The following is a 144,179-nucleotide window of genomic DNA, read 5'->3' on the forward strand; positions in this document are numbered from 1 at the left end:
TAATTTTCTTGCTCCCTTTAGCGGACTCCCTGTTCAGTGTCACAGAAGCTGGAGTTTGAATTCATCTCCTCCAGCAATGCCAGACAAGGCCTGGTCTTGTGATTTATTGCCTGGAGGAGAGTAACTGTGAGCACATGCTCCCTATAGGTAGGCAGCCTCCCAAGAAAGAAAGAGTCAAATGGACACCTACAATCAAGCCCCAGAATAAGGTGAATCAGGCATGCTTCCTGTTAACAACTGTTACAACCAGAGCAGAGAGGATTGAATCTTGTTCCAAAAAGAACAGAAGAGAAAAAGGGCCTCAACTATGCATGCTCTTTTACCATTTCTTCCCATGTGAGTAATCAGTCACCCGAAGGAATGAGAAGGGATGAAGAGAAAATAGGAAAGTAACTGCCATCAATGGAAATGTATTGTCCCCATCAGTGTTGACTTAACCTGTCAACATTGAGTTGACAGTCTTAGTTTCCATTTCCATGTTATGAGGGAACCTACTTCTTACCTTTATGTATCTCATGAAACAAAGACATGTGTGTGTGTGTGTGTGTGTGTGTGTGTGTGTGTGTAGTGAGGGGGTGGTGGGGAAGGAGTTTGTCCTTAAAAAAAAAAAATGAAGTTGGTCATGGTTTGTATAAGACATCTGCAGAGAATTCAGCTGATATCTTCATAAGTCATTGCCATACAGAAGATCTTCATAATTTTTAAGGAGTTGTTATTTTTTTATTTTTTTTTTCCAGTAAGGGTTAGGATAAAATACCGAGATTTATTTTTTTGGGGAAAAAAAACTTCCTCTTACAAAAGTGATCATGGTAGATTCTTAATCATATCTCAAGTTAGTTTTATTTCTCAAAACATAGCTCTTCCACAAAAATGCCCTCCCTAGTTATTTTTGGTCTCTGGTTTGTTTCTCTTCCATCCCGTTGATGCTTTACCATGGAGCCGCAGCTGAATTCCTCTGTGAAGATGCTGACACGTGGGTCAAGGGTGTCATCTATGAGTGCCTGACAGCTGGTCCTCACGTCACTGGAATCTGCATAGGATAAAGCTGATGCTTGCCCTGGACTCTGTCTTCTTAGCCCCCCCAAAAGCCTGTCTCTTGTAGGTTTTCTGGAGCTTTTATGAAAGTGATTCTTTGAATTTCAGAAGTCACCTCTCTTTCATTAAACTATCCACAAACTCTCCCCTCTTCCTTAGAGGATAGTTTTCTTGTGCTGCTCTTAACTTCTCCTGTGCTCCTCTCAACAAAATCCCTATTGTGTATGTACTGTTCTTGTTCTGTAGACCCTGGAGAGCTGACAGGCCATGAGTTTCTAAAATAGACTTACTCTTCAGCTTGGATGAGATACTTTGCTATAGCTAATTTCTCATCTCATCCTATTCTCAAAATAGGGAACAACCAATGAACTTTAAGTATGTTAATTTGTTTACAACTTACTCTTCTGGAGTAACTCATTCTCACTTAGAATGGGTCCTCAACAAGGCATTTTGCATTTTAAGCCTCATCATGAATTGAAATGAAAGACCATTTCTTCTTATACTTTTAAGTGGTCCATGGGTACAGCTGCCTGGCAAAAAGCCCTGAAAAAACTCGTTCTATTTTGATGTAGGTTTTGACTTCAACTTCTTCCTGAAACATGAGAGGTTTGGTAGAACTCATATAGGAAAGGAAAAAGATGACAGCATTTTGGGAGGTGTTTATTATAGACTGAGAAATGATAAGCACATTTGATGCTTATTAGGTGCTAGGCACTCATCTAAAATTTATGCATTTATTTTGTTTTCTGTCAGTCCTCCCTGGCTAGAGTGTAAGCTCCATGAGGGCAGAGATTGCTGTCTTTTAAATTTCTTGGTCTATCCCTAGTTTCTAGATTCCGGAGTCACTGAAAGGATAGTTACTGCTTTAGTAAGTCTCTTGTCCCATGCAGTGAGTACTTTGATGATTCGGATGTTACACATGAGTAAACAGGGACTTAATTGGTCATGTAATTTGTCCAAGGCCATGAACTTAATGAGTAATACAGCCAAGAATCTAAGGTCTGACTGCTGAGTCTGTGGTTGAAACAATTGTCTACACTATAACTTATCTCTCTCAATCCTGTCAATAACAACTCTGTGAGATAGATACTGCCCTTACTTTATGGATGAGGAAATTGAAGCCCAGAGAAGTCAAATAATCTGACTCAGGTCACACAGCCAGTACCTTGGGAAGGTACATCTTGAACTCACATAACTTTGACCCTAAAGGCCATGCTTTAGAAGTCCAAGACTTCTCCTTGTACTGTGGTGTATTGGTGAGAGGCTTTAAAAATTAGTATAATTATACATTTCAGGCTCAAGTTATGATGATATTGAGAATAATGAAAACTCATCAGTGGCAGAAAACAGAAGCTAAACATAGCTCAAATCAAAGATACAGGATCCTTACTTATTATGTTTCAGGATCCAGATTTCCTGGCGTTCACCTCTTTCCACGTGGTGTCCCAAGTCATGAGGAGGCTGTAAACCTTGCTTGTGCACTCACCAGCCCTCAGGGCTGAAATATACTTTTCTTTTCAGTTGGTGCCACTAAAGATAGATTTGTTTGCTGTCCATTTACCACAATGATGGGTCACCGATCCGAGTCGAGCTCAGAAGGCTGTATGTTAACCAGCTAGAGTTGTGAAAGGTACTATAAAAATGATGAGGGAAGCTATGAAGGCGCTCTCTGTGCCCTGAAGGTACAAAGGATGAATGTTCTGTATTCTACTTTTGTGCTCTTGTAGGCACTGGGAGATAAATACCAAGTACTGCACAAATCCACCTGTCCAGATCCCAGCAGACGTAAGCTCTTTAGGGAATATGGTGCTTAAGAAGTTAATAATGTTTAGAAATCTCTGGGTCTGTCAGAATAATGAATGCAGCTAATAAACATTCTAATTAGTTAACCTAGAGAAAAATCTTTGCAACTCTAGAGCAGACATTTTCATATTATCCTGAATGTAAACATTACCTTATCACAGACTGCTGTTTAAATGTTACTCTATATCTTTTCTTGGGTTCAGACACTGTTATTGACTATGCAAAAAGCTGCAGAAAAAGACTTAATAAAAAGTGACAGCAGGCAGCTTTCCCTGCCGGCAGAGATTAAGTGCTTAGCTCTTGGCATTTCAATTACCTAAAACTAATGGAATAAATATTTTACAATATTATTGCCTTTTGGGGGGGAAAGCACTCAAAGAGAAAACTATACATGAAATGGAATTTTTTTCTTAATGAAATAATTGAAAATGGATTTAATATCAGAATCTGATCATTAAAAAAATAAAGATACCAGCATGAAGAGATCAGGACATAATTTCTTGTATGCATGGCCTTCGCCACTGTCATTTTGCCTCCAGCATAACTTTAAAATAATGCCCTCTAACTCTATCCATAAAACCCTTTTAGCTGAGCTCAGATGATTTTATGATGGCATAAATTTATTAGGGTAATTTTTTTTTTAAGCATGAGGCTAGTCAAGAATTTCCAGCTTCAGAGAATATTACATTTTAGGTGTCATGGGGTTGAGGTACGATTAAGTTTACTCTTTGATTTGGCTCTCAGTGATCCTGTTTTGTGTTCTTCCTTGTCCCCTGGCTTATTGAAGACACAAAACACAAAAAAGCAACAGCTGCCTGGGAAATGTACTTTCTCAATGCAGTGATACTTCTTTATTACCTAGTGCAGAGCCTTCCATGCAAAGATAATAATGGATTTTCTCCACTGATACATAGGGCTGAAAGATAAATCACACACTGCTAATTTCAGTGTTTGATGTCTTTGGAGAGAGGGAAATGGTCTATTTTCCCTTTAGGTATGTCATCATTTTCAGTAAAGTCAATAAAAATAATGTCAAATCTGAATCTGCAAATGACTGGCATATTCCATAATGTCACATCATATCTGATAGGGCCCATTAGTTTATAGTTATTGTTTATAGAATTTATCATAGTGTGTGTGTGTCTAGGAAAGTTTTATGATGGAACTAAAAATTCAAAAATACCTATCATCTTTTAACAGATCTCTTTCCCTATTCAATTGACTCGCCTTGTGCACATGGCATTTTCAATTCAGTTCAGTTCAGTCGCTCAGTCGTGTCCAACTCTGCGACACCATGGACTGCAGCACGCCAGGCTTCCCTATCCATCACCAACTCTCGGAGTTTACTCAAACTCATGTCCATTGAGTTAGTGATGCCATCCAACCATCTCATCCTCTGTCGTCCCCTTCTCCTCCCGCCTTCAATCTTTCCCAGCATCAGGGTCTTTTCTAGTGAGTCAGTTCTTCACATCAGGTGGCCAAAGTATTGGAGTTTCAGCTTCAGCATCAGTCTTTCCAATGAATATTCAGGACTGATTTCCTTTAGGATGGACTGGTTGGATCTCCTTACAGTCCAAGGAACTCTCAAGAGTCTTCTCCAACACCACAGTTCAAAAGTATCAATTCTGCACTCAGCTTTCTTTATAGTCCAACTCTCACATCCATACATGACTACCGGAAAAACCACAACTTTGACTAGATGGACCTTTGTTGGCAAAGTAATGTCTCTGTTGTTTAATATGCTGTCTAGGTTGGTCATAACTTTTCTTCCAAGGAGCAAACAACATTTTCAAGGGACATCTGAATAGTCATGGGTTTTATATAGTTTTATATTTGTTATATCAGTGATAACAGCAAATGATTTATTTATTGAAATTGCATCTATGTATGGTAAAATATCACTTCAAAGACAACTCTTGATATTTCATCCATTTTTATTTTTAAATTGAGGATTTATGGATACTGGCCAATATGGATGGAATGAGAACTATCTTTGAAATTAATTATCTGAAAGATTATTTGATCACTTAGGAAAAATATGTATACTTGAAGAAAGAACTTGTTGGACACTGAAAAAATGAGCAAGAAATTCTTGCCAAAGGATTGATTAAATTTTGCCTAAAAATATAGTTAAAATTATTATGTAATTTCTGTTCCATAGATTGAAGACAAATGATCCAATTATAGCCCATGTAGATTAGGGAACCTCATAAATTCAGTACCAAAATCCAGAACTCTATAACCTAGAATATAACCCCTTTAGCATCTCTGTTGAAATTGCTTCCTAAATCTGTTCATTTCTCTGCAACTTGTCATCTATCAGTCTAACCCTACCTGCTATTTTCTGTTTTCTAAGTCAGTTGTTGCTCTTCTAGAATAATTTCTCAACTCAATAGCCAAAGTGATCAATTAAAGGTATAAACCCAATCCTTTAATTTCCCTTCTCAGACTCTCCAGTTGCCTCCCATTACTATAGAAAATGAAGATCATGGCATCTGGTCCCATCACTTCATGGGAAATAGATGGGGAAACAGGGGAAACAGTGTCAGACTTTATTTTGGGGGGCTCCAAAATCACTGCAGATGGTGACAGCAGGCATGAAATTAAAAGACGCTTACTCCTTGGAAAAAAAGTTATGACCAACCTAGATAGCATATTCAAAAGCAGAGACATTCCTTTGCCGACTAAGATCCGTCTAGTCAAGGCTATGGTTTATCCTGTGGTCATGTATGGGTGTGAGAGTTGGACTGTGAAGAAAGCTGAGTGCTGAAGAATTGATGCTTTGAACTGTGGTGTTGGAGAAGATTCTTGAGAGTCCCTTGGACTGCAAGGAGATCCAACCAGTCCATTCTAAAGGAGATCAGCCCTGGGTGTTTTTGGAAGGACTGGTGCTAAGGCAGAAACTCCAGTACTTTGGCCACCTCATGCATAGAGTTGACTCATTGGAGAAGACTTAATTATTCAAAAATTAGTTATTCAGGAAATCTTGTTAGAAGAAGTAGCTAGACACTGATAAAAGCCAAGGCTTTAAAATCATTCTAGATCAGTCAATAGCTTAAATGTAAAAATTATACCATATGCATACTAAATTAAAATATAGATGTTTTAGTTATTTTGAGGCTGAAGAAGAACTTTTTAAAGTATAACTTTTAAAGTATAACATCTCAGGTAGAAAAGTCACGAAAGGATGATAGGCTTGACTCCTTAAAATGATAAACATTCATGTGGAAAATGCCTTGAATCAGTTTACAGAGTGAAAAAGAAGGGAAGTTTGCTTTGTAGATCAGGATTAATATCTCTAAAATATTTTTTAAAACTCCTGTAAAATATTGAGAAGACATTTCTGTCCCCATAGAAAAAATATGCGAAGGACGTAAAGAAGTAATTCATAATAGGATAAATAAAAATGGCCAAGAAACATGGGAAATATGATCAACATTTCTGATACTCTATAAAAACAATAGCCCCCCCCCCCCACTTACTAAATTTGTGTATAAAAGAGATTGGTAACACATCACGTAAATAGAACATAGGAAAATGGACGCTCTCATACACTGTTAATAGAGTGCAAATTAGTATAATATTTCTCAAGGGCTATTTGGCCGAAGGCACCAAAAAGAGAAATTTTGATCCTTTTTGATCTAGCTATTCCACTTCTAGGAAATTGTTTTAAGGGAAAAAGAAGCAAAAAAAAAAAATGATAAACTAAATGTCAGAAGATAAGTGTCTAATAATGATTATTATTGAAGGATCATTAATGAGTGAACATTGCTTGTATTAATAATACTGACAAAGTAAGAAGATTCACGTTTAGTGAACCTTAATAAGAAAACACTTAACATATGGTGCATATATTTATTTTAGAATAGTAAGAGCCATTGATGAGGGTGCCAGTCTACATTAATTAACATAGCATGACAGTCACAACATAAAATTGAATGAAAAAGTTGTCTCTCCAGTGGCATGTACAATATGCTACCATTTATTTAAAATATGCATGTAACATATATGCGATTGATATAACTCCTTTTATGAGCTTGTGGTTCAAAAATAAAATGTTATAGCTCCTTTTAAATTCACATACTAGAAAGCTCAAGTCAGGGCTTCCCTGGTGGCTCAGTGGTAAGGAATCTGCCTGCCAATGCAGGATACACAGGTTCAACCCCTGGTTCAGGAAGGTCCCACATGCTGAGGAGCAACTAAGCCTGTGCACTACAACTATTGAGCCTGTGTTCTGGAGCCTGGGAACAGCAACTGCTAGAGCCAATGCTCCACAGGAAGAGAAACCACTGCAACAAGAAACCCATGCACTGCAACTAGAGAAAAGCCTGCCCAGCGACGAAAACCCAGCAGAGCCAAAAATAAATAAAGAAAGAAAAAAAGAAATTATAATAATAATAAAAAAGCCTTTTGAATGCCCAACTCCTCAGTTTGCCTCTGAACTGAAATATCCTCTTCTCTTCCTAGGGTTCCCTCTATCATAATGGTCTCAGCAAATTACCAAGGCTCTTTGTCACACTCACAGAATCAGTTCAGATTAATTTTGGCTTACAGCAAGAGTCAGATCTCAGCTGTATTTCCTTGAAGCTGAGCACACATCAGATAAATACCACTAAAAACTGGTTCCTTGTCAGGATCATCTGTTGCCAAACCAAAGACTTGAGGTTGCAACATTTTTTTTTTTTCCTCCTGAGTGGCCAATGTTGTCAGATCCATAGCTGAGTACATCATAATTCCCATCAAAATCTGACATGACCAAGTCTGAACCTCTAGTTCTGGTCACTGCTCCTGGTCCTACAGCAGAATCCTTCCAGAAAGCCAACATGTTCTGCTGATGGATGAGGGAAGAATGTTTCCCCTGTGTCACCTCTGAACCCTGCCTCAACCTGGACCTTCTCAGTCACTCAGGAGCAAGCCAGATTTGGTAGATTTCAATGTCCACCAATCACAAGCTCTATTTCCCTAGGCCCTGGACATTTCTACTAAGGGCTTGTTTTTTGTATCCCTATAAGGATTTCTTTATAGTGGTCTTATTGGTCTTACTGGATCAAACCAATAAGTTTCCATATTTTTCTCTTATCTTAAAAAATTATTTATTTATTTTAACGGGAGGCTAATTACTTTAAAATATTGTGGTAGTTTTTGCCATACATTGACAAGAATCAGTCATGGGTACACATGTGTCCCACATCCCGAACACCCCCTCCCACCTCCCTCCCCATCTCATCCCTCTGGGTTGTTCCAGTGCTCTGGATTTGAGTGCCCTGTTTCATGCATGAACTTGCACTGGTCATCTATTTCACATATGGTAATATACATGTTTCAATGCTATTCTCTCAAATGCTCCCACCCTTGCCTTCTCCCACAGAGTCCAAAAGTCTGTTTTTTATATCTGTGTCTCTTTTGCTGTCATTAGGGTCATCATTATCATCTTTCTAAACTCCATACATATGCATTAACATACTGTATTGGTGTTTTTCTTTCTGACTTACTTCACTCTGTATAATAGGCTCCAGTGTCATCCACCTCATTAGAACTGATTTAAATGCATGCTTTTCAACAACTGAGTAATATTCCATTGTGTATATGTACCACTACTTTCTTATCCATTTGTTTGCCGATGGACATCTAGGTTGCTTCCATGTCCTAGCTGTTGTAAACAGTGCTGTTATGAACATTGGGGTATGCATGTCTCTTTTAATTCTGGTTTCCTCAGTGTATATGCCAGGCAGTGGGATTGCTGGACTGTATGGCAGTTCTATTTCCAGTTTTTTAAGGAATCTCCACACTGTTCTCCATAGTGGCTGTACGTTTGCATTCCCACCAACAATGTAAGCAGTTTCCCTTTTCTCCACAAGCTCTCCGGCATTTATTGTTTGTAGACTTTTGGATAGCAGCCATTCTGACCAGCATGAGATGGTACCTCACTGTGGTTTTGATTTGCACTTCTCTGATAATTAGTGATGTTGAGCATCTTTTTGTGTGTTTGTTAGCCATCTGTATGTCTTCTTTTGAGAAATGTGTTTTTAGATCTTTGGAACATTTTTGGATTGGGTCATTTATTTTTCTGGTTTTGAGCTACATGTTCAGTTTAGTTCAGTCACTCAGTCATGTCTGGCTCTTTGTGACCCCATGGACTGCAGCATGACAGGCCTTCCTGTCCATCACCAACTCCTGGAGTTTACTCAAACTTATGTCCATCCAGTAGGTGATACCATCCAACCATCTCATCCTCTGTTGTTCCCTTCTTCTCCTGCCCTCAATCTTTCCCAGCATCAGGGTCTTTTCAAATGAGTCAGCTGTTCTCAGCAGGTGGCCAAAGTATTGGAGTTTCAGCTTCAGCATCAGTCCTTCCAATGAACAGCCAGGACTGATTTCCATTAGGATGGACTGGTTGGATCTCCTTGCAGTCCAAGGAACTCTCAAGAGTCTTCTCCAACACCACAGTTCAAAAGCATCAGTTCTTCAGCACTCAGCATTCTTTATAGTCCAACTCTTACATCCATACAGGACTACTGGAAAAACCATAGCCTTGACTAGATGGATCTTTGTTGGGAAAGTAATGTCTCTGCTTTGTAATACACTGTCTGGGATGGTCATAACTTTCTTTCCAAGAAGTAAGCGTCTTTTGATTTCATGGCTATAGTCACCATCTTCAGGGATTTTGGAGCCCCCCCCCCCCAATAATGTCTGGCACTGTTTCCCCATCTATTTGCCATGAAGTGATGGGACCAGATGCCATGATCTTCGTTTTCTGAATGTTGAGCTTTAAACCAACATTGTCACTGTCCTCTTTCTCTTTCATCAAAAGGCTTTTCAGTTCCTCTTTGCTTTCTGCCATAAGGGTGGTGTCATCTGCATATCTGAGATTATTGATATTTCTCCCAGGAATCTTGATTCCAGCTTGTGCTTCATTCATCCCAGTGTTTTTCATGATGTTCTCTGCATACAAGTTAAATAAGCAGGGTGATATACAGCCTTGATATACTCCTTTTCCTATTGGCAACCAGTCTGTAGTTCCATGTCCAGTTCTAAGTGTTGCTTCCTGACCTGCATACAGATTTCTCAAGAGGCAGGTAAGGTGGTGTGGTATTCCCATCTCTTTAAGAATTTTCCACAGTTTGTTGTGATCCACATAGTCAAAGGCTTTGGCATAGTCAATAAAGCAGAAGTAGACGTTTTTCTGGAACTCTCTTGCTTTTTTGATGATCCAGTGGATGTTGGCAATTTGATCTCTAGTTCCTCTGCCTTTTCTAAAACCAGCTTGAACATCTGGAAGTTCATGGTTCACATACTGTTGAAGCCTGACTTGGAGAATTTTGAACATACTTTACTAGCGTGTGAGATGAGTGCAATTGTGTGTTAGTTTGAGCATTCTTTGGCATTGCCTTTCTTTGGCATTGGAATGAAAACTGACCTTTTCCAGTCCTGTGGCCACTGCTGAGTTTTCCAAATTTGCTGGAATATTGAGTGCACTTCTTTCACAGCATCATCCTTTAGGATTTGAAATAGTTCAATTGGAATTCCATCACCTCCATTGACTTTGTTTGTAGTGATGCTTACTAAGGCCCACTTGACTTCACATTCCAGGATGTCTGGCTCTAGGTGAGTGATCACACATGAGCTGCTTGTATATTTTTGAGATTAAATTTTTGTCAGTTGCTTGGTTTGTTATTATTTTCTCCCATTCTGAAGGTGTATTTTCATTTTGCTTATAGTTTCCTTCGTTGTACAAATGCTTTAGGTTTAACTTAGTCCCATTTGTTCAGTTTTGCTTTTATTTCCATTACTTTGGGATCTGAGTCATAGAGGATCTTGCTGTGATTTATGTCAGAGAGTGTTTTGCCTATGTTTTCCTCTAGAAGTTTTATTGTTTCTGGTCTTACATTTAGCTATTTAATCCATTTTGAGTTGATTTTTTTGTATGGTGTTATAACATGTTCTAGTTTCATTCTTTTACAAGTGGTTGACCAGTTTTCCTGCACCATTTGTTAAAGACATTGTCTTTTCTCCATTGTATATTTTTGCCTCCTTTGTCAAAGATGAGGTGTCCATAGGTGTGTGGATTTATCTCTGGGCTTTCTAGTTTGTTTCATTGATCTATATTTCTGTCTCTGTGCCAGTACCATACTGTCTTGATGACTGTACCTTTGTAATATAGTCTGAAGTCAGCAGGTTGATTCCTCCAGTTCCATTTTTCTTTCTCAAGATTGCTTCGGCTATTCTAGGTTTTTTGTATTTCCATACGATTTGTGAAATTATTTGTTTTAGTTCTGTTAAAAATACCATTGATAGCTTAATAGGAATTGCCTTGTATCTATAGATTGCTTTGGGTAGTATACTTGTTTTCAGTATATTGATTATTCCAATCCATGAACATGGTAAATTCTACACCTATTTGTGTCGTCTTTGATTTCTTCCATCAGTGTTTTATAGTTTTCTATATATAGGTCTTTTGTTTCTTTAGGTAGATTTATTCATAAGTATTTTCTTTTCATCACAGTGGTGAATGGGATTGTTTCCTTAATTTCTCTTTCTGTTTTCTCATTGTTAGCATATAAGAATGCAAGGGATTTCTGTGTATTAATTTTATATCCTGCAACTTTACTATATTCATTGATTAGCTCTAGTAATTTTCTGGTGGTGTCTTGACTGTTCTCTATGTAGAGAGTCATGTCATCTGCAAACAGTGAGAGTTTTACTTCTTTTCCAATCTGGATTTCTTTTATTTCTTTTTCTTCTCTGATTGCTGTGGCTAAAATTTACAAAAAAGTATATTAAATAGTAGTGGTGAGAGTGGGTACCCTTGTCTTGTTCCTGAATTTAAAGGAAATGCTTTCAATTTTTTGCCATTCAAGATAATGTTTGCTGTGGGTTTATCATGTTTATTTTGCTGAGGTATGTTCTTCCTCTGCCTGCTTTCTGGAGAGTTTTTATCATAAATGGGTGTTGAATTTTGTCAAAGGCTTTCTCTGGATCTATTGAGATAATCATATCATTTTTATCTTTCAATTTGTTAATGTGGTGTATCACATTGATTGATTTGTGAATACTGAAGAATCCTTGCATCCCTGGGATAAAGCCCACTTGATTGTTATGTATGATGTTTTAAGTATATTGTTGGATTCTGTTTGCTAGAATTTTGTTGAGGATTTTTGTATCTATGTTCATCAGTGATATTGGCCTTTAGTTGTGTGTGTGTGTGTGTGTGTGTGTGTGTGTGTGATCTTTGTCTGGTTTGGTATTAGGGTGATGGTGGCCTCATATAATGAGTTTGGGAGTTAACCTTCCTCTGTAATTTTATGGAAGAGTTTGAGTAAGATAGGTGTTAGCTCTTCTCTAAATTTTTGGTAGAATTCACCTTTGAGGCTATTTGGTCCTGGGCTTTTGTTTGTTGGAGGATTTTTGATTATAGTTTCTATTTCCATGCTTGTGATGGGTCTGTTAAGATTTTCTATTTCTTCCTGGTTCAGTTTTGGATGGCTATACTTTTCTAAGAATTCGTCCATTTTTCCCAAGTTGTGCATTTTATTGGCATATAGTTACTGATAGTAGTCTCTTATGATCCTGTATATTTTTGTATTGTCTGTTGTGATTTCTCCATTTTCATGTCTATTTTGTTGATTTGATTCTTCCCCCTTTTTTTCTTGATGAGTCTGGCTAATGATCTATTTCATTTATCTTCTCAAAGAACCAGCTTTTAGTTTTGTTGATTTTTGCTATAGTCTCCTTTGTTTTTCATTTATTTCTGCTCTAATTTTTATGATTTCTTTCCTTCTACTAACCCTGGGGTTCTTTGTTTCTTCTTATTCTAGTTGCTTTAGGTGTAAAGTTATGTTATTTATTTGATTTTTCCCTTGTTTCTTGAGGTAAGCTTGTATTGCTATGAACCTTCCCCTCAGCACTGCTTTTACTGAATCAAATAGGTTTTGGGTTGTTGTATTTTCATTTTCATTTGTTTCTATGCATATTTTGATTTCTTCCATGATTTGTTATTCAGAAGCGTGTTGTTTAACCTCCATATGTGTGTATTTTTAATATATTTTTTACCCGTAGTTGACATCTAATTTTACTGCATTGTGATCAGAAAAGATGCTTGAAATTATTTCAATTTTTTGAATTTACCAAAGCTAGATTTATGGCCCAGGATGTAATTTATCCTGAAGAATGTTCCATGTGCACTTGAGGAAAAGGTGAAATTCATTGTTTTGGGGTGAAATGTCCTGTAGATATCAATTAGGTCCAACTGGTCCATTGTATCATTTAAAGTTTGTGTTTCCTTGCTAATTTTCTGTTTGGTTGATCTATGCATAAGTGTAAGTGGGGTGTTAAAGTCTCCCATTCTTATTGGGTTGCTGTTCATTTCCCCTTTCACACTTGTTAGCATTTGCCTTATGTATTGAGGTGCTCCTGTGTTGTGTACATATATAATTATAATTGTTATATCTTCTTCTTGGATTGATCCTTTGATCATTATGTAGTGTCCTTCTTTGTCTCTTTTCACAGCCTTTATTTCAAAGTCTGTTTTAACTGATAAGAGTGTTGCTATTCCTGCTTTCTTTTGGTCTCCATTTGCATGAAATGTCTTTTTCTAGCCCTTCACTTTCAGTCTGTATGTGTCCCTAGGTTTGAGGTGGGTCTCTTGTAGACAGCATATATAGGCATCTTGTTTTTGTATCCATTCAGCTGTCTTTGTCTTTTGGTTGGGGCATTCGTTTACATTTAAGGTAATTATTGATTAGTATGATCCTGTTGCCATTTATTTTGTTGCTTTGGATTTGAGTTTATAAACCTTTTCTGTGTTTCCTGTCTAGAGAAGATCCTTTAGCATTTGTTGAAGAGCTGGTTTTGTGGTGCTGAATTCTCTCAGCTTTTGCTTATCTGTAAAGCTTTTGATTTCTCCTTCATATTTCAATGAGATCCTTGCTGGGTACAGTAATCTGGGTTGTAAGCTTTTCTCTTTCATCACTCTAAGTATGTCCTGCCATTCCCTTCTGGCCTGAAGAGCTTCTATTGAAAGATCAGCTGTTATCCTTATGGGGAATCCCCTTGTGTGTTATTTGTTGCTTTTCTCTTGCTGCTTTTAATATTTGCTCTTTATGTTTGATCTTCATTAGTTTGATTAATATGTGTCTTGGGGTGTTTCACCTTCGATTTATCCTGTTTGGGACTCTCTGGGTTTCTTGAACTTTCCCATTTTAGGGAAGTTTTCAACTATTATCTCCTCAAGCATTTTCTCATGCCCTTCTTTTTGTCTTCTTCTGGGACTCCTATGATTTGAATGCTGGGACATTTAACATTGTCCCAGAGGTTTCTGAGGTGGTCCTCATTTCCTTTAACTCTTTTTTCTGTTTTCCTCTCTGCTTCATTTATTTCTACCATTCTATCTTCTACCTCACTTATCCTATCTTCTGCCTCAGTTATTCTACTCTTGGTTCCCTCCAGAGTGCTTTTGATCTCAGTTATTGTATTGTTCACTGTTGATTGACTCTCTTATTTCTTCTACATCCTTGTTAAACATTTCTTGCATCTTCGCAATCCTTGTCTCTAGTCTATTTATCTGTAACTCCATTTTGTTTTCAAGATTTTTGATCATCTTTACTATTATTATTCTGAATTCTTTTTCAGGTAGACTCCCTATCTCCTCCTCTTTTGTTTGGTTTGGTGAGCATTTATCATGTTCCTTTATCTGCTGAATATTTCTCTGCCTTTTCATTTTGTTTAGATTGCTGTGTTTGGGGTGCCCTTTCTGTAGGCTGGAAGTTCATGGTTCCTCTTATTGTGGCGCTTGCTCCCTGTGGGTGGGGTTGGATGAGTGGCTTGTCAAGGTTTCCTGGTTAGGGGAGCTTGCATCTGTGTTCTGGTGGGTGGAGCTGGATCTCTTTTCTCTGGAGTTCAATGAAGTGTCCAGTAGTGAGTTTTGGGGTGTCTATAGATTTGGCATGGCTTTGGGCAGCCTGTCTTTTAATGCTCAGGGCTGTGTTTCTGCTTTGCTGGAGAATTAGCATGGTATGTCTTGCTCTGGGACTTATTGGTTCTTGGGTGGAGCTTGGTTTCAGTGTAGGTGTAGAGGCTTTTGGGTGAGCTCTTGTCTATTAATGTTCCCTGGAATCAGGAGTTCTCTGATATTCTCAAGTTTTAAGTTAAGCCTCCTGCCTCTGGCTTTCAGTCTTAATCTTACAGTAGCCTCAAGTCTTCTCCATCCATACAGTGCAGATGATAAAACATCTAGGTTAATGGTGAAACAATTCTCCACAGAGAGAGACACCCAGAGAGGTTTACAGAGTTCCATGGAGAAGAGAAGAGGGAGGAGGGAGATAGAGGTGACGAGGAGGAGAAGAGGGGGAGTCAAAAGAGGAGAGAGCAATCTAGCCAGTAATCAATTCTCTAAGTGCTCTTCACAGTTTGGAACACCCAGAGAGGTTCACAAAGTTGCATAGAGGAGAGAAGGGGGAGGGAGGTTATAGGGGTGACCAGGAGGAGAAGAGGGAGAGTCAAAAGGGTAGAGAGCAATCACACTCCTATGTGAAAATGGATACTGAAGATTAGATTCTTAAAAGTACAAAACTGATAATAAATACCAAAAAGCAAAGATTAAAAATCTAGAGAAGAGGTTAGAGTCTCAAAAAAAAAACAATATTAAAAATACAAAACAAAATCAATCACAAAATTTATAATATATATATGAAATTTGCCTTAAAATGGGGTCTTCTTGGCAAGGTAATAGTAGATTATAAAAATGAACATTGAAAGAGTAATAAAGGACTTAAAGTTCAAAAAATTAAAAAGTCATAATAGTAAAAATGTATCTAGGAATTTCTCTGGAGCTGTTGTGGGCAGTGTGGGGTCAGTTGTTTCAGATAGTTCCTTGTTCCAGCTTGTACTTGTTCTCAGGGTCTATAGACCCCCTCCAAAACTTAGTTAATATTAACTACGGGGTTTTAATCTGTTGCACCTGTCACTTCCAGAGCAGTTCCCACTTCTTTGTTTATTTTGGCTTCTGTTTGAAGTCTCTTCAAGTGTCTAATTTCTGCCCTGAAACAAGGAGGTGAAGGTGGTCACTTATTTAGGTGCACTTGTTCAGTTGTGTTGTGGGGAGGAAGGGACACTGCAAACAAGTATCACTGGCATGTGTGGGAGTGCTCACAGTGTACGGACTACACTGGGTTTGCCCCACCTCAAGGTGGCGTGTGCTTCCTGGGTCTATACTGCTCAGGCTCCAGGGTTCCCTGCAGGGGCACTGTCCAAAGCAGGCCAGTGTTTCGTACGCATCCCGGGTCCAAGCTGCTCTGGTTGTTGGGTACTCTGCAAGGGCACAGTCTTGGTTGGGTGTGCATTTTGTGTCCTTCCCAGGTCAGAGCAGCTCAGGTGCTTGGCGAGTGTACCATCCCAGGTGGGCCGTGCATCTTAATCACCTCCCTGGTCCTGGCTGCTGGGTTTCCTAGGTGCGTCACAAGAGCACTGTCTCAGGTGTGCCATGTGTCTCCTCTGGGGAGCTGATCTCAGGCTGTGACCCTCTCGGCAGATGTCAACCACCCAGGATCCCAGGAAGATGTGGTTAGCAATTGGGAGCCTGCTCACAGTTTGGGGGAGGATGCCAAGCTCTGGGCCTGAGATTGCAGCAACCCCTTATCTTCTGGCTCTGGCTGTCTCTCTGCCTCTGGCAGTGGAGAAGGACCTGTATGTAGCTCTCCTACGGTATTCACTCAGTCCTTTGTTCTATGAGCAGGCTAGGCTCCTCGTTAGAACATTTCATGGGAAAGTTCTCTCTCTCTCTCTCTTTTTTTTTTTTTAACCTCTGGCGATCCCACAGTTTGGGTTGCTATCTTATGTTAGCTCCCTCAGATTGTCCTCAGGGCATTCAGGCCTGGTTCTTACCCTAAGCATTGATTGCGCAGGCCGCGCCTCCATGTCCAGCCCCTGCTCGCTGGTGGCTGATGTGAACCTCTGGGCTACTTCTTCGCTGGCAGTTGCAGTTAGGCACGTGTTCTGTGTTTGTTTTTGTTTGTTTGTCTGTTTGTTTCCTCCCGGTTATGTTGCCCTCTGAGATTCCAAAACTCCCCATGGACCTGTCTGTGAGAGGCTTTCCTACTGTTGAGAAACTTCTCTTGCATGACTCTCTCCCCAGGACAGGTCTTCATCCCTAACTGTTTTGTCTCTCTTTTTGTCTTTTATATTTTGTCCTACATCCTTTTGAAGAAAATGGCCTGCCTTCCTGGGTGCCTGGTGTCCTCTGCCAGTGTACAGAGTTGTTTTGTGGAAGTTGCTCAGCATTCAAACCAACTTTTGATGAATATGTGGGGAGAAAGTGGTCTCCCTGTCCTATTCCTCTGCCTTCTTGGGACTGCCCCCCCGCCCCACCCCTCCACCCAGTTTCCATATTTTTCACTCTTGGTGAAAAGAGTTGAATTTTGAAACTTACCCTCCAAAAAGCTCCATTCATAGGATTTCTTCAGCCATATTCAGACTCTTGGTACCATTAGTATGTTTGGTAAATAAACATTTTTAATGAAATATTTTCTTGATACTTGTTCCCTTCAATGGGAGATGGAATTGTTGGAAACAGAGAAAGGGAGGTATTTAGAGAAGCATTTTCCCCCAAATTTCTACTGCTTTGTTTCCAGGTGATAAAATTTCAGATGATTTTCTTAAATATTTTTTCTACATTTTAGTGTTAAAAATAAGCATGTATAACATTTAAAAAATAAGGATAAAGAAACTATTTAGTTTTGGAAAGTATGAAATTTCTCAAATTCCTTTATGCATGTGTTTGATGCAAGAGCACAACCAAGTAATTCAGTGTCTCTAGGCCACAGTAAAATGGAAGCGTATGATAATTATCTATAGCTAAAAAATATTTTCCTAAGAGATATAATTCACGACAGTGTCAATATGCCAGGGAATTCAGAGGTAGAACATATTTGGAAGCACTTACTTTCCAGAGGAGGTGGCAGAGTTCTAGAAGATGTAACTGACTCCCTAAAGGTGTGTGTGTGTGTGTGTATACAGTGCTCAATTGTATCTGACTCTTTATGACCCCACAGACTGTAGCCCACTAGGCTCCTCTGTCCATGGGATTTTCCAGGCAAGAATACTGGAGTGGGTAGCCATCCCCTTTTCAAGGGGATCTTCCCAACTCAGGGGTTGAGCCCACATCTCCTGCATTGGCAGATGGATTCTTTACCACTGAGCCACTTGAGAAGCCCCTTCCTAAATGTAATGAGGGTTTCTCCAATAGCTCAGCAGGTAAAGAATCTACCTGCAATGCAGGAGACCTGAGTTAGATCGCTGGGGTGGAAAGATCACCTGGAGAAGCGAATGGCTACCAACTCCAGTATTCTTGCCTGAAAAATCCCATGGGCAGAGGAGTCTGGCGGACTGCAATCCATGGGCTCACAAAGAGTCAGATACAACTGAGCGACTAAGCACACAAAGGTCGTGTAAGTCATCAGGGGAGAGCTGGGACCGCATCCCAGTCTTTTGACCCCTCCATTTGAGTGAGACTGCATTCCACTGCTCTTTGGGTCTGTATTTTGTTTTTCACTTTAAAAATAAAAAGTTTATAAGATAGTCTTTAAGGTCTATCTCTGCTTTAAAATTCAATGACCTTTGAAAAAATTAGTGACTCAGAAGACACATGAGACAGCTTGGAATATGTTGGCATCACTAACTATTGAGTTAAATTATCACATTTATTATAGTCGGAGCTACTTCAGAATGAGATCTTTTATTTACTAGTAGCAGAAATGTGTTTTCTTTTTTTGTGTAGTTAAAATTTTTTGGAGAAAATGAAGCCAGTGCCTCACTCTTCAAGGGAGCTCTTATCTCCCTTGACTCTGTTAGAAGAGGAAGGTTGTAGGTTTTCTCATTACTGCCACTTAGGATGCATTGTAAGGCATATTTTACCTAGATTGCTTCAACAAACTTTTCAACCCTCTGAGCAGTCATTAGCTCATTCTGCTCTTTTGCTTACCATGTCCTTTTCTACCCTCATTACTTGAGACCATGTGCAACTGGGATGGCTTGATTTGTCTGGTGTTAGACAACTGAGATTTGTCTGGAATACTCTTTGTGTTTCACTCATATGCTCTCCAGGATCTTTTTTTCATGATTTGTTGAGGGCATTCTTTTGATCTGTAACTTTCATCAAAAGTCATTCAAGCTCTGTTTCATCTCCATAGTGGATCTCTCATGCGTATCATTATATCATAATATTAAGACATATCATCCAAACTTTTCAAAAACAAAAATTTTAAGAATCATCTCCGGTAGTATTAGGATTGGAACTCAGAAGGCAGGCTTCAAGAGGAAGTGCCTAATATGGCTTGGATGGGATTGGTGACCCTATTAGAATTCAGACGTAGTAAAATCTGGATCTCAGTTCTGTATTCCATCCTCCTCCATCACTCTCTCCACCCTATCCCGCTTCTTCCTTTAAATTATTTATTAACTTAACAATGTTTCAATTATATAAAAATTATTAGAATAAATGTGAAGTTCCTCTACAAAGGGTAATCCACATGCCTGCTCCTCTCTTTAGTTGTGGCCATTAACATTTTTGATGAGCATCTTAGTAAACATTTTTCTATTTATCTCATATGTATATACATATTAGATGTAGATTAGATATATAGAGATATAGATATGGATTTAGATATATAGATATGGAAGGGCTTCCCAGGTGGCTCAGTGATAATTAGCCTGCCAATGCAGGAGACATGGGTTCAATCCTGGGGTCAGGAGGACTCCCTAGAGAAGGAAATGGCAACCCACTCCAGTATTCTTGCCTGGGAAATCCCATGGACAGAAAAGCCTGGCAGGCTACAGTCCACGGGGTCGCAAAAGAGTCACACATGACTTAGCAACAAAAACAACAACAAAGAACATGTAGATATGGATGTAAATTCATGTAGTTTTTCATTTTACAGTAAAGTGGATTGTGATATATGTATAATTCTCTGACTTTTTAAAAATTTAATAAACCCTGGATGTGTTTTTGGGTAAGTAGCTGTAGGTCTATTCATTCTTTTGAATTTATCCATTATATAAGTGTACCATAATATATTTAGGGCTTCTCTAGTGGCTCAGCAGTAAAGAATCTGCTGGCAATACAGGAGCCACAAGAGATGTGGGTTTGATCCCTGAATCTGGAAGGTCCCCTGTGGGAGAGCATGCAACCCACTTCAGTATTCTTGCCTGGAGAATCCCGTGAACAGAGAAGATTGGAGGGCTATAGTCCATGGGTCACAAAGAGTTGTACACAACTGAAGTGACTTTACATATACCATTATATATTTACTATTATCCTAATAATGGGTATTATTAATTATTAAAATATATATTCAGCCTTTTTTTTTCACCTTTCTTTGTAAAAACAATGCTACAGTAGTGTCCTTTAAGGCCACCTGCAAGTATTTCCGTACACTTGTGTTGATTCAGATTCACAAACTTCATCAAATTTCCTTGGCCATGGTTTATTGTTAGATGCTGCTGAGCGACCTTCCAGTTAGCCTGGTGTTAACTATATTCTCATAGGCCCCAGAGGGAAGCCTTGATCAATGACAAACAGAAGATATTGGGAAGCTTGTGGATAAATTATTTTCCTTCCTTCTCTCTGATGGGCTGTTGTCAGATGTAGTGTTTAAATGTGCCCTCTTAAGAGATGTGCTGTGACCGAGTGACCAGTGTGCTTTCTTCTAAGGCTGTGCAGTGGCCAGATTAATAATTCACCATTTTATATTTGCTTTCCCTCCTTCTTCACCTCATTTTCTTTTTTCTCTAATCTAACTTTCTTGGGATTGTATGCCTAATGAAACATTAAATGTCTATTTTGCCTCAGGATTTGTGTTCTAGAAAATTTGGGCTTAAAAAAATTTGTTGTTGTTCAGTTGCTCAGTTGTGTCCAACTCTTTGTAACCCTATGGACCTCAGCATGCCAGGCTTCCCTATCCCTCACTATCTCCTCAAGTTTGTTCAAACTCATATCCATTGGGTCAGTGATGACATCAATCCACCTCATCCTATGTTGCCCCCTTCTCCTCCTGCCCTCAATCTTTCCCAGCATCAGGTTCTTTTCCAATGAGTCAACTCTTTGCATCAGATGGCCAAAGTATTGGAGATTTAGCTTCAGCAACAGTCCTTGCAGTGAATATTCAGGACTGATTTCCTTTGGGGTGGACTGGTTTGATCTCCTTTAGTCCAGGGGACTCTCAAGAGTCTTCTCCAGGACCATGGTTTGAAACCATCAGTTCTTTGGTGCTCAGCCTTGCTTGTGGTCCAACTCTCACATCTGTACACCACTACTGGAAAAACCATAGCTTTGACCATGTGGTCTTTGTCAGCAAAGTGATATCTCTGCTTTTTAATACACTGTCTAGGTTTGTCATAACTTTTCTTCCAAGGAGCAAGTGTCTCTTAATTTCCTGGCTGCAGTCACCATGCACAGTGATTTTGGAGCCCAGGAAAGTACAATTACACTAAAAAAAAAAATTACACCACCTTACCATTTAATCAGATATATAGTTGCAAATATATGTCTATTTTTGTTTTCATTAATTGTTTATATTTACATCATAAGAAGAGCTATGTTGATATGTACATGTATATATATATATGTATATATTATATTATAAAGCAAGATATTCCTTTTTGAGTATTCGATAGTGGTAAAGAACCTCTCTGAGTATATGTTCAGGTGCAATGAAATCCTTTAAGTGATGAGTTCTAGTGCTTTCATTTTGTAGCTAAATAAAACAAAGCCTGAATTAGTCCTTTATTTTTATCTGAATTACACTATAAAACTGTTACTGCACAGAAGCCATCTTTCAGAAAATATGAAGTTGCTGAACAGAGAATCATTAGGACACCCTAGATTACATTTTTTTTTAATGTTGGAAAGATAGTTGGTAGCATAAACTTTCATAACTTCATGATGCAGAGAGAACTTGATTAGCCTTTTGCCCAAGGTTTAGCCTACTGTGCAGAGGGGAGAAGGAATTCAAGGATATTTTAATCTTATTTTGTGTTCCAGGGTGACGTGGGTGTAGGCAAGGTGAGAAATGGTTAGAGTCTGAGATAAATAAAGTGTCAAAACCTGGGCAACTGAAGCCTATCTCTGACTTGTCATCTCTCCATGGTGTTCTCAGTACCAGCAATCATAATCCTAACCCACATTTGTAGTTTCTGATCTAGGAGGGGCTAACAGTCCCTCTGTGAATATATTTTCAAATGTGTACATGTTATTCAAAACATTTCATTTACTGTGAGAATGTTGGGAACAGCAGATAACCCTTAAATTACAGATCTGAATCTATAGTATGATGTTCCTGGTCACGCATATCCTTGTACACTCATCCTGTGTCTGCCATTTAAATGGAGATAAATTCATAGAGGGGATTCTGACTACACTGTTAATGAAGCCCATTTTTTAATTTTTTCATCTGTTACTCTGTGAATGTTTTCCTGAGTTGGCCTCACTTTCAGAACCCTGAAACTTAGATGGGCACAGGGCAGAAGGAAGAGCATGGGTTCTCTGGAGAGTCTCCAAGGGAGATTTCTTTAGATACGAGAGTAAGTGAAAGTGAAAGTGAAGTCGCTCAGTTGTGTCCAACTCTTTGGGACCCCATGGACTGTAGCCTGCCAGGCCCCTCTGTGCATGGGATTCTCCAGGCAAGAAATCTGGAGTGGGTTGCCATTTCCTTCTCCAAGTAGGTGGATATATAGGAATTATGTTAGCTTTTCATATTTGCTTAATCTGGAAAATGGATGTGGTGCTTTAGTGAACTCCTGAAAAGAGTACACTTGGCCAACCGTGAATGCAGGATCTCAATGCAGGTGTAGAAGGAAGGGGGCTTTTTAATGGAGTGGAAACATGTCAACAATGTTTCTAGTTGCCAGGAAGCCAGATACACCTGTGTTGGCTTAGAATGAGGTCTGCATGGATTTATAAAATGGAAACCTCATTTGAATTCTAACTAGATTAAAGGCATCGATGGACCCAGCCCAGTTTATCCTGTAGTTGGGAGAACTGGGGCTCTCTTGCATAGTTACCTACTGAAACACATGCTCTTGCAGTGCTTTACTGATGAAAAAGCAATATTTAACTAACCGCTGTCATCTGGAAACCATGTCTTGAATTCAGAGAGTTACCACTTCTCAAATTGTAGCTTCCTGCTGGTGACTTACATGCCAGGTCAGAGGGCAAAAAGAGAAAGCTAAAAATGCAAACTGTACCCTTTCAGTGATTCAGTGTTTTCTCTGACCACTTCATATTTCTGAAATAAAGACTTTATAGTAAAATCTTAAGAAAATGTCTTCATTTTTCTCAAAATAATTCATGCACAAGGTTTCAGAAACTATAATAATTCAGAAAATATAATATTTCTTATAATGGTGAAGACAACATTCTTCAAAGTCTTAATGTCTGTGAATCATTTTGGAATATATATGGTGGGTAACTTGAATATATGTATTTTTTAGTATTTTATTTTAGGAAATGTGATAAAGATGCTGCTAATTGTTTGACACTTATGTAGGGGTCTATGTCTATATGTTTTTCCTTTGAAGCTCTGAACAATTGAATCTTGTAGAAATGGTTCTGTGCCACTTTTAATGCCTAGGTCTTAAGATACTGTCAACTTCTACATCCTGTCTTCTAAAATACTTACGTTTGGAATCCAGTATCAATGCAGTGAAAAAATTCAATTACCCCAGTGTAGAAGTCCATGTATGAAAGAACTAAGACCCTCAAGCCAGCACGTACATGCAATTGTTTGAATGAGCCATCACTGAAGTGGATACTTCACGTCCACAAGAACTGCCCCAGCTAATTTCATGCAGAGGAAAAGCACTGCCCAGCCAAGCCATAGCCATAGTCCTGATCCACAAAATTATGAGATATAATAAAGCAGTGCCTGATTAAAGTCACTGGATTTGGAGGTAATTCATTATGTAGCAAAAGCTAGCCAGAACAGAAATTTTGGCATAGGAATGATTAAGAGACCTGGTTTCAAATTCCGACTCTAATATTTAATAGCTATGTGATTTTGGAAATAGTTATTAAGCCCTTCAAGGGCTTTCCAGGTGACTCAGGGGTAAAGAATCTGCCTGCCCATGCAGGAGATGTGAGTTCGATCCTTGGGTCAAGAAGATTCCCTGAAGAAAGAAATGGCACCCCACTCCAGTATTCTTGCCTGGAAAATCCCATGGACAGAGTAACCTGGTGGGCCACAGTCCGTGGGGTCACAAAAGAGTCAGATATGACTTAGTAACTAAGCAACAACAACATTAAGCCCTTCTCAACCTTAGTTTCCTTATCTGTAAAATGGCAATAATAATATATGTTTTAAAAACCATGATAAGCATTAAGGCTATAGTATGTAAATTGACTATTACATTTCCTGAAAAATGATAGTAACTCCAAACGGAAGCCATTGTTTGTTATTCATCAAACATTTAGCCCACTCCTCTGTACCTTCTTCTTCCTAAGCAGTTTTTCAGATTAGGGTATTGCCAAAGGAAAGACCATTTTCGAAAATCAGTTTAGCAAGGTGATTCAACGCTTTAAAATGTTCATATATCTTTCATCAGGTAATTCTATTTTATGAGTCTATTCTAAGGAAATATTCCTAAATACTGACCATAATAAATCACTTCATGAAATAAGATGCTTATATAATACTCTGATCTCTCTGCACAGTACTAATAAATGCAAAAGTCCTTTGATTTCATCACTGTGTTATCTAGACATAAACCAAAGTTTTCAGCAATGGTTGAAACTTTCCTCAAGTTGAAACTGTCCCCAACATCTTAACTTAGAAAATATTAACAACACTGGAATCAAGATTGCCAGGAGAAATGTCATTAACCTCAGATATGCAGATGACACCACACTTATGGCAGAAAGTGAAGAAGAGCTAAAGAGCCTCTTGATGAAATTGAGAGGAGACTGAAAAAGTTGGCTTAAAATTCAACATTCAGAAAGCCAAGATCGTGGCATCCAGGCAAATAGAAGGGGAAACAATGGAAACCATGACAGACTTTCTTTTCTGGGGCTCCAAAATCACTGCAGATGGTGACTGCAGCCATAAAATTAAAAGGTGCTTGGAAGCAAAGCAAAAAGGTCCTTGGGAGAAAACTTATGACCAACCTAGACAGCGTATGACATTACTTTGCCAACAAAGAACCATCTAGTCACAGCTATGGTTTTTCCAGTGATCATGTATGGATGTGAGAGTTGGACTATAAAGAAAGCTGAGCACCAAAGAATTGATGCTTTTGAACTGTGGTGTTGGAGAAGACTTTTGACAGTCCCTTGGACTGCAAGGAGGTCCAACCAGTCCATCCTAAAGGAGATCAGTCCTGAATATTCATTCAAAGGTCCGATGCTGAAGCTGAAACTCCAATACTTTGGATACCTCATGTGAAGAGTTGACTCATTGGAAAAGACACTGATGCTGGGAGGGATTGGGGGCAGGAGGAGAAGGGGATGACAGAGGATGAGATGGCTGGATGGCATCACCGACTCAATGGACATGAGTTTGAGTAGGCTCCAGGAGTTGGTGATGGACAGGGATGCCTGGCATGCTGCAGCCCATGGGCGTGCAAAGAGTCAGACATGATTGAGTGACTGAAGCAAACTGATTAGGTTAAGTACATACACTATAGGTCTTCCCAGGTCATGCTAGTGGTAAAAAGCCACCTGTCAATGCAGAAGACATAAAATATGAATGTTTGATCCCTGAGTCAGGAAGATCCCCTGGAGGAAGGCATGGTACCCACTCCAGTATTCTTGCCTGGAGAATGCCATGGACAGAGGAGCCTGGTGGGCTATGGTCCATAGGGTCACAAAGAGTTGAATGACTGAAATGACTTAATATGTGTACACACAAAATTCAGTAAGGAAGCATAACTTCTAAGAAGTGCCTTTGATTCAACAAATATTTATTGAATACCAACACAATGATAGATTCTGGGTAAGTTCCTAGGAGAACAGAGATGAAACCACAGCCTCTAATTTTTCCTAGAGAGACTCATGAGGGGTCATTTTGGCCAGAGTCAGTCCTGCTTCTCATGCATTCCATAAATGTCTGTCTACCTTTATGCCTGGAATTGTCACAGTCTTTTTACTCAGAACCATCTTCCCCATGTTACCAGTCAAGGTGAAGGTGATAGTCACTCAGTCATGTCTGACAGTTTGTGACCACATGGACTTTAGCCTGCCAGGCTCCTCTGTCCATGGAATTCTCCAGGCAATAATACTGGAGTGGCTTGTCATTCCCCTCGCCAGTTGCCAGTCAAAGGATGATACAGTTTGAGCTCTTCCTCCTCCAACAGTCTTCCCTGGATCTGAGCTATACATTTTCTAGCTCCAGTGTATCCCCATGGTGCTGGCTTCTTGCAGTGCTCACTCTCTACTCATCTCTAGTTATTCTATGTAGTTAGTTTTCTTTCTAAGTAACTGTATATTATTTTCACAACTAGGTAAAATTTTAAATTAATCTCAAATACAATATTTCTTATGTGTACCTGATACCTGGATATCTTATTAAAATACATATTCTTATTCAATAGGTTTGGGGCGAAATCCTGGATTCTTCATGGATTCCAAGAGGTAAAGAGAAAAAAATGATTTCAAGTGAAAATGATGTGCCAGGTGGGTTATGACATTGCTTTTGATATCTTACAATATAAAGTTGCCCAGAAGATAGTCCTTCATAGATGCCAAGCTCCCAGGTGATGTCCTTGCTGCTTGGACCTAAGACCACACTTTGAGTCACAATAGTAAGGATGGTGAGAACAGGGACCAGCATATTACTCTCTTTTTCCAACCCTTTGGGCAGTGCCTTGGATAAGGGGAAAGTGTTCAGTAAATGTTTCTGGTGGGGAAAAATAAAGGAAGAATACAAACTTTGGGACAATACTGACCTAGGTTATAGTATCAATTCCACTACTTAATGCTGTGAATGATCATGGACATTTCAGTTCAGTTCAGTTCAGTCGTTCAGTCGTGTCCGACTCTTTGCGACCCCATGAATCGCAGCACGCCAGGCCTCCTTGTCCATCACCAACTCCCGGAGTTCACTCAGACTCACAGCCATCGAGTCAGTGATGCCATTCAGCCATCTCATCCTCGGTCATCCCCTTCTTCTCCTGCCCCCAGTCCTTCCCAGCATCAAAGTCTTTTCCAATGAGTCAACTCTTCGCATGAGGTGGCCAGAGTACTGGAGTTTCAGCTTTAGCATCATTCCTTCCAAAGAAATCCCAGGGTTGAACTTTTCTGGATTTTTGTGACATCAGAATTAAATTATATATTTTAAAATACTTGACATAGTAGTAGTCTGTAACAAGAAACTGACAAATAATATTACCTGTTAATGATGATATAGGAAAATTTTACTTTTCCAGACTCAAGAAGATTTCTTCAGTGGTATGATTCTTGGTTTTCTACAGAAGCAAATAAATTAGAGGGAAAGTAAATGAAAGTGAAAATTCTGGTTGCTCAGTTGTTTCTGACTCTTTGCGACCCCATGGACTGTAGCAGCCAGGCTCCTCTGTCCGTGGAATTCCCCAGGCAAGAATACTGCAGTGGGTTGCCATTCCCTTCTTCAGGGAATTTTTCTGATTCAGGGATCGAATATGGATCTCGTGCATTGCAGAAGGATTCTTTACTGTCTGAGCTACCAGGGAAGCCCAGAGGGAGAGAAGGTACTGATAAAATGTTTGACTTTCTTTGTAAAGATTATTGCATTTCTAATCTATCAGTTCTAACGTATATTACAAGAGGTACAAGAAAAAAATCAAGATGAAAGAATATATTTGGCCACAGCAATCAGAGCAGAAAAAGAAATAAAAGGAATCCAAATTAGAAAAGAAGAAGTAAAACTCTCACTGTTTGCAGATGACATGATCCTCTACATGGAAAACCCTAAAGACTCCACCAGAAAATTACTAGAGCTAATCAATGAATATAGTAAAGTTGCAGGATATAAAATCAACACACAGAAATCCCTTGCATTCCTATACACGAATAATGAGAAAGTAGAAAAAGAAATTAAGGAAACAATTCCATTCACCATTGCAACGAAAAGAATAAAATACTTAGGAATATATCTACCTAAAGAAACTAAAGACCTATATATAGAAAACTATAAAACACTGATGAAAGAAATCAAAGAGGACACTAATAGATGGAGAAATATACCATGTTCATGGATTGGAAGAATCAATATAGTGAAAATGAGTATACTACCCAAAGCAATTTACAAATTCAATGCAATCCCTATCAAGCTACCAGCCACATTTTTCACAGAACTAGAACAAATAATTTCAAGATTTGTATGGAAATACAAAAAACCTCGAATAGCCAAAGCAATCTTGAGAAAGAAGAATGGAACGGGAGGAATCAACTTGCCTGACTTCAGGCTCTACTACAAAGCCACAGTCATCAAGACAGTATGGTACTGGCACAAAGACAGACATATAGATCAATGGAACAAAATAGAAAGCCCAGAGATAAATCCACACACATATGGACACCTTATCTTTGACAAAGGAGGCAAGAATATACAATGGAGTAAAGAGCAGCACTGTTTATAATAGCCAGGACATGGAAACAACCTAGATGTCCATCAGCAGATGAATGGATAAGCAAGCTGTGGTACATATACACAATGGAGTATTACTCAGCAGTTAAAAAGAATTCATTTGAATCAGTTCTGATGAGATGGATGAAACTGGAGCCGATTATACAGAGTGAAGTAAGCCAGAAAGAAAAACACCAATACAGTATACTAACACATATATATGGAATTTAGGAAGATGGCAATGACGACCCTGTATGCAAGACAGGGAAAGAGACACAGATGTGTATAACGGACTTTTGGACTCAGAGGGAGAGGGAGAGGGTGGGATGATTTGGGAGAATGACATTCTAACATGTATACTATCATGTGAATTGAATCGCCAGTCTATGTCTGACGCAGGATGCAGCATGCTTGGGGCTGGTGCATGGGGATGACCCAGAAAGATGTTATGGGGAGGGCGGTGGGAGGGGGGTTCATGTTTGGCAATGCATGTAACAATTAAACATTTTAAAATTAAAAAAAAAAAAATAAAAAAATAAAATAAAATAAAAAAAAAAAAAAAAAAGAAAATATGCCAGGTGGGTTACCGCATGTTGTTTCTAGTCGCTCACAATGTAGAGTTGCCTAGAAGAAAATCAAAGCTAATCAATAATACCAAGGAGAAAACAATGTTACTGCCATCTTCTTACTACTCAGGTTCATACCCAGCCTCTTTGGCAGAGATAGTGTCTAGGTCTTCTCCAGTTGAAGCCCTGGCAAAGGCCCTCATTAGGATGACTCAGAGGGTGAATATTGGAGGGTTGACATGAAGCATTTGGTGTTCAGCTAATTGTATTGGAAAAGGAATTGCATGTTGAAGAAATCCCTAAGCTGCACTTGAATCTGCTCCGCTCATCCACTGGCGGAAACAGTGCTTACAATATCCCCCAGATTCAGACAGTTTGTATTGCAAGTGAGGGAGTAACTCACTTCATGTCTTTCTTGCATGAACTGTATTTCAGAGCAGGAAAACAATTAGTGAAGGAAAGTTATTTTTTTTTAATTCATAGCTTAAAAATGAGAAGAAATGATAGAAACAGAAAACCACATTTACAACCTTAATGGATCTAGATGATGGTCATCAATATTTGGTAAAACCATTAGATAAGAAACATGAGATGTGAAACTTAATAATAGATGGATCAGGCTGACATGACCTGAATTCACTAATTAGTCTTTCCATCACTAAAGGAAGGAAAAATAGGACATACTTTTCTTCTGATGCAAGGCAATAGAAAGTGTACAGAAATGTTACAATAAACTGTTGACAAAAGAAATAACCCATAACTGATCAGACCTCTAGATATAACTCCAGTTTACTGAAAAATATAGGATATGGAGGTCATGTTAAATGATATTAAGATAATTTAATCAGTAAATCTAGTTTTCTGTAAGATAAATGATTTTTTTTTCAAATAATAAATACCAAAAAAAAAGGAGAATTTTTATATATTAAAAGGGACTTCAGTTCAGTTCAGTTCAGTTGCTCATGTCTGACTCTTTGCAACCCCGTGAATTGCAGCACACCAGGCCTCCCTGCCCATCACCAACTCCTGGAGTTCACCCAAACTCATGTGCATCGAGTCGGTGATGCCATCCAGCCATCTCATCCTCTGTCATCCCCTTCTCCTCCTGCCCCCAATCTCTCCCAGCATCAGGGTCTTTTAGAGTTTTGCCAAGAGAACGCACTGGTCATAGCAAACACCCTCTTCCAACAACACAAGAGAAGACTCTACACATGGACATCACCAGATGGTCAACACCAAAATCAGATTGATTATATTCTTTGCAGCCAAAGATAAGAAGCTCTATACAGTCAGCAAAACAAGACTGGGAGCTGACTGTGGCTTAGATCATGAACTCCTTATTGTCAAATTCAGACTTAAATTGAAGAAAGTAGGGAAAACCACTAGACCATTCAGGTATGACCTAAATCAAATCCCTTATGATTATACAGTGGAAGTGAGAAATAGATTTAAGGGACTACATCTGATAGATAGAGTGCCTGATGAACTATAGATGGAGGTTCATGACATAGTACAGGAGACAGGAATCAAGACCATCCCCATGGAAAAGAAATGAAAAAAAAAAAAAGGGGGGGGGACTTGTACTCACACAATCTAAATTTAATGTATGAGGACTTTCCTGGTGGTCCAGTGGTTAAAACTTTACCTTCCAGTGGAGGGAGTGCAAGCTCAGTCCCTGGTTGGGAAGCTAAGATCCCGTATGCCTTGTAACTAAAAAACCAAAACATAAAACAGAAGTAATATTGTATCAAATTCAATAAAGACTTAAAAAGTGGTCCACATCAAAAAAGTCTTAAAAATTAAATGCAATGTATGAAACTTGTTTGTTTGGATTGTTACTCACATAAATTTTAAAAATATTTTTAAATATTCAGAAATAAAGAACTTGAAGTCACTATTAAAATATTATAAGGAATTATTGCTAATCTCATGATGATGTTATTGGAGTCACATTTTTAAAAGTCCTTATCTGTTGAGATGTCTCCTGGAGTATTTCTTGATAAAAGAAGCCCATCTTTACTAGGAAGAGGAAACAGCGACACTCAAATTCAGAGAAGTGAAGTATTTCACTGGATAAATTAGCAAAAAATTGAAGTATTTGTATTGTCAAGTGTAACAAAAGTGAGAGTAAACGAAAACTCATGTATTTGGTAGAGGTTTAAAGAGTAAAGCATTTTAAGCAGCATCTTGACAATATTTACCAAAGCTCAGGTTGCATGGCCTCAATTTTAAGAATTCAGGGAATTTCCAGAATACTTCTTCCAGCTTTGTGAATCAGTAGATCTATATGCAAGCTCCACCTCTTACTATAGATCTGACTGGACTTGGTTCCTCATTCATAATCAGGCTCAGGACAGTCCCATGTTTTTAACTTTTGTTATCAATAAATATATTTTTTAAAGTATTTTAGAAATAGTACTGAAGGTTCCCATAAGCACTTCTCTCACAGTTAATCCTATTTTTAGTAACATATTTGTGTAATACATTTGTTATAATTAATGAAAAATTGATTCACTGCTATTAGCTGAAGTCTATAGATAATTTGGATTTCCTTGATTTTTACCTAGTGTCCATTCTCTGCTCCAGGACACTGTCTGGGATACCACAGATTTAGTTGTCATGTCTCTTTAGGGTCTTCTGGGACTGTGGCAGTTAGTTAGACTTTGTTATCGAAGACCCCAATAGTTTTGAGGGGTACTGGGCAGGAATAATAAAGGATGCCCTTCTATTAATTTTTTTTCTGGTGTGTTTCTAATGGTTAGCTTCATCAGGTTATGGCTTTTGGGGAAGAAATTCAGAGAAACAAATTTCGATTTCATTCTTGCTTAAATTGTTTCAGCTTTGGCTGTGCGCCCCTTTAAGGTACTGCCGTCAGTATGTGTGTGGATTTTCTTTGAGCACTTTTTACTTTCTGGGCTACAAGATGCTCCAGACTCATTTTGTATATTCCCTGCCCTAGTCCTAGGACCACCCATCTCTCCAGTAGTCCCTGGTTCCTTATTGGAAAATGATTTTAGAAACCAATATTTGGGTGGTAAGTGTGCTCATTTCTGCTGTAGTATTATTTCTTCTAGGCGTTCTCAGCTGACAGAGCAAAAATATATCTGTGTATATCCTTATACCTGTAAATATTTCTTTATGCAAAAAACTATACCTATGTTAAGTTAGACATGAGTTCTTACTGAGGTTTCCAATTCTAATCCATTACCACACAGATTATTCTAGCTAGTTACCCTTACTAATCTGTAACCTTCCAAAAGTAAGAAACTTGGCTCTCATCATCCACCATCTATTTACTTAATTCTTCATTTTCAGTGGATATGTACAGCAGTATTAGAATTATTAATCCCTATCTTATGCTGCTGCTACTAAGTAGCTTCAGTCGTGTCTGACTCTGTGCGACCCCATAGACGGCAGCCCACCAGGCTCCCCCTTCCCTGGGATTCTCCAGGAAAGAACACTGGAGTGGGTTGCCATTTCCTTCTCCAATGCATGAAAGTGAAAAGTGAAAGTGAAGTCGCTCAGTCATGTCCAACTCTTAGCAACCCCATGGGCTGCAGCCTACCAGGCTCCTCCATCCATAGGATTTTCCAGACAAGAGTACTGGAGTGGGGTGCCATTGCCTTCTCCGCTTATCTTATGGGAAACAGTTTTATCAACTTAACTCTACACTGACTATATTCATTTCCTTTTGCACTTTCTCTTAAAGATTCCATTAATTTTCAAAGTCCCTTAGGTCAATACACTTTCCCTACCCTCTTTGCTAGGTAGCCAAGTGGTAGAGAATCTGCCTGCCAATGCAGGAGACCTAAGTTCAATCCCTAGGTTAGGAAGACCCCCTGGGGAAGGAAATGTCATCTCACTCCAGTATTTTGTCCTGAAAAATCTCATGGACAGAGGAGCCTGGCGGGCTACAGTCCATGGGGTCACAAAGAGTTGGACATGACTGAGCATGCACGCATCCTCTTCACTGAAGTTGTTTCATACATTTTAAATACAATTAGATTCTCTTCTCATGGTCTGCACTGTTTATTGGGATCCTCTAAACTCCTAAATGATTTTTTAAAGTTTGCATTTATTAAGGTACATTCTTTGTGTTGTAAATTCTCATGTGGTGCTAGTGGTAAAGAATTCATTTGCTAATACAGGAGATGAAGGTTTCATCCCTGAGACAGGCAGATCCCCTAAAGTAGGAAATTGCTACCCACTTCAGTATTCTTCCTTGGAAAATTCCATGGAGAGAGGAGCCTGGGGGGCGGGGTGGAGGGGGGCGGGGTGGAGGGTGGGGGGGTGGGGCTGGTGCTATAGTCCATGGGATTGCAAACAATTGGACATGATTTATTTAACTTATATGGAGAGTACATCATGAGAAATGCTGGTCTGGAAGAAGCACAAGCTGGAATCAAGATTGCCAGGAGAAATATCAATAACCTCAGATATTTAGATGACACCACTTTTACGGCAGAAAGTGAAGAGGAAATAAAAAGTCTCTTGATGAAAGTGAAAGTGGACAGTGAAAAAGTTGGCTTGAAGCTCAGCATTCAGAAAACGAAAATCATGGCATCTGGTCCCATCACTTCATGGGAAATAGATGGGGAAACGGTGGAAACAGTGTCAGACTTTATTTTTTGGGCTCCAAAATCACTGCAGATGGTGACTACAGCCATGAAATTAAAAGATGCTTACTCTTTGGAAGAAGTTATGACCAACCTAGATAGCATATTGAAAAGCAGAGACATTACTTGGCCAATTAAGATCCATCTAGTCAAGGCTATGGTTTTTCCTGTGGTCATGTATGGATGTGAGAGTTAGACTGTGAAAAAAGCTGAGCGCCAAAGAATTGATGCTTTTGAACTGTGGTGCTGGAGAAGTCTCTTGAGAATCCCTTGTACTACAAAGAGATCCAACCAGTCCATTCTGAAGGAGATCAGCCCTGGAATTTCTTTGGAGGGAATGATGCTAAAGCTGAAACTCCAATACTTTGGCCAACTCATGTGAAGAGTTGACTCACTGGAAAAGACCCTGATGCTGGGAGGGATTGGGGGCAGGAGGAGAAGGGGACGACAGAGGATGAGATGGCTGGATGGCATCACTGACTCGATGGACGTGAGCCTGAGTGAACTCCGGGAGTTAGTGATGGACAGGGAGTCCTGGCGTGCTGTGATTCATGGGGTTGCAAAGAGTCAGACACGACTGAGCGACTGAACTGAACTGAACTGAACACACACGTCACACACATGGATTTTGATAAGTGTATAGTGTCATGTACTGCCATTAGTTGTTATTGTTTAGTCCGTAAGTCACATCCAACTCTATTGCGACACCGTGGTAAAATACCCCATTCTTCAGCTATTCATCCTTTAACTCTCTTTTTACTTTATAGTTTTTCCTTTTCCAGCATGTCATATAAATGGAAAGCTATTGTTTGTAACCTTCTGGAGGGGCTTCCTTTTCTTAGCAATATGCATTTAAGATTCCATTATGTCCTTGTAGCCTGAAGGGTTGTTTCTTTACATCACTGAATAGTATTTCATTGTGTGATATACTACAGTATATTTCTATAGTCACCCATTGAAGAATAACTTGTTTTCAGTTTTTGGTGAAAGGATAAAACCACTAGAAACTTTCATATGCAGGATTTTGTGTTGACTTATACTCAGCCCATCTGAATAAGCAACTAGGAGAACAAAAGCTGGATTGTAGGATAAAACTGTTTAAAAGAAACTGTCAAACTTCCATTCAGAGTGGCTTTAGCATTTGTATTTCTACCTGCAATTAATTGTATTTCTAATGCCCTCTATTTGCCAACATTTGGTATTGTTTTTCGAATCTTAGCTACTTTAATAGGTGTATAGGCATATCCGTTCCCTTCTCCAGTGGACCACTTTTTGTTGGAACACTCCACTTTGACCTGAATGTCTTGGGTGGCCCTATATGGGGCATGGCTTAGTTTCATTGAGTTAGATGAGGCTGTGGTCTGTGTGATTAGATTGGCTAGTTTTCTGTGATTGTGGTTTCAGGCTGTCTGCCTTCTGATGCCCTCTCTCAGCACCTACCATTTTAGTGGGGTTTCTCTTACCTTGGACATGGGATATCCCTTCATGGTTGCTCCAGCAAAGTGCAGCCACTGCTCCTTACCTTGGACGTAGGGTATCTCCTCACTGCTGCTGCATCTGACCTTGGACATGGGGTGTCTCTGGAAAAGGGAATGGCAAACCACTTCAGTATTCTTGCCTTGAGAACCCCATGAACAGTATGAAAGGCAAAATGATAGGACACTGAAAGATGAACTCCTCGGGTTGATAGGTGCCCAATATGCTACTGGAGATCCGTGGAGAAATAACTCCAGAAAGAATGAAGGGACGGAGCCAAAGCAAAAACAACAACCAGTTGTGGATGTGACTGGTGATAGAAGCAAGGTCCAATGCTGTAAAGAGCAATATTGCATAGGAACCTGGAATGGTAGGTCCATGAATGAAGGCAAATTGGAAGTGGTCAAACTGGGGATGGCAAGAGTGAATGTTAACATTCTAGGAATCAGGGAACTAAAATGGACTGGAATGGGTGAACTTAACTCAGATGGCCATTATATCTACCACTGTGGGCAGGAATCCCTTGGAAGAAATGGAGTAGCCATCATAGTCAACAAAAGAATCTGAAATGCAGTACTTGGACGCAATGTCAAAAATGACAGAATGATCTCTGTTCGTTTCCAAGGCAAACCATTTAATATGGTAATCCAAGTCTATGCCCCAACCAGGAACTCTGAGGAAGCTGAAGTTGGGTTCTATGAAGACCTACAAGACCTTTTAGAACTAACACCCCCAAAAGATGTCCTTTTCATTATAGGGGACTGGAATGCAAAAGTAGGAAGTCAAGAAACACCTGGAGTAACAGGCACATTTGGCCTTGGAGTACAGAATGAAGCAGGGCAAAGGCTAATAGAGTTTTGCCAAAAGAACACACTGGTCATAGCAAACACCTTCTTCCAACAACACAAGAGAAGACTCTACACATGGACATCACCAGATGGCCAACATCAAAATCAGACTGACTACATTCTTTGCAGCCGAAGATGGAGAAGCTGTATACAGTCAACAAAAACAAGACTGGGAGCTGACTGTGGCTCAGATCGTGAACTCCTTATTACCAAATTCAGACTTAAATTGATGAAAGTAGGGAAAACCACTAGACCATTCAGGTATGACCTAAATCAAATCCCTTATGATTATACAGTGGAAGTGAGGAATAGATTTAAGGGACTAGATATGATAGAGTTCCTGATTAACTATAGACGGAGGTTCATGACATTGTACAGGAGACAGTGATCAAGACCATCCCCAAGAAAAAGAAATGCAAAAAAGCAAAATGGCTGTCTGAGGAGGGCTTACAAATTGCTGTGAAAAGAAGAGAAGGGAATAGCAAAGGAGAAAAGGAAAGATATAGTCATTTGAAAGCAGAGTTCCAAATAGCAAGGAGAGATAAGAAAGCTTTCTTCAGTGATCAGTGCAAATAAATAGAGGAAAATAATAGAATGGGAAAGACTAGAGATTTCTTCCGGAGAAGGCAATGGCACCCCACTCCAGTACTCTTGCCTGGAAAATCCCATGAATGGAGGAGCCTTGAAGGCTGCAGTCCATGGGGTTGCCAAGCGTCGGACACAACTGAGCGACTTCACTTTCACTTTTCACTTTCATGCATTGGAGAAGGAAATGGCAACTCACCCAGTGTTCTTGCCTGGAGAATCCCAGGGATGGGGGAACCTGGTGGGCTGCCGTCTATGGGGCCGCACAGAGTTGGACACGACTGAAGTGACTTAGCAGCAGCTGCAGAGAGCTCTTCAAGATGATTAGAGATACCAAGGGAAAATTTCATGTGAAGATGGCCACAATAAAGACAGAAATGGTATGGACCTAACATAAGCAGAAGATATTAAGGAGAGGTGGCAAGAATACACAGAATTGTACAAAAAAGATCTTTATGAACCAGATAATCACGATGGTGTGATCAGTCACCTAGAGCCAGAAATCTTAGAGTGTGAAGTCAAGCAACGCTATGAACAAAGCTAGTGGAGATGATGGAATTCCACTTGAATTATTTCAAATCCTAAAAGATTATGCTGTAAACATGCTGCACTCAATAGGCATGCAAATTTGAAAAACTCAGCAGTGGCCATAGGACAGGCCGCAGTTTTCATTCCAATCCAAAGAAAGGCAATGCCAAAGAATACTCAAACTACCACATAATTGTATTCATCTCACATGCTAGTAAAGTAATGCTGAAAATTCTCCAAGCCAGGCTTCAACAGTACATGAACCATGAACTTTCAGATGTACAAGCTGGTTTCAGAAAAGGCAGAGGAACCAGAGATCAAATTCCCAACATCTGCTGGATCATTGAAAAAGCAAGAGAATTCCAGATAAACATCTATATATGCTTTATTGACTATGCCAAAGCCTTTGACTGTGTGGATCACCATAAACTGGAAAATTCTGAAATAGATGGGAATACCAGACCACCTGACCTGCCTCCTGAGAAATCTGTATGCAGGTCAGGAAGCAACAGTTAGAACTGGACACAGAAGAATGGACTGGTTCCAAATCGGGAAAGGAGTATGTCAAGGCTATATATTGTCACCCTACTTATTTAACTTATATGCCCAGTACATTATGAGAAATGCTGGTCTGGATGAAACACAAGCTGAAATCATGATTGCCAAGAGAAATATCAATAACCTCAGATATGCAGATGACACCACCCTTATGGCAGAAAGTGAAAAAGAACTAAAGAGCTTCTTTATGAAAGTGAAAGAGGAGAATGAAAAAGTTGGCTTAAAGCTCAACATTCAGAAAACGAAGATCAAGGCATCCAGTCCCATCACTTCATAACAAATAGATGGGGAAACAGTTGCTGACTATTTTTTTTTGGCTCCAAAATCACTGCAGGTGTTGACTGCAGCCATGAAATTAAAAGATGCATACTCCTTGGAAGAAAAGTTATTACCAACCTAGACAGCATATTAAAAAGCAGAGACATTACTTTGCCAACAAAGGTGCATCTCATCAAGGCTATTGTTTTACACATAGTCACATATGGATGTGAGCGTTGGACTGTGAAGAAAGCTGAGCGCTGAAGAATTGATGCTTTTGAACTCTGGTGTTGGAGAAGACTCTTGAGAGTCCCTTGGACTGCAAGGAGATCCACCCAGTCCAGCTTGGGGCTGGTGCACAGTGATGACCCAGAGAGATGTTATGGGGAGGGAGGTGGGAGGGGGGTTCATGTTTGGGAACGCATGTACACCCATGGTGGATTCATGTCAATGTATGGCAAAACCAATACAGTATTGTAAAGTAAAATAAAGTAAAAAAAAAAAAAGATAAAAAAAATAAAAAAATAACGGAGATCACTGGGTGTTCATTGGAAGGACTGATGTTGAAGCTGAAGCTCCAATACTTTGGCCACCTGATGGGAAAAGCTGACTCTTTGGAAAAGACTCTGATGCTGGGAAAGATTGAGGGCAGGAGGAGAAGGGGATGACAGGGCATGAGACGGTTGGATGGCATCACCGACTCAGTGGATATGAGTTTGGGTAAACTCCAGGAGTTGGTGACGGAGAGGGAGGCCTGGTGTGCTGTGGTCCATGGGGTCCCAAAGAGTCATGCAGGATTGGGCCACTGAACTGATCTGAACTGAGGCGTATCCACTTTTGTTTTAATTTTCATTTTAAATGGCAATTTATATTAAAAATTTTCATTGCTTATTTACCATCTGTGTATTTTCCTGAGGTGTTTGTTCAGATAACTTGGTCTTTTTAAAAATGGGTTATTTTCTTATTAATGAGTATTAAGTGTTTGTATATTCTGAATACAAGTCCTTTTTTAGTTAAATGTTTTGAATTTTTTTCACCTGGTCTGTGACTTATCCTTTCAGTCTCTAAACATTCTTTTTTTTTTTTTTTTAACTTCTGGGGCTACAGAATAGAGATGATTAGCTATGTTATTCTGCTAATAGCAGTGGCAGAGCCTGGAAAAAACAATCAACCTCACAGTCTTATTAGAATCCTCTAATTTTGTCCTTTGATAACATTGCATTAAGCAGAGAAAGTCACATGGTCAAATTTTGCATTAATGATGTAGGATAGAATATAAAGATGGTAGATGGGGAAGAATGAATAATCTTAAGAATAATATAATTGATCACCCTATCCATGAAAGTGCAGTGGCTTTTGATTACTTTATTTTGTCTTATTTAATATTGAACATTTCTTCAATCTTTCTGAAAGATCCTAATATGAAAAAGCAATAAATTCTGTATTTCTTTCTTATACATAAATTTACTTCCCAGACATTGTTTGTGTTGATCACTGTTGCATAAGTAAGAGCTCATCTAATAAATTCTGCTTTGAGTGCAATTCAGTGAATAAAGCTGGTTTCTCTCCATTACCTTGTCAACGTTTACATGTAGCTGTGTTCTGTAATAATTTTTTAAAATTATCTAACAATATTATACTGGATTGGTTGCTTATTACCAGTTTTTTTTTTAATTGTGACTTCTCCAGTCATTCTGTTTATCAAACTTATTCCATAAAGTAGGTCTTCTATATTTGAACATGATGTCTGGTTTTTTTCTACTTAAAAAACAATTTAATTGGATATATTTTTTTAGGTCATACAGTCTTGCCTTGATAACTGTAGCAGTTGCTTCACCATCATTATAATCGCTATGGTGTTTTATTAATATTATTTTCATGTTCTACTTTAAAAATTAAAACTTTGTAGAAAAGCAAAGTTAAGACTGTCTTCCCAATCCCAGTACATTATTCAAAGGCAATCAATGATATCATCTTTTGTGTTATCATTCAAGACCATTTTATGTCATATATGTGTGTATATATACACACAGATATATATATATATATATATATATATATATATATATATACACACACACACATATGTTTCATTTTGTTTTAGCTTTTAACATCACTATGGAAAGCTCTGAAAAAATTTGATTTTTGAGCAGAAGTAACTTTTTTTCCTCAAATGTTCCTGATATCCTTTCACCCTTACAAATCTTTTTCTTTTTTTTAACTTTTAATTTTATAGCTGATTAAAAATATTGTGTTAGTTTCAGATGTACAGCAAAGTGATTCAGTTATATCTATAGATGTGTCTGTTCTTTCTCAAATTCGTTTTCCATGTAGGTTGTTACATTATAGTGAGTTGAGCTCCCTGCACTATATAATATGCCCTTGTATAGCACAGGGACTCTTTAACCTTTAAAAGTGTGTATTTCACTGTTAATTATTTTATGCCATTTCCTGGAACATTTTACACACACATGCATACACACAGTAGAAGAAAATTGTTCCAATACATGGCAGAAGAAAAACTTTCTTAAAAAAACATATGTATTCAAATTCATTTGTAGTTTGGAAAAACGTCTTTTTTACTGTATCTTTGATTATTTTTTTCTTCCATTGTTTTGAGTTTACTTCAAGAAAGTCTACTAATCTATCTCCTTGTTTTCTGCATATATCACTCTCCCCTTAGTTATTATAAATTATTTTTCCAGTTTTATTTTTCTCAGTTGGGTTATCTAGTTTCCTGGGTGTTTTTAGCAGTCATTTCTACTTTATACTTTTTATAACTTGTTTTCATTTCCTTGATAGTTTTATTTTCCAGTTCTGAGATGTCAGTTTACTATTCATTTTGTATTTCTTTTTATATTTTAATTTATTTTGTATTATTATAATTCATACTTTTTATATTTGTTTATCTTTTATATACACTCAGATTTCAATGAAGTTATGCTTTCTAAATTTTATTTGCTATCATAGATATTTTTCTTTTTGTTTTTGACTGTGCTGGGGCTTCATGGTGATGCGTAGGCTTCTCTATTTGTGGCTCATGGGCTTAGTTGCCCCATGACACTGGGATCTTAGTTCACTGACCAGGGATCAAACCCACATCTTCTGCATTGGAAGGTGGATTCTTAACCGCTGGGTTGCCAAAGAAATCCTATAGTCATTTTTCATATCTACATTGCTGCTACTGCTACTGCTGCTAAGTCGCTTCAATCGTGTCCAACTCTGTGCGACCCCATAGACGGCAGCCCACCAGGCTCCTCTGTCCCTGGGATTCTCCAGGCAAGAACACTGGAGTGGGTTGCCATTTCCTTCTCCAATATCTAATAAAGATTTATTTTCTCCTTTATGTTATTATATATTTTCCGTATGATATCATAGTCTTTTATATGCTTTCCTTCCTTCCTCCTGGTATTATCCTGAAGAGTAGTTTTATTTGCTTTATGTTTGTTGCATTATATTCCTTCTTTTGGTGTTTTTGTCTATGCTAGATTCTAATTGATTGTGAATTATATTTATGTAGGCTTTTGGGACTAGCTTTTGTCTAGAACATATGTGAAAAGGGGCTGGGGAGTGAATCAGCAGAGAGGGCAGTTTTAAATTCACAAATATTGTTTCCAAACACCTTCTCACCAACTCTGCTGTTTATTTTGCTCCAATAATATGGGTGTTCTGCACTCTCAAAATGTGACTGGCACCCCTCTGAGGAAGTAGGAAATCTCTGTGCCAAATGGCTGAGTTCTGCAGGTCGTAAGCCTCTCACTCTCCTTATTATCTAAAGTGTTTGTCTTTCTCCAGCTGACTGTGAGAAACAGCTGAAAAGCAGAAAACCTACCCAGTCACACCAGAGGGTGACTCTTTGAGCAGATAGCATGTGAGTACTTTTCTGCATCATCCCCTGTTAATCCTCAGTGGAGCAAGAATTCAGTGTTGTATCAATAGCCTCTCAAACTCTTGAATTTGTCCCAAATAAGAGAAGTGTACATTGGAATCTTTAAAAACTTGCTACATAATATGGAAAACTTTTGTCAGGTTAGAACATAAAGGCACATATTATGCCTTTGTGTTTCATTTATTTGATACAATTAACATGGGTTGTGGGTATTTTATAATGTCAATGAAAATGGGATTCACCCCCCACCCCCTTCTTGTCTGTTTTATTGTGTTGATTTTGCTTAATGGTAAATATTTCTTTATACCACTATTTTTAACTAGGTGTCTCTTTAAGTTTTATTAACATTCAGTTTTCTAAATTTTAGAAGTTATAAGAATTCTACACAAGAAATTTGGAATGAATGTTAAACCACAGATATACATCAATAAGTAAGGTGATCCTTTACCCACTTCTGAGAGATAATAGGGCTTATCAGATAACTTTTAATATTTCAGCATCCCCATAAGCTATAAAAAGCCCTGTACTGGTGGAAACCTGCTGTTTAGCACCAGGGGCTCAACTCGTTTCTCTGTGATGACCTGGGGGTAGGGTGGGGTGGGGGGAGGGGTGGGAGGGAGGTTCATGAGGGAGGGGATATATGTTTACATATAGCTGATTCCCATTGTTGTACAGCAGAAACTAACACAACATTGTAAAGGAATTATACCCCAATAAAAAAAAAGGAAAGAAAAAAAGATTTACAACAACAAAAATCCTTGTAAATTGAACACATGTTTAATTTGCTTTAACCAAATATCTAAGTGTTCACCTGAAGACAACAGAAACACAAAATATAGTCTCAAATATAGTTTCAAAGGTGATTAGTTAATTGATCAATCAAGAAATACTGGTCTGAACCTAGTAGTGATAAGACAGAAAAATGAACAGCTAAGAAAGATAAAAAGTGGTTGTCTCAGATATAGGATAGGAGGAATAAGGAGAGGTTAGGCAGAAAACTTGTTTTCTAAATCCTAAACTTTTCTATATTATTTGATTTTTAACCATGTTGGTGAGTTCCTTGCATGAGATAAAAATCATTCATTAAAAATAAAGATTAAAAATAAATTAGATGTTAGTGAAATAGGTTTTTTAAAGCATTTTGTTAAATGTTTCTCTTATCACAGACTTTAGATCTTAAATATTAAATTAAGGTATGTAGTAGAGTTGAATATGGAGTGATGCTCAGATCTCTATTTTGCTTATGCATTTTAACATGAGAATTTCTCAGCACCTGTTGATACACTGTTCTATGTTTCCTAGTTCTTTTTGACCCCCTGTGTTCTAGATCACGAATCTTAGATCTGTGTCATTGGTTGTGCTAAGTACATACTTTTATTGTTAAGGTCATATACATTTCATTTTGTTTCTCATAGAGCCTGTTTGGAGAGCACTAAAAGCATCTTTTACATCTGGTGGGTGTCCTTGTCTCTAGATTCCAACACTAGGTTTTTCTGGGTCTTTCACCACTTCTCCCAACGGTCCATAGTTAAGCACCTCCCTTGCTGTGATTCTAGTCCCCCAGATGGAGAACTCCTGATTTTGAACAGAAAATAAAGCAGTGACAAGTGATATACTTTCCAGTCTGGGGAAGTGATATACTTCCCAAGTTTTGAGACTCCTGGGACCAAATTTTCTTCATCTATACATGTGTACATGCATGGTGAGCCGCTCAGTCATGTCTGACTCTTTGCAACCCCATAGACTGTAGCCCACCAGGCTCCTCTGTGGGATTTTCCAGTCAAGAATACTGGAGATGGTTGTCATTTCCTACTCCAGGGGATCTTCCCAACCCAGGGATAGAAACCCTGCATCTCAAGCATCTTTTATATTGGCAGGCAAGTTCTTCACCACTGTTACCACCTGGAAAGTCCTCATCTACACAAACGGAATGTCAAATCGGGTAATTGGTGAGGTCTGTTAGGAATGTGGGGCTTCTCTGGTGGCTCAGTAGTAAAGAATCTGCCTACAAGGCAGGAGACACATGTTTAATCTCTGAGTATGCTGATGAGAGTCCCTGTTGGCTCAGCAGTGAAGAATCCACCTGCAATGCAGGAGATGCCAGAGACTCAGGTTCGATTCCTGGGTTAGGAAGATAGCCTGGAGACTTGGCAACCCACTCATGCCTAGAGAATGCCATGGACAGAGGAGGCTGGCGGGCTGCATGCTGTAAGGTCACACAGAGTTGGAAATGGCTGAAGGAACTAAGCAGCAGCAGCATTAGGAATGCAAAACGTTCAGGGTCTATGGAAATGTGGAAACAATGTCATTTCTGTCATTCACTCTGAATGACCTACACCATGATGTCAGATGATTTAAAGCCTCGCTCTCTACTTCTCATTGACAAATACATGTGGAGAGTCACAGGAATATACTTCTACAGAGTGCTTGAAATGAGAGGGGGAAGTTGATGTAGGTGTTATTGGGAAGACAAAAATGAAGAAGCAAGGTAGTGTGGCAACTATCAGTTTCAGAAATCTAAAGATGTGAGAGGTTTGGGTATGGCTGGAATCTGAGGAATAAATGAGAAGTTTATTCCAGAAATCCAAGCTCTTTAAACATCTGGAGAGACTCCAAGATTCCTGGGTGGGTGGGTGGGGGTGGGTAACAAAACCACTTGCTTAACATCCCCATCTTTCCAGGAGTTTGATAATTAGAACAAGGCAGAAATAGCGAGGGGCTCTGCAAGGTCATATCAATCATCAAAGCAGGAGAAATGTACCCAGTTCCTGCAAAAACCCATAGCAAGAGGCTGAGGCTTCACTTGATAGATTTAGATGATTCATTTATTCCTTCAGTGTCTGTGTGTGTGTGTGTGTGTGTGTGTGTGTGTGTGTGCTCTGTCATGTTCAACTCTTTGTGACCCCACAGACTGTAGCCCACCTGCCTCCTCTGTCTATGGGATTCTCCAGTCAAGAATACTAGAGTGAGTTGCCGAGTCCTTCTCTAGGGTATCTTCCCAACCCAAGGATCGAACCCACGTCTCCTACATCTCCTGCATTGCAGGTGGATTCTTTACCACTGAGCCAGCAGGGAAGTTCATCAGCATATGATGCCAATCAGTATCCTAAGTTCAAAGGGTTCCAAAAGCAAAATGAAACAAAACAAAGCAAAAACTCATGTCATTTAAGTTACATTTTGCTTTTCACTCTTTACTATTCTGCTTGGTCTTCTCATGAACTGTCTGAGGTGGGCACAAGACAGATGATTACTCCCATTTAGCAGATGGGATAACTGAGGCAAAGATGGATTACATAATATGCCCAATGCCAGGCAGCAGATTTTCACAGAGGTAGGATTGGAATTCTAGGTTCCTGATATGTTGGCAATCTCTCCTGCCTGCTTACATTGCTGCTTCTCTAATTCATCCACACAAGTGACTCAGAGGAGGAAGTATATGTCAAGGCCCTGCAGTAGAACTTGGCAGAGAACAGGTGCTCTGTAAATGATGGCTGCCCCTTTAGCTTGAGCCACTCCTTTCCAACACCACTCTCTGGAATGCAGTCCCTTATAGGAAGGGATTTTCCTCGATACCTGCAGTGAAACAGAATTTTTAAAAAATGGACCTACTTATAGGATGAACTTACTCTATATGGGAAAATGCAGGCTATGGATGGAGTCTGCAAAATTTTGCAGCTGAGGCTAGCAAAACTACCCCATTCTTATTTTGGTAGCTTTTTGCTCTTAGGTTTCATATCTTCCTACTTACTAATGTTCTCATCAAATATATGCAAACGGCTTATGACTATTAGCATTGACACTAGCAAAATGTAAGTTTTGTCTTCCTAAGTAAATGAGAGAACTCCAGTCAGCATTTGCATTACTTGAGCCTTTTATTATTTTTTTTATCACCTTCCAGTTGTGCATTCTCTCCATGTATGCCAGAGATTTGTTTTATTTTCATTTTTCCCCTCAATTATTTTATGTTGGCTTTGAGGCTCAAGAGTCATAACACAATTGCATGATTAATTTTGTTCCTCTGTTACAATGGAGTTTTCATGAAATTAACTATGCCATTTCCTTCTCAGTAATGTCCTCTGATGAATATTTTATTTTTCTCAATTGCTATGTGGCCGGCATTGCTTGATATTTTGTGGTACCTTTTCAAATAACAAGACGCTCCTGAGACCTTTCAGAGCCTCTGCTGCAGCAGAGTGGAGCTCTGTGACTTAATAGGAAAGCCAGAGATCAGTTAAAGGAACTCTTCCCTCTAAGAGCACAGTAAATGCCTAATATGGGAGCCCACAGAGTATGAACAAGATTCACCTGACCTCCCAAAGGCCGTATATTAGAAATCATGGCATCAGCAGAGAAAGGGAAATAAATGCATCCCATCATGGAGATATGTTATGGACCAACCTAGTTCCATGACCTTAACTACTAAGAACTGCAAGGGCTTTCTGTTTTTCCATGACAACAGAGTTGGCTCTAGAATATTCACTATAAAACCTCCTCTGGCAACTCCAAAGGTTGTGTTGTTGTTGTGTAGTCAATAAGTCATGTCTGACTCTTTTGCAAGACTCTTATGAACTGTAGCCGGCAAGGCTCCTCTGTTCATGGAATTTTCCAGGCAAGAATACTGGAATGGGTTAGCATTTCCTCCTCCAGGAGATCTTTCTGATCCAGGGATCGAACCCACATCTCCTGCTTGGTAGGTGAATTGTTTACCACTGAGCCACCAGGAAAGCCCCCTAAGGGCTCTGTGAGTGAGTGAGTGAAAGTCACTTAGTTGTGTCCAACTCTTTATGACCTCACGGAATGTAGACCGCTGGGTTCTTCTGTCCATGGAATTCTCCGCTGAATATTTTTCTGAGATGGACATAAGTTCAGCAACAAGAAAGACCCCACTGAAAGAGCGACCAGAACAAGTACAAGGCAAAATAAAGGAAAAAAATAAATGGAGCAGCTACTAATGGCCAGACACTCCTTAGTGTTTTAAAAATATCTCATTTAATTGTCAAAATTACCTTGCAATCAGGTTATGAACCCCATTATAAATATGAGACCTCTGATGCTCAGAGAGGTTAAGTAACTTGTCTAAGGGGCCCAGTGTCTGTCATTTAAATATTTGCTGATTCAATAATGAATGAATGAATGTTAACACTGCCAATGCAGGGGATCGATAATGGGAGCTCCTCTTATCTCTATTTTAGAGGAATAAATATTCCCTGTGGCAGAGGGATGACTTAGCAAGTGACATGGGAGCTTATTAAATGAAGTTACTGGCATGAAGTGCTGAGAGGATAAGGGTGGTGTGTCCTGCCCCAGCTGTGTGCTCTGTAGTCTCATCTACAAGACTGGACGTGCATGGCTCTGTCTCCCTTCCTTTCCACCCTAGCCCTGCTTTGCCAAGGAGCATTTAGGAAGCTCTGGGCATTCTCCTGAGATACTTAATGGGATGTAATTATACATAATTCTGTATGTGGCCAAGGACTGGGGACTGGAATCAAGGTCTTAAGTATTTCTCCCTTTGGGTGCATTGAAAGTAAGGCAAGTTAAAGAACTGGAAACTTCAAAGCTGGACAATAAACGTGGGTTTCATATTTAAATGACAGAGGATGTGCCTGGAAGTCCTGCTTAGAAGTGCTCATTTCCTTTGCAAGTCCTGTTTCTACTAAACCTTGTGGTTTTTCAAATTGTGCTGAGAGCAAATCCCACATCCCCTTTGAAATTATTTGGTTTCTGCACTCAAAACTGGTCTGAAGGGCAAACTGCTGAAAAAGCTTCTTTCCCCTTGAATTAAATGCTCTCAGGCAGGGGGGAAAGAGTGTGAGATTGTTGTGCCTGGTTGAAAGCACGCCAGGTATCGCCAGCATCCATATCAAAGCCTCCAGTGCCCATGGTGACATTAATAATAAATCACGAGTTTCTTGCAGATTTTCAACTAAGCAGTGTTGCTTTTCCTGTGGTTAGGTCAGTTCCAGTGTGTTTGGCGCTAGCATTTCAGGTATGTCCTGCCAAAACGAATGCAAAATAATTAGCAGCAGGCAATGCTTTTGCTTTGCTCACTAGAAGTAGTCTTATAACCTAAGGAGAATCAAGTTTTCATGCAAATCTTGGTTGTGAAAAATATCTCCTTTCTGAGGAATACTAACCAAGCCAGGTAACTGCTGGGTGAAATCTTTTCTCTGATTGATGGACCCATATTAGGTGGAACTGGTGACAGCAATTGGAATAGGCACATAAGGAAGTGGGATTGGGTGGGCCTCATCTATCTGCCAGGCAGAGGAGAGCTGAAAAACAACTCCCTCTGGTTTCTCTCTGTCTCCACTGCCCTTCCACAGTCTAAGCCATGGTCAGCTCTTGTCTGACCATTGCAGAAACCTCCTAACTATTCCTTTTGCTTCCACTCTCAACCTGCTCCAATTTAGCAAGCCAAGGTGAGCTGCTGCTTCTTTTTTTTTTTTCCCTAATATTTATCTATTTGGCTGTGCCAGGTCTTAGTTGCAGCATGCATGGTCTTCTATCTTCGTTGTGGTATGCGGAATCTTTAGTTGTGGCATTTGAACTCTTAATTGCAGCATATGGGATCTAGTCCCCAGACCAGAGATCAAACCTGAGCCCCCTGCATAGGGAGCACAGAGTCTTAGCCATTGGGCCACCAGGGAATTCCCTAGGTGAGCTTCTTAAACAAAAGCTAGTCTGCGCAGCATGCTTGGGGCTGGTGCATGGGGATGGCCCAGAGAGATGTTGTGGGGAGGGAGATGGGAGGGGGGGTCATGTTTGGGAACGCATGTAAGAATTAAAGATTTTAAAATTAAAAAAAATAATAATAAATAAAAAAAATAAAAATTAAAAAAAAAAGCTAGTCTGGACAATTTACTCCTCTGGTTGAAAACTTTCGAAGGTTTTCAGTTCCACTTGGCATAATTCCAAAACTCTGGCCCAGTTGACGGGTCCTGCAGGCCCCTGGTCTCACCTCCTTCCTGTGCCCTGGCTGTGCTGGACTTCTGTCAAGTCCCTGCACCCAGAGTTCTCACCCCTTCATAGAACATCTCACACCTTCTCACCTCTGCACGCTCTGCTTCCTTCTCTTTGTCAGTTTCACCTTTACAAATCCATCAAGCCTCATTCCCAAGCTGGTTCCTCAGAAAGTCTGCTCTGACTCTAAAATAAATGTCAGTCCTCATCGGGGAAGTGGCCAAGATGGCAGAGCAGGAAGACCCAGAATTATTTTCCTCCCACGGGTATGTCAACATGACAACTGTTCACAGAGCCACTGTCTATGAGAACAACCTGAAGACTAGCAGAGAATATTTCCCACAACTAAGGATATGAAGAAGGAATCACGACAAGATGGGTAGGAGGGGTAAAGAAATGGTATAGTCAGGATCCATACCCCAGGAGTAGGTGACCCCCAAATGGGAGGATAATCACTATCACAGAGGTCAACCCAAGGAGCAGAGGATCTAAGCTCCAAATTGGGCTCCCAGGGTTCTGAAAAAGAAACTTAGACCTCAGGATGTCTGGCTTTGAAAACCAGCAGGGCTTACATTGGGAGAGCTACAGGAAATAGCAGCCATGAAATTAAAAGACGCTTACTCCTTGGAAGGAAAGTTATGACCAACCTAGATAGCATATTCAAAAGCAGAGACATTACTTTGCCAACAAAGGTCTGTCTAGTCAAGGCTATGGTTTTTCTAGTGGTCATGTATGGATGTGCGAGTTGGACTGTGAAGAAATCTGAGTGCTGAAGAATTGATCTATCATTCATCATCTATGTAAATATCAAATCATTATGGAGTACACCTAAAACTCACATAATATTGTGTGTCAATTATATAGATCAATGAAAAAAAAATATTCTCATGCTGTTTCTTATATTTTCCTTTGATAGAACTTAAGCCTGATGCTGTTTGTTAGTGTGTATTTTATATGTCATTATATATCTATATCTATCTTCTTTCCCACTGATTTATAAGCTCAGTTAAGCAGGGACCAAGTCTGTTTTATATTCTTAGCACCTAACAGAGTGCCTGACACATAAGAATTACTATTTATTGAATGAATAAAAAATTGGTTTCTTCCATATTTGAAAAAGACACATGTACCCCAATGTTCATTGAATACTATTTACAATCGCTTGGACAAGGAATCAAGCCTAGATGAATGGATAAAGAAGTTATAGTACATATATACAATGGAACGTTACTCAGCCTTAAAAAAGTTACACATTTGAGTCAGTTCTCATGAAGCGGATGAACCTAGAACCTATTATACAGAATGAAGTAAGTCAGAAAGAGAAAGATAAATATCGTATATTAATTCATATATATAGAATCTAGAAAGATGGTACTGATGAATCTATTTGCAAGGCAGCAGTTGAAATGGAGATATAGAGAATAGACAGTAGGGGAAGGAGAAGATGGGATAAATTGAGACATTGAGTAGCATTGAAACATATACATTACCATATGTAAAATAGCCAGTGAAAATTTACTGTATGATGCAGGGAGCTCAGACCTGGTGCTCTGTGACAACCTAGAGGGGTGGAATTGGGTGGGACGTGGGAGGGAGGTTCATGTGGTAGGGGACATGTGTATACCTATTGCTGATTCGTGTTGATGTATTGCAGAAACCAACACAACACTGTAAAGCAATTATCCTCCAATTGAAAATAAATTAAAAAATTGGTTTCTTGTGCCATTAGTCAAGTTGACTTGTTTTCGTTTTAAAAACCACTATATAGGATGCCTAGTTTCAACCCTCACATCAGTGGGCACAGCCTTGCCTGATTCTTGTATTAACTGGCTTCACCATGTTGGTCTTTGTGGGCATACTGCCTATACCAGCCTTGTTGGTGTCTGCTCCCTCTCCTGGTCCAAGTTGAACCCTTGGAACCTGACATCATACCACTTGATCAAAATCTGTTTCTTGATTGTTCCAACCTCTTTGGCAGTGTTTTGAGCCCTTGCTCAAAGCCTGTTTTCAAAATCCTTATATTTTTAAGTTGCAACCTCTTGATAGATCTCCCTGAGGAGTATTTGTAGCTCTATAGCACCATGAGAGTCAACCTAAGCCTCACTCAACTTCTTATCTTGGCTTATGTGAGCAGGAAGTCCTAGTACAAATATTTATAAAGTAATCTATATTGAAAATATTATGGTTGTTGCAATTTACAGGAAGTCAAGCTTTTGGGATTCCTCAAAGTCATAAAGCTTAAGATTGTAAATGATACACTTTGGGGATGAGATTATAAATAGAAGTGTGATGCATATGCATTGTTCATTGAAGTAGGCCTTCTTATCTCTGCTTGCTATTCTCTGGAACACTGCATTCAGTTGGATATCTTCCCCGTTAGCCTTTCACTTCTCTTTTCTCAGCTATTTGTAAAGCCTCCTCAGACAATCACTTTACCTTCTTGCAATTCTTTTTCTTTGGGATGGTTTTAATCACTGCCTCCTGTACAATGTTGTGAACCTCTATCTATAGTTCTTCAGGCCCTCTGTCTACCAGATCTAATCCCTTGAATCTATTTGTTACCTCCACTGTATAATAATGACGGATTTGATTTAGATCATACTTGAATTGCCTAGTGGTTTTCCCTTCTTTCTTCAATTTAAGCCTGAATTTTGCAATAAGGAGCTGATGACCAGAGCCACAGTCAGCTCCAGGTCTTATTTTTACTGACTGTATAGAGCTTCTCCATGTTTGACTGCAAAGAATATAACCAATCTGATTTTGGTATTGACTATTTAGTGATGTCCAAGATCAAATTGCCAACATCTGCTGGATCATCGAAAAAGCAAGAGAGTTCCAGAAAAACATCTATTTCTGCTTTATTGACTATGTCAAAGCCTTTGACTGTGTGGATCACAATAAACTGTGGAAAATTCTGAGAGAGATGGGAATACCAGACCACCTGACCTGCCTCTTGAGAAATCTGTATGCAAGTCAGGAAGCAACAGTTAGAACTGGACATGGAACAACAGACTGGTTCCAAATAGGAAAAGGAGTACGTCAAGGCTGTATATTGTCACCCTGCTTATTTAACTTATATGCAGAGTACATCATGAGAAACGCTGGGCTGGAAGAAGCACAAGCTGGAATCAAGATTTCCGGGAGAAATATCAATAACCTCAGATATGCAGATGACACCACCCTTATGGCAGAAAGTGAAGAGGAACTAAAAAGCCTCTTGATGAAAGTGCAAGAGGAGAGTGAAAAAGTTGGCTTAAAGCTCAGCATTCAGAAAACAAAGATCATGGCCTCCGGTCCCATCACTTCATGGGAAATAGATGGGGAAACAGTGGAAACAGTGTAAGACTTTATTTTGGGGGGCTCCAAAATCACTGCAGATGGTGACTGCAGCCATGAAATTAAAAGACACTTACTCCTTGGAAGAAAAGTAATGACCAACCTAGATAGCATATTCAAAAGCAGAGACATTACTTTGCCGACTAAGGTCCATCTAGTCAAGGCTATGATTTTTCCAGTGGTCATGTATGGATGTGAGAGTTGGACTGTGAAGAAGGCTAAGAGCCAAAGAATTAATGGTTTTGAACTCTGGTGTTGGAGAAGGCTCTTGAGAGTCCCTTGGACTGCAAGGAAATCCAACCAGTCCATTCTGAAGGAGGTCAGCCCTGGGATTTCTTTAGAAGGAATGATGCTAAGGCAGAAACTCCAGTACTTTGGCCACCTTATGCGAAGAGTTGACTCATTGGAAAAGACTCTGATGCTGGGAGGGATTGGGGGCAGGAAGAGAAGGGGACGACAGAGGATGAGATGCCTGGATGACATCACTGACTCGATGGACGTGAATCTGAGTGAACTCCAGGAGTTGATGATGGACAAGGAGGCCTGGCATGCTGCGATTCATGGGGTCGCAAAGAGTCGGACATGACTGAGCGACTACACTGAAGTGAACTGATGTGTAGTTTTCTCTTGTGTTGTCGGAAAAGAATGTTTGCTATGATCAATGTGCTATCTTGACAAACTTCTGTTATATTCCAATTAGACATTCATCTAACATTCATCTTACCCCTACCCTTGCTAGGAGTCAAAGAAGTTCTTTTTTCAGAGTTCTCATTCCAAATTTTCTGAAAATTTAAATTGTCTTGCCCTTGACTCTCTGCACTTCTCACTTGAATCTGACTCTCTGCAAGAGCCTGGCTCCATTTATTCCTGAAGTATCTTGCAAATATTGCAGTTTGTTTAATACCTATAACACCAGATATACTGTTTTTGTGGCAAAGAATTTATCTTAACTCATCATGAGGGAAAGGGCAATGACACAGATCGTTCAAGAATGCTACTGCAATCCCCTTTTCATTTTTTTGAACAAAACAGTTCTCAACCTCTCATTAGTAAATGTTATGTGCCTGTTAGAAAGAAGCTTTCTGACTCTAATTTATCTGGTGGCATTTTCTATCACAGTAAACAAAATATTAGTGAAAGGTTGAGCCTGCTTCTGCCTTTCCCTTTGCCAATTTACAAAATAAACATTTACTGATTTGGTCATTTAGAGTTTAAACTATTGAACTGAAGACAGATGTTCTTTGAACAAAGGTTGAAAGGAGGAGACTGATCAGAAAATCTCACAAGGCTGGAACTTAAAACATTGATAATTACAGCTTCTCTTATCTGTCACCAGAGCCTGTGGGTAGAAAATATGGCTCTAGATTTTCTGAAGATTTTATGGTGTACACCGGCTAATGGGCTTTGGAAAACCTTTTCCTTAGGTGTTCTTCCATGGAATTAAAAGGAAAATCAGTTCTGAGTTTAGCTTTGTAAACTGAACTTTGTCCAAATAGTCTATCAAACTGATGTATAACTAAATACATAAGTTCCTGTTCATTTTGGCAAGTCAGCAAGCACTATGAAAACAAACCAAATCAAACAATGTCAGTACCATCCCAAAAGATATGAAAGTGAAACAAAATTCTTCTTTTTAAAAAAAGTCACATGGAAAAGGAAATGTGATTATTTGGGGGAAATAACGGTTGTTTTCTCTCTGTAGTCAACCTCTGATAGCATTGAGAATATAAATGGAAGTACAGGATGGGTGTGTGGCAGTTTTCTTCAGGCATGAAAGTCATACTAAGAACCATTTGTGATTGGAAAGGTGGACTGCACACAGTGTGACCGAAGTCATGGCTTTGTGCTTTACCCTTACTGGCTACCAAAGGAAAAAAGTCCAATATCAGCACAACACAAAAATGCTCTCAGTGCCTAAAATTACACCATAAAGATCCATTACTTTGGGAAAATCAAATTTTTTGGTAGCCATCTTGGTTTAAAATATTTTCCCTAAAAAGTCACAAACAGGATTTGTCGAGGTTGGGGATGGAGACGGAGATATGGAGAGAAAGAGAGCCTTTCTATAATCATATTAGCCCTGTTTGGGATAGGAGGGGTCAGAAGAAACAAAAATGGGCCATGCTAGTGAGTAACATTCCCCAGTGGTGAGGTGGAGGACAAGAATACACCAATCACAAGGCAACCTTCTCCCTGGTTTAATCAAAACCAAGGTCAACTGTGGCTTCCCTTGTAACTCATCTGGTAAATAATCTTCCTGCAATGCACGAGACCCTGGTTCAATTCCTGGGTCGGGAAGTTCCACTGGAGAAGGTATAGGCTACCGACTCCAGTATTCTTGGGCTTCCCTGGTGGCTGAGACAGTAAAGAATCTGCCTGAAATGAGGGAGACCTGGGTTCAATCCCCAGGTTAGGAAGATCCTCTGGAGAGGGGAATGGCTACCCACTCCAGTATTCTGGCCTGGAGAATCCCGTTAACAGAGGAACCTGGCAGGCTACAGTCCATGGGGTCGCAAAGAGTCGGACAGAACTGAACAGCTTTCATAAGACCATCTGTCTGGGTGGGGCAAAAATTTACTTAGTGAAATAGCACTTTCCATTGAAGCCAAGGAGTTCTTAGGGACATTTCCTGGCTTTCTGTCCAACACCTCCAGAACAGTCTAAAGGCACAGTGGGAAGAGAGTGGTATAGTTAGATAACAGACCACAAACGGGTTCATGCCTGCATGCAGCACTGTCTGAACTAGCCAGAGAGAGAGAGAAAGGACAATTTGGAAAGAAAAGGTTCATCCCAGGAACTAAGACAAAAGGGGAAGATATAGTGAGTTCTTCCCTTCCTCCTGCTCTTCCTCTTTTTACTCCTGTGAATGTTTACAGAAAATTACAGTTCTGCTCTGTATTTTGAGAGAGAATATAAATCTACCACCTCCCGACATGTCACAGCCACCATTTGCCACTGCCAACTACCTATGGATTTCCTATAAGCAGGGTTCATTCATTGTGAAAATTAGATAATTGAAACAATCTATCTGCTTCAGGCTGTTGGCTTCAGGGATGACGCTTGCCTGTTGCTATGACAAGTAATTTTCAGAGTGAAATTTTAGGCACAATAACTCACTGAACAATACCCTATTGCCCTGTTCTGTTTATCAGGAAGGCAAGACATTTTTAAGGATACAATTATTTATTTATTTATATTTATTGGCCACTGGATATGATAAAGCAACATCCTGCCAATTAGTATTCTAGCCAGTCCCTTTTTTCTGCCTTATGATCATCTTCCATGCTGAAAAGGAAGATTTGATAAAAGAGTAAAATTCTGTTGATGGTGGTCCCCTGGGATTCCTCAGTCATATCTTCTAGACAGTGAGATATTGATTATAGTACAGATCTTGATGGAATGAAATCAGAGGAAGTGAGAAATCCATAGTTCATGTTGCTTCACAAATATGCATGTGGCATCTTTATCCAGGGATTAATTATAATTTTATATATTCTAGTCATAAAGAAACATCTTTAAAAAAATCAAGTATACTTAATTTACAATGTTGTGTTAATCATGCTGTACAGCAAAGTGATTCAGCTATATATATACATATATATATTATTTTTAAAATATTCTTTCCACTATGGTTTATCATAGGATATTGAACCTGGTTCCCTGTGCTTTACAGTAGGACCTTGTTGTCTGTCCACTGTTTATCTCCCAGTTTGCATCTGCTAGCCCCAGCTTCTCACTCCATGCCTCTCCCAAGCCCCTCCTCCTTGGCAACCACAAGTCTGTTTTCTGTGTCTGTGAGTCTGTTTCTGATTCGCAGATAGGTTCATTTGTGTCATATTTCAGATTCCACATATAAGTGATATCGTATGGTATTTGTATTTTCAGAAAAGAGAGTCTTCAAAGGAGCATGACAGGCATGGAACATTTTCTCTGTGTTTTATAGGATTAAAAGCAGTCAGCAAAGTAAAAAAGGTCAAAAGAGGACATAAGCTCTGAGAGAGCTGGGACTTCTGCTGGTTTTGATCTCTGCCTTGTCCCCGTTGCCTGGAAGGGTTCAAGGTCCAGCAGGTGCACATGATAGATATTTTCTGAACAAGTAAGTGAATGAATTGCTTTTCCCCACTTCACTTCAGACACATTACATTCAAATGCCCTCCCCCTTTCACTTTGCATCAAAACCTGCTCTTACAAATCTATCCACATTTAAACCCAAGTGCTTACAACCTACTCCACGAAAAGAGCACTATAGATCCACATAAGTTGAAGAAATTTTGTGTGCTAGATTCTATTATTGATGATTGAAAATATTCTTGGGAATACCAGAGGCACCTTCTCCTGTAGCTAAAAAATTTGAATAACTTTGCCTGACTTAAATTTTCCTAAACTTTATTCTTTCATTTGGCAAATATTAACTGCGTATCTGTTATATGCTAGGAAATGGTCTAGACATAGGAAACAACTATGTGATTTACATTTTGGTGGGGAAGATGCAAATTAATGAAGTATTTTGTCTAACCAAATGGTGGTAAGTGCAATGAATAAAAAGGAAAAAAAAAAAAAGAAAAATAAGGCAAGAGTGGTAGGGAGGACTGTGAGAGGGGGTTGCAATTTTAAGTTGAGTGGTTATCATTGAGGAGAGGTTAGAACAAAGACCTGAAACAGGTGAAGGGGTGAGACACTGTGGGGAAAGGTTTTCCAAGTAGTGGAAGCAGCAATTGTGAAGGTCCTGAGGATAGCTGCATGTCTGGAATGTGTGAGGAAACACGAGGGCCAGGGCTGCTGGGTGAATCTAGGGTGGGAAGAGCAGTAAGAGGAAAGGTCATGGGGATCAAAGGGGTGGAGGTGAGGGTCAGGTGATGTAGATCATGTGTGTGTGCTAAGTCGCTTCAGTTGTGCCGTGGGCTTCTCTAGGCAAGAATACTGGGGATGGGTTGCCATGCCTTCCTCCAGGGGATCCTCCTAACCCAGGGATTGAACCCACGTCTCTTATTTTCCCTGCACTGGCAGGTAGGTTCTTTATCGCTAGTGCCTCCTGGGAAGCCTTGTGTAAAGCATATCTAACTACAAAAGTGCGCTACTGGTTTTTAAGTACTGTCTCTGTGTCTCCTCACACACAATTAAACCACAACCACACACACAACTTTAAGAAAAGAAAAAGGAAAAAAAATCAAGACTTGTTTCCTCATGAGTAAAATGAGGAAAATAATAGTGCCCTCATTTTAAAATAAGATACGCATTTTATAGAGTTGTGAGTATTTAATTAATGCTCAAAAAATGTTAAATCTCTGCCTTCTTCCCCCAAAACCATGTTGTCTGCCCACTCTACTGTCACTTATAGTAGTAAGCAATGAGCATGAAGTGCAGAATCCAAGGGACAGAGCAAACACTGAAGCTGAATAGATAAAAACTCAAACTTCAGTGAGTTCAATACAGCGTATTTCACTAATGAAGTAGATGAGAGAAATGAAGAGATTCCATATGAGAGGATGAAGAAAATAGACTGGGCAACGGGGATAAGGATTCTGGGCTGTAAACATAGACGGTGGGTGCAAACAGTGAGAAAGGCACTGGTATCTACCAGGGGGGTTTCTTGGAGGAGTGAATACTGGATGGTTTTTGCAGGGCAAATAGGAGGATGAATGGGCCTTTCTGACAACCCACGTTGAAGACTAATGGACGTGCTGGGTTGGACACATGGAAATGTATAGATTCTGATAGAAGATTGGCCAATCACTGCTTCAGAGTTTCTATTTCCCTACATCATAACTAACCACATGACATTATCATAGCTTGTTTATCTAATGAGTAGAAAATATTTTCCATTAATATTTTACTCTGTGTTTCCCCAATTAGACTGTCATTGAGCTTCTTGTCATATGTTTGTTGGAAATAAGGGTTAAATTATTTTAATTCATTGAGATTACTTATATTCATGAAGCAGGGAAAAGACTAATAGAGTTTTGCCAAGAAAATGCACTGGTCATAGCAAACACCCTCTTCCAACAACACAAGAGAAGACTCTACACATTGACATCACCAGATGGTCAACACTGAAATCAGATTGATTATATTCTTTGCAGCTAAAGATGAAGAAGCTCTATACAGTCAACAAAAACAAGACTGGGATCTGACTGTGGCTCAGATCATGAACTTCTTATTGCCAAATTCAGACTTATATTGAAGAAAATAGGGAAAACCGCTAGACCATTCAGGTATGACCTAAATCAAATCCCTTATGATTATACAGTGGAAGTGAGAAATAGATTCAAGGGCCTAGATCTGATAGATAGCGTGCCTGATGAACTATGGAATGAGGTTCGTGACATTGTACAGGAGACAGGGATCAAGACCATCCTCATGGAAAAGAAATGCAAAAAAAGCAAAATGGCTGTCTGGGGAGGCCTTACAAATAGCTCTGAAAAGAAGAGAAGTGAAAAGCAAAGGAGAAAAGGAAAGATATAAGCATCTGAAAGCAGAGTTCCAAAGAATAACAAGAAGAGATAAGAAAGCCTTCTTCAGCGATCAGTGCAAAGAAATAGAGGAAAACAACAGAATGGGAAAGACTAGAGATCTCTTCAAGAAAATTAGAGATAGCAAGGGAACATTTCATGCAAAGATGGGCTCGATAAAGGACAGAAATGGTATGGACCTAACAGAAGCAGAAGATATTAAGAAGAGGAGGCAAGAAGACACAGAAGAACTGTACAAAAAAGATCTTCACTACCCAGATAATCACGATGGTGTGATCACTCATCTAGAGACAGACATCCTGGAATGTGAAGTCAAGTGGGTCTTAGAAAGCATCACTACAAACAAAGCTAGTGGAGATGATGGAATTGCAGTGGAGCTATTTCAAATCCTGAAAGATGATGCTGTGAAAGTGCTGCACTCAATATGACAGCAAATTTGGAAAACTCAGCAGTGGCCACAGGACTGGAAAAGGTCAGTTTTCATTCCAATCCCAAAGAAAGGCAATGCCAAAGAATGCTCAAACTACCGCACAATTGCACTGCTCTCACACGCTAGTAAAGTAATGCTCAAAATTCTCCAAGCCAGGCTTCAACAATATGTGAACCGTGAACTCCCTGATGTTCAAGCTGGTTTTAGAAAAGGCAGAGGAACCAGAGATCAAATTGCCAACATCCGCTGGATCATCGAAAAAGCAAGAGAGTTCCAGAAAAACATCTATTTCTGCTTTATTGACTATGCCAAAGCCTTTGACTGTGTGGATCACAACAAACTGTGGAAAATTCTGAGAGAGATAGGAATACCAGACCACTTGACCTGCCTCTTGAGAAATCTGTATGCAAGTCAGGAAGCAACAGTTAGAACTGGACATGGAACAACAGACTGGTTCCAAATAGGAAAAGGAAATACATCAAGACTGTATATTTTCACCCTGCTTATTTAACTTCTATGCAGAGTACATCAAGAGAAATGCTGGACTGGAAGAAGCACAAGCTGGAATCAAGATTTCTGGGAGAAATATCTATAACCTCAGATATGCAGATGACACCACCCTTATGGCAGAAAGTGAAGAGGAGCTAAAAAGCCTCTTGATGAAAGTGAAAGAGGAGAGTGAAAAAGTTGGCTTAAGCTCAACATTCAGAAAACGAAGATCATGGCTTCTGGTCCCATCACTTCATGGCATCTGGTCCCATCACTTCATGGCAAATAGATGGGGAAACAGTGGAAACAGTGTCAGCCTTTATTTTGGGGGGCTCCAAAATCACTGCAGATGGTGACTGCAGCCATGAAATTAAAGGACGCTTACTCCTTGGAAGAAAAGTTATGATCATCCTAGATAGCATATTGAAAAGCAGAGACATTACTTTGCTGACTAAGGTCCATCTAGTCAAGGCTATGGTTTTTCCAGTGGTCATGTATGGATGTGAGAGTTGGACTGTGAAGAAGGCTGAGCACTGAAGAATTGATGCTTTTGAACTCTGGTGTTGGAGAAGACTCTTGAGAGTCCCTTGGACTACAGGGAGATCCAACCAGTGCATTCTGAAGGAGATCAGTCCTGGGATTTCTTTGGAAGGAATGATGCTAAAGCTGATACTCCAGTACTTTGGCCACCTCATGCGAAGAGTTGACTCATTGGAAAAGACTCTGATGCTGGGAGGGAATGGGGACAGGAGGAGAAGGGAACGACAGAGGATGAGATGGCTGGATGGCATCACTGACTCGATGGACGTGAATCTGAGTGAACTCTGGGAGTTGATGATGGACAGGGAGGCCTGGTGTGCTGCGATTCATGGGGTCGCAAAGAGTCAGACACAACTGAGCGACTGAACTGAATGTGTTCATTTATTTCCATGTTGCCTTACTAATGGTTATGAATACTGTTGCCAACTTTTGGTATTAGTAGCACTGTTTCAATGAATAATCTCCTACCGATGTCATCTAGTACTTATTTAGGTTTTTTTTATTGGATAAATTCCCACAAGTAATTCACTGAATCAAAAGTATATGTATTGATAATAATTAGTGAGAGCCACATTTAAATCATTTAATCATTGTTTAATATAATGCAAGAACATATTGAGAGAAAGTGAAAGTGTTAGTCGCTCAGTCATGTCTGACTATTTGTGACCCCATGGACTGTAGCCTACCAGGTTCCTCTGTCCATGGAACTCTCCAGAAAAGAATACTGGAGTGGGTAGCCATTCCCCTCTCCAGGGGATCTTCCTGACCCAGGAAAGAACATATAATAATCTTTGAAAAGATCAAGGGGGTAAATTACAAAAAATAAGTCTTTAATCAGCTTCTTCCCTCTAACCACCCTGTTCCTTTTCCTGAAGGCAAATATTGCTATGAGCTTGCAAAGAATCCTTCAGAAATATTCCATGTATATATAAGCAACTATACATAGGAACATTCCTTTTATTTAGGCAGATCTGTGCTTTCCATTGCATTGTAGTTTGTAGAAAAGAGACAGCTCTTGCCAGGACATTGATTAAAGCAAAGACAACAGGCTTTGATGTAAGGATTCTGATTGGAACATATTTCTTTATTGTCTTGTCATTTAGTTTTAGCCATACACTGTCACCATGATGGATGCTACCAATAAAAGTGATTGTTCCTTTAATTTTAGTATGCTTAACACTTCACTCTGGAGGAAAAACTGGCTGTAAATATGGGGCCCTGCACTGTTCCTGGCCACAAATTTTGGAACTTGCTTCAATCTGGATTGATTACTCTCTACAGCTGGCACACAGCAGTTACACTGGGATCCCTCTTCCCCCTCATCCTGGTGGTTCTCCTTGCTTCTGTCTTGTGTTGCTGTCTCTTATTTCTTTTGTCCCATAAAGTATTCTTTCCTAGTTTATCTCTTCATTTTGGGGAAAAATATCTCCTCTAGGCTTTCAATGAAGGAAATGTTTGGGAGGTTAATAGCTTAAGAACTGGTTGATTTGAAAATATTTTCAGTGTATTCTTACTCATAACAGGTATTGCCTGGGTACTGACTTTTGTGGTGCAAGCAGTTTTTCTTTGGAACTGTGAAGGCATTTGGTACAGATTTCAGTGTTGCTTTTCAGAAATCTGAAAACTCATTTCTTCTAACTGGGTGAGTTAAATATCTTCTAATATGTCAAAATGGTAATGAGCAAACAGTTTTTTTGAATTTCTGCCTCTGTATTTGACATGAGTGTATGACAATCCTGTTGACACCCAGAGTCTGGACATTTAGAAAAAGCCTGAGCTTAGGATTCCCACCACAGACTCTGCCATTGCTTTCCTCAGGGTATCTTTTAAAATAATCACTTATAGTTGAGCCAATAAAAAGTGACTTGTCAGTCTCTCAATTCATCCCCCCATTCACTCCCACCATAGCCACACCTCTATTCTCTATGTCTGCATCTCTATTCCTGCCTTGCATGTAGGTTCATCTGTACCATTTTTCTAGGTTCCACATATATGTGTTAATGTATGATATTTGTTTTTCTCTTTCTGACTTACTTCACTCTGTATAACAGACTCTAGGTCCAGGTTCTAGAAATGACCAAATTTCATTCCTTTCTATGGCTAAGTAATATTCCATTACATATATATACACCACATCTTCTTTATCCATTCTCCTGTTGATGGACATTTAGTTTGCCTCCATGTCCTGGCTACTATATGTAAAATATGCAGCTAGTGGGAACCTGCTGCATAGCACAGGGAGCTCAGCTCGGTGCTCTGTGATGGCTTAGAGGGGTGGGATGGAGGCAGGGGAGGGAAGTCCAAGAGGGAGGGGATGTGTATACACATATAGCTGATCCAGTTCATTGTACAGCAGAAACTAACACAATATTGTAAAGCAACTGTAGCCCAGTCAAAAGAAAAAGACTCCTGACCCAACCACCTTATAAATAATAGGTGCTTAGTACCCTGCATCTGCTTGCTCATGAGCTGAGAAGGGATTGCCCTTCCCCCAGCTCATTGTGTTCCCCCTCTTTGTGAAATCTATAACTAATAAATCTTTGACTTAGGTCGTTTGTGTGAATGTTCTGTGTCTTCAACCGAAACAACTCCTGAGTTTTCACTTCTCTGAGGCAGGAGCTCAGAGGCCAAGGGAGCTACCTGCTGACCCATGTGGGTGGCTTGTGCTTCCTCATTCAGCAGGTCATAGTCTAAATATTCTTAATTTAATACACCATCAACTGGTCCTCCACACACCAATGAAGTAAATTTTTACAGAGTTATGCCTTGGTCTATTACTGGGCATTTTACTGGATTCTTGTAGGACTTTTCAACGTGGAAACTGTTCTGTAGTTTTGAGAAGTTTTCACGCCCTGGTTTATTCCTGATTCTTCCTTTTCTTTTCCTGTCTTTTCTCTTCCAGGAACTCTTTTCATTTCAATTTGTTCTTCTGGGTTAAGTCTTCAGTTTTCTTATCTTTACTTTAAAATTTTCATCTGTTTGTGCTCTATTTCCTAAAGATTTCTTCACGTATATATTTTATCTTTTTCTACAACTTTTGATGTTTAACATGCTTTTAATTTATGTATTTAATCTTCAAGTGTATATTTTGTCTTTCTCTAAAACTTTTGATTCTTAACATGCTTTTATTTATGTGTTCTAAGTTGCTTCAGTTGTGTCTGACCTTTGCAAACTATGAACTCACCAGGTTCCTCTTTCCATGGGATTCTCCAGGCAAGAATACTGGATTGGGTTGCCATGCCCTCCTCCAGGGGAATTTCCTGACACAGGGATCGAACTGGAGTCTCCTGCACCTCCTGCATTGCAGATGGATTCTTTACCACTGAGCCACTGGGGAAGCCCTTTAATTTATGAGTTGCTTTAATTTTTTCTATGTCTTTTCTTTCTTAGAATATCCTGTGCTTAATTAATTGATGGAATATTTACTAATATTATTCCTCAACATTTAAAAAATATCATTTTAAGTTATTTTTTTAATTTCAACAAGTTTCTTCTCCATCCCCTTTAATTCCTTTATTATCTTTTAATTGTGTTGTTTTTATTTTTTGTATTAGAGGCTTTCTTTAGGTTCCAAGCAATCCAGACTTGTCTCCTCATGACTAAGGATTAGAGTCTAGAAATCTATCGGAAGCTCTGAGAGTATTGTTAAACTCCTCTTGGAGCTTCATTACAAGGCAATCCTAATGAGCTTCAGTAATGCTGAAGAAGGTGAAGTTGAACAGTTCTATGAAGACCTATAAAACCTTTTAGAACTAACACCCCCAAAAGATGTCCTTTTCATTATAGAGGACTGGAATACAAAACTGGGAAGTCAAGAAATATTCGGAGTAACAGGCAAATTTGGCCTTGGAGTACAGAATGAAGCAGGGAAAAGGCTAATAGAGCTTTGTCAAAAGAACACACTGATCATAGCAAACACACTCTTCCAACAACATAAGAGAAGACTCTACACATGGACATAACCAAATGGCCAACACCAAAATCAGATTGATTATATCTTTTGCAGCCAAAGGTGGAGAAGCTCTATATAGTCAGCAAAAACAAGACCGGGAGCTGACTATGGCTCAGATCATGAAACCCTTATTGCCAAATTCAGACTCAAATTGAAGAAAGTAGGGAAAACCACTAGATCATTCAGGTATGACCTAAATCAAATCCCTTATGATTTTACAGTGAAAGTGAGAAATGGATTTAAGGGACTAGATCTGATAGACAGAGTGCCTGATGAACTATGGATGGAGGTTCATGACATAGTACAGGAGACAGGAATCAAGACCATCTCCAAGAAAAAGAAATGCAAAAAAGCAAAATGACTGTCTGAGGAGGCCTTACAAATAGCTCTGAAAAGAAGAGAAGTGAAAAGCAAAGGAGAAAAGGAAAGATATACCTATTTGAATGCAGAGCTCCAAAGAATAGCAAGGAGAGATGAGGAATCCTTCCTCAATGATCAGTGCAAAGAAATAGAGGAAAACAATAGACTGGGAAAGACTAGAGATCTCTTCAAGAAAATTAGAGATATCAAGGGGACATTTCATGCAAAGATGAGCTCAACAAAGGACAGAAATAGTATGGACCTAACAGAAGCAGAAGGTATTAAGAAGAGGTGGCAAGAATACACAGGAGACTGTACAAAAAAAAGATCTTTATGACCCAGATATTCATGATGGTGTGATCAATCACCTAGAGCCAGACATCCTGGAATGTGAAGTAAAGTGGGGCTTAGGAAGCATCACTACGAACAAAGCTACTAGAGGTGATGGAATTCCAGTTGAGCTGTTTCACATCCTAAAATATGATGCTGTGAAAATGCTGCACTCAATATGCCAGCAAATTTGGAAAACTCAGCAGTGGCCACAGGACTAGAAAAGATCAGTTTTCATTTTAATCCCAAAGAAAAGAAATGCTGAAGAATGCTCAAACTACCACACAATTGCACTCATCTCACACTAGCAAAGTAATGGTCAAAATTCTCCAAGCTATGCCTCTGCAATACGTGAACCATGAATTTCCAGATGTTTAAGCTGGTTTTAGAAAAGGCAGAGGAACCAGAGATCAAATTGCCAACATCCATTGGATCATTGAAAAAGCTAGAGTTCCAGAAAAACATCTATTTCTGCTTTATTGACTATGCCAAAGCCTTTGACTATGTGGATCACCACAAACTGTGGAAAATTCTTTAAGAAATGGGAATATTAGACCACCTAATGTGCCTCCTGAGAAATTTGTATGCTGGTCAGGAAGAACAGTTAAAACTGGACATGGAACAAAAGATTGGTTCCAAATAGGAAAAGATGTATGTCAAGGCTGTATATTGTCACCGTGCTTAGTTAACTTATATGCAGAGTACACCATGAGAAACGCTGGCTGGAGGAAGCACAAGCTGAAATCAAGATTGCTGGGAGAAATATTAATAACCTCAGATATGACACCACTATTATGGAAGAAAGTGAAGAAGAACTAAAGAGCCTCTTGATAAAAGTGAAAGAGGAGTGAAAAAGTTGGCTTAAAACTGAACATTCAGAAAACTAAGATCATGGCATCTGGTCCCATCACTTCATGGCAGATAGATGGGGAAACAGTGGAAACAGTCGCTGACTTTATTTTGGACGGCTCCAAAATCACTGCAGATGGTGCCTGCAGCCATGAAATTAAAAGACACTTACTCCTTGGAAGAAAGTTATGACCAACCCAGACAGCACATTAAAAAGCAGACATTACTTTGCCAGCAAAGGTCCGTCTAGTCAAAGCTATGGTTTTTCCAATGATCATGTATGGATGTGAGAATTGGACTATAAAGAAGGCTGAACACTGAATAATTGATGCTTTTGAACTGTGGTGTTGGAGAAGACTCTTGAGAGTCCCTTGTACTGTAAGGAGATCCAACTAGTCCATCCTAAAGGAAATCAGTCCTGAATATTCATTGGAAGGACTGATTCTGAAGCTTAAACTCCAATACTTTGGCACCAGATGTGAAGAGCTGACTCATTTGAAAAGACCCTGATGCTGGGAAAGGTTGAGGGCAGGAGGAGAATGGGACAGAGGATGAGATGGTTGAATGGCATCACTGACTCAACAGGGAGGCCTGGCATGCTGTAGTTCATGGGATCGTGAAGAGCCAGACATGACAGAGTGAATGAACTGAACTGCTGGGCTTTTTGCAGAGAATCCCCAGTATTCGGTGTTTATCTATTTTTTTTTTTTGTGGTTGTGGGTCTGGTCATATTCTTCAGAGAAGAATCTTCTGATTTCTGCCTAGGGGTTAGACGGCTGGTTGTTGCTTTTCAGCACTGAGATGAGGTCCAAGTCTGGCAGTTTCAGTACTCAGCGTCCAGCATGCATGCATTTCTTTCACCCCCACTTTTTCCATGGCTAATCTCTGTGATAGGCTGACAGGATAATAACTCAGGCAGGGTTTCTATGCTGAAGTCGAGGAGATGTCTTCTTAGAAAATCTCAGTTTGTTCTTAGGGCCTTTAACTGATTGGATGAAGTCCATGCATAGGAACAGCAATATGTTTATTCAAAGTCTACTGATTTAAATATTGATCATATCTAAAAGTATCTTCATAGCAGCATCTAGATGGATCTTGTTGTTTAGTTGCTCAGTGTGTCTAACTCTTTGCAACCCCATGGACTGCAGCATGCCAGGCTTCCCTGTCTTTCACTATCTCCCAGAGTTTGCTCAAACTCATGTCCATTGAGTTGGTGATGCCATCCAACCATCTTGTCCTCTGTCATCGCCTTCTCCTCCTGCCTTCAATCTTTCCCAGCATCAAGATCATTTCTAATGAGTGGGTTCTTTGCATCAGGTGGCCAAGTATTGTCACTTCAGCATCAGTCTTTCCAACTCAGGATTGATTTCCTTTAGGATTGACTGGATTGATCTCCTTACAGTCCAAGGGATTCTTAACAGTCTTCTCTAAAAGGATATTTAACTGAAAACCTGGGTACCATAGCTTAGCCAAGTTGACATAAAAATTAGCCAGCACACTCTTTTATCCTTTCCATAGTAAAAATAATCTTTAAATTTCTACTTGGTTTGTGGAAGGACAATCACAAACCAGAGTTGGGGATGAGATCTAGAGATATAGGTGATTGTACTTTGAGTTGATTATATCAAATCTTCCTCATTTTTCTGTGCCCTCTTATCTCATTTTCAATTTCATAGATATCTGGTATTACCAATTTCTGGGCCCTTTGAGGATTACCTAGTATAAATTAGATTGATTCCTTACTTTCTTCACTCTAAGCTTAAAATGTTGTCTTTCATCAGTTTGTTTTCCAGATTTCAAAATATTTTGCTGTTGCACCTTCTCTTGTCCTCATTGTCATTGTGATTCCATATCTTTTTATTCTTTAAATTTACAGAGGTGTTACGGCATGAATATTTGTGTCCCTGACCACTCATATTTTGGAGCCCTAAGCTTTAATGTGATGATATTTAGAGGTGGAATTTTGTGAGATAATTAGGTTTTGATGAGGGAATTAGGGTGGGACCTTCATTCTTGCTTTAGTGTCCTTATAAAAAGAGGAAGAGAGACCAGGGCACACAGACTGTCTCTCTGTTTTAGTCCTGTAAGGACACAGCATAAAGGTGGGTGTCTGACTACCGGAAAGAAGGTGCTTCCGTTCAGTTCAGTTCAGTTCAGTCGCTCAGTCATGTCTGACTCTTTGTGACCCCATGAATCGCAGCACGCCAGGCCGCCCTGTCCATTAGCAACTCCCGGAGTTCACTCAGATTCACGTCCATCTAGTCAGCGATGCCATCCAGCCATCTCATCCTCTGTCGTCCCCTTCTCCTCCTGCCCCCAATCCCTCCCAGCATCAGAGTCTTTTCCAATGAGTCAACTCTTCACATGAGGTGGCCAAAGTACTGGAGTTTCAGCTTTAGCATCATTTCTTCCAAAGAAATCCCAGGGCTGATCTCCTTCAGAATGGACTGTTTGGATCTCCTTGCAGTCCAAGGGACTCCCAAGAGTCTTCTCCAACACCACAGTTCAAAAGCATCAATTTGTCGGTGCTCAGCCTTCTTCACAGTCCAACTCTCACATCTATACATGACCACAGGAAAAACCATAGACTTGACTAGACGGACTTTAGTCGGCAAAGTAATGTCTCTACTTTTGAATATGCTATCTAGGTTGGTCATAACTTTTCTTCCAGGGAGTAAGCGTCTTTTAATTTCATGGCTGCAGTCCCAGGAACCAAATCTACCAGAATCTGTATATTGGATTTTCTACCCTCCAGAACTGTAAGAAATAAATGTATGTTGTGTAAGCCACCTAATCTATGGTACTGTGTTACAGCAGCTCAGGTGTTACAGCAGCTCTAGCTGACTGATGCAGATTTTGATACTGAGAAGCAGGATGCTGCTGTAACAAATAACTAAAAATGTAGAAGTGGCCTTAGAGCTGGATAATGGGCAGTGTCTGGAAGAACTGTGACAGGCAAGGTGGAATAGGTGGTAAGGGCAATTCTGGTGAAGGCCAGGAGGTAAATGAGAAACATGTTATTGGACAATTGAGAAAAGGAGAGCCACCTCATACATTGGCAAATGACTTTGTTGAGCTGTATTCTAGGGTTTGGGAAGGTAAACCTTCTAAGTGAGGAAGTTGGATGTTTTATCTGAGAAATCTAAACAAAGGATTGAAGGAGTGGCTTGGTTACTCCTGACTGCTTGTAGTAAAGTCTGAAAGAGAGAAATGAAATTGTTAAATAAAGTGAAATTAGAACTTAGATACTTGGAACATTCTCAGCTTATTCATATTGTGAAAATTGAGAAAGCTTGTTCCAAAATGAACACTAAGGGTGGCTGAGCATGGTTTGAAAAAGACATTATCATGAGTGTGAACCATGGATCTGATCAGTCACCATGGATCTGATTAGCCATATGGATCTAATTAGCCATGGATTTAACCAGCAGTAACAGTGCCAGTATGAATTGAGAGGAGATGAGATGAAATGAAGGAAGGTTGTCAGATTTCTTAGATCCTACAGAGCCAGACATAGATTTGATTGACTATGAATATGCCCTATTCTTCAAGAGAAGGAACAAATAACCTCAGCGGCAATTCAAAGACCATCAGGGGGATGCCTCTTTAGTTTCAAATGGGAGACAATTGCTTCAGTTTCAACAAGCTATACAGTGGTGATCAGAGCTTTGCAGAAGCCATTTCCACTCAGCAGAGCCACAGAGATGAGACCAGGGACTCCAGTGGGCCTGAAAGGCTAATCATTTAGCTAAGTAGGATTATTCTCCAGACTTAAGATCATATGATATTAGTCTTGCTAGGTTCTGAACTTACTTGGTAGTCATCACCTCTTTCTTTTCAATTTTTCCCTTTTAGAATGAAAATGTCTGTTCTATACCTGTCCCACCACTGTACTTTGGAAGCAGGTAACTTGTCTGGTTTCACAGGTTCACAGCAAAATTTATCTCAGATGAATTGTACTTTGTCTCTTACCCACAATTAATCTAGAAGATATTTAGATGAGACTTTGGACTTTAAAATTGATATCAGTTAAGAAGTTTGGGCTTTGGGAATAGATAGTATATTTTGGATGAGAGGATATGAATTTTGGATGGCCAGAAGCAGAATGTTATGGGACTGTGTGTGTGTCCCCCTTAAATCTGTATGTTGAAGCCCTAATCCTCAACATGATGGTATTTGAAGATGAGGCCATTGGGAGATAACTGGGTTTGAATGAGGTCCTTAAGGTGGCACCTTAGGATGGGATTAGTGTCCTTATAAGAATAAGAGAGACCTGAACCTGCCTTCTTCTCCACTGTGTGAGGAGCCATTGAAAGCATAGCTGATTAGGCCAGGGAGAGAACTGTCATCAAGAATGAAATCTTGACCTTGGACTTCCCAGCCTCCAGAACGGTGAGAAATAAATAAATTTCTTCTGTTAAACTGTCTATAATATTTTGTAAAATCAGTCCACATTAACGAATATGGAGGGTGTAACCTGGAACTTCCTCGATATGTCATTATTTGCAGAGGAGGAGAAATTGCGTAATATCTAGAGCATAAGATACTATTGAGAAAAGAAAGATAAAATGTAGTTAGAGTAGAGGGTTATAGATGGTCTAGGGGAAGCGTGAAGACCCACAGAATCTTTTAAGTCACGGAAAAGAGCAGTAAGGGATCTTTTGCAGAAAATCTCACTTGCCTCAGCATTTGACTTGTTAGTATTCCTAAGCGCTTCTAGGGAATGCTCAACACATTTAGAACACAGAGAAAGACAGGATGTGTTCTTCTGTGAATGAGCATGTACCAGAGAAGATTCCATTGCCATTTTAAAGAGAGAGCAGACAAATTTAAAATGGGATGGTTTGATGTAAGCCTTATGCTGGGTAATGAATGATATGGCATGTGATCTCACAGCTCCTTGTGGCATATTTTTAAGTATGGTACTTGCAGATGACCTTTTACAGAGGTAAATTGCATATAAGGGGCTATAAGTACCACATTTAATAATGCTTCAGAGACATTAGGAAGAAAGTAACAGTTATTATTTGGAGATAAGGTCCCACTATTAACTTCCAGGTGCTGCTGAGCAGCAAATCCAGCTTCAACAACAGATGTCTCCTTCTGAAGCTTTAAGAATGGATCCAGGCTGGCAGAACTATACTCAATAAGTTAAGGGTTTGGGAGCAGAAAAAATAACAAAGGAAAGGAAAAATGCTTCAAGCACAAAAATCTAAATGGTTCACTCTGGAAAATAATATTGACCCATCATTTTATGGAGAAAGGGCAGTGTTTGAGCTGTAATGGGATATAATGGGATCTTAGTTTTTACCTGAGTTGTCCATTTCCAGTCTTCTCTATCATGCATTCTGAAGGTATTTTTTTCTGGGTAGTTGTTTGTGTATGTGTGCTTAGTTGCTTCAGTCATGTCTGACTTTTGCAACCCCATGGACTGTAGGCCACCAGGCTGCTCTGTCCAAGGGATTCTCCAGGCAAGAATACTGGAGTGGATTGCCATGCCCTCCTCCAGGGGTTCTTCCCAACCTGGGGATCAAACTCGTATCATCCTGCATCTCTTGCTTTGTAGGTGGATTCTTTACCCACCTGGAAAACACCTCTGCTGTTTAGTTTATCTTATATGGCTACTAAATTAAAACAACACTCTCATAATATTTAATAGCAGTGAAAGACCCTTCAAACGGCTTTTTATCTACCTGCAGAAAGAAGTGGAAACTCCTTGATCTAATAATCAAGACTATATATATGCGGACATTCCAACATGACTCTTTCCTTCCCTGACTCCTTACTTTCAGGGTATCTTGCTTACAGCAGATTGATGTTCTTTCTGCCTGTTAATACATTATGCTTATTCATAATTTCCTGCTTTTGTTGTGATATTCTACCCTTCCTCTTGAGTTACTATAGTTCAGAGATCAGAAAATTTTGTCTGTTAATGGGCAGATAATAAATATTTTTGGCTTTGTGGTCCATATGCTCTCTGTTGAAATACTTAATTCAAGTCTGCTGTTGCTGAATAAAAGCAGCCACAGAGGACATGCAAACAAATGGGTATGAGGGGAGGGACCGAGAAAGTGACACAGATGGACCCTGAAATTTCCTCCTTTTATGGATGCACTGCATGAAGCAATTCCCTCCGAAGGAAATTCAGAAATGACATGAATGTCTCTTGTGCATCTGGAGAATGAGAAAATATCCACATCAAGACAGGTGAGAAAGCCTGAGAACAACCCCATCCCATCCCAGCACTAGATAATCAAGAGGGAACCACTAAATCCCAGCCTCTCCCTGGAGAGGGAAGGGTTTGGGCCACATATATTACTCTTCAGTCACTCAGTCATGTGCGACTCGTTGTGGTCCCATGGACTGCAGCACACCAGGCTTCCCTGTCCTTCGCCATCTCCTGGAGTTGGCTTCGCATCAGGTGGCCAAAGTATTGGAGTTTCAGCTTCAGCATCAGTCCTTCCAATGAATATTCAGGACTGATCTCCTTTAGGATGGACTGGTTGGATCTCCTTACACTCCAAGGGACTCACAAGAATCTTCTCTAATACCACAGTTCAAAAGCATCAATTCTTCAGTGCTCAGCTTTCTTTATAGTCCAGCTCTCACATCCATACATGACTACTGGAAAAACCATAACTTTAACTAGATCAGACCTTTGTTGGCAAAGTAATGTCCCTGGCTTTTAAATATGATGTCTAAGTTTGTCATAACTTTTCTTCCAAGGAGCAAATGTCTTTTCATTTCACAGCTGCAGTCACCATCTGCAGTGATTTTGGAGCCCCCCAAAGTAAATTCTGTCACTGTTTCCACTTTTTCCCCATCTATTTGCCATGAAGTGATGGGACTGGGTGCCATGATCTAAGTTTTCTGAATGTTGAGCTTTAAACCAAATTTTCCCTCTCCTCTTTCACTTTTATCAAGAGGCTCTTTAGTTCTCCTTTGCTTTCTTCCATAAGGGTGGTGTCATCTGTGTATCTGAGGTTATTGATACTTTTCCCAGCAATCTTGATTCCAGCTTGTGCTTCAAACCAGCGTATCTCATGATGTACTCTGCATATATGTTAAATAAGCAGGGCAACAATATACAGCCTTGATGTATTCCTTTCCCAATTTGGAACCAGTCTGTGGTTTCATGTCCAGTTCTAGCTGGTGCTTCCTGACCTTCATACAGATTTCTCCAGGGGCAGATCAGGTGACCTGGTATTCCCATCTCTTTCAGAATTTCCCACAGTTTGTTGTGATCCATGCAGTGAAAGGCTTTGGCATAGTCAATAAAGCAGAAATAGATGTTTTTCTGGAACTTTCTTCCTTTTTTGATGATCAAATGGATGTTGGCAATTTGGTCTCTGGTTCCTCTGCCTTTTCTACATCCATCTTGAATATCTGGAAGTTCACAGTTCACATACCGTTGAAACCTGGCTTGGAGAATTTTGAGCTTTACTTTGAAAGTGTGGGAGATGAGTGCAATTGTGCGGTAGTTTGAGCATTCTTTGGCATTGCCTTTCTTTGGGATTGGAATGAAAACTGACCTTTTCCAGTCCTGTGGCCACTGCTGAGTTTTCCATATTTGCTGACATATTGGTAGCAGCACTTTCACAGCATCATCTTTTAGGATTTGAAATAGCTCAACTGGGATTCCATCACCTCCACTAGCTTTGTTCATAGTGATACTTCCTAAGGCCTAGTTGACTTCACATTCTGAAATGTCTGCCTCTAGGTGACTGATCACACCATCATGAATATCTAGGTCATGAAGATCTTTTTTGTACAGTTTTCTGTGTATTCTTGCCACCTCTTTTTTATAGCTTCTGTTAGGTCTATACGATTTCTGTCCTTTATCGAGCCCATCTTTGCATAAAATGTTCCCTTGGTATCTCTAATTTTCTTGAAGAGATCTCTAGTCTTTTTCCCATTCTATTGTTTTCCTCTATTTCTTTGCACTGATCTCTGAGGTAGGCTTCCTAATCTCTCCTTGCTATTCTTTGGAACTCTGCATTCAAATGGGTATATCTTTCCTTTTCTCCTTTGCTTTTCGCTTTTCTTCTTTTCAGAGTTATTTGTAAGGTCTCCTCAGACAACCATTTTGCATTTTTGCATTTCTGTTTCATAGAGGTGGTCTTGATTGCTGCCTCCTGTACAAAGTCACAAATTTCCATCCATAGTTCTTCAGGCACTCTGTCTATGAGATATAATCCCTTGAATCCATTTCTCACTTCCACTGTATAATTGTAAGGGATTTAATTTAGGTCATACCTGAATGCTCTAGTGGTTTTCCCTACTTCCTTCAGTTTAAATCTGAATTTGGCAATAAGGAGTTCATGATATGAGCCACATTCAGTTCCCAGTCTTGTTTTTGCTGACTCTATAGAGCTTCTCCATCTTTGGCTGCAGTAAATATAATCAATCTGATTTCTGTATTGACCATCTGGTGATGTTCATGTGTACAGTCTTCTCTTGTGTTGTTGGAAGAGGGCATTTGCTATGACCAGTGCATTCTCTTGGCAAAACTCCTTAGTCTTTGCCCTGCTTCATTCTGTACTCCACGGCCAAATTTGCCTGTTACTCCAGGTGTTTCTTGAGTTCCTACTTGTGCATTCCAATCCTCTAAAATGAAAAGGACATCTTTGTTGGGTGTTAGTTCTAAAAGGTTTTGTAGGTCTTCACAGAACTGTTCAACTTCAGCTTCTTCAGCATTACTGGTCAGGACATAGACTTGGATTACCGTGCATTGAATGGTTTGTCTTGGAAATAAATGGAGATCATTCTGTTGTTTTTTGAGATTGCATCCAAGTACTGCTTTTCAAACTCTTTTGTTGACTATGATGGCTACTCCATTTCTTCTAAAGGATTCTGCCCACAGTAGTAGATATAATGATCATATGAGTTAAATTCACCCTTTCCAGTCCATTTTAGTTTGCTGATTCCTAAAATGTTGATGTTCACTCTTGCCATCTCCTGTTGCCCACTTCCAATTTGCCTTGATTCATGAACCTAACATTTCTTGTTCCTATGCAATATTGCTTTTTACAGTGTAGAACTTTACTTCCATCATCAGTCCCATCCACAACTGGGTGTTGTTTTTGCTTTGGCTCCATCCTTCATTCTTTCTGGAGTTATTTCTCCACTGATCTCCAGTAGCATATTGGGCACCTACTGACCTGGGGAGTTCATGTTTCAATGTCCTATTTTTTGCCTTTTTACACTGTTCGTGGGGTTCTCAAGGCAAGAATACTGAAGTGGTTTGCCATTCTCTTCTCCAGTGGACCACATGTTGTCAGAACTCTCCACCATGATCCATCCATCTTGGGTGGCCCTATATGTCATGACTCATAGTTTTATTGAGTTAGAGAAGGCTGTATTCTGTGTGATCAGATTGGTTCAGTTCAGTTCAGTTCAGTTGCTCAGTCGTGTCCACCTCTTTGTGATCCCATGGACTGCAGCACGCCAGGCCTCCCTGTCCATCACCAACTCCTGGAGTTTGCTCAAACTCATGCCCATTAAGTCCATGATATCATCCAACCACCTCATCCTCTGTTCTCCCTTCTCCTCCCACCTTCAATCTTTCCCAGCATCAGGGTCTTTTCAAATGGCTCAGAGGGTAAAATGTCTGCCTGCAGTGCGTGAGGCCTGGGTTCAATCCCTGGGTTGGGAAGATCCTCTGGAGAAAGAAATGGCAATCCATTCCAGTACTCTTGCCTGGAAAATTCCATGGAGAAACTTCACTTTCTTTTTCTTTGCATCAGGTGGCCAAAGTATTGAAGTTTCAGCTTCAACATCAGTCCTTCCAATGAATATACAGGACTGATTTCCTTTAGGATGGACTGGTTGGATCTCCTTGCAGTCCAAGGTACTCTTCAGAGTCAGTTTTCTGTGACTGTGGTTTTCAGTCATTCTGACCTCTGATGGAGAAGGATAAGAGGCTTAGGGAAGCTTCCTGAGGAGGAACTGACTGAAGCAGAAACTGGGCCTTGTTCTGATGGGCAGGCCCATGCTCAGTAAATCTTTAATCCAATTTTCTGTTGATGGGTGTGGCTGTGTTCCTTCACTGTTATTTACCTGAGGCTAAACTATGGTGGCAGAGAAGGCAATGGCAACCCACTCCAGTGTTCTTGCCTGAAGGATCCCAGGGACAAGGGAGCCTGGTGGGCTGCTGTCTATGGGGTCGCACAGAATCAGACACAACTGAAGTGACTTAGCAACACCAAACTATGTTGGAGGTAATGAAGATAATGGTGATCTCCTTCAAAAGGTCCCATGCATGCACTGCTACATTCAGTGCCCCCAACCCTGCAGCAGGCCATCGCTGACCCATGCCTCCACTGGAGCCTCCCAGACACTCATGGGCAAGTCTGGGTCAGTCTCTTGTGGGGTCACTGCTCCCTTCTCCTGGGTCCTGGTGTGCACAATGTTCTATTTGTGCCCTCCAAGAGTCTGTTTCCCCAGTCCTGTGTAAGTTCTGGTGGCTCTACAGTGCGGTTAATGGTGCCCTCTTTCAATAGGGCTTATGCCTTTCCACGTCTGCTGCACCCAAAGCTCCTGCCCCTGTGGCAGTCCACTGCTGACCTGTACCTCCACAGGAGACACTTAAGCACAGTTCTGTGTCAGTCTCTGTGGGGTCTCTCAGTCCTGGTGTGCACAGGGTTTGTTTGGACCCTTTGAGGATCTCTGGTGGGTATGGGGTTTGATTCTAAACACAATTTCGCCCCTCCTACCATCTTGCTGGGGCTTCTCCTTTGCCCTTAGACATGGGGTATCTCCTCAAAGTCACTCCATTGCCACACAGCAGCAAGAAAAAATGAGAAAGGACTCAAATAAAATCAGAAACAAATGGGGAAACATTAGAACTGATAACACAGATGTACTAAAGGTCATAAGCAACTACTACAAACAATGATGAACCTGCCAATTAAATAGCCTAGAATAAATGGATAAATTTTTAGAAACAAAATTTACCAAGACTAAATCATGAAAAAATATAAACTCTGAACAGACCAATTACTTTAGGGAGATTGAATGAGTAATCAACAACCTGCCAACAAAGAAAATTCCAGAACCATATGAATTCAATGCTGGATTCTACCAAACATTTAAAGGATTAATACACAGTCTTCCCAAAGTCTTCCCCAAAAAACATAGGAAGGATACTTCCTAATTCATTTTTTGAGGCCAGAATTACTCTGATAACAAAACCAGGCAAGGAAATAACAAGAAAGGAAAGCTCCAGTCCAGTATCCTAGATAAATATAGATGCAGAAGTCCTCAACAAAATGTTAGCAGCAAAACAAATTTAAAAGTACATTAAAGGACTGTTACCGTGCACTTAAGTGGGATTTATTCTAGGGATGTGATGTAAGGATGGTTCAGCATCCACAAATCAATATGTGATATACCACATTAACAAAATGAAAGGTAAAAATCACGTGATTATCTCAATAGATACAGAAAAAGAGTTTGACAAAAGGCAACATCTTTTAATGGTAAAAGCTCTCAGTAAACTAAGTATAGAAGGAATGTATGTACCTGAACATAATAAACGCCATATCTGATAAGCCTACAGCTAATACCATACTCAATAGTGAAAAGGAGAAAGTTTTTTCTCTAGGATCAGAAACAAGACAAAGATGCTCATTCTCACCACTTTTATTCAACATAGTACTGGAAATCCTAGCCAGAACAATTAGGCAAGAAAAAGAAATAAAAATCATCTAAATCAGAAAGGAAGAAGTAAAATAATCTCTGTTTAGAAATGGCATGATATTATATATAGAAACCTTAAAGACCCCCAACAAAAATGTATTATTATAACTAATAATCAGTTTCAATAAATTTGCAGGTTATCGATGGGTACCAGCTTTCAGTTATAAGTGGATAAAGTCTAAGAATCTAATATATGATTTAGAGACTATAGCCAATAACATTGTGCTGTGTAACTGAAACCTGATAAGAGAGTAGAACTTAGTGTTCTCATTTAATAAAAGGGGGGTAAATATGTTTGGTGGTGAATATTTTAATTACCTTAATGGTGGAAATCCTTTCACAATGCATAAGTATATCAAATCATGATGTTGTAAACTTTAAATATTTTACAGTTTTGTCAATTATATCTCAGTTGAGCTGAAAAAACCAAAAAGTCTCAAATATGTGTGACCTGATTTGGTCCTTGGGTGTAGTTTACTTACTGCTTATCTAGCCTCCTGAATCCTACTGTCAAAGAAGCCAGACAAAACACACAGCATCTTGTATGACTTCATTTGTATGAAAGGTTCAGAACTGGTTCCATTAATGCAAGCCCCATATTCTCCTAAGACCATCCTCAATGCATCTCCTTTTGTCTTTAAAGGCACCAAGATTTTCACCTCTTTGTCTTTATGGTTTCTGGTCAGAGACAGCCTGGTTAGAGTGTGCTTCTCCTAGTTTGTCAGGGTTTTTTCTCTCTTGGTTTCCCAGTCTCATGCCAGGAGCTGAACCAGAACTGGAAAAGACATGGATGTTTTTGTTTGGTTGGTTCTTTTCCTATGTCAAGCTGAATCAGATCTAAAGAAATTTAATAGCTACGATCACTGTCCCACATCCATGTTCTTAGTTCTCAGCTCAACATTCTTTTCTTGTATCAGACACTGAGAGACAAAGAAATAGTGTCCAGGGGTTTCCCAGGTCTGACCCAGAGATCAAGTCCAGGATGGAGTTGGAGAAGAGTTCAGATAGAAAAATTCTCTTCCTTTATCCTCTTTTAGCTAAACAAAAAGCAGCAAAAATAAAATAAACATGAGCTACACAAGAAAACCCTTACCAAATCTAATTTTAAGCTAACACTTTTTTTTTCTCTTTTCCCCCTGCTTTCCCCTGTCACCCGAGAACTATAATGCTTGAGTTAATGATTTTTATTGGCCAAGAGTAATGATCATGGATGCATTTAGGCAAACCTGGATTCTCTGTGATTCTGGGATTCTAATAAAATACTTATTTATTTCTCTATCTTAGTTCTCATATGCTTATATGATATCCTGAGTATTTTGACTCAGGAAGTGGCAAATGTTATGATTGCCGGGTGAGACTTTAGAGGTGAATGGTTATAGCTTGGGAAATCTTACCTATATGTTCTTCCATTTAGAAAGTTATCTGTGAAAACTTACAGAAAAAAAAAAAGCATACACACCCACGAAATTTAAAAACATAAAGTGTAAACATGTGAGAGTTAAAGTGATTTATTCATCACTTTAGCTATTAGATAAAGCATGAATGTGAAATTAGCAAATGAGATTGATATCTCGTCTGGTTAGTAACATAGTATTAATAGCTCAGTCAGGTCCATTAATTATTTTTACGCCCCATATGACTATATCTTGTTTATAAGATGGCCTCTGAGGGAGGGAAATGTGGAGCCATTCTTTACCAACAGGCAGAGACTTTGTGACTTTTTAAGTACCGAATAGAGTCTATGAGCCACGTTAACATCTGATCAGTAGAGTTTCAGGTCATAATTAAAGTCACTGAAATAGTGTGTTCTCTACAAGTTGGACAGCCTATTATAATGATAGCACAAGGCATCAGAACCCCTCATCTGACTTCCTCCTGGGAGTTTTCTATCAAAACTCCCACCTGCTTCCTCACATTTTATCATATTATTACTCAGAAAAATGACTGACCTGAGGTAAAGCATTTTGAATTTTCATTAAAATAAAAAAAAATCAGTATGAAAGAAAAATTAATCACTATCTTGCCAGTAATTCCTCTCTCAATTTTTCTTTCTTAAAAGGAATCTGAATAATTTGGGAGATGTGGACTGATTATGTTATATTGGGATTTAAATTTTAAAATTAGAATTTTAATATTAAATTATTTCCATTGAAGCCATATGGAATTGCTGTTTTTAACAGTCAAAAAGAGTACAAATTCCAGTAATTTCATTTAATCCAATTTAGTAATGAGAATAGTATTCATTGATTTTCCCTCTGTCAGTTATTCTGCTGTGTAAAATCTTTATTTTTTAAATTAATCCTTATATTAATCATGTGACTAGTGCTAGTAGATCTCCATCAGGTCCTCCCCACACCTACTTCTACCAAAGTCACATTAAATGGACCTTGAAAGCCTAATGAGTTTTCAAGACCAATTCCCTATCTCACTCCCAACCCTGCACTTTCTATCAGATTGCCCCTTCTAGACTTGTTTTTTATAGAAACTTGTGCAATCATACTCTCAATTTATAGGCATTGCCATCATCATACACTTTTTTAAAACCAGTTTTTAAAATTGAGGTAAAGTTAATTTATAATGTTGTATTAATTGCAGGTGTATGGCAAGTAATGAAGTTACTACTTTTATTATATATTTTTGCCATCATCACTCTGAAGAGTTTCTTTTAAAGTGTTAAATAAAGGTCCTCATAACTCGAACAGCCTGGGAGCCATGGTCTAGGGCTCCTTTATTAGTTCTGGCTGCTGCTGAATGCTTTATCGTGGTCAAAAGTAGATGCTGTAATTAGGCCTCCACTTGCCAGCTTGCTTAGATCAGCTGGGGACATTAAAAATCAGCCAAGGCCTGAAAGCAATCAGAGTGAAATTGGATGAAACTTCTAATGATATCTTCAAACAGAATGTTTCCCAGAAGTCACCATTTTCAGACTAGCCAGGTTTGGAAACCTAGGCTTAACTATTTAGAATGAATGTGTATATCACATCCTTTGCAGGAATGGACCTAAAACAAGCCTGATTCTTGGACCTCTTAAGAGATTGTGGACATTTGAAAAAGATCTTGGATTCATCTGTTCAAGTGAACACTGGGGTGGGTTTATAACAATTCTTTGCTTGTGCCCAATAGGCAGACTGAACAGGAATCTCCAGATGAAGACAAAAATGGAAAAAAGAATACAGAGATTGGATAGAAGAGTATAAAGAGTATGTGTTCCCTTCCACAACCCCACCAACACCAGGAGAGGTAGTTGCGAACTCTGTGTACTCGGTGAAATATTCACACTGTATGTGGTCCAGAGCCTGCACCTCACAGGAGACTTGCACACCTGGGGCACTTGTGCCTTCATCTGGGAGCATGCTATGTTTTTCTGTCAACGTAATTATCTCCATCAGTTTACGTATGCCAGTTTATAAAGAATATTTGCACCTTTAACTGTGACTGTTCGTGTCCTTTCATCAGTCATGTCCCACAGTCCTGTTGTGACAACCATGCACCCATACTTCTCAGGTCATACTAGGTAATATCCCATAAAAGGAAAGGAGTAACCAGAAATATTAATAGTATTACAATAATGATGGTCAAGTTGGATATGTTACCTCTGCCTATTTCTGCAAATCTCTATCAATCCAAGGTAAAGTCTCAAGATTCTTGCTAATATCCTGCAGAAGTCTTGTATAAAGCTGGTTCTTCAATCTCCAGATGTGTTTAATCTCTATTTCCTTGTCCTCTGTCTTCTTAATGCCGACTTTCTTTACCAGCATTTGTTATGTTAGTCTGTTTGATAGGCCTTTGTTTTTAGGCATTTAAACGTTTCTGGAAAGCCCTGCCCACTTTGCTTGGCCTGAATGGTTTGGGTCTCTTTCATAGTGCTTCGTTTCAGGCAACTGAGTCACAAAACATAGAGCTACTATGATGTGGGTGAAGCAACTCAGCACATGAGTCAAGACGTATGCGTGCATGCATGCTCAGTCGCCCAGTCCTGTCCAACTCTTTTGCAACCCCGTGGACTATAGCCTTCAGGCTCCACTGTCCATGGAATTTTCCAGGCAAGAATACTGGAGTGGGTTCCCATTTCCTAGTCCAGAGGATCTTCCTGACCTGCATCTCCTGTGTCTCCTGACCCAGGTTTAAATCCTGCCCCAGTTATGTTCCAACTCCCTTCTTCAAATCCCTGAGTTTCCCTTTTACCATCTTCCACACCTTGTCATGACCCTCTGCCAATGGTGTAGGTCAGTAGGATCTCCTTGTTACACCTAGTGTGTCCCTTCCCTCCTTCCTTGTTTAATTGTGCTCAGTGGCTCAGTGAGGGAGGGCTCCCATCTGTCCTTATGTCCTCAAATTCCCTTTCAACCAGGATTTCAACAGAGCATGAGGAGTTTTGAGGTGCAGCTGCAACTAGAAAAAAATTAAAGGTGCTTACAGAGTTGACTTTCACAAGATTCCATGCAAAAAAAATCTGCCTTTTTCAATTACTATATGTTAGATTTCCAGGCAAATTACTTGTTTCTTAGGAAATGAAGGACTGCCTTTTTGTAGGACCTCAGAAATTACTCTAGTTTCCAGAGAGAAATTGCCGAAGGCTTGAACTAACTGCTTACCATGAACCACACTCCAAAACTCTAATTCTGAGATATAATGTTATGTACTTTAAAAAACTCTCTCTCTGTTGACTAGTACTTGGGCCCCTCCTGACCAACAACGTGGAGAAATAAAATACATTTTAAAAAAATGCAGATCATCTTTTTTCTCAGCCTTGTTTTCAAGCACCATATCTTCCTCTTAAGCTTTGTGTTTATTCCAGGACATTTTCAAAGCCTTGTGATATTTCCTGGCCCTGACCCTCCTGTGTCCTTATGTGACCTACAAAAATATATATATAATTCACATTAAAATATATAGAAGACAAATAACATACCCAGATATCAGGAAGTTATTATGAAATTGAATCAAACCAAATATTAATAGATAAGCATAAAACAAACTCAGATCTTACAGTCTTAAAGGGATTAATGTATGATTTTAAGTGTCCTGAAAAGATTATTGTTAGATGCATTAATGACAATTTTCCCAAATTGGACACTAGTGTATTTGCTTGATTTTGTTGCACATGTCCTAGACAGACCTTTTAAAAGGCAAAACAATGTGTTGGACTGTCTGCAAGTATGGAAATAAATATTGATGTAACTGGAAATATACCAACTGAAGAACCCATTTCTGAGAGATAGGTCAGAATTCTTGAGAACAAGTTTCTTTGAAAAACAAAATTGTGCTAGGGAGGAGAGATGTCACATCCTCTTGAATTTTTGTACTCAGATATAAATTGACTGATCTAAATATAGGAAAAGTTGGTTTGTAAATTGAAAATGCATTAGGACTTTTTACTCCCATTCCCATGGGATTGCATTGTTTGAGAGAAATGTGTCCAGGGCTGTGTTTTGTTTGATCTGAAAGGACCTTGAAGACTGAAGGGCAGAGTTGGTTCTACTTTGATTATTGTAATGCCAATATATTTTTATTCAGTGCAAGCTTGGTGACTCCCAGTCAGAAGGGAGGTGTACTTGTTTAACGAAAGATTTTCTGGATGAAGGATGGAACATATGGTAGCCTCAGGTTTTCTGTCCTATTCTGAAATAAATGTAAAAATATGTGTTTGCCTTTCTAGGATGCAACATTGATTTTAGCTATTCAGATGCAGTTTAGAGAAGACCCTCCAAATGTCAATGGACTTACAGAATGCATCACATCTTAATATGGGGTAACACTAGCAGTCAGGATGAAAACTAGATGGGCTTACAAAAAGGCCAAACAAGGGGACTTTGTGACTCTGGAGGCTTATTTGCCATTATTGTAGTTGAAGGAGATGCAATTTGATCTGAGCTAATGGGAAATAGATGGGGAAACAGTGGAAACAGTGTCAGACTTTATTTTTGGAGGCTCCAAAATCACTGCAGATGGTGACTGCAGCTATGAAATTAAAAGATGCTTACTCCTTGGAAGAAAAGTTATGACCAACCTAGATAGCATATTCAAAAGCAGAGACATTACTTTGCCGATGGGTGTGAGAGTTGGACTGTGAAGAAAGCTGAGTGCCAAAGAATTAATGCTTTTGAACTGTGGTGTTGGAGAAGACTCTTGAGAGTCCCTTGGACTGCAAGGAGATCCAACCGATCCATTCTGAAGGAGATCAGCCCTGGGATTTCTTTGGAAGGAATGATGCTAAAGCTGAAACTCCAGTACTTTGGCTACCTCATGGGGAGAGTTGACTCATTGGAAAAGACTTTGATGCTGGGAGGGATTGGGGGCAGGAGGAGAAGGGGACAACCGAGGATGAGATGGCTGGATGGCATCACTGACTCGATGGACATGAGTTTGAGTGAACTCTGGGAGTTGGTGATGGACAGGGAGGCCTGGCGTGCTGCGATTCACGGGGTCACAAATAGCAGGACACGACTGAGCGACTGAAGTGAACTGAATTGAATGACACATTCTAGTCCCATGAATCTGTAAATATCATTTGATTTCCTCTGAAGATGAATTAAAGCTTCCCAATAGGAAATAAAAATGAAAAAGATTCTGAAGTTTCTCAGGGAGAAAAAATTGTATAATTTCAAGACTGGAAGGAGAAAGAGGAGAAGCACGTTGATTGGGCAGACACCTAGCATAGATCGGGCATGACAACTCACTCCAGTATTCTTGCCTGGAGAATCCCCATGGACAGAGAAGCCTGGCATGCTACAGTCCAAGAGGTTGTAAAGAGTTGGACATGACTGAGCAACTAAGCACAGCATAGCATAGATCAGGAACAAGTTATGTGCTAAGAAGCAATTATTATATTTACTTCTCACAACCACCTTGTCAGCTCCATGTTATTATCCTTATTTTACTTATGAACCTGGAGGTCAGAGTAGCCTTCTCCAAATCATAGAGATAAGAAGCATGTAAGAAAACCCTTAATTCCTTACTAGCTATTTGTGTCAAATAGAGCATAGAGATAAGTCAAACTTCCAGCCTTAGGGCCAAGGGGTTGAAGCAGGACTGCTTCCGCCTTGACTTTCCCAATCCAAAAAGCTCACTGGGCTTTTATGGGCAAAGGGATGAGTCATTGGCATCATGCTTGCGCATGGTTTCCCTGAGTGGTCGCTCCGTAGGACAAAGCTACCAATGGGATCCCTCCCCTTTAGTTAAGTTCATTAACCTAGTCTATTATGTTAGTCCCAGTTTATGGCCTCTTGGTGGGGTCCTGGTTCCCTGTGCAGCTCTTTCCCCATCTACTCTCCAAACTATTGTTAAGGTCATCATTCTGCTTGTTCCCAAGTACCTCAAGTTTAGAGTTAATAATATCTTGAGCCCTTGCCCAAGAACTTCTAACACCCAAATATTGAATTTCCCATCATCCAAACCTACCATGCATGTACATCTCCAGGAATTAATTCCCTTTGGAAAGTAAGACCATTTGTGTTTGAATTCTCTAACCTTTGGAAATTTTTTTCTTTATATCGAGCTCAAATATATCTAGCTCAAATACTACCTCAAATACTTCTGGCTAGTCCTAGTTCTCTGAAAACTTAACTGATTTTTTTTCAAAGATTTACAGCAACTCCTCATCCAGCAAAAGCTGAGAAGAGTTTGGAGTTGAGTCAAGTTCCCAGGGTTAGACTGACATTCATTCATTCAAAATATGCTTTCAAGTTACTACTAGCTGCCAGCTACAGTTGTAATTGCTTGGTATACATCAGTGGACAGAAACCATGAGGAATAAGTCTAATTCCTATTCCATAATAAAAGGTTTTAAATCTTTGAAGTCAGTTATCTTTTTTCCATTGAGCCACCTCAGGCTTACAGGCTTAATCTATCCAGTTCTTTGTATATATAGTTCTTTGTATGATGTCACCATCTTTTATAGGGAGCCTCCTTAGAAATGAGGGCCCAAAGAAAGTGGGCCACATTATTTTACTCTTCATCACATACCCTTAATGTCTAACAAATAGTAATACTCAATAAATAATCGTTAAAGATAATATGAATGCATCTTGCTTATTTCTCAAACTCTTCTAATTTGGGCTAGAATTAGTACTGAATTTCCTTGAGCTAGAATTTATAAATTTACTCCTTGAATAATGATAGAAATCCTTTTTCAGTATGGGATAAGATTAATCACAAGTATTGTTTTAAGGAAACTACACAAAATAAAAGTATAAGTGGATGATTCAGGTCAAAGGTAGGCATTGAAATAAAGAATAAGCTTACAACCAAAGGCAAATAAGAGATCTCGGAACCACCGAAATTGAGGACCACAGCACATCAAAAAATGGTTGTAGATATTTGGAACTTTAGCTTTATTTGTCTGAGTAAAGAATTTCCCAGAAAAACAAACCCATTATAAAGGATTTTATTATTATCAGCCATGTATCTTGAACTGTAGCTCTCACTAGCAGAGCCCACCATTTTTGCATGAATATATTTAAAATAATTATTTGTTATCTTCTTTGAACTCCTAGCATTTAGTGCTAATGACAATTAACTTGTTAACTTACTCTTGTACTGTCCTCTGGCATCTCTTAAAATATTACATGGTTGCATATTTTGTGTCATTTTACTTTTCTTGTTTCTTTAACTAAAGTTAATTTTGTAAGAAGTATAATGTCTTTCACTTCTTTATGGGTCTCACAAAGTTTACAAGACATTGTTGTATTAGTCAGACTGGGCCAAAATGCTATAACAGATATATCCACAGACATATAATGGCTTGAAGGCAATTTAACTTTTATATCTTATTCATTTACCCAAGCCAGGTGTTCTTGTTTATAAACATCATGAATTCAGGCCTAGTAACTTTCACTGTCTTCTTCCTCCCTCCCCAGAACATTGTTGCCTCCTACATCAAGCTTGTAAAAGCTCAAAGAGCTTAGCTGAGCCACATCCCATTCTTAAAACTTGGTTCCCAAATGCAAATATAATTTCCAGTCAATGTTATTGGAGAGTTGAGTCACAGAGGCATAGGTGATGGGGTGAGGTAGTCCTTTCCTGAGCAGCCGCTTTCTAGACATAAGATCTGTAGTCTAGAAAGCAGAAATGGATTCTGATGGACAGCTAGCTGTTTCTGCTAAGCACAAAGTGGTTTAACAAATATTTGTTGATGTACTTATATCAGCAGTAAAGGTTAAATTGCTTTTATTTCTTCTTGGAACAGTGCTATTAAATGCCCCTTAGAAATTTTAGAAAATTCTGCGGTAGTGTACACTAGATTATGCATTTCTTCAACAATGATTTGAAAGATTGCTGATGTTTATCTAGGGAGATGTGAAGCAATTTAATATTATTAATTGCTAACAAACGGATAAGATTTACACGAATTGTCAAAGCTTAAAGCTCCAAATAATCATTCTTCACACAGGAAAATTTATTATGCCATTATGCTTATTTCTATCAGGGTTCCTATAGTGCAATTGCTGTTCGCTATTAAATTTTTATTGCACATTTAATTTATCTTTCCCTCTAGTGGGGAAATGTATTAGAGAATTCATTTGACACCAGTATCATCTCCCCTTCTCTTTTTCTCACTCTGCTTGCCCTGAAATAGATAGGAGTATATTTGTATCTTGGTATTAATTATACAAAAGCTTAGGAGAACAATACTTGCTGCTGCCTGAAGGGAATTATCCAGCTAGAATTAGCTTTATGGAAAAGCAAGTGGACTTCCATTATAAACATCCATTTTCAGTGGTTTATAAAGAGTTCTGGAAAACATCCATTTATAAGTTAAAGCTTGCTTTTCATCGATTAAAATAGAAAGTAATTTTGGTTTCCAAATATTAAAGGCTTGTAAAAGGTTGAGGTTGGGGGCTCTTTCATTTATAAGGTGCTATATTGAAAATGAGGTTTTATATTTCTGAAGGTAGAATTTTTATGTGCAAAGGTTAACAATCTTGTTTTTTGCACCTCTTCCTGCCCCACGAGTTACATATAGTTGAATCAAGAGAAAAACAGTGATACAAGATACATGAACCACCTTTTTTCATCATCAACGCCTTTTTCTTAACAGGGCCTAATTCAGTAGAAACACCCTAGGCCTTGGTACAGAACAATCATTCTCTTGATTTTTGGAAAGATCTCTAGCTTTTCTTGGGTCTGATTCACCAAGGCAGAAGTCAGCTTGTATTATTGATTGATCTGAAGGTTTGGTCTCTCACGGGATTTGATAACATACTGCAACTATATTTTTTGCACATTAAAGAACTACTGAAGTTTTGTTTTTGCTTTGGGTAGGAGGCTGGACATGACAAAATATTTGTGATTCCATTTCTAGAGCCTAAGAGAGGTTAAATATTTGTTCCTTTGAGTCAATACAACTGTAAAGCTTGTGGATCTCAGAAGGGAATGCATAGCTGTCCTCTCTGTGGCAGGAAGAGTCTCTGAACCCTCCAGACTGGTGGTTATGATTTCAGTGTGCCTCATTCCCACCCTACTAGAGCATGTTTTCCCTTGGTCATGCTGTTTAATCTATATACATTCCCAGGTGGTGCTAGTGGTCAAGAATCCACCTGTCAATGTAGGAGACACAAGTGATGCTGTTTTGATCCCTGGGTGGGAAAGATCCCTTGGAGTAGGAAATGGCAACCCACCCCAGTATTCTTGCCTGGAAAATTCCATGGACAGAGGAGCCTGGTGGGGTCACAGATAGTCAGACATGACTGAGCGATTGAGCACAGCAGACACATATTTGCCAAATGACTATATTTACTTCCTTATAGACGTTGACATTAATGTTCTGGAGAACAGTGTAATTAGTGCTCCAGAAGAAATAGCACTTAAATCTGACAATTATAAGGTTTAGGTACTGGACAGTAGCTTGAGGCTTAACAGCTTCTGAGTAGTTTTTCCATCTTTCCTTTACTACCTGAAAGTGTCAGCTAGTCGAGAAAGACTGAGAAACCCACCAAAGCCAAGCTGCCTTTTCCGTTCATCTTCTGAGGGTCATTTTCTGAAACCTCATACATTATGTTCAGCCTGACACACCATCTAGCGGGACTTCCACTTTGGTCATGATGTACTCTTGCAACCCTACTCTTTGGAGTCTTTCTGGAAGCCTTAGAGTCACCTGGGACAAACTTTTTTTTCTGATATTTCTGTTTATATAATTAGGTAGAATGCCAGGGCTTGGCATCATTGGCTAACCAGCACACAATGCTTAGTAGCTGTTCAAGAAGTTGTGTTCGTGTTCCTTAACCCTTTGACTGATCTGTTCCAGAGACTTAGGGGACCCATCTGACAACCCTTTTCCATGAGCTAATTCTCTAGCTCCCTCCTGCAAGATCCCTCCAGACACATACACACACACTCACTCACTCTCAACTGGTCTTGACACTGTTCACTGGCTACAAGTGACTGGAGCCTACTCAAACCGGTCCCAGATGAAGGAGATGATTGAAGAATAGAAGAGGTTACAGTGGTGGAGGAAGTGGCAAGTGGCTGAGACTGCTCCTTCCATCTATCACTGGCTCCTAGGAACTCCTGTCTCAGACTTTATATATTGCCTTCATTTTCTTAGTTTTTCTCTGCAAAACAACTTTCTCTCTCAAGCTCCCCTTTTCTGCTTCCCAATTAGTTTACTTGTCAATAACTTGGTTTGCATGGTTCTAACTCCAACTCTGACTCTTGAGGAATATTTGGTTTAATCACACACCGTCAACTGCCTTCAGTCTTCATGTGCTTTTGCTGACAGTCTTAAATTTAGTAAGTGCCAAGAATCTGAAGCCTATTGACAATCTTCTGTAGTCAGAATCAGTTAAAGATAGTTGAAATTCTGAAACCTCATTGTGTCATTTACTAGAACTAGGTGACTTGCTTTATGATATCATTTTAAATCATCAATAGTTTCATTATTTGAGGATTTATTGAAGAAAAAATAACAGGAACCACAGAGAAATCGGAGAGGTTTTGCCAAATATTTTCAGGTAGAAATGAAATAAAGGAGGAATTTTTCCCTGTTTTGTTATGTCCTGAAAATTTTCCTGGGTAGGCTCTAACTCATATTTCAAATTTAAGTTAGCAATACAATTTGTATAATAGAAAATTACTTTTTTCTCCTTTACTAAATAAATGTTGAATAACCTTCTAAGAATATTTGTTGAAGACTATTTAATGATAAATCTGCCCAGGGTACCTGTATTTGTCAGGCTGGCTGTGGTTGCATCTAGCACTCAGAGCAAGTTCTGACTCATATTATCTCTAAATGCAATATTTAGGAATTGGCCCAGTTTCCTGTGTAAGGGATTTTAACCCTGGCTGCCCTGAACTTCTGGCTGAGTGTCTCCCCAGGTCAAGGAGAGCGTTGAGTAGAAAAGAAGCTATCAAAAAAGAGGGGTGGGAGAAAGGGGAGAGGCTGCAGCTGACCAGCCTTTGTCTCTGCCAGGATGACAACTGTCCCCCTGGACTGAGCAGAGGCTGCTCCTTTGCCAGGCTCGTCTACATTTTAGTTTGATTTCTTCCCAGCATGTCACTTCCCTGCAGAGTCATGGATTGCCTCTCTGATTTGGTTTGGCAGCATTAGTCTAAAGAACATGTTGGAACTTCCCTGGTGGTCCAGTGGTTGAGACTCAGCTCTTCCACTGCAGGCAAATAACCATGTCTTCACCAGGGATCTAAGATCCTACCTGACACATAGCTCAGTCAAAAGAGAAAAATTAAAGGACACGTTTAATGGCCTGGGCATGGTTATTTGCATGGTTTTGTTTTGTTTTGTTGGTAGCTGCTGACCTCTGTTAACACCTTGAGGCCTCGAGTCTGCTAAAGCTTTGCTTCTGCTTGGAGCCCAGATTCTCCTCCCAGACGCTTGGTGTTTGCAGTTGCTGCCCTCCAGACACCGTGCTCTTAAAGGTGTTCTAATTCAGGGCCACTGCCTGCTGTCAGAATGAATGCCTGTGATGGAGAAGGGAAGGTGGCAACCGCTCCAGGCAAGCTGTCTCCTGTGCTAATTCATCGCTGCCTTGTGGGGTCAGGCTTCTCTGCTCCCCAGGGCAGCGGGTCTCTAGGCGGGCAGTATCCGCACACTAGTGATGGATTGCAGTGTCTGGGAACTCCTGGCTGGAGCTGCTGTCCACTGCACTGAGAGCTACTGTCAGCAGAGGAGGCAGAGCGAGCAAAGAGTTCACCTTAGAAGCCGTGCACATTTTTTTCCCAAGGTTTGGTGTCACTTGTGATTAGTGTCGATGGTGCTTGGCCACGGGCCTTTGCTTCTCCTGACTTCCCTGGTGTCAAGGGCTATCCAGGCTCTTCTCCAGGTGATAGTTCAGACTGGCAGTTCTGATGTTCTCTTTGATTCCTCCAGTCCCCGCAGACTTAACACCCTCAGGCTCTCTCATTTCCTCTGGCATTGCATTACATTCTGGACAACATTCTCCCCTTAGCCAAAGCCTCTTTGTCTCACCCAGCAAGGACTGGAAAACAACAGTAGGGGGGCCAGTAAGTGGAGACTTCTGTGTGAAAAGCAATCTCCACACTTCATTTGGAGATGACTCTGCAACAAGGCGTTTTTCCTAAGGGAAGTAGATCAAAGCATTGTCACTTTGACAGATTTCTTTCTGTGATGATTTACATGGTGGTTTTCTGAGGTCCAGAAGTTCTTATCACTTGTAACTCCCCCCAAACTTGAAACATTTTAGATTGGAAGTTAAATAAAGAAAAACAAAATGAAACTGACAACCAAAAAGGGATCATTGGAATGCAGATTTCAGCCACCCTATAGGGTTCATTTTGTCTCATCTCCCTGAAACCACCTACTCACACCTTTTTCTCTGATATCCACAGATCCTACCTTTGTGCTGTGAAACATGTAGCTTAAATTATTACATAGCGGTAGGTCTTTAAGATTTTTAATACTGCAAAACTTTTTTTTCCGCTAAATTGGGGTGTAATGGCTTTGGGGGGAGAGGCCATATTTTACCTGGAATAACCTGAGAATGGTGTGGATTGAGTCTTGAGTGGTTTTTCCCAGATTCAAGTACAAACTCTGAAGAAAGCATGAGAAAAGACATACTATTGTAACAGCACTAATGTTATGAATAGCATTATTGACTTATTTATGCCTCCAAATCATTTTAGAAAGTGATTTGAGAAATCATCTTTCTCTGTCTTTATGCCTAGAAGAGGATTTTTTTTTTTAAGGTGAAGAAATGGCAGCAAAAGGAAAATGATATTAGAAAAATAAGATAAATAGAAAGTTTGATAATATATAATGAATATCAAAAGACACTATTCCCCTGCTGGAGATGAGTCACAAATTTAGTTGCAAATTTATCAGCAACCAAAACAAAGGGGAAATACAATCTGTTACAAACATTATGATGCCCATAAAATGAAAGCTTAAGTAAAAACACAGAATGCCTGCTGTTTATAGTTCTGAGATACCAGTACCTAAAACTCATGATTCCTGAGAAGGGCCACTGATGTTATTATTGTCAACACTTTGTCATTGCCAACATTTTCAAAAACACGCAAGTTTCTCAGCATCCCCCCAGCACATGATAGCTGGGGGTTTAATAGACGTATTAGTAGTAGCTCATACTTCAGTGGATGTTGTTCCATGACACTTCAAAACAGTTCATGATGCAGGAGTATTTTTCTTGCTGAAACCAATGGAACAAAAATTTGTGTGGTTTGGATGTCAATAAGCATTGGTAATCAACCCAGTGGAGGGCAGGTGTGACAAACTATTAATATCACTAAAGTTATGATTGTGTACTTGAGTAGAAGGTCATAAAATCTCCCCTAAGAGGAAGCCTGAATATTTGTATCAATAGTTAAGCAGGGAAAGTATCTCATTTGAAAGAACTGCCATGAAATTATTATGTAAATGTTCATGACCATGTGTTCCATAGTAGGAAAAAAAAAAGAAAGAAGTGGGAAAATATTATCCATAGCTGCAGATCTAGAAACAAGGAAAAGAATAAAGAGTAGAAAATGTTTGTTAGAGACTTCCCTGTCCAGTGGCTGAGACTCTGTGTTCCCAGTGCAGAGGTCTCAAGTTTGATCCCTGGTCAGAGAACTAGATTTCACCTGCTGCAAGTGAAAAAAAAAAATCCTGCATGCCTCAGTGAAGGTCTAAGATCTCACTTGCTGCAACCAAGACCCAGAGCAGACAAATAAATAAAATAAATTTTAAAAAGAACATGTTGGTTGATGATTCTCCGTGAACCCACGCTTTTAGGAAATTGGAGTGACAATGCTGGGTGGTCTCATAAGATTTCTGAATTTTGAGAGCTAGAGAGGAAAGCACATAACTTGAAGAATATTTACTAAATTGTGGTGGGTGAAGGGAAATAAAGTAGTTGCTAAAGAAAAGAGGGATAAAGGCTGATGAGAGGAGAGGAGGAAGGACCAGAAAAGAAAGAAGAGAACTGGGCAAGGAGAAGGAAAAAGAGGAAATGGGATGGACACGAGGAGTAGAGAGAGAAGAAATGGGGAAGAAAAAAGACATTCTAAATAAACCTCAAACAGTGGTCAGCAACTTGACTTTCATGCAAAAAGCTGTCAAGAGTAAAGGTTCCTCTTCAGTGCACGGAAGGTAAAGAGAAATGAAAGGGACTTTTCCTTACCTCTCCCATCAATCTTCTTCCTGCTTGTAGGTTTTCTCACACCCCACTGCGATAGTGGCTCACTGCAAGTGGTGGACAGTCCCTCCAGAGGCAGAGCAAGAGACACACAAGAGTTTGTGTTCCAGAGCACTGGTGACAGGGTCCAAAGGGGTTGGGTTATGCAAGGCCTTGCAAATGCCGATAAAGAGTACGGATTTTGCTTCATAGTCTAGATGGCAGCATTGCAGGGTTTTACAAAGGTGAACAGTGAGATCAATTTAGAAATATTCCTCTGGCAGCATTACAGAGTGCAGATTGAAGAGGGCACTTGCTCAATTCTGTCTCCAAATACTTTGAGATGAGCCCTCTGATTCCTGGCATTTCATACCACCTTGATTCTTGCATTGTCCATTGTTTTTCCAAGAATTCCCTTATAAAAGGTCAAAGTACACCAAAGACCAACAGGCCAGGCTCCTTTTTTCTGAAGCAGCATTTCAAATCAGCCTGCCATATCTGAAGCTTCCACATCCCAACTGAATTGTTCACTTGAATCCAGGGATGTGGAACCTGTGGATACAGGAAGGGAATAGGGGTGACTCTACTATGTTATTTTACATGGGGGACTTGAGCATCCACAGATTTTGGTATAGGAGGTGGAGGGAGGTCCTGGAACCAATCCCCACTGGATACCGAGGGATGATTGTGTGATAAGTCATTTCCTCCTCAAAAACTATCTTACGCTTCTCATTCCTAGTAGAAGGGTTCCTCATTAGCCCATGCCTCACTTGGATTTTACCCTGTCTTCAAGGTGCTTAAAATTCATCTTTCTCTGAATTCTCTTCTCTAGTAAATTTGGTCTAATTATTCCCTAAATAGACCCATAATATTGATGTTGTTTTCTCTTCTTAGGATTCCTTCTCCACTTTTCTCTTTTGACCCAATAAATACTCAGATTTTAAATCCATATCAAATGCTTTCATCACTAAGGAGGCAAAATAAATTACAAAAAGCCTGGTCTCTAAAGGCAAATGTGACTGGGTTCAATTCTAGATTTATTGTCAGCGAACAGGTAGTACAACGTCCCAGCCAGGATGCGGACTTTGATACACTTGAAATCCAGAATATTTCCATCACCATGAGGATCTCATGTTACTATTTTATAGGCTACATTTACTTTTTTCTTATTCCCCTCCTTGACCTGGCAATCAGTTATCTGTATTTCTATAATTTTGTGTTTTTAAAATGTTATTTAAATGGAATTATTTAGTATGCAACTTTTGAGAAAGATTTTTTTTTTTTACTCAGCATAATTCTCTAGAGATTCTTCCAGATTATTGCATGTATCAATAGATCATTCATTTTCACTTCTGAATTATAAATTCCATGGTATGGATGTAGCATAGTCTGGTTAACTTTTCACCGACTGAAGGACGTATGAACTGTTTCAGTTTTGTCTATTACAAGTATGACTGCTATGAACATTCTTGTACAGGTGTTTGCCTGAATGTATATCTTCATGTCTCTGGGAGAAATAGCCAAGAATGCAGTTGCTGGATTGTATGATAGTTGTTTGATTTTTGTTGTTGTTTTAAGAAACTGCTAAACTCATTTTCATAGTGATTGTATTATTTTTCATTTTTACCAACAATATATGAGTGATTCCATTTCTAAATATCCTCACTAGCATTCGGTGTTGTCACTACTTTTTATTTTAGCCATTCTGATAGGTTTATATTGAGATCTCATTGTAGTTTTAAGTTGCATTTAGTGGATAGCTAATAGTGTTAAACATCTTATCATGTACTTATTTTCTAGCTGTATAGTCTCCATGGTGAGATGTATCTCCAGGTCTTTTGGTCTTTTGCCCATTTTCTAATTGGTTGCTTTTTTGGTTGAATTTTCTTCTTATATATTCTAGTCCATTATCACGTATGTGGTTTACAAATATTTTCTCCCATTCTATAACTTGTTTTTTCATCTTTTTCACAAGCTCTTTCCCAGAGCAAAAGTTTTTTTTTTTTTAATGAACTCCTAATTTAAAATTCTTCCCTTTTATCAATTATCATTTTGGTGTCAAGTCTAAGAACTAGCCCTAGGTCCTGAAGCTCCTGAACATGTTCTCTTATGTTTTCTTGAAAAAGTTTTGTTAGCTTTGAGTTTTATATTGGTTCGTGATCTACTTTGAATTAGCTTTTTTATAAGAGGTGATACTTCAGGTGAGGGCTGTTTCTTTCTTTTTTTTTTTTTTTTTTGCTTTGATTTCCAATTGTTCCAGCACCATTTGTTGAAAAGGCCATCCTTCCTCCATTAAATTACTTTTGTACATTTGTCAAAAATCATTTGGGTGTATTTGTGTCAGTCATTTTCTGAGTTCTCTATTCTGTTTCATTGATCTATGTGTCTATTCCTCCATCAATGCCTTGGAGTCTTGGTAACTGGAACTGTGTAATAACTACTGAAGTCAAGTAGACTGATTATTCATAGAAGGCAATGGTAACCCACTCCAGTACTCTTGCCTGGAAAATCCCATGGATGGAGGAGTCTGGTAGGCTGCAGTCCATGGGGTCACTACAAGTCAGACATGACTGAGTGACTTCACTTTCACTTTTCACTTTTATTCATTGGAGAAGGAAATGGCAACCCACTCCAATATTCTTGCCTGGAGAGTCCCAGGATGGGGGAGCCTGATGGGCTACCATCTATGGGGTCACATAGAGTCGGACATGACTGAAGCAATTTAGCAGAAGCAGCAGCAGACTGATTATTACCACTTTATTCTTACTTGTCATATTTGTTTTAGCTATTCTAGTCCCTACACTGTTCTATATAAATTATAAAATAATTTTGTCCATATCTATAACAATCTTGTTAATATTCTGGTTGCGTGCTAAGTCACTAAGTTGTGTCCAACTCTTTGATGACCCCATGGATTGTAGCCCGCCAGGCTCCTCTGTCCATGGGATTTTCCAGCCAAGAATACTGGAGTGAGTTGATATTTCCTCCTGCAGAATATTTTGACTGAAATTACAGTAAACCTAAATGCCAGTTTTGGAAGAATGGACATCACTACTTTGCTAAATCTTCTAATCCATGACCACGATTCTCCACTTATTTTGATATTTTTAAATTTTTTTTCCATTAGCAGTGTATTATTTTTAATCTGTAAGTCATATTTATGTTTTGATCGACTTACATCTAAATCACTGTTTTTGAATGATTATAAACTTTATTGTCCTTTAAATTTTGTTTTCTACATGTTACCTTTCACTATATAGAAGTGCAGTTGATTCTTGTGTGTTGATCTTGTATTTCACGAGCTTGCAGAACTTACTAGGAGGTTTTTGTCAGGAAAGACTTCTTGGGATTTTCTAGGTAAGCAATTATGCCATCCCCAAATAGGCACAGTTTTACTTATTCATTTCCAGTCTGAATGCTTTTTATTTATTTCCTGGTTTTATTGCCCTGGCTAGAACTTATAGCACCATGTCAAATAAGAGTGATGAGCACAGATATCCCTGCCTTGTTCATGATCTAAGGGAAAATGTTGAATAATCCAGTCTTTCACCATTATACATAATGTTAGTTGTAAGTTTTCTGTAGATTCCTCTGTAGCTGAGGCAGTTCTCTATGTCTTATTTCTTTCTTTCTTCTTCTTTTTTTTAATCATCAGTAGGTACTGCAGACTAAATACATGTAGAAGATGCTTCGGAGGAAAGCATCTTTCTGTCTGAAAGAGGTCCAAGAAAGTTTACCAAGTTTTGCAGTTCAGAAGGTAAAGAGAAGTGGGATGTGGCTTCACAACAGTGGACTTGAAGATTAGTATATAGAACCTTGAAACTGGCATACTTCATCATGCCTGGTGTTCATAGTTGAGGCAACTCTGGCATTTCCCATTTTTTGGAAATCTTTCTCCACTGGACAAATGACCTGCATCTTACCCTCTCACAATGAAGCTATTTCTGTTGACCCATAGTTATATGCTGGGCTTCCCCAGTCACTCAGCAGTAAACAATCTGCCTGCAACGCAGAAGACGTGGTAGACACGGTTTTGATCTCTGGGTCAAGAAGATCCCCTGGAGGAGAAAATGGCAACCACTCTCTGGTATTTTTGCCTGGAAAATCCCATGGACAGAGGAGCCTGGTGGGCTATAGTCCATGGGGTCGCAAAGTCGAACATGACTAAGTGATGGCTGGATGCTGACTTTCTCATCTGTGAACATAAATCACAGATGGAAGACAAGTGAAGAAAACTCAAAATCTGAAAGGAAAAGGGGATAGGACTTTAGAGATCCTATAAATCAACTAAAAATTCTTCTTTCACAGAGTATATTTAACAAATAATATCAAGCAATAAGAGACTTAGCATTTGCATTGAATATATACATATATAAATATGTACTAAAAACTAGAAAAACAAAACTGAAATAATTAAAAATTATTGCTGTTAAGAGTCTTGAGACAGGGGTAAGTTGGGATGATGAGATGTTACTTTTGATTAAAAATCCTTTTGTTGTAAATTGAAACTAATATCATAAATCAGCTATAATTCAATAAAAAGAAAAGAGTGTGTATTATTGATGCCAGCAATTACATGTATGTATTATGTCTTTAGAAGAGTCGTTGCCCATCATTTTTTTTTGCTTATGTATTTGAAGGTTATAAAACTACTACTTAAAAATATCCTCTGATATTAATTTTATAAAAAGATTTGCTTTGGACAAAACTAAAATTTAAACTGCAAAACAAATTTAAAACAAATGAAAAGGATGCCAGAAGAAAACATAGTTTTATTTCTCTAATTTTTAAAGTTTGTAGATGAACCTTTATAAGAGGAGCATTTAACAAAATATATGGCATGTAATAGATGCTCAGAGAGCATTTGTTGACTGAATTGAAGTTGCGAGCGAGTTATTGAAAAAGTTCTAAACTTTCCCCCCTCATCCACATATTTCTTTGTTTTTGTTTAAATAATTTAGAACTTTCCACCTAGATTTTGGTTTGTATTTTTATTATTCTACTTTATTCACATCTTGTAAACTCAGCGGTTAACTCATTTTAGTGATCATAGCCCATTCTTTTAAAACCATGATAAAAAACACAATGTCTTCATTCTTTTTTTTTTTTTTTACTTTATTTTACTTTACAATACTGTACTGGTTTTGCCATACATTGACATGACTCCACCACGGGTGTATACAAGCTCCCAATCCTGAATCCCCCTCCCTCCTCCCACTCCATATCATCACTCTGGATCATCCCCATGCACCAGCCCCAAGCATCCTGTATCCTGTATCGGACATAGACTGGCACTTCATTCTTGAGTATTTAATTTTGAATAACTTTTCCATTGGCTGGTCTACATCTTTCAATAATTTTCTCAGAAACCATATTTGGGTATTAGACTTCTTATACTCATATACAAATATGTAAATATAAATGGATATCTGAGTATTAGATACTTGAGTTTTTGTAGACTTGAACAAAAAAGATCTTCACGACCTGGATAATCACAATGGTGTGATCACTCACCTAGAACCAGACATCCTGGAATGTGAAGTCAAGTGGGCCTTATGAACAAAGCTAATGGAGGTGATGATATTCCAATTGAGCTATTTCAAATCCTAAAAGATGATGCTGCAAAAGTGCTGCACTCAGTATGCCAGCAAATTTGGAAAACTCAGCAGTGGCCACAGGACTGGAAAAGGTCAGTTTTCATTCCAGTCCCAAAGAAAGGCAATGCCAAAAAATACTCAAACTACTGCAAAATTCCACTCATCTCACACCCTAGTAAAGTAATGCTTAAAATTCTCCAAGCCAGGCTTCAGCAATATGTGAAATGTGAACTTCCAGATGTTCAAGCTGGTTTTAGAAAAGACAGAGAAACCAGAGATCAAATTGCCAACATCCACTGGATCATCGAAAAAGCAAGAGAGTTTCAGAAAAACATCTATTTCTGCTTTATTGACTATGCCAAAGCCTTTGACTGTGTGGATCACAATAAACTGTGGAAAATTCTGAAAGAAATAGGAATATCAGACCACCTGACCTGCCTCTTGAGAAACCTGTATGCAGGTCAAGAAGAAACAGTTAGAACTGGACATGGAACAACAGACTGGTTCCAAATAGGAAAAGGAGTACATCAAGGCTGTATATTGTCATCCTGCTTATTTAACTTATATGCAGAGTACACCATGAGAAATGCTGGGCTGATAGAAGCACAAGGTGGAATCAAGATTGCCGGGAGAAATATCAATAACCTCAGATATGCAGATGATACCACCTTTATGGCAGAAAATGAAGAACTAAAGAGCTTCTTGATGAAAGTGAAAAAGGAGAGTGAAAAAGTTGGCTTAAAGCTCAACATTCAGAAAACTAAGATCATGGCATCTGGTCTCATTACTTCATGGTGAATAGATGGGGAAACAGTGGCAACAGTGGTTGACTTTATTTTTGGGGGCTCCAGAATCACTGCAGATGGTGATTTCAGCCATGAAATTAAAAGACGCTTACTCCTTGGAAGGAAAGTTATGACCAACCTAGACAGCATATTAAAAAGCAGAGACATTACTTTGCCAACAAAGGTCCATCTAGTCAAGGCTATGGTTTTTCTAGTAGTCCTGTATGGATGTGAGAGTTGGACTATAAACAAATCTGAGCACCGAAGAATTGATGCTTTTGAACTCCAGTATTGGAGAAGACTCTTGAGAGTCCCTTGGACTGCAAGGAGATCCACCAGTCCATCCTAAAGGAGATCAGTCCTGGGTGTTCATTGGAAGGACTGATGTTGAAAGTGAAACTCCAATACTTTGGCCACCTGATGCAAAGAGCTGACTCATTTGAAAAGACCCTGATGCTGGGCAAGATTGAGGGCAGGGGGAGAAGGGGACGTCAGAACATGAGATGGTTGGATGGCATTACCGACATGATGGACATGGGTTTCATGATGGACAGGGAGGCCTGGCGTGCTGCAGTTCATGGGGTCACAAAGAGTCGGACACGACTGAGTGACTGAATTGAACTGAACACTCATATCTCTATTTATCTATATTTATATATATAAAACATTTGTGGCATTTCCATACAAATGGCAGTTGGATGAATATCTTTGTGTAACAGCTTTTTGCCTAAATCTCTATACTGTCTTTTTATTTTCATGTTATATAAGGGCAATATGCCTTTAGCTAGAATATGGTTCTTTTATGCTTTCCCTGTTGATCCTTGGATGCTTGTAGGGTTCTTTCTCTAGATTTGAAATTGAAAACTTTTATCAAGAAGTCTATTTTCATTAAAGTTTTCAAATTCTTTGTGAGCACCTTTTGATTTGCCAAAATGAGGTAGGACAAGTCTCAAATTGAGTATCACCAGCTGTTCATCTTCTCAGTTTGGAAGTGCTTTGTTTTTCCTTTTAAGAGAAAGAGTATTTTTGGATAAGTGAAAGCGGCTTTCAAATGTACTAAGGTTTGTACAGAATCATTATGTCATTGAAGGATATAAACTCCATAGCTATGGTATATTACCATGGCTTATCAACAGGATAGCTTTTCCTTTAGTTAACTACCCATATGAGAAGCCAGTATATACAGAATCACTGTGATTTCTAGTCCATGAAATGTGTTCAAGGCATGCCCAAGGAATTGGATAATATGTCAGTAAGTGGAAAAGAAAGAAAATACCAAGAAGCCTTATGTACAGTTTAACATAATTGAAAACTCTTTTAGTTTGAACGTCCCTGATAGTTTTGGTACTTTCAGAGTATCTTTTTGCCTTTCACTGAGTCAAAAATAAATTCAACAAAGGCAAAGATAATACCCACTAATTGTCTGCAGCCCATGGAGTGGGATACATCCATGGTACTCAGTTGGTTTTGACTGACAGATGTGCTTTTCATTCACTTGGATAGGTATTATTGAAGAATGTCCCAGCTTGAATCCAAGCTGCATTTACCTAGGTTGTTAGGTCTAAGTCGCATATATTTCAGGCTCATTTTAAAATGTCATATGGATAGATACATTGAGCCTTGTGGCCTTTTATTGTGAAGTTCGTAGGACCTTGCTACTCACACTATGATTTGAGGACCAACAACATCGAGATCACCTGGGAGCATGTTAACAATGTAGAACCATATGTTCTGCATGTGTGCATGCTCAAGTTATGTCCGACTCTTTGTGACTGCATAGACTGTAACCCACCAGGCCCCGCTGGCCATGGGGTTTTCCAGGCAAGAATACTGGAGTGGGTTGTTATTTCCATCTCCAGGGGATCTTGCTGACCCAGGGATTGAACCCGCTCTCCTGTATTGGCAGGCAAATTCTGTACCACTGAGCCACCCTCATGTTCTACTGGATTAGATACTACACATTACATTTTGACAATCACTGTTCTTGGAGTTTCTTACAGCAAATACATCCTAAAGAAAGAACTGAAGTATGTACAGACTGTTGCCCAAACTCATGGCTTGGATTTGATGAACTTGATCATTTTAACTGGGGGAAGATAAAATCTGCGTGGGCTTTGAGTTCAGCCATCTTCTGCAGCTTTGACTCCTATGAGAGATAGCTCTTGAGTTCTTGGCTGTGCAAACATACCCATAACATTGGCATTGGTGGACACGCTGGCATCAGTGCTGGGCATCATCTGCATAGCTGCTGCTCTTGGCTTTGCAGCAACAAGAAGCTTCAACCCGGTGAGCTGAACGAGAAGAGAGGAAAAGTGCTGTAGGCTTCCTTTTGCCAAGAAGGCCAGTTTTTGGAGCACAATCTCACTTTCTATCTCAGAGGAAATGGAGCCATCAGATGGTTGGCCTGTCATTTACAAAATTGCTTTCATCTGCATCCATTTTTTCCTTATTTTCTGTCCTGATTTCATGACTTTTTGCTTTCTTCAGGATCATATGCTGTTATTCATCCCGTTAATTTCATGTATCTTTAATTCCTCTTGAAATACTGATCTCCTTGAATTAACTTTTAAATCTATATTTCTCTTAAAACAATAGTTCCTTTGATTCACCTTCTGTGCTAGTAGGCTCTCTTTCTCCTTTTAAAAAAATTAAGTGCTTTTATTATTTTGAAGTGGGCCAGGAGTATGTTTTTCCTTGTAATGTTATTTTTTCTTTAATGTATTTATATTTTTTCCACAGCTTTATTAAGATTGTAATTGTAACATAACAATGTGTAAGCTTAAGGTGTACAGCATAGTGATTTGATATATTTGTTATTTTTAAAGATATCCTTCTTAAAAAGTTATTGCAACTATTACTTTTATTTCTTTATTTTTCATTTATTGTCACTGATTTTTAAAGCTGTGGTATATACTATAATGTAGAAAAATTGCAAAATAATTATGCATGAATGACTAAATAATGTAAGTTTTACTGTTCTTCAGTTTTAGAAGAATAGAATCATGTTGTATGTAAATATATATATATATCTTAATTTTTTACTCATGTGTATGAGATTCATCCATAATGTTAGTTTCAGCTAATTGTTCATTTTTACTACTGTATAATATTTTATTGTATGAATATATCACAGTTCACTTATCCATTCTTCTCTAAATGGACATTTGATCTGCTTCTAGTTTATAGCTATTATAAATAATGTTTCTATTAACATATCTGTACAAATATCTAGGCACACATTTTTGTAAGAGTTGCTATATGGTATATTCCTGGGATGGAATGCTAGGTCATAAGTCACATATCTTTAGTTTACTAGATAATGCCAAATGTTTTCCTTTTCATTAACTATATTTAGTGTGTTCCTTTTCTCAGTATCCTCACCAACAGTTGATAGTGTCAGACATTTTATCCTTTCCCAAGATAGTGAGTGTGTAATGCTATTTCATTGTAGTTTTAATATTTATTATCCTGATTACACATGAAAATATGCTTTTTATGTATGTTGACTAGTTAAACTCTTTTTGTATAAGTGATTATTCAGTTTCAGTACAGTTCAGTTACTCAGTCATGTCCAACTCTTTGCAACCTCCATGAACTGCAGCACACCAGGCTTCCCTGTCCATCACCAACTCCCAGAGCTTGCTCAAACTCGTGTTCATAGAGTCAGTGATGCCATCCAAGCGTCTCATCCTCTGTCACACCCTTCTTCTCCTGCCTTGAATCTTTCTCAGCCACAGGATCTTTTCTGATGAGTCAGTTCTTCACATCAGGTGGCCAAAGTACTGGAGTTTCAGCTTCAGCATCAGTCCTTCCAATGAATATTCAGGACTGATTTCCTTTAGAATTGGCTGGTTTCTTCTCCTTGCCAAAGGGACTCTCAAGAGTCTTCTCCAACACTACAGTTCAAAAGGATTAATTCTTTGGTGCTTAGCTTTCTTTATGGTCCAAGTCTCACATCCATACATGACTACTGGAAAAACCATAGCTTTGACTAGATGTACCTTCATTGATAAAGTAATACCTCTGCTTTCTAATATGCTGTCTAGGTTTGTCATAGGTTTTCTTCCAAGTAACAAGCATCTTTTAATTTCATGGCTGCAGTCACCATCTGCAGTGATTTGGGAACCCAAGGAAAGAAAGTCGTGACTGCTTTCATGCTTCCCCATCTATTTGCCATGAATCTGTTTCTTGAATGTTGTTTTAAGCCAGCTTTTTCACTCTCCTTTTTCACCTTCATCAAGAGACTCTTTAGTTCCTCTTCACTTTCTGCTATAAGTGTGGTGCCATCTGTATATCTGAGGTTATTGATATTTCTCCTGGCAATCTTGATTCCAGCTTGTGCTTCATCCAGTCCAGCAATTTTGCATGATGTACTCTGCATATGAGTTAAATAAGCAGGGTGACAATATACAGCCTTGACATACTTCTTTTCCTATTTGGGATCAGTCTGTTGTTCCATGTCCAGTCCTAACAGTTGCTTTCTGACCTGCATACAGATTTCTTAAGAGGTAGGTCAGGTGGTCTGGTATTCCTATCTCTTTCAGAATTTTCCACAGTTTATTGTGATCCACACAGTTAAAGGCTTTGGCTTAGTCAATAAAGCAGAAATAGATGTTTTTCTGGAACTCTCTTGCTTTTTCCATGATCCAGCAGATGTTGGCAATTTGACCTCTGGTTCCTCTGCCTTTTCTAAAACCAGCTTGAACATCTGGAAGTTCATGGTTCATGTATTGCTGAAGCCTGGCTTGGAGAATTCTGAGTATTACTTTACTAGTGTATGAGATGAGTGCAATTGTGTGGTAGTTTGAGCATTCTTTGGCATTGCCTTTCTTTGGGATTGGAATGAAAACTGACCTTTTCCAGTCCTGTGGCCACTGCTGAGTTTTCCAAATTTGCTGGCATACTGAGTGCAGCACTTTTGCAGCATCATCTTTTAGGATTTGAAATAGCTCAGCTGGAATTCCATCACCTTCACAAGCTTTGCTCGTAGTGATACTTCCTAAGGCCCACTTGACTTCACATTCCAGGATGTCTGGCTCTAGGTGAGTGAGCACACCATTGTGGTTATCTGTGTCATGAAGATATTTTTTGTATAGTTCTTCTGTGTATTCTTGCCACCTCTTCTTAATATCTTCTGCATCTGTTAGGTCCATACCATTTCTGTTCCTTACTATGCCCATCTTTTCATGAAATATTCCCTTGGTATCTGTATTTTTCCCATTCTATTGTTTTCCTCTATTTCTTTGCATTGATCACTGAGGAAGGCTTTCTTATCTCTCCTTGCTTTTCTTTGGAACTCTGCATTCAGATGGGTATATCTTTCCTTTTCTCCTTTACCTTTAGCTTCTCTTCTTTTCTCAGCTATTTGTAAGGTCTTCTCAGACAACAGTTTTGCCTTTTTACATTTCTTCTTGGGAATGGTTTTGATCACCGTCTCCTGTACAATGTTACGAACCTCTGTCCATAGTTCTTCAGACACTCTATCATATCTAATCCCTTGAAACTATTATTAAATCTATTTGCCCATTAAAAAATGGATGGCTTATTTCTTATTAATATATAGAAATCTTTTTTATAGTATTTTTTTACTGCAAATACCTTTTACCAGTCTGAACTTGTACTGAATACATTATCTTTGTGAACTTAAATTTTAACATTAATGCAGTTGAAAGTTTTCATTTATGGATAGCACTTTTTGTGTCTTATTAAGGAATTGTTTTTAACTAGAACTTCTGAAGAGTTATTTTTAAATCTTTAAACTGCCTGAACATGATGACTGTGTATGTATGAGGAAATAATAGTTCATCTTAATTTCCTTCTGAGTGAATATCCAGTTATCTAAGAATTATTTCTTGTAATGCTGTAATTTTCCCCTTTCACAATGACACCTCTGTCATATATCCAGTATCTATTATGAATAAGTCTATTCTCTGCCCTTTATTACATTGCTCTATTTGTCTATCCATTCTTACCATAGTTTAAAAATAATTCGAACATACAGTAGAGAAAGCCCTTCCAACTTATTTTTCTTCTTTAAAAGAGTCTTGGTTATCTTTGGTCTCCTTGTATGAAGTTGGCCAAAATGTTTGTTTGGGTTTTCTAGTAAGGTGTTATGGAAAAAATAGAATGAACTCTCTGGCCAACCTAATACTTCAATATATTTTAGAATATACTTTTCAAATTTTGTAAAAGTAATCTGACTAGCATATTGGACGGGACTGAATTAAATCTAAATCAATTTGAATATAATTGACATTTTTAATGATGTTTTAATCTATTACTATCTCTCTCAACACATTTCAGCAAAACTTATGTATGCGTCCTGTGCGTGCTTACTCGCTTCAGTCATGTCCAACTCTCTACGACCCCATGGACTACGGCCCGCCAGACTCCTCTGTCCATGGGATTCTCCAGGCAACAGTACTGGAGTGGGTTGCCATTTCCTTCTCCCAAGCTTATGTGTGTGTGTGTGTGTGTATACATATATACACACAAATATGTATATATAATATGTTAATACAGTTTACATGTATGAATATATGTATATATAAATATATATTAAAGATGCTACACATTTAGCATGTTTTTACATTTGATGCTATTGTCAATGGCATCTTCTTTATAATTTTATTTTCTGGTGATTTGTTCTGATATTCTAAATAGCTGTTTTCATAAACTGATTTGGTATTCCGCAAGATTGTTATAATCATATATTATTTTAAATAATTCATCTGTGGATTATTTTTGGATTCTATACATATGCAATCATATCATTTGTATGTAGACACCACTTTTATTTTCCTTTTCAATTTCTTATACATTTTAAAATAATTGAAATATAATTGAAAAAATTGTAAGATATTTAAAGTATACAGTGTGATGGTTTGATAAATGCATACATTGTGAAAGGATTCCCACCATAGAGCTAATTTATACCCATCACCTTACATATTTACCCCCACTTTTTTTAATGAGAATACTGAAGTTCCACTCTTAGAAAGTTTCACTTATTCAATACAGTATTATCACCTATGGTGACTACATTAAACATTAGGCCCTCAGACATTATTCATTTTATAACTGAAAATTAATATCTTCTTATCAGCCTCTACCTAGTTTCCTCACCCCTATCTCCAGGTGCTGGCAACCATCATTCTCATCTCTGTTTCCTATAAGTTCATTTCATTTTAAACTCACATGAAAGTAATACCATACAGTATGTTTTTCTCTGTCTGGATTATCTCACTTAGCATCATGACCTCCACATTCATTCATAATATAGCTAATGGTAAAAACGCTTTCCTTTTTAAAGCTCAATAATATTCCATTGTATATGCCACATTTTAAAAATCCATTAATCCATCAATGGACATTTAGGGTGTTTCTATACTTTGGCTATTCTGTACAATGCTGCTGCAAAGTACAGATATCTCTTTGCGATAATGAGTATTAGTTTCCTTTGTATATATACCTTGAAGTGAGATTTCTAGATCATAATGTAATTCTATTTTTAATTTCTTAAGGAACCTCCAAAGTGTTTTCCAGAGTTCTTCACCAGCTTGCATTCCCACCAACATTGTATGAGGGTTCCCTCTTCTCCACATGTTTGTCAGCATGGTTGAGGATATGCTAAAACCTTTCAGTGTCCCAGAGGATGGAAGTCAGCAGTTGGATGCAGGCTAGTTAAAGGTTGACCCTCTGGCAATAGTTGGGAAAGTGTGCAGTCTAACTTCTTTCAGGGAAAGAGTGAGAGATGGGCATTTTTGCCCATTCCCTCTGTGCTGAGCCTGAGGATATAGTCACCAGAGTGGGAGTGCTGGTGTGTGTGTGTTCAATTGTGTCTGACTCTTCATGACCCCATGAACAGTAGCCCCCCAGGAACTTCTGTCCATGGAATTTTCCAGAGATGAATATTGGATCAGGTTGCCATTTCCTACTCCAGGGAATCTTCCCAACCCTGGGATCAAACCTGCATCTCTTGTGTCTCCTGCATTAGCAGGAGAATTCTTTACCACTGAGCCACCTGGGAAATGGGGAGTTCTTTTGCACTGGTAAAAATCTGCTTCTTTGTTTGCTCTATTCCTGTGGGACTTGTGAATGTTTAAACCTATTTTGTTATCAAAACTAGGTTATCTGGGGGCCTTAATGTTGGGGTGCTATATGTGTAGACAGGCTTTTTCCAAGGAGGTGCTGGCAACTTGGTTTTACTATTGGAATGAACAGGAAAGAGGAGGGAAAAGTGCCCACTGACTCTTTTGGGCTCCCAGACCATCACAGTATGTAGGTGTGTGCTAATTAGAAGCTAGACTTTCAGGCAGCAGCTTATAAAGTATGTAGTCAAACCTCTTCAAGGGGTAAACTGAGTGACAGGCATTTTTTTTTTATTTCCCCAAAGGAGTCTAGTATATCTTTTGATTTGTTATTCATACTTATGTTATTTATTCATTTATGTTATGGCTTTAAGGATTTTTTCCTCCAAAACTTACTCATTCACATTACAAATATTGAAGGAAAATTGCTTCACAATATTGTATTGGTCTCTGCCATACATCAACATGAATCAACCATAGGTATAACATGTGTCCTCTCTGTCCTTAATCTCCCTTCCATATCTCACCCCTTCCCACTCCTCTAGGTTGTTACAGAGCCCCAGTTTGAGTTCCCTGAGTCATACAGCAAATTCCTATTGGTTATCTATTTTATGCATGGTGGTGTGTATGCTTTCATGTTAATCTCTCCATTCGTCCCACCCACTGCTTTCTTCTCCTCCCCCATGTCCATAATTCTGTTCTCTATGTCTGAGTCTCCACTGTTGCCCTGTAAATAGGTTTATCAGTATCATCTTTCTAGATTCCATCTATAGATAACATCTATAGATAACATCTATATAATGTTAATATACAATATTTATTTTTTTCTTTCTGACTCTTTCTGGCTCCTTCTGTGCTGAGAACTGGGGCATACCATCTGGGAGTGCTTGCAAGCCCTTTAACAATTGCTTCTTTTTCTGCTATGGTCCTGCAAATGTAAGTCCTGTTGGCTTTCAGAGCTAGGTGATTTGGGAACCACAGTTAGGTAGTAGTTTTCAAAGTTGGGGCTCTAGTTGTGTGTTCCAAGCCCTTGGTTTCTGAGGAGAAAGCTGGGAGTTTGGAGTGCCTTCCTGATAACGGCGCAATGCTTGGGGTAGGGTTTATGGCGGGAGTGTGTCAGCCTTTTCTACCCATTTTGGTGTGGGTATTTTCTCCATCAGCTAATATGTAGGACTCACTCATGTAGCTTCTGGATTTCTCTCGAGAAGAAATTGTTCTGAATTAGATATCACCACTGACTCAGTGGACATGAGTTTGAACAAACTCTGGGAGCTAGTGAAGGACAGGGAAGCCTGTAGTGCTGCAGTTCTTATGGTTACAAAGAGTCAGACATGACTTAGCAAACGAACAAGAGCAACAAAGCTGTATGTATATTCAAGTATTCTGGAGAGAAGGGAAATTCAAAAGCCTTCTGTGTTGCCATCCCAGCCTGAAAATCCTCAATTCTTACACATTTTATTTCTTTTTTTAAAAAATTTTACCACGTTGGGCTAAATCTCCAACACAATCCTTTAATTTTAAAGGGTGATAGTGAGAATCCTTGTTTTATTTTTGTTCTAAAAGAGAAAGATTTTAAATCTGATGTTTTGCTAAAGTTTTTTAAAGTTTTCTTTTTCTTGTATATACTTTTAATTGGATTCAGGAAGTTTCTTTCCGAATGGATTCCCAAGACTTTTCCTTCTTTTTTTTAATGTGGAAAAATTAAATTGTAATAAAGGAATTGGAAGATAATGCAAACATTTGGAGAGATATTCCTTGCTGTTGGATGGAACAATTAATTTAATGTAAGAAAAATATTGATTCTCCCCAAATAGTTGATGTAAATTCCATAAAATCAATGTAACCCAAATCAGAATTCCACTTAACTCTTGTTTGGGAAGTTTATAAATTTAACCTGCAGTTGATACAGAAAAATAAAGGTCTGCCAGTAGCTAAAGAAATTCAGAACTTTCCCTACCAGATATCAAAAAATACTATATAAAACTGTACTGATAAAAAAGGCATAATGAGGGTATAAGAAGAGACAAATGACCTGGTGGAACTGAGACTAAAGCTTGGAGAGTTTAGCTGACATTGTCAGTATGCTGTCATTGTCCTTTGTCATTCACCACTCAAGCACACTCCAAACTTACTATTTCTTTTTTTTTTTTATGTTCAATATTACTTTATTAAATAAAACCAGGTAATCATAGAGAAATATACACATATTGTGATTCTATATAATAAAAGAACATTTTTAAAACAGATAATTGAGATTTATTAATACATGTTTTAAAGTGATGAAAGAAAATAACCTACAGCTCAGATTACTGCACCCAGCAAGCGTAAGTAAAGTCGCTCAGTTGTGTCTGACTCTTTGTGACCCCATGGACTGAAGCCTACCAGGCTCCTCTGTCCATGAGATTTTCCAGGCAATAGTACTGGAGTGGATTGCCATTTCCTTCTCCAGGGGATCTTCCTGACCCAGGGATCGAACCTGGTTCTTCTGCATTCTAGACAGATGCTTTACCGTCTGAGCCACCAGAAAAGTCTAGCCAGGATCTCACTCAAATATGAAGGAGAAATCAAAAGCTCTACAGACAAGCAAAACTTGAGAGAATTCACCACCGCCAAACCAGCTCTCCAACAAATGCTAAAGGATCTTCTCTAGACAGGAAACACAGAAAGGGTGTATAAACTTGAACCCAAAACAATAAAGTAAATGGCAACGGGATCATACTTATCAATAATTACCTTAAATGTAAATGGGATGAATGCCCCAACCAAAAGACAAAGACTGGCTGAATGGATACAAAAACAAGACCCCTATATATGTTGTCTACAAGAGACCCACCTCAAAACAAGGGACACATACAGACTGAAAGTGAAGGGCTGGAAAAAGATATTCCTTCTTTAAAATGAATGAATGTTAAATTTTATTGAGCCTTCTTTCAGAAACTACTGAAATCATTGTATAACTATTTGGCAATCTATTACTAGGAGGAGTATACCAATTGATTTTCCAACGTTAAAAACAAAAATTTGCATTAAACCAGTTTTTTTGATAGATTAATGAGAATACTATCTTTGAATACAGTGTTGGATTTTCAACACTGGGCTGGTCTGGTCAACCCCTACTTCCCCCAGTTATTAGATGTGGGCCTGGCCTTACGGTTGGTAGGTGGCTCTCTGCAGCTGAGGTGGACCCTGCAGGAGCTGACAGATGAAGATTGTCTGCTGACTGTTTTTCCCACAGCTGGACAGCAGGTCCTCTAAAGAAGGATCTGTGCCAGATGGATGTATGTTTATTTTCACACATTATTATTAAATCTGTACATTTCCTCTGATTTCTACATTATTTGTAGCACACATATTTTGTAGTGTAGTATCTTTTTTTTTTGTTACTATTCAATAAAAAGGCTTCCCTGGTGGTTCAGATGGTAAAGAATTTGCCTATAATGCAGGAGACCTGGGTTTGATCCCTGGGTTGGGAAGATCCCCTCGAGGAGGGCTTGGCAATCCACTCTAGTATTCTTGCCTAGGAGAATCCCCATGGACAAAGGAGCTTAGGGGGCTACAGTCCATGGGGTCGCAAAGAGTCGGGCATGACTGAGTGACTAAGCACACACACGTTCAATAAAAGCTCATTAAAAATTTTTAAATTATGATTTCTTCTTTGATATATTGGTATAACAAGAAGTATTTAATTTCCAAAATATATAGTGTTTTTATTAGTTACTTTTGTTTTGATATTAAATTTAATTATAATGTGGTTGTAAATATAATCTGCATGATTTCATTCCTTTAAAATTTGAGACTTAAATATGTCCCAATATTAGCTGTTTTTGTCATTGATGTGCTTAAAATGAATGTGTATTCTGTAGCTGTTAGGTGTTTCATACTTTAGAGTCTCTAAGAACCATCAAAAAGCCTACTTATCTATCTGCTAGTGATTACTATTGGTTCCTTTCCTTACTACCCTTTAAAATTCATATCCTTTGGAGTGTTGAGTCACTGAAGCCTTCAGTTTGAATATGAGAGTGAGGGAGAATGGGGTTTGTGGTCAAGGAGGTAACAGATGGAATCTATTGCCATGCGGTACTGTGAGGGGGGGAGATCTGTATGGATCTCTGTGGAGGATGGAGAAAACAAATGCCTGAATAAAAGAAGAAAGGGAGTTTTCAGGATATGAGAAAGAAGAAAACAAAGTAGGAGGGAGATAGGAGTGCTTGGAGGGCAAACTCTGCTTACAGCTACCCTGCTTTCTTCTTTCTGGAAAACATGTGTTTCAGCCATGTAACAACTGTGAATTTTTATTTGGCAATAATTTTGTTAAAATAGTGTTTCCAACTTGGGACACCCTTCAAAAACTATGAGGCAATTATCCAAAAAAAATAGCTGAAGTATTAAAGTATCTGAAATACTTTGTTCATCCCCATCTTTTGTTGAACTAGTAACAATAATTCACTTGCTGGATGGATTTTCCTCCCAGTGTTTTCCTGTGCTTTCATTCTGCCTGTATTCCTGCATCCCTCCTTCAATTCCACCATCTTCAGGAGGGAAGAGAAAAGCAGAAAGAGGAAAACAGGGAGTATTTCTGACTTTAGGAAGTCTGAGATCACTTCAGGTAAAGGTGAAATATTTGGGAGAAGTAGACTTTCAGAAGAGTAGAACTTTTCCCACATAGAAAAATTTTCCAACTTGGAAGAAGGTAAGAGCAGGAGAGATAGTGAGAGCAGAGTTTGGTGGGTCCCAGAGAGAAGGTTTTGCTTATTGTTCCTCTGCTAGTAATTCGGGAGAGACAAAACCCTACTAGTTGGAGAGGTTCTGTATTTTCTTTAGGCAACAATATCCTACCAAGGGAATGGCTACTAGGCATGGCAACCTGGAGTGTAGATCTTCTCACATAGATTTTCTAACCAGGGCACAGAACTACCAGATAATCCATAGAACTAAGAAGTTCTGTGAATCAGGATGGTATCAGCAGTGACCTGAAGGCAAAGATGCAGCTATTTCAGTGTACACAAGCGGAACACATGTCCCTAACCAACTTGTACCTCAGAGCTACATGAATGGTGCCCCCAAATAAAGGCAACCCTGTGGAGATAACAGAGACCCCAAATTAACTGAGATTAGGCTTCCATCACAAAAGATGATTAGGAGCTCAAAATACAATTTACAAACACACATACACCGCTGTTTTTATTTATTTATTTATTCAGTATATAACCTTGTTTTATTTATGTTTGTTTAAAGACACTTTATTTATTATATATTTTTGATTCAGTAACATTGAATTCATGACCAACAGCGCTTTAATTCATACCAAAGTGAAGCATAACACACCACTGTTTTTAAAAGACATTTATACATGTCTATTGATTTTACATAGTCATTTCACTTACTCCTTACAATAACCTAGATAGCAATGTATTATATTCATTTCATAAATAGGAAACTGGGAGCTAAAGAACTTAAAGAGCTTGCTAAAATTTGAACTTAGAAATGTCTGATACTTCACTTCTTATTTTTTAATTACTCTATGCCTGTCTATTTCTAACAAGCTCCACTCTCTTTATACCCCAGTTCTGGTCACCTAATCCCACAATGTAGTTATCATTGGATTGGTAAGTGTTTTCTCCGAGTCATACAGCTATTGGGAAGATAAGTGACTATTTGGCAGAATTACTTATTCTTTAATGTAAAAATTTAAAAATTATCAGTTAATTATTTATCAAGCATCCATTCCACATAAAGCATTATGTTATGGGTTCAAGATTATATTATGAGTTTAAGAAATCAAAGATAAGGGGAACACAGTCTTTTGTTCCAAAGGAAATTTAATCCAGCAGTGGGGTTGGAGAGAGAGATATATGTACACACACAGGCGACAATTAGTGGGGTGGATGTGGAATTCATCACCTTTAGGGCTGCTCAAGGAGATGGCTGGTGCCATGTTTCACAGTTCTGTTACAGAAGTGCAGTTTATTACAGAGAATTTCATTGGAGTGTGAAGAGAGAAGGTGGGGGGGTCTGTTTTAAATTTGATGTAGGGGCCTGTTTTAAATTTGTTATTATAATTAGATTGATTCTAGAATATGGTGAGTGAATGCATACGCAGAATCTGAAGGAGGTAACCATATTTTGTAATAGTTTCTTAAAATCATAGTCCAAGATTCCAGGAAAAAGCGTTGACATTTCAGGGCAGCCCATAAGAGGAGAGAACAGGATCTCACTGTTAGACATTCATTAAACTATGTATGAAGAGCAAGGAAGGACTTTCAGAAATCCTGAGTTAGGGACACAGAGCTTAAATTCAGAGCATCTAAGCTCTCGAATTTCCTCTCTCGTTGCATCATTGTTCTTTATTGACTGTTTTATAAACTCACATTATCTCAGCTTGGTTAAGGACAGCAGTCTTTAATCCTGGCAGAGCAGATAAGGACTATTAAACCCTGAGCCTGCTCTCTGAGACAGATTATGGGGCCACCTTCCTCAGCATCATACTAATGTTATGGATTCTGTCAATACTCTTCCTGTTCAGAGGGTGTTAGGACATCCAGTGTAACCTTCATGCCCCTCTCAGATCTATGTTTTTTAAATTCTGAATAAGATGATCAGTTTGATTCTTTCAGAGGTAGATTTGAGATCAGACTTTGTGAAGTGAAGGAGGGTGAATGCAGATTTGTGAAGATTTCCTTGATTCTTCAATTAGAGAATTCCTTTCTCTGGGACCCTGCAGGACTTTATGTTTTATTTTCTGTGATTGCCCTTATCACAGCCTGATCTCTATTACGTGTTCTTGTTGGAGGGTACACCAACCCAGTACTATCTACTCAATTCTGATTTCAGCACTGTTTCTTTTGAAAATTCCCCTCCTTGACTCCATGCCATTTAGTAGGGCTACCAAGCAATATCAAATTTCTCCCATCACAGGACTGGGTGTAAGATCCAGGCTTGATCAATCAGACTACATCATTATCTTGGGCTCAGTGATTGGCTCATGGATGAAATAATGATCCTAGCATGACCAATCAGAGCTCTTCCCTGAATTTTTTTCATATATAGATACAAAGGAGATAGTCTTTCCCCTTGGATGTAAACTGGAAGAGTTTGACTGTAAAGCTAGTTCTGTTTATTCCCCCTAACTTACAGAGAGGTCTAAAGCGAATAGGGCCTAAATACAACTTTAAGCCAAGTGAGAGAAATATTGAGATTCAGAATTGTTATGCTATCTGAATTCTTAGATGCAGTTTTTCCTGAGGCCAACTTCTCTTTATTCTTAGAATCTTATTTGCTAATATAATTCCTTATTTTAAACTTAAACTAGAATATAAGTTCCTTGAGTGAGGGCATGGGTTTTATTTTTGTTTCTCTGCTCTAATTCTAAATGCCTAGAACAGTGCCCGTCACATAGTAGCCACTAAATTAATAGTTATTTAATGAATATTTCCAATGGAATAAAGCTGACAAAGCACAGTATAAATATCTTTCCAACTATTTTATGGAATTCTTGAGAAAACCCCAGAGAGCAATTACCATAGTGTTGTGGGAATTGAAGCTAGTTTCTTGGGATGTGGCATAAATTTGCTGTTGTTCTGTAAATCTTTTTACAGGAAAAGTGCATAAAACATAAATAAACAAATGCAATGGATGTGCTAAAAAGTGAAACCTGTGAATTACCACATAGGTCAAGAAATAAAACATGGTCAGCCTTCCAGAAGCTCCCCATATGTTCACTTTGGAAGATCTTCAAATCTCTTTACCTACTAGAGATAACTGCTATGCTCAATTTTATGGTAATCATTTTCTTGCTTTGCTTTAAAATTTTAGCACCAATATATGCCTCCCTTGACAGTGCTGTTTATTTTCTATTTTGTAAACCTAATATAAATAAATGATATATTGTACTTATGTATTTTTTGTGTTGTGCTTTTTGATTCATATGTTTATATGATTTATCTGAGTTGATGCACATTGTTTTATTTATCTTAATTTCTATATTTTATAAATATAGCATATTATCATCTATAGTTGCATATTCTTATATACATGTACATACTTTTTATAAATATAGTGATTTTCCCTTGGTTTTAGCTATAAAATCTATGCTACTATTAAAGTTATTTTGCCTGTATCCTGGTGCCTGTGTGGCATGGTTCCTATGATATGTTTACCACCTAGGAGTGAAATTGCTGAATCACAGTGTATACCTGTTTTTAGTTTTAGCAGACACTGCTTTATATTGTTACCAAATACTAAGCTTTCTCAGATTTTTATTTTTGCCAATTTGATGTATATATACTTGTAGATATCTGTAGTTTTCATTTGTATTTCCCTGCTTACTAAAGAGGTTGATCTTATTTTATTTATCTATTGACCATATGAATTTTCAAACTACTGTTTTTATTGATTTGTCCAACTTTTTATCAATTTGTAGTTCCTTGTGTAATCTGGATACAAGTTCTTTAATAGTGATGCACATAAATATATTTTTTCACATTCTGTGCCTTATATTTTTTACTTTATGTTTTAATGAATAGATGTTTTAAATTTATTATTGTCAAATACATCAGTATCTTTCCTTTGAGGTCCTTCTGTAAACTTTTCCCTAAAGTGACACACCTGCATTTTTGTCATATTGATAGAAGCATTCCCTAAGCACAACCCACAGTTAAGGGGAAAGGAATTAGTCTTCACCTTTTCAAAGGAGGAATTTCAAAGAATATTTAGACATCTCTTAAAATCATTAAATGTACTAAAATCAGGTGAAATTTTTTAGAGAAAGGCGAGTAGTATATATTGAAGTGAGAGAAAGAAATCACAGATGCTGGAGAGAGGAGAGATCCAAATCATATGGTTTATCTTTCATAGGTATTATCTTTGCCTCTAATGCTCCAGATCTTGGAGGGCAGTGGCTGTGTCTAGCAGAGATGGACACTTACTTGGTGTCTAGTAAAGATTTACTTGTCATAAAAGATTCCCCAATTCCTGACCAAATTTCTATGATAGTGGTAGTTCTTCCAGTTGATCTGATATTGATTGCCCTGATCTAAATGCTAAATTCAGGGTCAGATCTTAACTAATAGGCTAACCAAAAAAATGATTTCAGGTCAAATCAGCCTGTAGTCAGAATTATTAGAGCCCCTATTGTTCTGCCTTTAGCCATTTACTGTGCCCCCAAGATTTCTCTCTTGTTTCTTCCCTGTGAAATTTAATTATCTTATTTTCTTATTCTCTTATTTTCTTATTCTCTTATTTTCTTATTCTCTTATTTTCTTATTCTGGAAGATCTATCAAAATTCATTCATTTGAAGATGAATGGAGACTTACTCATGATGGAGACTTACTCAATATTAGTAGTTTAATAGAAAAATAATTATATCGAGGGGTTTTTCTTTGTATTTTAAAAGTCTATTTTGAAGACACAAAGCTTTAATCTAACATAATGCCTTTCCTGCAAGTACAGTAACAGAGTGTCCTTTTATTCCTACACTTGTTAATGTCCAAAGAGTTAGAAGAAATGCCTTTAAAAGACTTGAGTATTTATGGGCAAGGATCTGCCATCTAACTGTGTTCTGCTTTGCCTGCTATACTCATTTGCCCTTGAATTTATCCAAACCCAAAACGCCAGCATATTTGGCTCTGCGTTTATGTTTTCATGCAGTCTGTGATTTTCCTTCTCGTTCCAATTAGCCACTGCTCTAATCAATTTAATCCATCTCTGACAGCAAGCCATATTTTCCTACCTTGTTGATGAGCATGTCATGTGGAACAAAGTCAGAAGCCTCCCTGAAGTCAAAATATATTATGTCTGTCCCTTCCTCCCTACATACAAGGTCTGCCACTCTGTCAGAGGAGGCAATTGAATTGGTATAACATGATTTGTTGGTCACAAGGTCATGCTGCTTATTACCCATCATTCTAGGCCCTTCCATGTACTTGCAAATTGATTAGGCATCTTGATCTTGTGGTTAATGTACTTTTTGTCATTGTTTAGAGCTGGGGACACATCAGTGCAATCTTGGGCTACTGTGAGCATGCATTTACTATCTATTCTTTGTTCCTTAAAGATAAGGAGCTCATTTGCTTTTACAACTCAGAAATTTTCAAAAAGAAAAGTTACCACTCCCAAGGACTCCTGGGATATTTTATTAGTAACCTAGCATTTGTATGAAGAATTAAAAGAAATTACATTTTCCATTTTTATCAATGGGAAAGGCAAATATTTATTGAATGTCTGGTATGTGAAAGACACTTTACTGCTAGGTTGTGTGAGAGTACAATGATATTTAAGATGGTCTGAAATCTTGTATAAGAAACATGAACACGTTGAAAAATAATTGACAATGGCATTTTGTGTGGAGAAGAGGGAAAAGAAAGACCATAAAACTTTTTAGTAGGTTGTATGTTAAAAGTTATCAGGTTCTCTTTATGCCTGATTGTCCAATTATTTTAAATAGTGACTCACAAATATTATTTGTATATTCTTTTAGAATTGAATTTGAGTTATTTTTGAATTGACTGCTTCTTGAATTTATTATTTTCTTACATCCTCAAAATTTTTGGTAGCAGTGCGGTTGATTTCTTTCTCATTGTCATTACATATATTTCCTATTTTTCTTTATCTTTCTATCTTTTTGCCTTTTTACCTTTTGTCTCTCTATCAACTGCATTTTTGTGTCCAGTCATGGGCTTGTAGGTATGTTCTTCCAAGATGAGGGCATTTTTTCAAGATTGTTGATCATAGAGTCTCTTAGGAACTTACATTGTACTGTTCCAAGAAAAACTTGATAATACCAATGGTCACTATCAACAAAATATTAAAATATAGGTCTATATATTTATATTTATAGAAATATAACACTTTATGAAGAAACATAATTGGCAAAAATTTAGTGACCACCTTTGTTTTTATCAATTTATTTTAATATATAATTTAGAATTGGAATATTAAGTTAAATTAAAAGATGCATGCTCCTTGGAAGAAAAGCTATGATAAACCTAGACAGCATATTAAAAAACAGAGACATCACTTTGCCAACTAAGGTCTGTTTAGTCAAAGCTATGTTTTTTCTGGTAGTCATATATGGATGTGAGAGTTGGACCATAAAGAAGGGTGAAAGCCAAAGAATTGATGCTTTCAAACTGTGGTGATGGAGAAGACTCTTGAGAGTCCCTTGGACTGCAAGGAGGTCAAACTAGTCAATCCTAAAGGAAATTAACCCTGACCTGAATATTCATTGGAAGGATTGATGCTAAAGCTGAAGCTCCAATACTTGGGCCACCTGATGTGAAGACTGACTCATTGGAAAAGACTCTGCTGCTTGGAAAGGCTGAGGGCAGAAGGAGAAGGGGGTGACAGAGCAGAAGATGGTTAGGTGACATCATCAGCTCAATGGATGTGAGTTTGAGCAAACTCCGGGGGATAGTGGAAGACAGGGAAGCCTGGCATTCTGCAATTCATGGAGTCACAAAGAGCTGGACACAACTTAGTGGATGAACAATAACAACAATTAAGTTACAAATGTCTCAGGACAGACCAGAACATTTTTCATTATACCTGACTATTATCAACTACATTTATTAAATAAACTATAAGGAAATATCTTCTATATCGCTTATGGATAGGACTTCTGCCTTTTAAACTTCTCAGATCTTGAGAGTTGGAGAAAAGGATATCAGATAATATTACATTATTATTGTTAGTATGAGGATTATATTAAGTAGGGAATTAGTTTTGGGAGAAGGATGCTGATCTACTTAGGGATGAAGTGTGGTGGTATATGTAAATTACTTTGAAACATATGCATATACCTATAATACATGAAGTCTCAAATCTTAGGTCCAGAGCAGCTTTTGGTAAATTTTGCCCCCTGCTTTTTCTTATCACTGCATTATATGACTTTACTATACCACAATCTCCTTTAGTTTTTCACTTATATGTCATTGGTTTCTTCCTGCTATGATCTCTAATTTTTCCAGTGTATTGAAGGGGAATCTCAACTGCATATCATAATGTCCCATTAATATTTTAATATTATCATTGTTTTTATTTCTTATTTTATTGTTGGAATACAATTGCTTTACCATGTTGTGTTAGTTTCTCATGTACAAAAACATAGATCACCTATATATATAGGTATATCCCCCCTCCCTTGAGCCTCCCTCCTCCCCATCCCACCTCTAGGTCATCACAGAACATGGAATCAAGCTCTAGAAGGGGAGGGTGGGATGAGTTGGGAGAGAATATTTTAAGCCTCACATTGTTCTTTAGTCTCACTCCTCTCTGTGCAACCAGTGAAAAGTAAAATAAGGCCAGGGAACTCCTGAGTTTGCACTGAAAACTGTGATCCATTTATACTCCTCCGCTTTCTGCTTTTCTCTTCCTTTAAGGTGTGACAATAAATATTTGGTGAACAAACAAAACCAATACAATATTGTAAAGCAATTAACCTCCAATTAAAATAAATGAATTTATATTAAAAAATAATAAAGATCTACTGTTAGCAACCTTCAAAAAAAATCAGTAGATGGATGCTTCCAACAGACAAGTGGTCCTCAAGACAAGTTTATTAAATTCATCATGTAGGTATTCAAAAATCAGCCAGAGTCCCTCCTTGCTAGAGACACCTTGTAAAAGGCTTTCTTGAAAACAACTTATGTTTTCTCCAAACATAAAGGGATAGAACATTTTAAAAGAGAGTTATATTGTGATACAACTTGGCTCTTTCCTTGGCATAAGCAACATTTCCTGGAGGGTAAAGGGTTAAAGCTGATCTAGCAGCACTGCAATTTTATTTCAATAAAGCAAAATCAATTAGTATGATGCATACTGCTGAAATCAAAGTAAATGCTAGCATGGTGTAATTGCACAAAAATGTCTGTGAAAAAAGAATGCAGATCAATAATTGATTATTTTTCATTTAAATTTTTTATTCTCTGTCAGTAAGGATGCAGACTGGAGGGACTGAAGACTTTTAAAACTCTTTATTTGAAGTGTGCAATGCCTGGATAAAAGCAAGCTTCTTCCAAACAGAGTTCTCTTGCCCTCTCATCATTTAAAATCTGTGATTGTGAGGCGCACAGAGGCTCAACTTTTGAAATACATTAAAAACAGCAATTACAAAAAAGAACAAACTCCAGTTAATTAAAGGGAAGTATGGGATAGATTATAAACTTACTGCATAAAACACATAAAATATATTTTTTCTGACTTATTTGTTGAGAATTTTGTAGCAGGTTAAAGATACAGAAACTTTGAAGCGAAAAAGTGAAAATGTTAGTCACTCAATGTCCAGCTCTGTGACACTGTGGACTGTAGCTCACCAGGTTGCTCTGTCCATGGGATTTCCCAGGCAAGAATACTGGAGTAGGTTGCCATTTCCTACTCCAGGGGATCATCTCCACCCAGGGATCAAACCTGGGTCTCCTGCATTGTATGCAGATTCTTTACCATCTGAGCTTTAGAGGTCTTTTAATTTTACTTTCTTTTTGGACTTTTAAGTAATGACTGGCCAACTTGTCTTCAGATGCTAGGAGGCTTCTGCAGTATGAAGTTAGACATTTCTACTATTGGACAAATTAAATGCTAAGAATTTTTTTAGCTATATTGGACTACATTGGACTATACTATTTCAGTAATTTTTCCTAATGGATCCTGACTTTGTCTTTAAGGGCTGCAAGCAATAGATATCAAAGGAAGCATTATATTATAGAAAAGTTAAAGTGAAGTCACTCAGTCATGTCCGACTCTTTGCGACCCCATGGACTGTAGCCTACAAGGCTCCTAGGTCTATGGGATTTTCCAGGCATGAATACTGGAGTGGATTGCCATTTCCTTCTCCAACGGATCTTCCCTACCCAGGGATCAAACCCGGATCTCCCACACTGCAGGCAGACGCTTTACTGACTGAGCTACCAGGGAAACCCCATATTACAGAAAAGTGGTTGTCAAGAGTGGCCCCTTGGCCACTAGTAGCCTCACCAGGGAACTTGTTATAAATGCATTTATCAGGTCCAGCTCAGAAATATTCAATAAAAAATTCTTTGGGTTGGGGCCTATTGTAATCCATGTATTAACAAGTCTTCCAAATGATTCTGAAACACAGTAATTTTTTTTCTAGTTTTGTTTTTCTTTTATACTGGACTATATTTGATTTACAATGCTGTATTAGTTTCAAGTATATAGCAAAGTGATTCAGTTATACACAATCATCTATCTATTATTTTTCAGATTCTTTTCCACATAGGTTGTTACAGAGTAGAAAGTAGAATTCCTTATGCTATACAGTAGATCCTTATTGATTATATATTTTATATATATTTGTTTATTTTAGTCACTTAGTCATGTCTGATTCTTTGCAACCCCATGGATTGTGGCCTGCTAGGCTCCTCTGTCCATGGGATTCTCCAGGCAAGAATAGTGGAGTGTGTTGTCATTTCCTTCTCCAGGAAATCTTCCCAATCCAAGGATCAAACCTGGGTCTCCTGCAATGCAGGCAGATTCTTTACAGTCTGATATAGTAGTGTATATATGAAACATGCTGATGTTTAAGAATTCCTACTTTATCTCTTTATCTTATGAATTAATGTATCATTTTAGGATGGTTTCTAGAACTGCTGTTAACTTCCCCTGAAAAAGATTTAGATTAAATAAATAACAAAAGTTATCTTATTGTTTTAAACATTCTAAATCAAGCCTCTAAATCAAGCCCACTCCAGTACTCTTGCAGTTCAAGAGGTGACAAACTTATATCCTGACTGATCAGACCAAGGGACATGAATAAGAGAATAATTTTCTTGTCTTTTTTTTTTTTTGCAACTTAAGCAAAGTAATTTTTCTGACTGTTATTAGAACCATGGATCAAAAGTGATTAAAGGGAAAAATTCAAAGCAACATCAACAAGAACAAAATATGGTAAGAATGTTCTTTTTTTTTCCTTTTTGTAAATTAGGATATATCATTTCTTTTTGTTGCTTTAAATGTCAGGAAAAGCCTATCCCTAGTACTAAATCTAATTAAGATCATAAGTTACCATTGGAAGAATTCAGATTGGATCTAAAATATCCTTGTTATTCTGAAAATGAGGAAACTGTTTTAAAGTGGATCAATTAGCCACCCACAGGGAATTGACAGTCAAATGCATCAATTTATAGCAGATTCTGGACCCCAAAACAGTCCATGGATTCCTGATTCTCCAAGCTGTCTTGACCATGTCAGGCCTTTCTCTTCTTATTCTGGATCTGTTCTTGTTACCATGGAAGCCACAGAAACAGAGCAGCATGGTGCACACTCTCATGGTTGTGAATGTATCCTGCCACATCATGGTGCAAATGTAAAATTCCCAAAAGTAAGAGTGTAGACAATCCAAAGGACACAGAATTCTCTAGACTGTTGATTTACCCATAGGCTCCTTCACTCATTTGTTTTCTCTGTTCAATGAGTTATTTGATGAACTTTTTCTTAGAACCTATATGTGCTCAATTTTTAACTGGTAACTGGGGGAATTTTGGATGTTACATAGAGTTGAATGTCACTTCCATGAAGATGAGGACTGGATTTTATATGTATTATAAACTTGAAAGTTATTATGCATTGGCTTCACATGTTAAATTAATATTTATTTGACAGGTCATTGCAGAAAGAACAATAGAAGTAAAGTTTCTATTAAATGCCCCCTCCCCAGCTAAGACTAGACTGCAGAGCATGAATACAGCTTCTAGTTCTGAAGGACCAGCGGGGCATTTGGGAGACATTGACGATTGTCAGTGTCTTCACTGGGATGAAAGCATCATTCTTCCAACACTGTAACTTGGGCTCCTTGAATATTTTTGAACTATAGTACCTAAGAGTAATTACACATCTGGATGTTTTTAACTTAATAAAGAAGTTTGAATATTTAAATGCAAGTCCATCCACAGCTTTTAAAATGGCACAATTTCATTCTTTTTCATGGCTGAGGACTATTTCATTGTAAAAAATATGTATATGTCTGTAACCATAGAAGGGAAAAAAAAAAGAACATTCATGATACTTCCCACAATGCTCTTTAGCCTTACAGTGAAGACAATGCCATAAACTGGAAATGTGTTTATTATTGTGATAGCTGTTAAAGAATAGAGTAGAGAGGGCTGCAGAGGCCATTTATTCAAGAAGGAGTTTCTGAGTACCTATTATGTACTACATACTGGAGCTAAGTGCAGAGCTTTGGGAGGCTGAGTGCAGGGGAAAAGTGCAGGACTTAACCTAGTCTGGTGTGCAACCATGGGACTGTGTATAGGTGTGTGCACACATGTGTGTGAGATGTGATACATTGTGATGTGGATGGTGTGTACAGGGCTGCATAGGCATGTGCAGGATAAGATTACGGGTGATTTCTTTTTCTGTTCAGAGCTTGCTTGTAGTTATTATACTGCTTTTAAAATAAATTTAAACTTTCAGAAAAAAAAAAAGTAAGCTCACAGGTGGTGGAAGTATTTGCATGGGAAGAGACTACTAAGATATTTGCTAAGGCTCTTCTTGGCCAGACATGTGGCTTTCTGATTTTCATTGCTGCCTGCTATGTGCTCAGTCATGTCCTACTGTTTGTGATCCCATGAACTGTAGCTCATTAGGCTTCTCTGTCCATGGAATTTTCCAGGCAAGAATGCTGGAGTGGGTTGTCATTTCCTACTCCATTTCACTGCTGTGCCCTGCATTTATCTGTAGAAGAGTTATCAACAGTCATTTACTGAGCAACTATAATGAACAGGAAATGCTGTGCTTAAAAGAAACAGGGTAGATGTAAAAACTGTTCACTAAATTAGCTTCCAGGCTTCACCCCTGTGACGGTATCCATCTCTGTTTCCGGATGATCTGCTCTGATTAGATACACATTGATAGATTATGAATGGCAAGTTAAAATGTTCATGGGACCAGGCAGGTAAAACAAGTGACTGAAGCAGATGTAGGTGCATATGCTGACATTGGAAAGCTGGAGAAGGTTTGCCTGTACAAAAAAACCAAAAAACAAAAAAACAACAACAGCTGCCATATATTCTGAATTTTTCAAGAGAAGTTAGGCATACAGATTCTATGTAAAATCATCCATTTAAAAAATATTGTCTCCAATGTATAAATCATTGTATCAGCTACACAAAACACAACAGCTCTCATCTGGACCCGGGCTTCAGCTTGTAAACTTTGAAGTTAGATGACTCTCAGTTTTCCAGAAAGCAAGTCTTTGGAGGACTACTACCTGGACGTGTGTTCTGGAACTCTGTGATCTCTCCCAGATACTATAGCCAGCTTCTGGTTTCCTAAGAGCTCTTGTGCCTGCTTGATACTCTACAAAGGCTGATTTGTGAAATTTATGTTCAGTGAGCCTCTTGTTAGGGAATTTGACTTGGCATATGTCTCCTTCCAAACCTCAAATTGTGTTTCTGGCCAGACAATGTTATAATCATGCCCAAGATATCCCCAAATGCTGCAAAAAAAAATTGTCAGAATCCACTGAGGTTCGAATAGAAATGCTAAGCCTATTGTTATGGATTGAAAGTATTCACCATCTCCCATCCAGATAATAAAATGAACAAATTATGCATTTTGAAAGTGCCTGCATGGTCCTGCATTGTAACATCAGCTGGATGAGACCACCTGCAGTAGGGCTTTCTGCAGCTTCCAAAACCTGTGTTAAAATCATACAAGCTGCATTTATTCTGTGTTTGTTATTATTTCTTTGTGACATCAGTTTAGACTGATTATAAAGATAATCCTCTTCTGCATTACAAAATGCCATTTGTTAAATTTCTCTGGAATGTGTTTCTGGAATGTTTGACCATGATCATACATGAAACAATTTTTTCCTTGCTACTTAGTACACACACACACACACACACACACACACACACTCATGTACAAACTCACAAAACTTCAAGAAACAATTTTTACTGTTACTACATGAAGTACACTGTGGTATCTTTTTTTTTTTTTATTTTTCTCCTAGACTAGCCAAGTGTAAACTGTTCCATTCTATTGCATTAATAAATCATTAGGAAGACGTTACAATCCACTAATGAACTGCAACTCACAGTTTCAAAATAATTGTTCTAAAATGTCAGTTTATAATGATTCTTGCTTGACTTGATTAGTCAAGGTCAATGCTGAATAAATCCTTATAGCCAAAAGAAATCATAGAGGAAGAAAAAGAGCTAGAAGGAAAGAGAGGGAGACAGAGAGAAAAGGATGGAAAAAACAATTCCAGTGTATGGTCCCAATTATTTAGTTAGTCCTTTCATGTATCATTCTAATACCTACCATTAATCGAGCACTAATTAAGCATTAGTTAAGTTCCAGTTGAGATTGGGATTGGAATGAAGAGAATGCATATGGTACCTATGGTGAAATATTTAAGGAAACACGTTATTTTAAATTGTCCAAAGGATGAATCCTAATCAGGTCAATGTACAAATAAACCTGGGACTTTTAACATGGGCAAGAATCAGGATAAAAAAGGAAAATCTACTTCTGTAAAAGGATATGGTATAGGTCATTTCAGGGGTATTAGAATAAGTGTAGGTGTTTAGGAGATTTGGTCTGGAATAAGAAGACCCTCTGTGGTTCTTGAAAATCTTAAAAGTCTAAATCATACTATGATTTACTTCTCTTTTTGAGATTTGCTGTAAGTAGATCAGTCTTGGATAATGCTTATGTTTTTTGATGATTATGATGACAAACACCATAGTATTTACCATGCCAGGCACTGGAGTAAGCAACTTGCATGCATTAGGTCGTTCAGTAGCTAGTGTCTTGGCTCTCCCTTCTCCAACTGGCTGGACTGTTCTTCTCTCACAAGCAGAGAACTCTCCTCCCACTTGGTCCTGCACTCTTCCAAAACTTGCTTCTCTCTTGCTCGGTAAGGACAGGTTGATGGGGACAGAGGGAGTGGAGACGAGATTATGCTTGGCTCTTTTGGTGGACCACCCATCACCTTCCAGGTTTGGTATAGGGCCCTGTAGGGAAGTCAAAAGCCAGCAGTATGGGTTAAATGTGTTCAAAATAGTTCTGAATAGGGAGTGTGGATTATCTGTAAATATCAAAATGTAACCCAGTCATTGTTTCCCACTTCTCATCTTTTCTTATTACTTGAGTTGTGGTTTATCAAACCCTTTTCATGTTGCTTCTGGGATAGCTTATGTTTCTGCTTCGCCTCTTATCTTTCTACTCCTGTTCCTTCTCAGTTTTTTTTGTTTCTCACCTCCACTTTTTCCCACTTGTTCCTTCTTCTCTCTCTGACCTATCTGTGTTAGAGAGCCCTGAGCTTAGTTCATGGATCTCTGTTTTACTCCCTAAGGGACCTTGTCTAGTCTCATTAATTTAAATACCATGTTATGCTCGTGATTCAGAAACTCATATCTTTAGCTTAGAATTTCCCTCTGAATTCAAGATATATATATATATATATATATGTACATATATATACCTCTACCTACTTTACATTTGCACTGAGAGGTCCAAAGAGTGCTGTGCAGCAAAGAGAACTGACAATGGAGTTAACACAGCAAGGCTAAGACTGCCATCCTTAGGGAACTTGGCCTGCAAGGCTGTTCGCTGGCTGGCATTTGGGAACCTGACCCTCAGAGTCAGTGTTTCCAGACGGCAGTTAACCACTGAGACTAGCTCATCATGTCTAAATTGTGCAAAGAGTGTGGCTTATGCCGAACATGTGCTTTTCTTCCGGAATTCTGGGATTTTGGAGAATGCTTGGCAAAAGATGTGAATGTGATCTGTCTCCAATAAAACTGTTGTGCACTGAGTCTCTAGTGAGCTTTCCTCATACACACATTGTGCATGTGTCGCCACAATTTGTTGCTGTGAAAATTGAGCCTGTTCTGTGCTTCTGCTGGGAGAGGACTCTTACTAGTGTGTTCCTGGTCTCTCTTAACTTCATTCTCTGTGTTTTTTCCTTTTGCTGAATTTGCTTTGCACCCTTTTGGTATAATAAATCTTAGCTTTGAGTCCATGTATATTCTGCATTCTGTTAGCTCTTCCTGTGAATTTTTGAAGTTAGAAATGGTTTTCGGGAATTCCTTAACAGTCAAACGAAGTTAAATGTCTAAAATTGAGCTCTTGATATTCTTAACATTCAATTAACCGAATATAAACAAATAATTAAGCAAGTGTGTAAAAATGATTTCTCCTGTGGCTCATTTTGTAGTCTTGCCTATCTTCATTAATGGTAATTCCATTCTTCCAAATTACCCAAGCCCAAATTCTTAGCATCCTCTTTTTCATCTGTCTTCCTATCACAGTACACACATGATCCATCAGCCTATTCTGCAACCTCTAAGTTTTAAATGTAACTAGAATTCAATCAGTTTTCACTAACCTTACCATCTGGTGCATGTTACCATGTAACCCCTCCTCTGAACTGATCACTTAGGTTATTCTTAAGAGTATTGTTAAAGCAGTCAGAAAACCCTCTACTGATATTATGTATAAAATGGATAACTAATGAGAACCTACTGTATAGAACAGGGAACTCTATACTTAATGCTCTGTGGTGAAATAAATGGGAAGGAAATCTAAAAAAGAGGGGATAGATGTACATGTGTAGCTGATTCACTTTGCAGTACAGTAGAAACTAACACAACATTGTAAAGCAACCACACTCTGATACATTTTTTTTAAGTGTGAATTAAGTTATAGAAATCTTCTGCTCCTGAGCCTCCAACAGTTTCTTGGTAAAAGCCAAAATCCTCAGTATGTTCTTTCCTATCTAAATCACTTAAAGTCTCCACCTCCACATGCACTCAAGTACTCAAAAGCTCTCTCACAGTATTGTAAAGTAAAGTAAAGTAAAAATAAAAAAAATTTTTTTTAAAAGCTCTCTCCATTGTCAGACCTCTCCAGCCTTGCTCCTCTGCAACCAGCAGGTACTGCCCTGAGGCTCTTTGAGGCTCCTTAATTATTGTTTCTTCTGCTTGAAATGTTCTTCTGCTACTATTCACATGATCAGCTCCACAATTCAAATGTCACTTCTCAGTGAGGACTACTCTGCCTATTCTATCTACAACTTTACCCCCACCCAACACTTTGTGTTTTGCCTCCTGCTTTTTATTTACTTCGCTATTTTTAATTTCTAATATATTGTCATGGACTGAAATGCGTCTCTCCAAAACTCATATGTTGACGATCCAGTTCTCAACATGAATGTGTTTAGTGATAAGGCCTTTAAAGAGCTCATTAAGGTTACATGAGGTCATCAGAGTGGGACCCTAATCCAGTCCAACATGACTGGTGTCCTTGGGAGAATTAAGGATGAGACACTAGATAGGCTCACACATAGAGTACAGGCCATGTGAACCAACGACAGGAAGACAGCTGTCTGCAAGGCCAGGAAGAGGGACCTCAGGAGAAACCAAATATGCGGACATCTTGATTTTGGACTTCCAGCCTCCAGAATTGTGAGGAAATACACTTTTGTGATTTTTTTTTTAATTAGCACACATATGTGTATATATCTATTTATCTATAAATATATACACATGTATACACACACACACACATATATATATATACACTAGTTATTTTAGTTATTTATTTTGGATACTGCCTATATCTTTCATTAGAATGGAAGTTTCATTTGAGAAGGAGTTTTTATCTGTTTTATTCATCCCTGGAATTCTCAGTACCTATAAGGAGCCTGAAACAGGAGAGGGGTCAATTACTATTTGTTAACTGAATTAAAAAAAAAAAATGGTAAGAAACCAATGCTGATATCTCCAGCTATTTTTTTCACCTCTGCATTGTTGTAGATTGAAATAAAAGTTTCAAATTCTTCAATCTTTCTTATATATGCCCTTGGCGATGTGATTTTGCAGTACTTCCTTATGAAGAAGTAATATCTGGGACTTCCCTCATGGCCCAGTGACTAAGACTCCACTCTCTCAATGCAAGGGGCCTGCATTTGATCCCTGGTCAGGGAAATGGATCCCATATGCCACAACGGAGTGTGCATACCACAACAAAGAAATTTCCTGGCACAGGAAAATAAATAAATATTTAAAAGAAGAAGAAATTTTCCTCATTTCTGCAAATAGACTCAAATGAGTCTATCTCTTCATGCATTGAATCTGGACTGACTTTTTGACTTGCTTTGGCCAATAAAATATATCAGTGTGCTGCTAGCTTTGAATCTAGGTCTCCAGAGACCTTGCGTGTATGTTAGTCGCTCAGTTGTGTCTGACTACTTGCAACCCCATGAACGATAGCCCACCAGGCTCCTCTATCTGTGGAATTCTCCAGGCCAGAATACTGGAGTGGGTAGCCTTTCCCTTCTGCAGGAGATTTTCCCAACCCAAGGATCAAACCCGGGTCTCCTGCATCGCAGGGAGATTCTTTACTATCTGAGCCACCAGGAAAGCCCTGGACCTAGGTGTATGTTGACCTTATCTGCTTCCATTCCCTTTTTAAAAACAGGCTTCGTAGTGAAAACAAGCCTACAACATCATGTTGGAGGACAAATGACCACATGGAGGAGAGACAGTCACCCTAGCTGAGAACATTTGAGACAAGCCAGTCTCCAGCTGACCACAGACATGAGAGCAAGACTAGATTAGACTGGCCAAACTCAGCCAAGATCAGCAGAGCTTCTCAGCTGACTGATTGATTAGTGGATAACAGTACATCTAAAACAAACAAACAAACAAAAAAACAGCAAGGGTTTAGAGTTTTAGTTATTGTGGTCTTAGAGCGGCAATAGATAATTGTGCATCCATTAGTGACCGCAAGAAGTATTTTGTGTGTCAGAGATGTCTTTTGTCTTTGAAAGGCATCTCAGCTTAAAAGAACGTTCATTGGCTCTGGAATTAAATCGAATTGGGTTCAAATCCCAGCTCCATCATTCATGGTTAACCTAGTACAATTAACTTAAAATTTAAGCTTCTCCCCATAATTTGTAAATTAAAGATAGTAATGTGTGTGGAAAATTCTGAAAGAGATGGGAATACCAGACCACCTGTCCTGCCTCTTGAGAAACCTGTATGCAGGTCAAGAAGAAACAGTTAGAACTGGACATGGAACAACAGACTGGTTCCAAATAGGAAAAGGAGTACATCAAGGCTGTATATTGTCATCCTGCTTATTTAACTTATATGCAGAGTACATCATGAGAAATGCTGGGCTGATAGAAGCACAAGGTGGAATCAAGATTGCCGGGAGAAATATCAATAACCTCAGATATGCAGATGATACCACCTTTATGGCAGAAAATGAAGAACTAAAGAGCTTCTTGATGAAAGTGAAAAAGGAGAGTGAAAAAGTTGGCTTAAAGCTCAACATTCAGAAAATGAAGATCATGGCATCTGGTCCCATCATTTCATGGGAAATAGATGGGGAAATAGTGGAAACAGTGTCAGACTTTATTTTTGAGGGCTCCAAAATCACTGCAGATGGTGATTGCAGCCATGAAATTAAAAGACGCTTACTCCTTGGAAGAAAAGTTATGACCAACCTAGATAGCATATTCAAAAGCAGAGACATTACTTTGCCTACTAAGGTCTGTCTAGTCAAAGCTATGGTTTTTCCAGTGGTCGTGTATGGACGTGAGAGTTGGACTGTGAAGAAGGCTGAGTGCCGGGGTCCAGCCCCGGTGGATCCAGGGAATTCGAAGGTGGGGACAGTGTCGCTGTCCTTAGAAATAACTCATTTAATTACAGATAGGGAGGGATTAGAAAATTAGCAAAGAAAAAGAGGCTGAATAACTTGGTTCACATGGAATACCAATCACCACCTACATAGGCCACAGGCGTCTTCCCATTCTCCTGAAGGAGAGGAGGCCCTGAGGCCCCCCCGATCCGATCTTAGAAGCCCAGGCAAAATTAATAGGCTTGGTGGGTACCCATGCACCAGATGGGAATTCAGCCAGAAAATAGTAGGAAAGAAAAAGAGGCTGAATAACTTGGTTTACGTGGGATACCAACAAAATTCCAAGACAAGGAATTTGCACCATCTATGTTGGGCCACCGGTGCCACTTGAATATCAGAAGGTGCCCCTCCTTGGGATCTTTCTCGCATGGGCTTGAAAACCAGGGCAGGTAAGTAGACGTGGTGAGCACCCACGCTCCAGATGGGAATTCAGCCAGAAAAACGGGGAGCAGAAAAGAACGACATGAGGGAATCAGTCTTTCTGGAAACTGATCCCATTTCTTTATATTTGGGTTTGCTTATATACCTTTTGTTACACATAGGGATGAATACAGAGTCACGCGGGGGTCAGCAGTCCTGACCTTTATCAAAATCAGGTGCTTCGCATAAAAAGGTCTTAGGGATTTTACATCATCTTCTGGCCACGAGACCTGCGACATTTTATGATCCTTTCTTTCTGATAACCAAAAAACTTATTTCTTCCAAGGGTGTTTTTTCTTAAACCAGGCACCACCCTCCAAATAAAGTTACATTCCAATATGGGGAGGGTGTAGTGAGTTACAATCAAGAAAGGAATTTATTTAACCCAAGGTTAACATGATTAATCTTAAAGGTTAATACTTATTTCTCCTATATGCTTAAAGGTTAATACTTATTTCTCCTATATGCTAGTTATATTCATTATAAGGGCAGGGAACATGGAGATTTAGCAGCAAACATCAAACCAACAAATGAAAATCCTTTCACCAATGTTCCCCTTAAGATCTATTTAGTTTTAAGATAGTGATAAAGTTACATTTTTACATAGCAAGGACACAGTGATTTATAACAAAGTACAGTGATCTATTACAAAAGAGAAAATTCATTAACTCAAAAAGTCTAGTATTGCTAACCTTAAAAACTACTATATTTCCTTTTCTATATTCCAAATACATTGATTAATATATTCCCAGGTGCCTAAGGATATGGAGGCCTGGTGGCAATCATTGGCTCAACAATGAGAAAAGCCCTATGCTAGTAAAGACTTTCAAAATACTCCAAAACTCTCTGTGCTGTTTATGGTTGAGAGGTAGTAAACAATCATGTGCATAGTGGCAGGAGTATGGATAATCCTGTCACACAAGCTAGTCTGTCAGCAGAGAGGTTTGACCTAAGACACCCTTGTCACACCCAGGGCAGGGAATTAGCAGCAATTATTGGCACAAAAAATGAAAAACCCTTCACCAATATAATTCCTAACCAACCCACTATAATAATAATTTCCGACTCCCCCAAAGAATTTGCCTTTAGTAAGTCTAAAACATCTGTGCCTCTCAGATTGGGAGGCTGTAAACAATCACATGTGGCCGGATGAACCTATACAGGCGGGCTAGATAACCTTCAGAGGAGTCCATAAGTTGAAACACTCTTGTCACGCCCAGGAATTTGTATTGCCTTGGAGCTGCACGTTTACTCCTTCTCCAAGAGAAACGGTTATGGGGGAGAGCCCCCCGTAAAGTCAGAGGTGTAGGTGAGAGCATAAAACAGACTCTGGTTTTGGGGTAGAGGCTCGGGAACAGGGGGTTTCCTGAGGCTTGATCACGCCTTTGCGTATGCCAAGCCTCCTTCCTCATGACCTTTGCTGTGGGTGGAGTTCCTCATGCTGGCCCCCGGCAGCTGAGTGCTGAAGAATTGATGCTTTTGAACTGTGGTATTGGAGAAGACTCTTGAGAGTCCCTTGGACTGCAAGGAGATCCAGCCAGTCCATTCTAAAGGAGATCAGCCCTGGGATTTCTTTGGAGGGAATGATGCAAAAGCTGAAGCTCCAGTACTTTGGCCACCTCATGAGAAGAGTTGACTCATTGGAAAAGACTCTGATGCTGGGAGGGATTGGGGGCAGGAGGAGAAGGGGACGACAGAGGATGAGATGGCTGGATGACATCACTGACTCGATGGATGTGAGTTTGGGTGAACTCTTGGAGTTGGTGATGGACAGGGAGGCCTGGCGTGCTGCAATTCATGGGGTGGCAAAGAGTCGGACACGACTGACTGAACTGAACTGAATGTGTGTGTGCGTGCTACGTTGCCTCAGTTGTGTCTGACTCTTTGTGACCCTATGGACTAGCCTGCCAGGCTCCTCTGTCCATAGGATTCTCAAGGCAAGAATACAGGAGTGAGTTGCCATGCGGTCCTCCAGGGGATCTTCCTGACCCAGGGATTGAACCTGCACCTCTTGTGTCTCCTGCATGCAGGTTCTTCACCACTAGTGCCACCTGGGAAGCCCAAAGATAGAAATACCTGCTTACCGAGCTCCTTTGTGTAGTAAATGAAAAATTCACATGAGACACCTGGCATAAATACTGCTGTTGATCTAAAAAGCATCACCAACTTCCTGTAATAACTATTTATAGATGATTCATACATACACGAATTTAGAGCTTATAGACACTCTTCATATTTTTCCTTATTAGACCCATCAGCCTGATATACATGCTATCGATGATTAAAAACTGTGCTTTCTTTTAGCCATCCTAACTGACATCTCTCAACTTCAAGATTTAATAACCTGGTTCATTTTTATTTCATTTGCATCCTTCATGATCTTATTGACGTAGGCCAAATACCTTCTTAATTTTCTATTTCTGAACTGAAGAGGCTAATTTCCTAACATCAATATACAGAAAACTGGACACTCTGATTCAGTACCTTCCACCTGGAAGCTGCAGATATTCCCAGCAACTGTTGGTTACCTTCGCTAAGTCTAAGTGAAATATGGGCTTTCCAAGGCAAGGACAGAGCCCTTGAACTAGCCATTCAAAGTCCCACAAATCTGCCTGTAAATACTTAGGCAGCTATTTTTGAATATTCCTTTATTTTATGTAGCCTCTTCAATAAAAGAGAAGCAAGTTAAATTTGATGCAATTTGATGCAGGCTAAATCTAATATTAATCTTGGGCATTAGATTTAGAGAAATACATGCTAAAGAGGAACAGGCTTTTAAATTTTTTTATTTTATTTTTTAACAAGAAGTTAGCTTAAGCTCTACTTTTAGGTGAAAGCATTCTATAACTGACATCATTTTTAAGTGCTCTGTATTGATTAAACACTTTAGCTGGATTTGTAAGTCTGGTCAGAAAATATAAGTTGTAAATCAAGATCCGACTTTTCCTTTGATCCCATTTTAGCTTTCTGTTTCTCCTTTGGGTCGGAAGATGGATAAAACAATGATGATAACATCTAATAAAATTTTGGAAACGAAAATCCTTTTGATTGGTAATGATTTCTCTCATAGAAAAACTTAAATACATTTTTTTTTGAAATGCATGGGCAGGGATTCATTGGTACTTGTTTTCACAAGAATAAAATTGATTTTCCCATATTAATTGTTTCAATAAAGCATCACTCTTCTAGTCAAGTCACTAAAATTATTCCATCTCAGATGCCTTTTAATCTAAATTATAAACTGTCATTTTAGAAGGAAAACTGGAAAAAGATTAAGATTTCTTGTTTGAAAGCAGGAACTTGATTTCTATTTTATACTTTCCTTGTAGAATTAAAGTTAGGGTCCTAGGGCAGCTTCCTTACTTCTGTAGTGTTATTTATTACATGTGCTCTCAGAATAATCTGAGCGTGTACCTATAAAACCTGCCCCAGTTATGTGTGAAAAGAATATTCAGCATTTAGAATACAACAGCAAGTTTTACTGTGGCAACAAGGACATTGCAATGATTTGAATCTCTAACTCTCTAGGCCAAACGGACAGTTGAAAAGAGAAATTGATTATCTGATTGATGTACACAGAAAGCCATTTTGTTTGATGACGTTCAGTGCCTGGGTTGCAAGGCAGTCTCCATTATTTCTGTCTTCTGGGTCTAGATTTTATAGGCTATTGCTTTCAAGTAGTTGAGAATCTATTTTACTAAATATAAGCATCATCCAAAGATGTTCATTCTCTTAGTCATGTCCGAGTCTTTGTGACCCCATGGACTGCAGCACACTAAGCTTCCCTGTCCTTTACTATCTCCCAGAGTTTGCTCAAACTCATGTCCATTAAGTCAGTGAAGTGATCCTACCATCTCATCTTCTGTCACCTTCTCCTCCTACCCTCTATCTTTCCCAGCATCAGAGTGTTTCCCAATGAATTGGCTCTTTGAATCAGGTGGCCAAAGTACTAGAGTTTTAGAACATAGAAAAAAATCGAATCTATCTTTACAAATTTCCTCCTTTTGAAACTGTGTAAACCCTCTATATCACACCTGGTTTCAGGACTTAATGAAGCACAAGTTCTTGATGTCTCATTGCAGAAAGAATTCAGTGAGAAACAAAAGTGATAGGAAAGAAGTGGATTTATTTAGAGAGAAACACACTCCACAGACAGAGTGTGGTCCATCTCAAAAGGTGAGAGTAGCCTGGAAATATGGCATGGTTAATCTTTATGGGCTGGGTAATTTCACAGGCTAATGAGTGTGCACTCCACAGACCTGCCAGTCTGGGACTGGCTCAGCCTCAAGACCAAATAAAGAGCCTGGAGTCAGCAACAGAGATGTTAGTAGCTTAACAGATGGAGGGAGCTTATATATCTTAAGCCAGGCCCTGGAGTGACACCTCACAGTGTGTGGCAGATGACAGGCAGGGCAAGGTAGTAGTCCTCACTCTTAGAAGGAGAGGGGGAGTGCTGATTAAAGAGGGAATTGACTTTAGGTTGGCTCATGGGTTACCAGGGAAACTAGTAGAGGGGCACATCCTTAGATACACTATCAGAGTAGAGATGGTTGTGATCTAAAGGTTAATTAGAGTAATCACTAGTTGGGATGGTTGGGGGGACAAGTATGTAGGTATTTATTGATTAAGCTCTATGATTAAGTGAAGGTCAGTTAGGTTAGTAGGGCATGGGTGAGGCAGGGACTAGTTGGGCAGGATGTGTATGGAGAACAAGGGAGTAACCATCTCCAGCGGCCTACCATTGAATAACCACCCACCAAAATTACCAATAAACTGCAGGTATTCTCCTTGCTTGGGCTGCTCTTTGTTCCTCTATATGATGGGAAAGTGCTGTCTTGATGGCAGGTGGTTGGAGCAAGGGATACTTCTGAGTGGAGGAGTAAGTGTGTCGGGGGTGGGAGAAAAGACCCTAGGTGGTCTTCTCCTATTCCTATTATCCCCTACATTTCTGCTCTGGGGATGATGTTTAAAGAGAACATCAAAGGCAGACCTGATCAATAGAATGGAAAGCTAAAAGTTCTTTAGAGCTTTGGCACCCCAAGGGAGCTACAAGCTAATGCAAATTCTATTTTATCCCTATCATCTTTCCTCATAGCAGTCACAAGCTCCTTTCTAGCCCATCCACTAATCCCACCTATATACAACATAACTGTAAAGCCCCAAGTGTATCTATAGCTATACCCCAGGTACTCACATGTTGCAGTTTTCTATAGCAAAATGCTGCCAGTTGATCTGAGCTTGTCTGATCTTCAACAAGTATCAATCCCAGAGTCAGCTAAAAATATTAAGGTTTATTGCCAATTAGTAGAGCTCAGGTTAGCTGTATGTAGAGAGTGAACAGTAAACAAAGGGGGTTATCCAAAAAATTCCGATTATGTTTATCAGAAAAGGGAAACAGATGGCTTGATTTGGGGAGCACATAATGGGGAAAAAGACCTTATCAAGATCAGAAATTGCTGTTGCTTAAGTATCTTAAAAGTCTTTCTGACAATGACGCATGCCCTGGTCACATAAATGAGCATACAATTACATAATAAAAATGTCTTCCTTTAGCCCTGCATTCCAGCGGTAACTATCACCTACTTTCTTGGATATCTTTATCAAGTTTGCCATACATGTTCATGTATCTATCTATCTGCCTGTCTATTTATCTATTCATTTTTCTTTTTATATGTGGTGAACTTACTATTCTAATGTTTTTGCACCTCAGCTTGCACCTACCATAGTAATCAGTCAACAATGCTATCTGCTACTACTACTTGTGGATTTTAGCTATATCTCTCTTTGAATAACCCTTTTTTCTATATCCTAAGAGAGCAATTAGGTCTGTATTGTGTCACTTTTTTCTCAGTTACCTGCTCACCACTCCTGACAATCATGGCATCTGACCCATTATTAGAATGAACCTTTGCATGATCTAAGGCAGTGGTCTCAACCCTGACTGTCCTTTAGAATCATCTGGGGAACATTTAAAAATTATCAGTGCCTGAGCCTTGACCCAGGCTAATTAAATTAGAATCTCCAAGAGTAGACCCCAAGCATGGCTGAACTCTTAAAGCTCCTCAGCTGATGAAAGTGTGCAGTCAGAGTTGAGAACCACAAATTTCAGCTTGTCAAGACCACTTTATATCCCCATTCTGCTAGATATTGCTTTAGCTCTTGTTCCTAGTTTGTATTATGTATTAATTTGAAAAGCGTTCCTCCTGATTTCTAGATTCTTATCACTGACAGAAAACCCTCTCCAATAATTTTTTCCTATTTTTGTTTAGTTATTCTATTAAAAAAATTAAGCTTTTTTTTTCTCTCTAAAATAAAATATATTAAAAGTTCTGGTCAGTTGATGGTTTAGGGTTTTATTTCCTTCTGTACAACTGAGGTTTTATATAACTGAGGTTTTATATATTAAGAAAATCATATGACCTCAAATGACTAGTGAGTTTCTGTGGATGTTAAATCAGTTTTGCTTACATTGATTTCTCTTGATCTCTTGCTCTCTCTCATTGGATATTTCCAGACCAGGTTTCCATCTGTTCACTATTTGCATACATACACATATCTGCATGGCCATCACCCAGCCATGATAACCAAATTAACAAAATTTTCATTAGGACTTCAGTTCATGCATCATTTCCTAGGACTAATGGATTAACCTGCAGCCTATATTTTCTGTGTTAATGAGGCAGACTTTCTATAGTGTAGCTATCTAAAGCATATTAAGAATGTTTAGTACATATATATATATATATATTTTTTTTTTAAGAAGGAGAAGGTATCTCTTTCTTAACCACTGAAGGTATCTTCTGAAGGTATCGCCTTCAGAACCACTTTGGCAAAGTGATTACTGGTGAAGAGCCAAGTAGGTTTAAAGGCTCATATTACCTCTATCTCTGATCTCATGGAACAAGTCCCAAAATTACAATAGAGCAAGTCCCTAGTTTCATAAAATGCTATTTCTAAAGAGATCCCATTTTAGCAGCATAAAAGTGAGTGTTTAAAAGAAGTATTTTAAGTTAGATTGGTGAGTGGGTAAGGGTGACAGTTGTTCCTAGATTTGGAGAAGCTACTCAAATTCCTGTCCACACAGTACCGTATGTTCTTTTGGATAAATTGGAAAACTTAGTGAGAAGTATGGCAGAGGATAACTGAGACGTGAAAGTGGATGAAGTGACTGGGTGCCATGGGGTACCAATAATAAATTTGTCTTAAAACACTAATTCACAGGATTTCCTTGGTCATCGCAGTTCACCACCCCCACCCCCAACCCCACCGCCCCACCATTTTATTACGTTCAAATGATTTGCAATTCAAGGGGGTAGTTTCTTTGGTTGAAGTAGTAGTTCTCAAACCTATCTAACCAACACACCATTTTTATAAGAAATATATTTTGAAGTCCTCTTTATTATCCTAAAAGATTGATATAAACAAATGTGTATATATAATAACCTAACTAGATACTAAAAGTATCATTATAATGTCCTAACTCTAATATAAAAATATTGAAAAGATTTATGATGAAATACTATATGTTTCAATCTATAAATGCTCAGATATGCACAGGGATAAACACTAGGAAACATAATAGTCATTACTATGGTCATACTTCTTTTCCTGCTTTTTTAATAATTTAAGCATAATTAATCTACAATATTATGCGAGTTTCAGGTGCACAACACTCATTCATTATTTTGTACATTAGGAAATGATCACTGTGATAAAGCTGGTTGCCATCTGCTATCATACAAAATGATTACAGTGTTATTGACTATATTCTCCATGTTGTACATTTCATCCCTGTAACTCAGTTGTTCTGAGACTAGAAGTTTGTACTTCTTAAACTCCCTCACATATTTCACTCAACTCTCAACCTCCTTTCCCTCTAGCAACCACCTGTTCATTCTCTGTATCTCTGATTTTATTTATGTTTTGATATGTTTGCTCATTTGTTTTTTAGATTCCGCATATAAGGAAAATCATGTAGCATTTGTTTTTCTTTGCCTAACTTATTTCACTTTGTATAATACCCTCTAGATATTACCTGAATTCTTATTTACTTAATGTATTTTATAATTTGACTTTCCTTTTTAATTTAAATAAATGTACTTTAAAGGAAATGTTATGTAAGTAGAAAACCAGTATTTGGCACAGTAAAAAGGTAATTATAAAAACAAATGCAATGAAACTATTATATTCTAACCATGAATCATTGTCTACATAACCTCTTGAGATAAAGCTTACTTTCATTTGGTTAGCGTTAGTCAATATTAGAATGATGTGAAAAGCAGATGAGCATTAGACTGAGACTTTATCATTAACATAATCAGGAATTTTAGAAAATAGTTGCAACAGTTACCACTCTAGAACTATTCCTTTTATTACCATTTGTTACATGGATGGTGAGTTAGTATACCTTCTTACATCTTCAGCCATCTTGCTTTTTCCTGAGTCCCTCATGGCATTTAAACAATAATCCACATTGGTGTCTCTTCCTAGGTGGATCCACTTATAAGTCCCTCAACTTTGCTGTTAATAGTTTGATTATTTTATGAAGAACAAACATGGGATGTAGTAATTAAAGGATAGTGAAGGTATTACATTTTATCTGGTTAGCAATGAATGAATATTAAGTGGATGATTGATTCAGGCTCAGCTGTGTCTAGCAACACAGTACTTCAAAAAAATGCTAGGAAAATTCACACAAATAACAAGGAAGGTTATCTCTGTGTTGATTTTAGGTAAGAAATTACAGTCAGGAACCCCCTGACTGGGAAATTGATATAAATAATAACTGTAGGGAAATCAATATAAATAACCACATATATATATACCAATTCTTTTAGTGCTCCCAGTTTCAGAGATGTATCCAAAAATACCGACATGATTCAATGTTATTTAGTTCCATTTATGGATACCATACAAATAATCACATACATCATCAAAATCATTTGTAATATTCCTCACATGTTGAAAACTCTGATGAGTAAAATCTAAATTCTAAAACACAGAAAAGAGAGATAATTGAGGTATTAGGTTGAACAATTGAGATTTTTGAAGGTCAAATATAGCCAATTACTGATTATTTAATATATTTCAAAAATACTTGGTAATCATTATGAATTTCTTTGTATATAATCATAGTGCAGTGTGGGCTCTCTCAGGTGGAAAGAAAACCAGACTATGAGTCAGGATCTAGGAATAGGCTCCACCATTAACAGTGTAATATTGGGTAAATTACTTCTCCTTGGGTGGTGTTCACTCTTGCATGTGGAGAAAACATTAACTAGATTTGTGGTTCCTAAAATATGCATCATTGGCCTCTATGAGTCTGTGGAGTTAATGAAATATGGTCTTGAGTCTGTGTTCTCATCAAGCATATTTTGCATAAAGAATAACTTATATCTTGCACAATATCTGAGTGCTTCCATGATAAATGAAGTGTGAATCAATACTTGAATTCATAGTAGAATTTTATACTATTATATATTTTATAATTATAAAATAGTAAAATATAACTGTTGCATTTGAAGAATATACCTTTAAAGCTATCATCAGTGTTGAAAGATGTTTCCCTCTGTCAACTAGTAAAGACTAATCTTGAAAAAAAAATGCTTTGAGTAAGAAGAGCCAACTAATACTCAAATTAGAGGCAAAGAACAAATTAAGGATGGGGCCACTGGTCTCTTTATTTATTGATGTGATGCCTAATAAATATTTTCATTTGGGCAAAATGGCTTATGGAATAAAGACTAAGGATATGCTTTTTCATGGAAACTTGATAAACCCCTGTCTAAAATTGTTTTGAGGAAGACAAAGAAATCAGTTTGAAAAATAATCATGAATGTGGCTCTTGGCATTTGGAGCTGAATGTAATCAAATGAATAAAATACCAACTTGGATTTTGAGAAGGTTAGAATCTCCAGAAGAATCCCCAACTTGGATTACAATTGATTGTAGATATTTAAGACTATGATTGTTAGGGCTTCAAACTTCTACAAATAGAGAATAGACTAAAAACTCCTTCCAGTCTCTTAAGGAGGCTTCATTGTTTTCTCCATATGGTTTAAAAAGGATAATGGGGAATGAAGTCATGTCCAGAGGGCAGAGTCAAGAACGGTATCTTCAGTCTAATCAAAGATCATTCCCCAGCTCATGAGTACTGGGCCAGTACGCATCTCCCCAGTGAGATTTTGGAACTGCTGTAGACTGGTGATTTTCAGTTCAGTTCAGTTGCTCAGTCATATCCGACTCTTTGTGACCCCATGGACTGCAGCACGCCAGGCCTTCCGGTCCATCACCAACTCCCAGAGTTTACTAAAACTCATGTCTGTTGAGTCGGTAATGCTATCCAACCATCTTATGACTGGTGATGGTGAATGCCTCTAATCCTCCTTTCTGAGTGAGACTGTTCATTGTGATATTCTGTCCCTTTTAAATCATTGTTTGTTGAATGTATGAGAGGCATACAACTTGTAGGTTTCCAGATCGAGAGGAACCACATCTAGATTGAACTGTTCATGTTTTCAAGAAGTCCTAGAATTTAAGTTTTATACTATAATTATATGAAAACTATGAATTTTTCCAAGGGAGAATTAATGTATTTAGGAAGTACTAGGGAAGGAATTGTATATTTGTGACTAAAAGAATGGTCTAAGTAGGTTGTGTATTTTCCTCAATTATCTGCTGCTCTCCTGTGAGAGAATTACTCCTTTTGCTTCTTTCAAGTCAGGCTTAGTCATTTGGCTTGTTCTTTTTTTTTTCTTACTGCCACAAGAATTGCAAACCCAGATAGGACTTCTCCTTGAGCCTGGATCTAAGAAGACAACATGGAATAGAGCTGTGCCCGACCCTCACTGACATAAAATGCAAGCAAGAAATAAACCTTTGCTGTAAGCCATGGAGATTTGGGAGTTATATGCTATTGTAAGTAGCATGATGAAAAAAGTTTAATACCATCACAGAGCTAATGGTAGCAGAGCCTAGACCAAAATAAAAGCTTTTGATTCCCACTTATGGGGTTCTTTTCATGGCATCTCTACTTCGTTCACGAGTTGAATATATTTGAATGTTTCAATGGTGGTCACAGTTTAAAAAAATACTGTTATTAGGACACGCAAGAATATTAGAATATTAAGATATTTGCACAGCCCATAAACTAAATTTAGGACATGTCCAGACTGCAGCCAAGTTAAATAGAACAGGGAAGCAACTGTTGAACTAATTTAACTTCTGATATTCCTTACTCCAGTTATCTAAATATTTAAAGGGGAAATTTTTTCAAAATTATTCATTTTTCACTCTCTTGGGTTTTAGGCTTACTTAGGTATAGATTCAATTTTAAAATGTTCACTAAAGACAGTGTGAAGGATGATAACTCTTGAAGTGGAACACTAGATTAAAATGGCCTCTTTCTTTTCCCAGCTGAGAATTGGTTCCAATAAGATCTGACTAAATTAAGTAGAAAATCCTTGCACAAGGGTCCAAACCACACACAAAAAAATCATTGTGTGGAATGGTCTTGAGTTATCACACATCACTGCCAACTGCTAAAAGTAATACCCACAGCAGTACCATATTTTAGTGTCTGACTTAGCGATATCATTTAATCACTTTTATCTCACATTTGGATTGTCTCATTTTATGGAACTGCTTTAACCACTTCCCCCTCTCCCCCACAAGCTAATGAGCCTAATGTACCACTTTCTGTGTTCTGAGGTAACTGAAACTTAAATATATTCAACCTCAACTGTCCTTTATTATGGTAGAAGGTCTTTGTTCCACAGCTGAATCTGAAAGCTATTTGACATTGTATCTTTATGAGAAGCTTGCTGTAGAGAATCTGCCATTTGGCTGTGAGAGTGTTTTAGTGCAGCAAAAATGTAGTCACATACATTCATTTTATTTTCCATCATTCCTATTCTATTCTCTTAGTTTAGATTTTTACCCAAATGCATTTTTTCTTTGCTCCTTCATGTTTTAAAATAAAAATTTTAGCAAAATCTATTCAAGAATTCCTAGATGTCAAGAGATCAAAGAATACTTTTTACAAACCACTTTCTAAATGAGAGAAAAAAACAAGGTGGATAAAAGAAAGAAAAAAATGAATACTGTGTCTTAAAAACAGAAGGATTTCACCCTGGTGTTTGAGTATAATTTTTAAAAAGTGAGAACCAAATGATGATGACGAAAAAGACCACAGCACTGAGTCTTTAGAAACTCAAGTTCTAGCTTGGGGTTCTCAGCTGGCTGAGAGCATGAGCAGCCACACATCTTTCCATCTGTTAATTTCCTCATCCACAATTTGAAGCCATTAAATCAGTATATATTAAAACTTTGTTGTTGTTCAGTCTCTCAGTCATGTCCAACTCTTTGCAACTCCATGGACTACCAGGCTCACCCGGCTTCCCTGTCCTTCACTATCTCCTGGAGTTTGCTCAAACTCATGTCAGTGATGCCATCCATCCATCTTATCCTCTGTCATCCCATTTTCCTCTTGCCCTCAATCTATCACAGCATTAGGGTGAATTTTTTCCAATGAGTCAGCTCTCCACATCAGGTGGCCAAAGTATCGGAGCTTCAGCTTCCAGCATCAGTACTTCTAATGAATATTCAGGGTTGATTTCCTTTAGGATTGGCTGGTGATCTCCTTGCTGTCCTTAGCTCTGTTTCTATCAGTGATCTTCTCTGATTCTAAAGAAATCATAGGAAGAGGAACTATTTGCTCTAAACAGGAGTTTATCCAGTGTGTGTACAAAGGCAGATAATCTTGCATCAGTATCAGAGGTACTACTGTCAAATGTGACTGAAAAATCAAGCATTTCCCTGGTGGTCCAGTGGTTAAGACTGTGTTTTTCCAATGCAGGGGGCATGGGTTCAATCT

The 144,179-nt window shown here is 38.7% G+C and overlaps 1 long non-coding RNA gene across 2 annotated transcripts; it reads right to left on the reverse strand.

Moving 5' to 3' along the window:
* Positions 1-25,758: 25,758 nt before the first annotated feature.
* Positions 25,759-92,882, reverse strand: LOC138434019 (uncharacterized). 2 transcript variants are annotated; one of them, XR_011254613.1, is made up of 5 exons: positions 92,752-92,882; positions 35,067-35,183; positions 30,576-30,697; positions 27,207-27,282; positions 25,759-27,085 (listed from the first exon to the last, which is right to left on the reverse strand). It is a non-coding gene; the product is annotated as an uncharacterized lncRNA (long non-coding RNA). The 2 variants fall into 2 exon arrangements; XR_011254612.1 differs by having other exon boundaries at positions 25,759-27,115.
* Between the last annotated feature and the right edge of the window lie 51,297 nt (positions 92,883-144,179).

Source organism: Ovis canadensis, chromosome 2 (genome assembly GCF_042477335.2).
Source record: "Ovis canadensis isolate MfBH-ARS-UI-01 breed Bighorn chromosome 2, ARS-UI_OviCan_v2, whole genome shotgun sequence".
Classification (NCBI taxonomy): Eukaryota; Metazoa; Chordata; class Mammalia; order Artiodactyla; family Bovidae; genus Ovis; species Ovis canadensis.